Here is a 115,921-nt window from a genome sequence, read left to right as displayed (position 1 = left end):
GCGGTCGGGATCCCGGCGTTCAGAATCCCGACGCCGGAATCCCGACCGCCGAAATGCCGACAGTTTCTCCCTCCGTGGGTGTCCACGACACCCCTGGAGGGAGAATAAATTAGTGTGCCGAGCATAGTGAGGCACCGGGCCCGCTGCGTGGCGAGCGCAGCGAGCCCGCAAGGGGGGGCGATCCACGTCCCCCCCTTGTCGGCATTTCGGCTGTCGGGATTCCAGCGTCGGGATTCTGAACGCCGGGATCCCGACCGCCGGGATTCAATACTGAATCCATCTCACTCTCTGGCAGACTTCCTCCATTTCAAGTTTATTCTCTCCTCCTACAGCGCTGCGCTCTCCTCTGCCAAACAATCTTTCTTCAAATCTCTCATCTCTTCCCGTTCCTCCAATCCCCGACATCTCTTTGAAACTTTCAACACTCTACTTCGCCCTGCACCACCCCTCCTCCCTTCATCCCTCACTGCCACTGACTTTGCCTCCTTCTTCCTCTCTAAAATTGAGGTAATCCGACATGATATCTCCTTCCATACCCCCTCTGCAGCCCACCCACCCCAATCATCCTCCCCTCCCAACTACCCCACTCTGTCATCCTTCTGCCCTACTACAGCTGAGGAAGTCTGCTCCCTCATCTCATCCTCTCCCCCCTCTACCTGTCCCTTGGACCCTCTCCCATCTCCTCAGTTCCCTCTCCCCCACTGGCTGCTCCCACCTTGCTCACCTCTTTAACCTATCTTTCTACTGGCATCTTTCCCTCACCCTTCAAACATGCTCTGGTCTCGCCTATTCTTAAAAAACCAAACCTGGACCCTTTATCTCCCACAAGCTACCGCCCTATCTCTCTTCTCCTATTTGCCTCTAAAATACTAGAACGGCTGGTTTACAGGCGTCTCACCAGCTACCTGTCTGACCACTCCATCCTTGATCCCCTTCAATCTGGCTTTCGCCCACTTCATTCCACTGAGACTGCCCTAGTGAAAGTCACCAATGACCTGCTGTCAGCCAAATCCAAGGGTCACTTCTCCCTGCTTATCCTTTTGGACCTATCTGCTGCCTTTGACACTGTGGATCACCCTCTCCTCCTCCACACACTCCAAAACATTGGCCTCTCTGGCACGGTCTTCAACTGGTTTTCCTCTTACCTCTCCAACCGTTCCTTCTCAGTCTCTGCCTCTGGCTCCACCTCACCACCCTCCATCCTTCCTGTCGGGGTTCCTCAGGGTTCCGTCCTTGGCCCCCTTCTGTTCTCTCTGTACACCTCCTCTCTGGGTGCACTCATTAACTCTTTTGGCTTCCAATATCACCTCTATGCGGATGACACCCAAATCTACCTCTCCTCTCCTGATCTGTCCCCCACTGTTCTCTCTCAGGTTTCCAACTGCCTCTCTGCCATCTCCACCTGGATGTCTGAGCGATTTCTGAAGCTGAATATGGACAAAACCAAACTTATTATCTTTCCCCCACCCAGAGCTATGCCCCCTACTAATATCTCTATCACTGTTAACAACACCATCATCTCCCCCGTTCCCCAACTCCGCTGCCTGGGTGTCACTCTTGACTCCTCCCTCTCCTTTGCACCCCACATCCAAGCCCTGGCCCATTCTTGCCGGTTCCAGTTACGCAACATTACTCGCATCAGGCCCTTTCTCTCACAGAGTGCAACTAAGATGATCATTGGTCATCTCACGGCTCGACTACTGCAATGTTCTCCTCACCAGCCTCGCTCAATCCCAACTGGCTCCTCTCCAATCTGTCCTCAATGCTGCAGCCAGGCTTATCTTCCTCTCCCGCCACTCTAATTCTGCCACTCCCCTTCAACAAAATCTGCACTGGCTTCCATTCCCCTACAGAATCCTCTTCAAACACCTCACACTCACATACAGGGCCATCTCTTATTCCATTGCTCCATATATCTCTAACCACCCTGATCACTGCTTCCCATGCTAGAGTACAGGACTTTGCCCGTGCTGCACCCCTTCAGTGGAACGCACTCCCTCGCTCCATTAGACTCTCCCCGACCTTGCAAAGCTTGAAACGGGCACTGAAAACTCACCTATTCATCAAAGCATACCCTTCCACTGCATAAACCAGCTGGTTCTCCGACCCCCTTGCCTGTTTATATCTTGCTATCTAACCACCACCCACTCGCTTGCACCTCTTGTAATCTGTCTGTCTCCCCTTCCTACTAGATTGTAAGCTCCTCCGAGCAGGGCCCTCTTCCCTCCTGTTGTCAAAGCCCACTTCTCTTCACATTTCACTCACAGCTCTCCTATACTCCAACACTCAGTGACCATCTTTGTCCGCATACTCATCTCCATCATTGGCATCAAGCCTCTAGTTGTATGTTGATTGAGTCCTCACTACTTACATTTAAGCTGTAATGTGTATTGATCTGTGGCGCTCTTTATTTGTACTGTATTTTTGTTATTTATTCAATGTTATGCCAAGCTTTGTCTCCCTGTATTGTTCCTTTGTACGGTGCTGCGAAACACTTGTGGCGCCTTATAAATAAAATTATAATAATAATATCACATATATTTAGCCAGATCTGTCACTCATCGCCTGTGTATATAACGTTCCCGCCCAGCAGGATACACAAACCCCCCCCTGGGACAGGTGAGTATGGTTTCCTTCCATAGCTTCCTCCATGGATTTCGTCGGACCCGGACACCGACAGCGACGTTGACATGGACAGCGACGGTCGACATGGAGCAGAACGCCGACACAGGACCAAGAGACCGGACATCAGGACCAGGGCTACCTACGGGCTCAAGATAGGTAAGTATCATTATGTATGGGCTTTGGATGTATTGAAGTTTTATTTTAAGTGTGTGTCAGTGTGTTTTATTTTACTATTTTTAATACTGTGGAACTACAAGTGCCAGCGGGCCCTTTAATGCCCCGCAGGCTGGGACTTGTGGTTCTCCAAGTCCCAGCTTGCGGGGAAGGCTTGCTGGGACTCCTAGTTCCCCAGTATTAGACAACAGTTTATTCTTTTTTTTTTACACTGCCATCAGCCCGGTGACCACCGCTCCAGGGTCACTGGGGACAGCACCAGGCTTCAGCCTGGTCAGGTAAGTCCTGGAGGGGGGGAACCCCTTCATTGGGGGGTCCCCACTCCCCCAGGGCCCCTGGTCAGGCTGACTGGTTGGTAGGGTTAATGTTTTGGCCGCGGGACCTTATATAATAAGTGTCCCCCGGCTGTGACATTACCCTGCTGGCTGGTTTGGCCTGGGGCTGGTTCTTAAAATACGGGGGGACCCATACTCATTTTGTCCCCTGTATTTTGGGAACCAACCCCTGCCATGGAGCCTGGGGCTGGTTGTAAAAAATCGGGGAACCCCTATTTGCGGGGTTTCCTGATTTTTTTATTACCGGCCCCGGCTCCTTGAGCCTGGTGCTGGTTACAGCTGTGGGGGAGACCCCACGCAGTTTTTTTTTCTTTTATTTATTTAAATTTCTATTAAAGGCTGAAGCCAAATACGACAGGAAAATAAGGTGTATTTTCCTGTCCTATTTGGCCGGGCATTTCATGCCAATTAGCAGCCGTATTTTCGGCTGCTTAGTAAATCAGGAACCACCATTCTTTTGAATGGTGATTCCTGTCGTATTCTATCGATGGTGTACACATTCGTATTTGTAAATACAAATACGAATGTCCTATCAATATGAATACGAATATTTGTATTTTTGGCTTAGTAAATGCCAAAAATACAAATACACTCCAAAAATTTGTATTTTCCTACGAATCCATATTAGTCATTTTCCCCCATAATGTCTAGTGTGCGCGAGTCTCCGAAACGCTGCCATCTGCTGGCAGAGAGTGACACTAGATCTTTCTCACACATGCAGAAACACAGAAGGTAGCAGACTAGCTTTCGAAGCTTTTGCTTACTAGTATGTAATACACAGGTATTAAGGTTATACTGTAGAGGTCATTACACCTAAATGCGCTCTGTTACATAGGGCTGCATTTATCAAGATCGCATTTACAATTTACAATGCGATCTGGGTGGAATATTACCACCCAGGATCGCATGCGATGATATCACCGGGATGTATGACGCTTGAGGGCGCAGGGACAGGGCTCCGAAACCCTGACCTGGAAGCCGGGGGGGTCTGTGCATGCGCGGTTATGCGCTGACCCCTCTTACCCCACTGCTCTGTAATACATTTCAGTGATACTTAATATTTGTGGTTAACCCCCGAAAACATCCGTTTTCGGGGATTTAGCTGCAAATATTGCTTGATAAATAGGCCCCATAGACAGAGAATCGTGATACATATAAATCTGCATGGGAAAGAATATACCTGTGAATACCCATGTTGCTATAAACCCTATGTTTGTAATATAATTAGCCTACAGATTTTACCCCAGAGAGTAACCAAATGAGAGGACGTTTCAAGCTATTACTAGAAAGTAGGAGACTGAGACTACTGGGAACAATGCTACCGTGATATAGGGTTATACTTATCATTTATAGAACCCGAATTCGTACATTACACACAAGAAACAAACTACCAGTGGAAGTATTTTATTATACTATAACTTTTATCTGTTCTCACTTGTTATTCAACGTTTCTCACATATTCATTTTGTCAAATGAATGTTTATATCTCACTGCCTTCCAATCATTTTGTAATAGTAGTAGCGCACGCAGGGGGGGGGGGTTCTGAGTACCCAGAAACAACCCCCCTCCCAGGAGTCTGAAAGCTGAGGGTCCTCTCTTTCCATGGGTATAAGAATTGTAAAAATCGGCCCTTGGGAACCGGAGATATCTGACTTCAAAGCAGTGGTCCCCATCCAAGCCTGTTAATTAATTCACAGTCAGATATTTCAGGTTCTGTCTGACATAGAGTTTTTCTGAGGATATATTCCAAAAGCTGGGACTCTCCCCCTTTGATGGACACTAGTAGCTTGTCTCTACTGTTCCCAGAACCAGAGATATCAGCCTTCCAGCAGCTGGTTACTGCTCCAGCTCCACACACCTGGTATGTAGTTTTATATACTCCTTGGCAGATTGCTCTGCCACCTGAACTCTGATCCCCTAGTCCCCAATACCATTTGGTAGGTGGGATTCTCTAGTTTATAATTCCATTAAAATCTAAGCAATCTTTTTCCAGGAATTGGAGATATCTGCAGTCAAGCAAGCTGTCCTCCTACCAGAAAATTATGAACAATAAGCCCACTCCACTATACACCCCTCCTCTGCGTATTAAACATCCTCTACCACCCTGGAAGTTATGTATCAGGACCCCTTCATTCAGCCCAATGCCCCCTTCTCCCACCCCATCTCCCACCATCTGTGCAGTAAAGGGGTAATTAGTGGAAATTACTGATCCAGGCCCTACATGCTGAGCGGTTGATATAATACCCACTACCACCCCCGGGACATTAAAGCTTCCCCCACCCCTACTGCTGGAGGATCGGTAGGGGCCCCAATACATTGCTATGCCCAGGGGTCTACACTGCTGTTGACGCCCATGTATGTATGTATGTATGTATATTTTTTATTATTATTATTATTATTTATATACATTTGGTCTATCTATAATACTTTAACTGACCCGGCATATACTGGGTCACCTAAGTGTCCATCTCCGTGCTTTGCTCCGCCCCTCTGGAAACCCCCTTCTGAAAATCCTGCGTTTGCCACTGAATAGTACCAATAAAAGTTAAATTTTAGTTATGTCTTTGTTTGCAACCAATCCCTAAGAATACAGATGTTAAAATAAATCAGAAATTAATTAAATATTAGTCCTATGAAGGCCCTGTATTAGGAATACCTTTCTCTCGCATTCGTATTTAATATTTCTAAGAATACCTCCAAGGATCTTGATGAACACAATTCAATAATATATGAATAGTACAGTGATCTGTGCGGATATTCCTAAATCTATCTACAGAGCCAAATAGTAACCCAAATGGGAATCGAACCTTGGAACTCGCCATCATAGAAAGCAAACACTAACCCATCAGGCTACGCAGCCAATAGTAACATCTCCTGTTAATTTCTCAATGGTGTCTATCATCTACCCAGTGCGGAATCCACAGAACCACATGGAAACTACATGGGAATCAAATCCACAATTTCTCTGTAAGATCTTCCATAGCTCTGTGGTTATATCGGCAGGTAACCTGTGCTGTGAGGATATGGAGACCAGGGTTCGAATCCCATGGTAGGTTATAAAGGATTTTTATTTAAATGATTTTGTAAGGATCATCAAAATTCGGCTGCGTATCTTGCCCTGTACCTACCCTCTCTACTGGCAATGATGGCGGTGCCCTGGCACACTTCTCTAGCTACACACCTAACTATTGGGATTCACCATAGAGCTGTCAGGGAAGGGGCTGTGCTTGTGGTCCGACACTTACGTCATCCTCCCAGAAGCACAGCGATTGTCTATCATCCAGCGGGATCATTATCCGGGTGCTAAAGCAGGTCTGGCCCACCTGTGACTCTCCAGCCGCTGCGAAACCACAAGTCCCAGCATGCTGAGACTTGTGATTACACAGCGGCTGGAGAGCCACAGGCAGGCCAGGCCTGTACTAGAGGGATTTGAACCGGGGGACTCACCATCATTGCCAGTAACGAGAGCAGGTACTTAACCACTGGGCTACGCAGCCGACTGATACTCAAGTCTTCGTTTCTAAATTTTATTGTCTAGGCCAGGGTAAAATCCACAGAACTAAATAGTGACCTTCATGGGATTCGATCCGGGGGACTCTCCATCATTGCCAGTAACGAGAGCAGGTACTTAACCACTGGGCTACGCAGCCGACTGATACTCAAGTCTTCGTTTCTAAATGTTATTGTCTAGGCCGGTGTAAAATCCACGGAACTAAATAGTAACATACACGGGATTCGAAGCAGGGGACCCACCAGCATTGCCAGTACCGAGAGCAGGTACCTTACCACTGGGCTACGCAGCCGACTGATACTCAAGTCCTCGTTTCTAAATGTTATTGTCTAGGCCGGTGTAAAATCCACAGAACTAAATAGTAACCTACATGGGATTTGAACCAGGGGACCCACCATCATTGTCAGTAACGAGAGCAGACACCTTACCACTGGGCTACGCAGCCAACTGATACTGATGTGTTTGTTTCTTGATGTTATCATGAAGCCAAAATCCACAGAACTAAAAATAGTAACCAACACAGGATTCAAACTGGGGGACTCACCATCATTGCCAGTCACGAGAGCAGATAAGTAACCACTGGGCTACGCAGTCAAACGTTAGTAAAACATTCGTTTCTTAATGTTATCATCATGGAGCCAAAATTCACAGAACTAAAAATTTACCCAAACGAGATTCAAACCGGGGAACTCTCCATCATTGCCGGTACAGACCACGGACACATAACCGCTGGGCTACACAGCCAACAGTATGTTTCACAATGTTATCATGGAGCCCAGCAAAAAATCCACATAACTAAATAGTAATACTCATGGGATTTGAAGTGGGGACTCATCATCATTGCCAATATAGAAAGGAACAACTAAGCCATCAGGCTACGCAGCTAAAAGTTAAAATTAGTGTTCATTTTTCAATGGTATCATCTAGCCACGTGCAACATTCACAGAAATAAAACAGTGCATCCATCGGTGATGTCAGGAGGAGTCTCCGCGTCACATACCACCCACAGTTCATCCATCGGTTTATGTCAGGAAGAGTCTCCGCGTAGCACTACCACCCACAGTTCATCCATCGGTGATGTCAGGAGGAGTCTCCGCGTAGCACATACCAACCACAGTGCAGCCATCAGTGATGTCAGCAGGAGGCTCCGTGTAGCACATACTACCCACAGTGCATCCATCAGTGATGTCAGGAGGAGGCTCCACGTAGCACATACCACCCACAGTGCATCCATCTGTGATGTCAGGAGGAGTCTCCGCGTCACATACCACCCACAGTGCATCCATCAGTGATGTCAGGAGGAGGCTCCGCGTAGCACATACCACCCACAGTTCATCCATCGGTGATGTCAGGAGGAGTCTCCGCGTAACACATACCACCCACAGTGCAGCCATCATTGATGTCAGGAGGAGTCTCCGCGTAGCAACATACCACCCACAGTGCATCCATCAGTGATGTCAGGAGGAGGCTCCGTGTAGCACATACCACCCACAGTGCAGCCAGCAGTGATGTCAGGAGGAGGCTCCGCATAACACATACCACCCATAGTGCATCCATCAGTGATGTCAGGAGGAGTCTCCGCATAGCACATACCACCTAAGTGCCTCCATCGGTGATGCCAGGAGGAGGCTCCGCGTAGCACATACCACCCAAAGTGCAACCATCAGTGATGTCAGGAGGAGGCTCCGTGTAGCACATACCAACCCACAGTGCAGCAGCAGTGATGTCAGGAGGAGGCTCCGCGTAACACATACCACCCATAGTGCATCCATCAGTGATGTCAGGAGGAGTCTCCGCGTAGCACATACCACCTAAGTGCCTCCATCGGTGATGTCAGGAGGAGTCTCCACGTAGCACATACCAACAACAGTGCATCCATCGGTCATGCCAGGAGGACGCTCTGCGTAGCACATACCAACAACAGTGCAGCCCATCAGTGAAGCCAGGAGGAGGCTCTGCGTAGCACATACCACCCACAGTGCAGCCATCTATGATGTCAGGAGGGAGTCTCTGCGTTTCACATACCACCCGCACTGCAGCCATTGGTGATGTCAGGAGGAGGCTCCGCATGGCACGTACCACCCGCAGTGCGTCCATTGGTGATGTCAGGAGGAGGCTCCGTGTAGGCACAAACCACCCATAGTGGAGCCATCGGTGATGCCAGGAGGAGGCTCCGCGTAGCACATACCAACAACAGTGCAGCCATCAGTGAAACCAGGAGGAGGCTCCGCGTAGCACATACCACCCACAGTGCACCCATCAGTGATGTCAGGAGGCAGTGGCGTAACTATGAAAAAATCTCCCCCTGCCACAAATCTTTCGCGCGCCCCCCCCCCCCCCCCAGCTCGACCCGACCCCCCACCTCGAACCCCCCTAACCTTCTTAACTCTCCACATAGTGAAGCTGCGTCTGCCCTGGGACCTTCCGCCGGCGAATCAGTCTGCGCTCCGGCTCTCCGTCTCCCTGCTCTCCCGGCTACTGCTGTCATAAAAATGTGTCACTCAGAAAAAGGCTGCCCCTGTACAGCAGACCGTTTTTAAGTATGCTAGAGGAGTCCTCCGCCTCCTCTAAGATGCTCAAAAACGGTCTGCAGTATGGGGCAGCCTTTTTCTTTGTTTCACTTTTTTTATGGCAGAAGGAGCAGGGAGAGAGCCGGACCGCAGACTGATTCGCCAGCGGCAGGTCCCGGACAGATGCAGCAGGCCCCACCCAGGCACCCTCACCTTCCTAGCGCCTCCCCTCCACCACAGGGGCTGCGGAGCGATAGTTACGCCACTGTCAGGAGGAGTCTACCCAGGCACCCTCACCTTCCAAGCGCTTCCCTCCACTATAGGGGCTGCGGAGCGATAGTTACGCCACTGTCAGGAGGAGTCTCCCCGTGGCATATACCACCCACACCGCAGCCAACCCACAGTGCAGCCATCGGTGATGTCAGGAGGACATACCACCCACACTGCAGCCATCGGTGGTGTCAGCAGGAGCTCCGCATAGCACATACCACCCATAGTGCATCCATCAGTGATGTCAGCAGGAGGCTCTGCGTAGCACATACCACCCATAGTGCATCCATCAGTGATGTCAGCAGGAGGCTCCGTGTAGCACATACCACCCACAGTGCATCCATTGGTGATGTCAGAAGAAGTCTTCGTGTAGCACATACCACCCACAGTGCAGCCATCGGTGATGTCAGGAGAAGTCTCCGTGTAGCACATACAACCCACAGTGCATCCATTGGTGATGTCAGGAGAAGTCTTCGCGTAGCACATACCACCCACAGAGCGTCCATCGGTGATGTCAGGAGAAGTCTCTGCGTGGCACATACCACCCGCAGTGCAGCCATCGGTGATGTCAGGAGGAGGCTCCGCCTAGCAAATACCACCCACAGTGCCGTCATTGGTGATGTCAGGAGGAGCTCCTGTAGCACATATCACCCACAGTGCAGCCATCAGTGATGTCAGGTGGAGGCTTCGCGTGGCACATACCACCCACAGTGCCGCCATTGGTGATGTCAGGAGGAGGCACCGCGTTGCACATACCACCCACAGTGCAGCCCATCGTGATGTCAGGTGGAGAGCTTCGCGTGGCACATACTACCCGCAGTGCATCCATCAGGAGGATTTTATTATTATTGAATTATTGCCCTCGCACCCCTGCCCATAAGTTCCCGTTATAGAATGAAACCCCCCACCCACCCAGTGGTAATGAGAGTGTACGCACACAAATGCTAACCACTATGCCAACCGTCCTGCCCCATTCCACCTGAGCTGCTCTGTACAATGCTGAGCCCCAGTTATGCAGCAGAAGGGATGGGGCCTGTATGTGCGGTGTACCCAGCGGAAGGCATTGCTTATGCAGCGTGTACAAAGCAATTCTCTGGAGGTTCCTGGTGCAGTGAGAACGAGTTCCCTCACCTGTCACTCATACATAAGGCTCCCTCCGCAGCGAGTCCTCCACTGATGTCCTCACCGAGCAGCCAGACCGACACAATTACTCACCACGGACACACAATGGCCGAGCAACAGAAGATGAAGGAGCCCACCGTCCTCCTCCCTCTCTCCAGGTACCGAGCATCAATGCCTCCATCCCCTGCCTCCATCCCCACTGCACGCAGGAGGCCATGTCCTGTACGCACATCATACATACATACATACATACATACATCTATCTATCCATATAGATATATATACACACACATACCCAGTATATATATATATATATATATATACACACCCCCACACACACTATATATATATATATATATACCCACACACACACTATATATATATATATATATATATATATATATATATATATATATACAGTATATATACCCCGCCACACACACACAGTATATATATACCCACACACACTAACCCATTTGCATGCGTGCGGGGAAATCAGTTTTCGTGCCGGTGCCAATTAGATGAATTGTTTAGACCTGACTGCTGCTCCTTTATCTCTCTCTAGTGCTTAGTACACCCCATAGCCTGTAACATGGCAGTTAGGTGCTGATTGGCTGCTCCTTTATCTCTCTCTAGTGCTTAGTACACCCCATAGCCTGTAACATGGCAGTTAGGTGCTGATTGGCTGCTCCTTTATCTCTCTCTAGTGCTTAGTACACCCCATAGCCTGTAACATGGCAGTTAGGTGCTGATTGGCTGCTCCTTTATCTCTCTCTAGTGCTTAGTACACCCCATAGCCTGTAACATGGCAGTTAGGTGCTGATTGGCTGCTCCTTATCTCTCTCTAGTGCTTAGTACACCCCATAGCCTGTAACATGGCAGTTAGGTGCTGATTGGCTGCTCCTTTATCTCTCTCTAGTGCTTAGTACACCCCATAGCCTGTAACATGGCAGTTAGGTGCTGATTGGCTGCTCCTTTATCTCTCTCTAGTGCTTAGTACACCCCATAGCCTGTAACATGGCAGTTAGGTGCTGATTGGCTGCTCCTTTATCTCTCTCTAGTGCTTAGTACACCCCATAGCCTGTAACATGGCAGTTAGGTGCTGATTGGCTGCTCCTTTATCTCTCTCTAGTGCTTAGTACACCCCATAGCCTGTAACATGGCAGTTAGGTGCTGATTGGCTGCTCCTTTATCTCTCTCTAGTGCTTAGTACACCCCATAGCCTGTAACATGGCAGTTAGGTGCTGATTGGCTGCTCCTTTATCTCTCTCTAGTGCTTAGTACACCCCATAGCCTGTAACATGGCAGTTAGGTGCTGATTGGCTGCTCCTTTATCTCTCTCTAGTGCTTAGTACACCCCATAGCCTGTAACATGGCAGTTAGGTGCTGATTGGCTGCTCCTTTATCTCTCTCTAGTGCTTAGTACACCCCATAGCCTGTAACATGGCAGTTAGGTGCTGGATTGGCTGCTCCTTTATCTCTCTCTAGTGCTTAGTACACCCCATAGCCTGTAACATGGCAGTTAGGTGCTGATTGGCTGCTCCTTTATCTCTCTCTAGTGCTTAGTACACCCCATAGCCTGTAACATGGCAGTTAGGTGCTGATTGGCTGCTCCTTTATCTCTCTCTAGTGCTTAGTACACCCCATAGCCTGTAACATGGCAGTTAGGTGCTGATTGGCTGCTCCTTTATCTCTCTCTAGTGCTTAGTACACCCCATAGCCTGTAACATGGCAGTTAGGTGCTGATTGGCTGCTCTTTTATCTCTCTCTAGTGCTTAGGTACACCCCATAGCCTGTAACATGGCAGTTAGGTGCTGATTGGCTGCTCCTTTATCTCTCTCTAGTGCTTAGTACACCCCATAGCCTGTAACATGGCAGTTAGGTGCTGATTGGCTGCTCCTTTATCTCTCTCTAGTGCTTAGTACACCCCATAGCCTGTAACATGGCAGTTAGGTGCTGATTGGCTGCTCCTTTATCTCTCTCTAGTGCTTAGTACACCCCATAGTCTGTAACATGGCAGTTAGGTGCTGATTGGCTGCTCCTTTATCTCTCTCTAGTGCTTAGTACACCCCATAGCCTGTAACATGGCAGTTAGGTGCTGATTGGCTGCTCCTTTATCTCTCTCTTGTGCTTAGTACACCCCATAACCTGTAACATGGCAGTTAGGTGCTGATTGGCTGCTCCTTTATCTCTCTCTTGTGCTTAGTACACCCCATAGCCTGTAACATGGCAGTTAGGTGCTGATTGGCTGCTCCTTTATCTCTCTCTAGTGCTTAGTACACCCCATCGTCTGTAACATGGCAGTTAGGTGCTGATTGGCTGCTCCTTTATCTCTCTCCAGTGCTCAGTACACCCCATCGTCTGTAACATGGCAGTTAGGTGCTGATTGGCTGCTCTTTTATCTCTCTCCAGTGCTTAGTACACCCCATAGCCTGTAACATGGCAGTTAGGTGCTGATTGGCTGCTCCTTTATCTCTCTAGTGCTTAGTACACCCCATAACCTGTAACATGGCAGTTAGGTGCTGATTGGCTGCTCCTTTATCTCTCTCTAGTGCTTAGTACACCCCATAGCCTGTAACATGGCAGTTAGGTGCTGATTGGCTGCTCCTTTATCTCTCTCTAGTGCTTAGTACACCCCATAGCCTGTAACATGGCAGTTAGGTGCTGATTGGCTGCTCCTTTATCTCTCTCTAGTGCTTAGTACACCCCATAGCCTGTAACATGGCAGTTAGGTGCTGATTGGCTGCTCCTTTATCTCTCTCTAGTGCTTAGTACACCCCATAGCATGTAACATGGCAGTTAGGTGCTGATTGGCTGCTCTTTTATCTCTCTAGTGCTTAGTACACCCCATAGCCTGTAACATGGCAGTTAGGTGCTGATTGGCTGCTCTTTTATCTCTCTAGTGCTTAGTACACCCCATAGCCTGTAACATGGCAGTTAGGTGCTGATTGGCTGCTCCTTTATCTCTCTAGTGCTTAGTACACCCCATAGCCTGTAACATGGCAGTTAGGTGCTGATTGGCTGCTCCTTTATCTCTCTCTTGTGCTTAGTACACCCCATAGCCTGTAACATGACTGTTAGGTGCTGATTGGCTGCTCCTTTATCTCTCTAGTGCTTAGTACACCCCATAGCCTGTAACATGGCAGTTAGGTGCTGATTGGCTGCTCCTTTATCTCTCTCTAGTGCTTAGTACACCCCATAGCCTGTAACATGGCAGTTAGGTGCTGATTGGCTGCTCTTTTATCTCTCTCCAATGCTTAGTACACCCCATTGTCTGTAACATGGCAGTTAGGTGCTGATTGGCTGCTCCTTTATCTCTCTCTAGTGCTTAGTACACCCCATAGCCTGTAACATGGCAGTTAGGTGCTGATTGGCTGCTCCTTTATCTCTCTCTAGTGCTTAGTACACCCCATAGCCTGTAACATGGCAGTTAGGTGCTGATTGGCTGCTCCTTTATCTCTCTCTAGTGCTTAGTACACCCCATAGCCTGTAACATGGCAGTTAGGTGCTGATTGGCTGCTCCTTTATCTCTCTCTAGTGCTTAGTACACCCCATAGCATGTAACATGGCAGTTAGGTGCTGATTGGCTGCTCTTTTATCTCTCTCCAGTGCTCAGTACACCCCATAGCCTGTAACATGACAGTTAGGTGCTGATTGGCTGCTCCTTTATCTCTCTAGTGCTTAGTACACCCCATAGCCTGTAACATGGCAGTTAGGTGCTGATTGACTGCTCCTTTATCTCTCTCTAGTGCTTAGTACACCCCATAGCCTGTAACATGGCAGTTAGGTGCTGATTGGCTGCTCCTTTATCTCTCTCTTGTGCTTAGTACACCCCATAGCCTGTAACATGGCAGTTAGGTGCTGATTGGCTGCTCTTTTATCTCTCTCCAATGCTTAGTACACCCCATTGTCTGTAACATGGCAGTTAGGTGCGGATTGGCTGCTCCTTAATCTCTCTCTTGTGCTTAGTACACCCCATAGCCTGTAACATGGCAGTTAGGTGCTGATTGGCTGCTCCTTTATCTCTCTCCAGTGCTTAGTATACCACCATAGCCTGTAACATGACAGTTAGGAGCTGACTGGTGGTTACTTTATCTCTCTCCAGTGCTTAGTACACCCCATAGCCTATAACATGGCAGTTAGGTGCTAATTAGCGGCTACTTTATCTCTCTCCAGTTCTTAACACACACCCATAGCCTGTAACATGGCAGTTAGGCACTGATTGGCTCTTGCATGTGCTTAGTACACCCCTAGCCTGTAAAATGGCAGCTATGAGCTGATTGGATGATAGTTTATCTCTCTCCAGTGCTTAGTACACCCCCATAGCCTGTAACATGGCAGGTGCTGATTGGCTGCTACTTTATCTCACTTCAGTGCTTTCTAGACCGCTCATAGCCTGTAACATGGCAGCTAGGAGCTGATTGGCTTATACTTTATCTCTCTTCGCAGCATGCCTCAGCATTATGTAAGCGTAAGGTGTGAACACTGGATGTGACGGTGACAGTGCAGGGCCTGGGGAATGGACACCACGCCATTCCCTGTAGATGATAGGACATCCCAGAGTGTTTCCATGGCAACAGCTGAATCCGGGTCTGGAAGCGGCACCACGTATATACATTTCACATTATTGGCTGATGCTAATTTTAGTAACGCTCCTCAGGCACAGTAAGCGGCGGATTAACCCCGTCCGTACTGCGGCTCCAATGGTAAGCCACCATGTATCGATGGGTGTCTTGCCCCATACGGCAGGGCAGATGTGGTCGTTATACCCCTAACATTCCTGTAATTTGTGCAATAGCTATTCACCTACAGGCAAGTGCACGGGTAATTACCGGGGGGCAGGAATGTGGGGTTACTGGCTGTGATGGGGTCGTCATGTGAGATTGTGTCTGCAGCACATACATGGTAGGTACAGACACACTATGGGCACCCAGCATCGGGCTATCCCGGACTGACACCACCGTACGCAGCACCTATAGCATGGGGTCACTAAGCAGTGCGGGCATGTGCCGGGGTAATTACTGGGGGGGGGGCAAGAATGTGGGGTTACTGGCTGTGATGGGGGCAGTGTGAGATTGTGTCTGCAGCACATACATGGTAGGTACAGACACACTATGGACACCCAGCATCGGGCTATCCCGGACTGACACCACCGTACGCAGCACCTATAGCATGGGGTCACTAAGCAGTGCGGGCATGTGCCGGGGTAATTACTGGGGGGGGGGCAGGAATGTGGGGTTACTGGCTGTGATGGGGGTAGTGTGAGATTGTGTCTGCAGCACATACATGGTAGGTACAGACACACTATGGGCACCCAGCATCGGGCTATCCCGGACTGACACCACCGTACGCAGCACCTATAGCATGGGGTCACTAAGCAGTGCGGGCATGTGCCGGGGTAATTACTGGGGGGGGGGGCAAGAATGTGGGGTTACTGGCTGTGATGGGGGCAGTGTGAGATTGTGTCTGCAGCACATACATGGTACATACAGTCACATTATGGGCCCCAGCATCGGGCTATCCCGGACTGACACCACCGTACGCAGCACCTATAGCATGGGGTCACTAAGCAGTGCGGGCATGTGCCGGGGTAATTACTGGGGGGGGGGCAGGAATGTGGGGTTACTGGCTGTGATGGGGGCAGTGTGAGATTGTGTCTGCAGCACATACATGGTACATACAGACACATTATGGGCACCCAGCATCGGGCTATCCCGGACTGACACCACCGTACGCAGCACCTATAGCATGGGGTCACTAAGCAGTGGGGGCATGTGCCAGGGTAATTACTGGGGGGGGGGGGGGGCAGGAATGTGGGGTTACTGGCTGTGATGGGGGCAGTGTGAGATTGTGTCTGCAGCACATACATGGTACATACAGTCACATTATGGGCCCCAGCATCGGGCTATCCCGGACTGACACCACCGTACGCAGCACCTATAGCATGGGGTCACTAAGCAGTGCGGGCACGTGCCGGGGTAATTACCGGGGGGCAGGAATGTGGGGTTACTACCTGTGATGGGGGCAGTGTGAGATTGTGTCCGCAGCACATACATGGTACATACAGACACATTATGGACCCCAGCATTGGGCTATCTTGGACTGACACCTCCGTACGCAGCACTTATAGCATGGGGTCACTAAGCAGTGCGGGCATGTGCTGGGGTAATAACGGGGGGGGAGCAGGAATGTGGGGTTACTGGTTGTGATGGGAGTAGTGTGAGATTGTGTCTGCAGCACATACATGGTACATACAGTACAGACACATTATGGGCCCCAGCATTGGGCTATCTCGGACTGACACCTCCGTATGCAGCACCTATAGCATGGGGTCACTAAGCAGTGCGGGCACGTGCCGGGGTAATTACCGGGGGGCAGGAATGTGGGGTTACTACCTGTGATGGGGGCAGTGTGAGATTGTGTCCGCAGCACATACATGGTACATACAGACACATTATGGGCCCCAGCATTGGGCTATCTTGGACTGACACCTCCGTACGCAGCACCTATAGCATGGGGTCACTAAGCAGTTCGGGCACGTGCCGGGGTAATTACCGGGGGGCAGGAATGTGGGGTTACTACCTGTGATGGGGGCAGTGTGAGATTGTGTCCGCAGCACATACATGGTACATACAGACACATTATGGACCCCAGCATTGGGCTATCCCGGACTGACACCACCGTACGCAGCACCTATAGCATGGGGTCACTAAGCAGTGCGGGCATGTGCTGGGGTAATTACGGGGGGGGAGGCAGGAATGTGGGGTTACTGGCTGTGATGGGGGCAGTGTGAGATTGTGTCTGCAGCACATACATGGTACATACAGTCACATTATGGACCCCAGCATTGGGCTATCTTGGACTGACACCTCCGTACGCAGCACTTATAGCATGGGGTCACTAAGCAGTGCGGGCATGTGCTGGGGTAATAACGGGGGGGGGGGGGGGAGCAGGAATGTGGGGTTACTGGTTGTGATGGGAGTAGTGTGAGATTGTGTCTGCAGCACATACATGGTACATACAGACATTTATGGACCCCAGCATTGGGCTATCCCGGTCTGACACCACCGTATGCAGCACCAGCATGGGGTCACTAAGCAGTGTGGGCATGTGCCGGGGTAATTACTGGGGGGGGGGGGGGGCAGGAATGTGGGGTTACTGGCTGTGATGGGAGTAGTGTGAGATTGTGTCTGCAGCACATACATGGTACATACAGTCACATTATGGACCCCAACATCGGGCTATCCCGGTCTGACACCACCGTATGCAGCACCAGCATGTGGTCACTAAGCAGTGCGGGCATGTGCCGGGGTAATTACTGGGGGGGGGGGGGCAGGAATGTGGGATTACTGACTGTGATGGGGGCAGTGTGAGATTGTGTCTGCAGCACATACATGGTACATACAGTCACATTATGGACCCCAACATCGGGCTATCCCGGTCTGACACCACCGTACGCAGCACCTATAGCATGGGGGTTATTGATTTGTCCTTGCAGGGCTACAAGGACTTAGTGGGACCAGTAGTGCAACATAACTAGTAGCCCAACACTCCCAGCACATACTGTAGCACCCTGGTGTGGGACAAGGAGGATATGGAGATGGTAGCTTAGCGTATGTATGATGCGTGTGACGTTCTCCACTGTATTCTCTCTACAGACTGTGAAACCATCTGATGTGAACACTTGTTACAATGGCCAAACATAATAATAATGTCTTCACCGCAATCCCTGGATCTACTGTCAGCATTACCAAGCCGTCTAAACAAGCCGCGAAGTTAGAGAAAGCGGACCGGAAACTGCGCCGCCGCCAGCGATACGTAGAGAAGGACGGGAGGTGTAACGTTCAGCACGGAAACGTAAGGGAGACGTATAGGTATATTACAGATATCTTCACAACGTTGGTAGACTTAAAGTGGAGAGTTAGCCTTTTGGTCTTCATATTCGCCTATGCCATCACTTGGCTTTTCTTTGGAGTTATCTGGTGGTTTATTGCCTACTGCCGGGGGGACTTGGAGCACCTGGAAGACCAGGCATGGACACCGTGCATCAAAAACCTCAATGGCTTTGTCTCTGCATTCCTCTTCTCTATCGAGACGGAGACTACGATTGGTTATGGGCATCGGGTGATCACAGATAAGTGCCCAGAGGGCATCATCTTGCTTCTGCTTCAAGCCATTCTGGGGTCCATGGTCAATGCCTTCATGGTCGGCTGCATGTTTGTGAAAATCTCTCAACCCAACAAGAGGGCTGAGACTCTGGTCTTCTCTTCACATGCTGTGATATCTTTGCGTGATGACAAACTGTGTCTCATGTTCCGGGTGGGCGACCTTCGCCAGTCGCACATCGTGGAGGCCTCTATAAGGGCCAAACTCATCAAATCCAAGCAAACGCAAGAAGGAGAATTTATACCACTCAACCAGACAGACATCAACGTTGGTTTTGAGACCGGCGATGACCGACTTTTCCTGGTGTCACCGCTGATTATCAGTCATGAAATCAATGAGCACAGTCCATTCTGGGAAGTGTCCAAGAGACAACTAGCGAAGGACGACTTTGAGATTGTCGTCATCTTGGAGGGCATGGTGGAAGCAACAGGTAACCAGGCGCTATGGAGACATTAAGACACTGGTGGACCATGCTACAATGGTCATTTACTAATCCGCCTAGTCAGAATTTACCGCTACAAACCTGAATTCAGATATCTGAGGGATCCCTTATACGTGATAAGCCCTGTACACATGCATCGATTTTTCCCGATTTTCGATTCTATTTTGCTTATAGAAGCAAAATCGAATCGTAAACGAAATCGAATGCTTTTTTGTGTCACTTTCGATCTACATTCGATTCGATGCACGCTCCCGTTTTCACAAAATCGGCCAAAAAAAATCTACTGTGCAGCCAAGGAAATATCGAATTCAATATCTAATGCAAAAGTACAGATCTAATGCCAAATTGAATGGAAAGATCTAATGCCAGATCTAATAGAAAATCGAATCTAACATCGAATCAAAAGCAAATCGATGTGTGTGTACAGGGCTATAGGATTTAGAACCCAGAGACGGCACTTAGCGCTGTTACTGATTATGACGGGATAAGTCATACGCTCATAGGCCCTCATTCAGCATCAGGTGCAACTTCAAATTGTATAGCAATGAGCGATTATCGGTACACTGCGTACACAACACAATGTGACAAGTCTGTATAAGCTTCAGCAAGAGAAATTGAATTTAATAATGGGGAAAAGCAGTGGTGGGCCTATTGGATGGGCACATAATTGCTGCGATGCAGGGTGTGTGGTGGGTGAACCGTGGGTGTCGCATTTGCAACAAATGACAATACTAGAAAACGCAAAGGCATCATTGGTACAGGCTTAGCATAGGTGCCGATTCTGTGGGTGCTCAAGGGCCCAGGCACCCACGGAAATTGATGAGCACCCACGGGCCCGAGTCGCACTGCTGGGCCGCCATATTAACTTGCTAATTTGCGGCTGCAGCACCCACATTACCGGACCCGCCACCTGGGAAACAGTATGCCGGGAAGAGTGTATTCTGTCCGCGGAGTGCAAAAAAGAGGAAGGGGATAGCAGCGCTATAGGGATTTATCCTAGATTGGATAAAATAAATTATTTAATTTGGATGATCTTTACAAATATTTATTGGTACCACATGAAAATGAATAACATTGATATAAAAACATATAAAATAAGACAATGGATTTAGCAAGCATTGCCCATACCCACAATTGATAGCAAGGTAGGGAGAGTCCGTTCCTAGTAGGCCCCGAGAATTTTGTAGAGATGATAATTACCACTCCTGGTTAATTGCTGGATTGCTTCTGTTTGTACTGTGTGTAAATACGTTGCACCATGCAGTCTCCCAAACCTGAGCTATAATACTATAATGCCACCTTCCTGCATTCTTCTTTTTCCGTTTCCTACCCTGCCTCTATCCGTATATGAGTGACTGAATAGCTACCCCCATACCTCCCAATTGTCCCGCTTATCGCGGGAACGTCCCGATATTTTGGGACATTCCCGCGTCCCTCCCGCCACCGGCAGTGTCCCCCGGCGAGGGGATCAGTTGGGAGTCCCCCCCAGTAGTCCGTGAATAGACGCTATGCGCATGCGCACAGCATCTATACTTGCAGGCAGAGGGGCTGGCCAGCAGCTCACAGAGTTGCTGGGCATGCCCCCACCGCGGCAAAAAATGGGGGGCGCCCCCTTTCCGGCAGGCCACACCCCCAAATTTTGGCGCGCGCACCGTCCCGCCGCCGCCTTCACAGATGTTGGGAGGTATGCTACCCCCATGGAAATTTTTTACGTCCCCTTAAGCCCCATTGTCATTGGAAATTTCACTAAGCTTGTTCAGTAACTAGTGCATTACCTTTGTTCTATAAGACCGTGACGGAGAACTTGTACTGAGCTTCCAAAAAGAATCCTATCTCCTAATGAAAACTGGGGTTGCTACACTGCTAGCATGTCTCCGAAGGGGCTGTTATCCCCCCTATTCGCATAAAGGTTATAGGATTTTAGCAGGTGCGCTGCGCATGTGTCTCCTGGCCCCCTTCTGATCCCTGTACGTTATGTGATGTACAACCTGCTCACGCTATTGCCCTATGACTGTTTTCTACCCAAGTTATATAAAAGGACATACTGTAGCTTTTCCTATAATGATTCTGCTTTGCTTATTCCAGTTCAGAATTCCCAGCACATTCCCCCTTATTGACAAGCTAGTGCGCACTGAGCGGTTACCTGTACTGTGTCGTTATGCCTACATCCATTTTTTTCATGTGTTATCTGTTAAAGGGTCCCTCTACTTTGCACCCAGCGTCAGGTGCTACCTTGCTGAGATTTTTAGCTATATGCAGAACAGAGGGGTATACAGGTGCACTATTCACTCATTACTGCTAACATATATTTTGTTTATATTTCATTTATGAGGTTGTTGGCATACATTTGGCCAAAGATATGTACCTGCCCACCAACGTTAAGGTCACCTCTTTAGAGCAGGTCCCTAGCACTATGGGGTTCATGCCCAAACCAGTCCAGCAAAACCACCCCAGGGCATCACATAAATAAAATATAGCTGTGATAAAGCTAAAAATTTCAGCAAGGTAGCACCTCTCATTACAGGGTGTGCAGTCTGGGCCCCCTCTTCCTATATAGTCTCTACTGTGTATCCTTACACACCTGTCAGTTTTCTTGGGGTAATTGTCTGGGTGCGGGGCCCCCTTGGGCCTGTCTGGCTGGACCACTCCAGGGCATCGCTACTTTACACATAGACTCACATAAACATATCATCATTTTTCTATTTAATGTCCTTTTTATATGTAGTTTTTCACATATAATTTTTAAAATTTTTTAATTTTTAACTTTTAACTCGTTATCACTATTAGTTGCTTACACATACCCCCACATTCTGTGACACTTTACACTCTACTACACTTCACAGATAGATTTTATTTATGTGATGCCCTGGGGTGGTTTTTCTGGACAGGTTTGGGGGTGCCCTGCACCCCAGGCATAAACCCCATAGTGCTAGGGACCTGCTCTAAAGAGGTGACCTTAACATTGGTGGGCAGGTACATATCTTTGGCCAAATATATGCTAACATCCTCATAAATTAATTATAAAAGGAATATATGTTAGCAGTAATGAGTGAATAGTGCACCTGCAATGTGCAGTGTGTATATGGGGTAATCAGTACTGTGCAGTGTGTATATGGGGTAATCAGTGCTGTGCAGTGTATATGGGGTAATCAGTGCTGTGCAGTGTGTATATGGGGTAATCAGTACTGTGCAGTGTGTATATGGGGTAATCAGTACTGTGCAGTGTATATGGGGTAATCAGTACTGTGCAGTGTATATGGGATAATCAGTACTGTGCAGTGTGTATATGGGGTAATCAGTACTGTGCAGTGTATATGGGGTAATCAGTACTGTGCAGTGTATATGCGGTAATCAGTACTGTGCAGTGTATATGGGGTAATCAGTACTGTGCAGTGTGTATATGGGGTAATCAGTACTGTGCAGTGTGTATATGGGGTAATCAGTACTGTGCAGTGTATATGGGGTAATCAGTAATGTGCAGTGTATATGGGGTAATCAGTACTGTGCAGTGTATATGGGGTAATCAGTGCTGTGCAGTGTATATGGGGTAATCAGTACTGTGCAGTGTATATGGGGTAATCAGTACTGTGCAGTGTGTATATGGGGTAATCAGTACTGTGCGGTGTATATGGGGTAATCAGTACTGTGCAGTGTGTATATGGGGTAATCAGTACTGTGCAGTTTGTATATGGGGTAATAAGTACTGTGCAGTGTATATGGGGTAATCTGTACTGTGCAGTGTATATGGGGTAATCAGTACTGTGCAGTGTGTATATGGGGTAATCAGTACTGTGCAGTGTGTATATGGGGTAATCAGTACTGTGCAGTGTATATGGGGTAATCAGTAATGTGCAGTGTATATGGGGTAATCAGTACTGTGCAGTGTGTATATGGGGTAATCAGTGCTGTGCAGTGTATATGGGGTAATCAGTACTGTGCAGTGTATATGGGGTAATCAGTACTGTGCAGTGTGTATATGGGGTAATCAGTACTGTGCGGTGTATATGGGGTAATCAGTACTGTGCAGTGTGTATATGGGGTAATCAGTACTGTGCAGTTTGTATATGGGGTAATCAGTACTGTGCAGTGTATATGGGGTAATCTGTACTGTGCAGTGTATATGGGGTAATCAATACTGTGCAGTGTGTATATGGGGTAATCAGTGCTGTGCAGTGTATATGGGGTAATCAGTGCTGTGCAGTGTATATGGGGTAATCAGTACTGTGCAGTGTATATGGGGTAATCAGTACTGTGCAGTGTGTATATGGGGTAATCAGTACTGTGCAGTGTATATGGGGTAATCAGTACTGTGCAGTGTGTATACGGGGTAATCAGTACTGTGCAGTGTGTATACGGGGTAATCAGTACTGTGCAGTGTATATGGGGTAATCAGTACTGTGCAGTGTGTATATGGGGTAATCAGTACTGTGCAGTTTGTATATGGGGTAATAAGTACTGTGCAGTGTATATGGGGTAATCTGTACTGTGCAGTGTATATGGGGTAATCAGTACTGTGCAGTGTGTATATGGGGTAATAAGTACTGTGCAGTGTATATGGGGTAATCTGTACTGTGCATTGTATATGGGGTAATAAGTACTGTGCAGTGTATATGGGGTAATCTGTACTGTGCATTGTATATGGGGTAATCAGTACTGTGCAGTGTATATGGGGTAATCAGTGCTGTGCAGTGTATATGGGGTAATCAGTACTGTGCAGTGTATATGGGGTAATCAGTACTGTGCAGTGTGTATATGGGGTAATCAGTACTGTGCGGTGTATATGGGGTAATCAGTACTGTGCAGTGTGTATATGGGGTAATCAGTACTGTGCAGTGTGTATATGGGGTAATCAGTACTGTGCAGTTTGTATATGGGGTAATAAGTACTGTGCAGTGTATATGGGGTAATCAGTACTGTGCAGTGTATATGGGGTAATCAGTACTGTGCAGTGTGTATATGGGGTAATCAGTACTGTGCAGTGTGTATATGGGGTAATCAGTACTGTGCAGTGTGTATATGGGGTAATCAGTACTGTGCAGTGTATATGGGGTAATCAGTACTGTGCAGTGTGTATATGGGGTAATCAGTGCTGTGCAGTGTATATGGGGTAATCAGTGCTGTGCAGTGTATATGGGGTAATCAGTACTGTGCAGTGTATATGGGGTAATCAGTACTGTGCAGTGTGTATATGGGGTAATAAGTACTGTGCAGTGTATATGGGGTAATCTGTACTGTGCAGTGTATATGGGGTAATCAGTACTGTGCAGTGTGTAAATGGGGTAATCAGTACTGTGCAGTGTATATGGGGTAATCAGTACTGTGCAGTGTATATGGGGTAATCAGTACTGTGCAGTGTGTATATGGGGTAATCAGTACTGTGCAGTTTGTATATGGGGTAATAAGTACTGTGCAGTGTATATGGGATAATCTGTACTGTGCAATGTATATGGGGTAATCAGTACTGTGCAGTGTATATGGTTTAATCAGTACTGTGCAGTGTGTATATGGGGTAATCAGTACTGTGCAGTGTATATGGGGTAATCAGTACTGTGCAGTGTGTATATGGGGTAATAAGTACTGTGCAGTGTGTATATGGGGTAATCTGTACTGTGCATTGTATATGGGGTAATCAGTACTGTGCAGTGTATATGGGGTAATCAGTACTGTGCAGTGTATATGCGGTAATCAGTACTGTGCAGTGTATATGCGGTAATCAGTACTGTGCCGTGTATATGCGGTAATCAGTACTGTGCAGTGTATATGCGGTAATCAGTACTGTGCAGTGTATATGGGGTAATCAGTACTGTGCAGTGTATATGGGGTAATCAGTACTGTGCAGTGTATATGGGGTAATCAGTACTGTGCAGTGTATATGCGGTGATCAGTACTGTGCAGTGTATATGCGTGATCAGTACTGTACAGTGTATATGGGGTAATCAGTACTGTGCAGTGTATATGGGGTAATCAGTACTGTGCAGTGTATATGGGGTAATCAGTACTGTGCAGTGTATATGGGGTAATCAGTACTGTGCAGTGTATATGGAGTAATCAGTACTGTGCAGTGTATATGGGGTAATCAGTACTGTGCAGTGTATATGGGGTAATCAGTACTGTACAGTGTGTATATGGGGTAACCAGTACTGTGCAGTGTATATGGGTAACCAGTGCTGTGCAGTGTATATGGGGTAATCAGTACTGTGCAGTGTATATGGGGTAATCAGTACTGTGCAGTGTGTATATGGGGTAATCAGTACTGTGCAGTGTATATGCGGTAATCAGTACTGTGCAGTGTATATGGGGTAATCAGTACTGTGCAGTGTATATGCGGTAATCAGTACTGTGCAGTGTATATGGGGTAATCAGTACTGTGCAGTGTATATGGGGTAATCAGTACTGTGCAGTGTATATGGGGTAATCAGTACTGTGCAGTGTATATGGGGTAATCAGTACTGTGCAGTGTATATGGGGTAATCAGTACTGTGCAGTGTGTATATGGGGTAATCAGTACTGTGCAGTGTATATGGGGTAATCAGTAATGTGCAGTGTATATGGGGTAATCAGTACTGTGCAGTGTATATGGGTTAATCAGTACTGTGCAGTGTATATGGGGTAATCAGTACTGTGCAGTGTATATGGGGTAATCAGTACTGTGCAGTGTGTATATGGGGTAATCAGTACTGTGCAGTGTATATGGGGTAATCAGTACTGTGCAGTGTGTATATGGGGTAATCAGTACTGTGCAGTGTATATGGGGTAATCAGTACTGTGCAGTGTATATGGGATAATCAGTACTGTGCAGTGTGTATATGGGGTAATCAGTACTGTGCAGTTTGTATATGGGGTAATAAGTACTGTGCAGTGTATATGGGGTAATCTGTACTGTGCAGTGTATATGGGGTAATCAGTACTGTGCAGTGTGTATATGGGGTAATCAGTACTGTGCAGTGTGTATATGGGGTAATCAGTACTGTGCAGTGTATATGGGGTAATCAGTACTGTGCAGTGTATATGCGGTGATCAGTACTGTGCAGTGTATATGCGGTGATCAGTACTGTACAGTGTATATGGGGTAATCAGTACTGTGCAGTGTATATGGGGTAATCAGTACTGTGCAGTGTATATGGGGTAATCAGTACTGTGCAGTGTATATGGGGTAATCAGTACTGTGCAGTGTATATGGAGTAATCAGTACTGTGCAGTGTATATGGGGTAATCAGTACTGTGCAGTGTATATGGGGTAATCAGTACTGTGCAGTGTGTATATGGGGTAATCAGTACTGTGCAGTGTATATGGGTAATCAGTGCTGTGCAGTGTATATGGGGTAATCAGTACTGTGCAGTGTATATGGGGTAATCAGTACTGTGCAGTGTGTATATGGGGTAATCAGTACTGTGCAGTGTATATGCGGTAATCAGTACTGTGCAGTGTATATGGGGTAATCAGTACTGTGCAGTGTATATGCGGTAATCAGTACTGTGCAGTGTATATGGGGTAATCAGTACTGTGCAGTGTATATGGGGTAATCAGTACTGTGCAGTGTATATGGGGTAATCAGTACTGTGCAGTGTATATGGGGTAATCAGTACTGTGCAGTGTATATGGGGTAATCAGTACTGTGCAGTGTGTATATGGGGTAATCAGTACTGTGCAGTGTATATGGGGTAATCAGTAATGTGCAGTGTATATGGGGTAATCAGTACTGTGCAGTGTATATGGGTTAATCAGTACTGTGCAGTGTATATGGGGTAATCAGTACTGTGCAGTGTATATGGGGTAATCAGTACTGTGCAGTGTGTATATGGGGTAATCAGTACTGTGCAGTGTATATGGGGTAATCAGTACTGTGCAGTTTGTATATGGGGTAATAAGTACTGTGCAGTGTATATGGGGTAATCTGTACTGTGCAGTGTATATGGGGTAATCAGTACTGTGCAGTGTGTATATGGGGTAATCAGTACTGTGCAGTGTGTATATGGGGTAATCAGTGCTGTGCAGTGTGTATATGGGGTAATCAGTGCTGTGCAGTGTATATGGGGTAATCAGTGCTGTGCAGTGTATATGGGGTAATCAGTACTGTGCAGTGTATATGGGGTAATCAATACTGTGCAGTGTATATGGGGTAATCAGTACTGTGCAGTGTGTATATGGGGTAATCAGTACTGTGCAGTGTATATGGGGTAATCAGTAATGTGCAGTGTATATGGGGTAATCAGTACTGTGCAGTGTGTATATGGGGTAATCAGTACTGTGCAGTGTGTATATGGGGTAATCAGTACTGTGCAGTGTATATGGGGTAATCAGTACTGTGCAGTGTATATGGGGTAATCAGTACTGTGCAGTGTATATGGGGTAATCAGTACTGTGCAGTGTATATGGGGTAATCAGTACTGTGCAGTGTGTATATGGGGTAATCAGTACTGTGCAGTGTATATGGGGTAATCAGTACTGTGCAGTGTGTATATGGGGTAATCAGTACTGTGCAGTTTGTATATGGGGTAATAAGTACTGTGCAGTGTATATGGGGTAATCTGTACTGTGCAGTGTATATGGGATAATCAGTACTGTGCAGTGTGTATATGGGGTAATCAGTACTGTGCAGTGTGTATATGGGGTAATCAGTGCTGTGCAGTGTATATGGGGTAATCAGTGCTGTGCAGTGTATATGGGGTAATCAGTACTGTGCAGTGTATATGGGGTAATCAGTACTGTGCAGTGTGTATATGGGGTAATCAGTACTGTGCAGTGTATATGGGGTAATCAGTACTGTGCAGTGTGTATATGGGGTAATCAGTACTGTGCAGTGTGTATATGGGGTAATCAGTACTGTGCAGTGTGTATATGGGGTAATAAGTACTGTGCAGTGTATATGGGGTAATCAGTACTGTGCAGTGTATATGGGGTAATCAGTACTGTGCAGTGTGTATATGGGGTAATCAGTACTGTGCAGTGTATATGGGGTAATCAGTACTGTGCAGTGTATATGGGGTAATCAGTACTGTGCAGTGTATATGGGGTAATCAGTACTGTGCAGTGTATATGGGTTAATCAGTACTGTGCAGTGTATATGGGGTAATCAGTACTGTGCAGTGTATATGGGGTAATCAGTACTGTGCAGTGTGTATATGGGGTAATCAGTACTGTGCAGTGTATATGGGGTAATCAGTACTGTGCAGTGTGTATATGGGGTAATCAGTACTGTGCAGTGTATATGCAGTAATCAGTACTGTGCAGTGTATATGCAGTAATCAGTACTGTGCAGAGTATATGCAGTAATCAGTACTGTGCAGTGTGTATATGGGGTAATCAGTACTGTGCAGTGTGTATATGGGGTAATCAGTGCTGTGCAGTGTATATGGGGTAATCAGTGCTGTGCAGTGTATATGGGGTAATCAGTACTGTGCAGTGTATATGGGGTAATCAGTACTGTGCAGTGTATATGGGGTAATCAGTACTGTGCAGTGTATATGGGGTAATCAGTACTGTGCAGTGTGTATATGGGGTAATCAGTACTGTGCAGTGTATATGCAGTAATCAGTACTGTGCAGTGTATATGCAGTAATCAGTACTGTGCAGTGTGTATATGGGGTAATCAGTACTGTGCAGTGTGTATATGGGGTAATCAGTACTGTGCAGTGTGTATATGGGGTAATCAGTACTGTGCAGTGTATATGGGGTAATCAGTACTGTGCAGTGTATATGGGGTAATCAGTACTGTGCAGTGTGTATATGGGGTAATCAGTACTGTGCAGTGTATATGCAGTAATCAGTACTGTGCAGTGTATATGCAGTAATCAGTACTGTGCAGTGTGTATATGGGGTAATCAGTACTGTGCAGTGTATATATGGGGTAATCAGTACTGTGCAGTGTGTATATGGGGTAATCAGTGCTGTGCAGTGTATATGGGGTAATCAGTGCTGTGCAGTGTATATGGGGTAATCAGTACTGTGCAGTGTATATGGGGTAATCAGTACTGTGCAGTGTGTATATGGGGTAATCAGTACTGTGCAGTGTATATGGGGTAATCAGTAATGTGCAGTGTATATGGGGTAATCAGTACTGTGCAGTGTGTATATGGGGTAATCAGTACTGTGCAGTGTATATGGGGTAATCAGTACTGTGCAGTGTATATGGGGTAATCAGTACTGTGCAGTGTGTATATGGGGTAATCAGTACTGTGCAGTGTATATGGGGTAATCAGTACTGTGCAGTGTATATGGGGTAATCAGTACTGTGCAGTGTATATGGGGTAATCAGTACTGTGCAGTGTATATGGGGTAATCAGTACTGTGCAGTGTATATGGGGTAATCATGTATCAGTGCTCACCGCAGTTCTCTGTCCTTTCAGGGATGACGTGTCAGGCGCGCAGTTCTTACCTGGTGGATGAAGTTCTCTGGGGTCAGCGCTTCATGTCGGTGCTCAGCCTGGAGGACGGCTTCTACGAGGTGGACTATAACACCTTCCACCAGACCTTCGAGGTCCCCACTCCATTATGCAGTGCCCGAGAGATGGCCGACAACGCTGCCAGAATGGATGCTCACCTGTACTGGTCCATCCCCAGCCAGCTGGATGAGAAGGTGGAGGAAGGGACAGAGAAAGAGGACCTGGGAAAGCAGAGAAACGGCAGCATTAGCAGCCCTGAGAGTGAGCAAGTCCTTGTGGAGTGAGTGTACTCACCAAGGAGCCACTTAGGAGAGTGATACAGGACACTAGTGCGAACACTACTCCGATATCTCCTTATCACCGCCCAAACTGTGGACCCCTCAGAACCCAGTAGTGTAAAACCAAAATGACCAGTCGTCTGACAGATCAGCCACTCGTACCTGGAGAAGACTCACTTACTGTCAGGGCTAAGGTCCCATACAAGGGACTGTAGTACTGTAATCTCCCCCAGGCCACATGGTTACTACTGAGGGTCTCCATCCCGCAATACACCTCCACTCGCTGCTGTGTCCATCTGGGACTCCAACCTGACCATTGAATATGGGCCATATCAGAGGAGATCCAGCTGTAGTAAGATGGGGGTCAATCTGCTCGGCCTACTATAACCTGGAGTCATAGCAATCATTAGCGAATGTTACCCAACCATTATCACATTATATGCTCCATCCTGCAAGATATACAGCTGTGTGTTCCATATATCAATGCGTTACCCCACGCACTGCTATATTCCTAACCCATGGCATGTGCGTAACAATCGCTACTGGCATCATTATGTAATGGGGGTCACAATCACAGTCATTGGTTGTTCCCCTATCAGTGTATCATTTGTCGTCCAAATCCCCCCCCCCTCTCGCCTGATGTACCGCCCGTACACCTTTGGATTCCCAGAATCTTCGCCTACATTCCTGTGATTTTTAGATACAGTTTCCTGCGCTTCGTAGACCAGGAATGATATAAATGCTGGAAAACCAACTCTGACCAACAAGGTCTCCATATATCTACTGGTCCTACACTGAAAGGTTATTATTCAATAAAGAGACTCATATTCGTGTTTCCTCTGTGTCTACGCATTTTATTGTACCATCTATCGAGGCTACGCATTTGATGGCACCAGCAATCTGTCTAGGCTACGGGTTTCATGGTACTAGCAATCTGTAGGCTACGCGTTTCATGGCAGTGGCAATGTATCTAGGCTACGCATTTCATGGTACTAGCAATTTCTAGGGTACGTGTTTCATGGTACCGGCAATCTATCTAGGCTACGCGTTTCATGGCAGTGGCAATGTATCTAGGCTACGCATTTCATGGTACTAGCAATTTCTAGGGTACGTGTTTCATGGTACCGGCAATCTATCTAGGCTACGCGTTTCATGGCAGTGGCAATGTATCTAGGCTACGCATTTCATGGTACTAGCAATTTCTAGGGTATGTGTTTCATGGTACCAGCAATCTATCTAGGCTACGCGTTTCATGTCACCGACACTATCTAGGCTACTTGTCTCATGGTGCTACCAATATATAGGCTATGCATTTCATGTTATTGGCAATCTATCTAGGTTACGCATTTCATGGTACTAGCAATAACTAGGCTACGCATCTCATGGTACCGGCAATCTATCTAGGCTACGTGTTGCATGGTATTGGCAATCTATCTAGGCTACGCTTTTCATGGTACTAGCAATATCTAGGCTATGCATTTCATGGTATTGGCAATCTATCTAGGTTACGCGTTTCATGGTACTAGCAATAACTAGGCTATGCGTCTCATGGTACCGGCAATCTATCTAGGCTACGCGTTTCATGGCAGTGGCAACGTATCTAGGCTACGCCTTTAATGGTACTAGCAATTTCTAGGGTATGTGTTTCATGGTACCGGCAATCTATCTAGGCTACTACTGTATACGGTACTCAGCTTTCACACTGTCACTACTGTACTCAGCTCTCACACCGTCACTACAATACCTGGTACTCAGCTCCCGCACCGTCACTACACTACCTGGTACCCAGCTCTCTTACCATCACTACAGTACTCAGCTCTCTTACCATCACTACTGTATCCGGTACTCAGCTCTCACACCGTCACTACTGTATCTGGTACTCAGCTCCCGCACCATCACTACTGTATCCGGTACTCAGCTCGCACACCGTCAGTACTGTATCCGGTACTCAGCTCTCACACCGTCATTACTGTATCCGGTACTCAGCTCTCACACCATCATTACTGTATCTGGTACTCAGCTCTCACACCGTCACTACTGTATCTGGTACTCAGCTCTCACACCGTCACTACTGTATCCGGTACTCAGCTCTCACACCGTCACTACTGTATCTGGTACTCAGCTCTCACACCGTCACTACTGTACTCAGCTCTCACACCATAACTACAGTACCTGGTACTCAGCTCCCGCACCGTCACTACCTGGTACCCAGCTCCATTGGGAATGTTACCACCGGCATACTAGGACAAGCGGATAAATTACCCATGAACCTTTGTGGTATTCTAAGGTTGTAAATATCCATTTGTCAGGTGGAATAAGATGAAGAAAAAGAAGAAAAGAAAATGATGGAAATATATTTATTTTGGATGAATAAGATTGGTGCGGAATTTCCCCAGGAGATGGCGACTCACACAGTAGCATCCGGTGTGGATTGGATGATAGACGTCTGTATATCAGATTCATTGTATCAATATAATTTCCGGCTCAGTATCCCTTCTATAATGCCTCCCATTTGGCACATGGCGCTGAGGGGACACGGCAGGAACACTGTGTATTACACACATACCACCTATTCACAGTAATAGGGTACTCCGACACGTGCCATACAACATGTAAGACATACACAGAACATGGGAAATGCATTATGCTAATGAGGGGGAGGAGATAGATTCCATACTACCCCTGGGATTTACAGTCACATCTGGGTTTCAGCATTGCTTTCCTGTATTCAACATGAACGCGAACTCCACCTGATTCTCTCACCAGAAATGTCCGCAGATCAGGGGTGGAGCCGCACAATTACAGGGCGTGGTCTGAGATCCCATTGGGAACAAATGAAGAGGGTCATAGGGACGGCACCCACATACAGTCACACAAGGTCCCCAATGTAAAAAAAACACAGGTCACCCCCTCCCTCTCCCCGAATCATAACATGGTGCAAATCTTCTCCTAAATCTGAATGAGGGATGCAGCTTTCATAGTAATTTAATTAGGCCAATCAGGTATGTGGAAATGTAACCATGTGTAACCCCTCCTTATCCCTAAGGTGCAACTACGGAAAGGTCTATTGTGCTTTAAGCTACATAAACACTCCTTATACCCCAGCACCTCGCCCAATACGACCTCCTTCATTATCCACACAGAGAAATGTCTTAGGAACATGGTCTATGAACAATTGCTGGTCGGAACAGGATAATCCATGAAGTGTAATCATCACATTGCAGGGACAGCCACCATCTTCTCCATCTACAACACTGGACAAACACCTCGGAAATGTATCATGGAAACCACAGTCTCTACTCCCTCCTCGGACAGCTTCACTTTGTTCGGGAACGGAGACGTCGCAAATAGCAGCAGGTGACAGTGGAGAGGATGGTGATTCCGACAAACAGTGCGCTGGCGATGCCACCGATCATTGGGATCAGCAGGAGATCCTTAGCTGAAAGACAGAGAAGATCAGCAGTCCAGAGGAAGAGACGTTCTATAGATGTACAATGGAGACACAAACCCAACCTGAGACTTGTGGTTTACACAAATGGAGAGCAGTGAGGAGATGATGGTCTCTCACACCACGTATGATGGTGATCTGACAGGAGAGTAGTGAGGAGATGCTGGTCTCTCACACCACGTATGATGGAGATCTAACAGGAGTGAAGTGAGGAGATGCTGGCCTCAAAGCACCACGTATGATGGTGATCTGACAGGAGAGTAGTGAGGAGACGCTGGTCTCTCGCACCACGTATGATGGTGATCTGACAGGAGTAGTGAGGAGATGCTGGTCTCTCGCACCACGTATGATGGTGATCTGACAGGAGAGTATTGAGGAGATGCTGGTCTCTCACACCACGTATGATGGTGATCTGACAGGAGAGTAGTGAGGAGATGCTGGTCTCTTGCACCACGTATGATGGTGATCTGACAGGAGAGTAGTGAGGAGATGCTGGTCGCTCGCACCACGTATGATGGTAATCTGACAGGAGCAGTGAGGAGATGATGGTCTCTCACACCACGTATGTTGGTGATCTGACAGGAGAGTAGTGAGGAGATGCTGGTCCCTCCCACCACGTATGATGGTGATCTGACAGGAGAGCAGTGAGGAGACGCAGGTATCTCACACCACGTATGATGGTGATCTGACAGGAGAGTAGTGAGGAGATGCTGGTCTCTCGCACCACGTATGATGGTGATCTGATAGGAGTAGTGAGGAGATGCTGGTCTCTCGCACCATGTATGATGGTGATCTGACAGGAGAGTATTGAGGAGATGCTGGTCTCTCGCACCACGTATGATGGTGATCTGACAGGAGTAGTGAGGAGATGCTGGTCTCTCGCACCACGTATGATGGAGATCTGACAGGAGTGTATTGAGGAGACGCTGGTCTGTCACACCACGTATGTTGGTGATCTGACAGGAGAGTAGTGAGGAGACGCTGTCTTACACCACGTATGATGGTGATCTGACAGGAGAGTAGTGAGGAGACGCTGGTCTCACACTACGTATGATGGTGATCTGACAGGAGAGTAGTGAGGAGATGCTGGTCGCTCGCACCACGTATGATGGTAATCTGACAGGAGCAGTGAGGAGATGATGGTCTCTCACACCACGTATGTTGGTGATCTGACAGGAGAGTAGTGAGGAGATGCTGGTCCCTCCCACCACGTATGATGGTGATCTGACAGGAGAGCAGTGAGGAGACGCAGGTATCTCACACCACGTATGATGGTGATCTGACAGGAGAGTAGTGAGGAGATGCTGGTCTCTCGCACCACGTATGATGGTGATCTGATAGGAGAAGTGAGGAGATGCTGGTCTCTCGCACCACGTATGATGGTGATCTGACAGGAGAGTATTGAGGAGATGCTGGTCTCTCGCACCACGTATGATGGTGATCTGACAGGAGTAGTGAGGAGATGCTGGTCTCTCGCACCACGTATGATGGAGATCTGACAGGAGTGTATTGAGGAGACGCTGGTCTGTCACACCACGTATGTTGGTGATCTGACAGGAGAGTAGTGAGGAGACGCTGTCTTACACCACGTATGATGGTGATCTGACAGGAGAGTAGTGAGGAGACGCTGGTCTCACACTACGTATGATGGTGATCTGACAGGAGAGCAGTGAGGAGCCGCTGGCCGCTCGCACCACGTATGATGGTGATCTGACAGGAGAGTAGTGAGGAGACGCTGGTCTCTCGCACCACGTATGATGGTGATCTGACAGGAGAGTAGTGAGGAGACGCTGGTCTCTCGCACCACGTATGATGGTGATCGGACAGGAGAGTAGTGAGGAGACGCTGGTCTCGCACCACGTATGATGGTGATCTGACAGGAGAGTAGTGAGGAGACGCTGGTCTTGAACCACGTATGATGGTGATCTGACAGGAGAGTAGTGAGGAGATGCTGGTCTCGCACCACGTATGATGGTGATCTGACAGGAGAGTAGTGAGGAGATGCTGGTCTCGCACCACGTATGATGGTGATCTGACAGGAGAGCAGTGAGGAGACGCTGGTATCTCGCACCACGTATGATGGTGATCTGACAGGAGAGTAGTGAGGAGATGCTGGTCGCTCGCACCACGTATGATGGTGATCTGACAGGAGAGTAATGAGGAGATGCTTGTCGCTCGCACCATGTATAATGGAGATCTGACAGGAGAGTAGTGAGGAGACGTTGGTCGCTCGCACCACGTATGATGGTGATCTGACCGGAGAGTAGTGAGGAGATGCTGGTATCTCACACCATGTATGATGGTGGTCTGACAGGAGAGTAGTGAGGAGACGCTGGTCTCTCGCACCACGTATGATGGAGATCTGACAGGAGAGTAGTGAGGAGATGCTGGTCTCTCGCACCACGTATGATGGAGATCTGACAGGAGAGTAGTGAGGAGACGCTGGTCTCGCACCACATATGATGAAGATCTGACAGGAGTGTAGTGAGGAGACGCTGGTCTCGCACCACATATGATGAAGATCTGACAGGAGTGTAGTGAGGAGATGTTGGTCTCACACCACGTATGATGGAGATCTGACAGGAGAGTAGTGAGGAGAAATGGGTCTCTCCTTTCATGTAATGCGAATACCCAAAAGAAAAGTAGGAGGATTTGTAATAGTGAACACATACCGTGGGCATATGGGTACAGTCTGATGACATTGGACTTTGCAGAGGCGGCTTTGTACCAGCTGCCATCTGGGTACTGGATCCATGTGGTGACTGCACAGTGATACACCCCGTCATCCTCTGCTCGGATGTTGTACAAACGCAGCCGGTAGCACTGAGGTCCAACCTTGTCCGTGCTGACGTCCTCTCCTGAGTATCGCGTCCCCGTCTCGGACACACCCTGGCGGTTAATGGAAGCCACAAGTTTACCGGTTCTCTCATTTGGCTTGTCCCCGGCCAGTTCCACCCACCAGCCGACAGCGGTGTGTACAGTCTGTAGTGCATCCACTGTGATATTGCAGTGCAGGACAGCAGTGTCTCCATGATAGAGTGTGGGAGAGTCCAGCATTGCAACGGCCTTCAGCACCACATCTGTAATACATAGAGTTACATCTATGTAGTGACCATATTGTGCGGAATCCTGGCTGTCCCATCACCAGTCCCTGGGGTTCTCAACACCCAGGATTACGTTCTATGGCCTGTATGGTGAGACGAGAATATGGCTACCACTAATATAGAGACCTGGCCATGTATCAGGCTGCAAGAGGACGTGGCAGGTATGTACCCAGTTAGTAATGACCTAGAACCACTGATATAGAGTCCCGGCCATGTATCAGGCTGCATGAGGACGTGGCAGGTATGTACCCAGTTAGTAATTACCCTTGAACCACTGATATAGAGACCAGGCCATGTATCAGGCTGCATGAGAACGTGGCAGGTATGTACCCAGTTAGTAATGACCTAGAACCACTGATATAGAGTCCCGGCCATGTATCAGGCTGCATGAGGACGTGGCAGGTATGTACCCAGTTAGTAATGACCTAGAACCACTGATATAGAGTCCCGGCCATGTATCAGGCTGCATGAGAACGTGGCAGGTATGTACCAAGTTAGTAATGACCTAGAACCACTGATATAGAGTCCCGGCCATGTATCAGGCTGCATGAGAACGTGGCAGGTATGTACCCAGTTAGTAATGACCTAGACCCACTGATATAGAGTCCCGGCCATGTATCAGGCTGCATGAGGACGTGGCAGGTATGTACCCAGTTAGTAATGACCTAGAACCACTGATATAGAGTCCCGGCCATGTATCAGGCTGCATGAGAACGTGGCAGGTATGTACCCAGTTAGTAATGACCTAGAACTACTGATATAGAGTCCCGGCCATGTATAAGGCTGCATGAGAACATGGCAGGTATGTACCCAGTTAGTAATGACCTAGAACTACTGATATAGAGTCCCGGCCATGTATAAGGCTGCATGAGAACATGGCAGGTATGTACCCAGTTAGTAATTACCTAGAACCACTGATATAGAGTCCTGGCCATGTATAAGGCTGCATGAGAACATGGCAGGTATGTACCCAGTTAGTAATTACCTAGAACCACTGATATAGAGTCCTGGTCATGTATCAGGCTACATCAAAACATGGCAGGTATGTACCCAGTTAGTAATGACCTAGAACCACTGATATAGAGTCCCGGCCATGTATCAGGCTGCATGAGAACGTGACAGGTATGTACCCAGTTGGTAATGACCTAGAACCACTGATATAGAGACCCGGCCACGTATCAGGGTGCATGAGAATGTGACAGGTATGTACCCAGTTGGTAATGACCTAGAACTACTGATATAGAGACCCGGCCACGTATCAGTGGACATGGCAAGGATGTACCCAGGAACTTACAAAGCTGGCTATAGGGACCAGCTGTCCTTACCCTGTGCTCTCAGAAGCACGCTGACATCCTGTGACACCTTGCTGGACACTTCCTCCAGTCTCGCTCCTGGGTATGATATGAATGCTTTGACGTGGCACCTGTAAGTCCCAGTATCGCCAGGCTGAGCAGAGTATATTCTCAGACGGAAGCAGCTGGGAGACTGCGAGATCTTCTCCAGAGATATGTGCCGTGTTCCCACATCACCACCCGTGTACCGCTCACCCAAAAAGGCAACTCCATCCGTGGTCAGTGATGCCACCAGCTGCCCAGGAGAACCTTGCCTGGTTGTCAGCCACCATTCCACATTGAAAAGAACATCTGGAGGGGCCATCATTGATGCATTGCAGAAGAGCTCCACCGTCTCTCCAGACTGGACATGGACCTCATTAGGTCTAGACGAAACCTTCAGCTGGGACTCTAAAAACAAATGTTCAGAGTGAGTGTAGGATCTCAATAGGTTTCCTAGCGGGTCATACGATTATACCTGGGAGGGGGGCTTCCTGGTGGGTCATACTATATTGCCCAGTGACAGTGTATCACGCCTGCACAGTGACAGACAGCACATCTCGCCTGCACAGTGACAGACAGCACATCTCGCCTGCACAGTGACAGACAGCACATCTCGCCTGCACAGTGACAGACAGCACATCTCGCCTGCACAGTGACAGACAGCACATCTCGCCTGCACAGTGACAGACAGCACATCTCGCCTGCACAGTGACAGACAGCACATCTCGCCTGCACAGTGACAGACAGCACATCTCACCTCTACAGTGACAGACAGCACATCTCACCTCTACAGTGACAGACAGCACATCTCACCTCTACAGTGACAGACAGCACATCTCGCCTGCACAGTGACAGACAGCACATCTCGCCTGCACAGTGACAGACAGCACATCTCGCCTGCACAGTGACAGACAGCACATCTCGCCTGCACAGTGACAGACAGCACATCTCGCCTGCACAGTGACAGACAGCACATCTCGCCTACACAGTGACAGACCGCACATCTCGCCTGTACAGTGACAGACAGCACATCTCACCTGCACAGTGACAGACAGCACATCTCGCCTGCACAGTGACAGACAGCACATCTCGCCTGCACAGTGACAGACAGCACATCTCGCCTGCACAGTGACAGACAGCACATCTCGCCTACACAGTGACAGACCGCACATCTCGCCTGCACAGTGACAGACAGCACATCTCGCCTGCACAGTGACAGACAGCACACAGCACATCTCGCCTGCACAGTGACAGACAGCACATCTCGCCTGCACAGTGACAGACAGCACATCTCACCTACACAGTGACAGACAGCACATCTCGCCTGCACAGTGACAGACAGCACATCTCACCTACACAGTGACAGACAGCACATCTCGCCTGCACAGTGACAGACAGCACATCTCACCTGCACAGTGACAGACCGCACATCTCGCCTGCACAGTGACAGACCGCACATCTCGCCTGTACAGTGACAGACAGCACATCTCACCTGCACAGTGACAGACAGCACATCTCACCTGCACAGTGACAGACAGCACATCTCGCCTGCACAGTGACAGACAGCACACAGCACATCTCGCCTGCACAGTGACAGACAGCACATCTCACCTGCACAGTGACAGACAGCACATCTCGCCTGCACAGTGACAGACAGCACATCTCGCCTACACAGTGACAGACAGCACATCTCGCCTGCACAGTGACAGACAGCACATCTCGCCTGCACAGTGACAGACAGCACATCTCGCCTGCACAGTGACAGACAGCACATCTCGCCTGCACAGTGACAGACAGCACATCTCGCCTGCACAGTGACAGACCGCACATCTCGCCTGCACAGTGACAGACAGCACATCTCGCCTGCACAGTGACAGACCGCACATCTCGCCTGCACAGTGACAGACCGCACATCTCGCCTGCACAGTGACAGACCGCACATCTCGCCTGCACAGTGACAGACCGCACATCTCGCCTGCACAGTGACAGACAGCACATCTCGCCTGCACAGTGACAGACAGCACATCTCGCCTGCACAGTGACAGACAGCACATCTCGCCTGCACAGTGACAGACAGCACATCTCACCTGCACAGTGACAGACCGCACATCTCGCCTGCACAGTGACAGACCGCACATCTCGCCTGCACAGTGACAGACCGCACATCTCGCCTGCACAGTGACAGACAGCACATCTCGCCTGCACAGTGACAGACAGCACATCTCACCTGCACAGTGACAGACAGCACATCTCGCCTACACAGTGACAGACAGCACATCTCGCCTGCACAGTGACAGAAAGCACATCTCACCTGCACAGTGACAGACCGCACATCTCGCCTGCACAGTGACAGACAGCACATCTCACCTGCACAGTGACAGACAGCACATCTCGCCTGCACAGTGACAGACAGCACACAGCACATCTCGCCTGCACAGTGACAGACAGCACATCTCACCTGCACAGTGACAGACAGCACATCTCGCCTGCACAGTGACAGACAGCACATCTCGCCTACACAGTGACAGACAGCACATCTCGCCTGTACAGTGACAGACAGCACATCTCGCCTGCACAGTGACAGACAGCACATCTCGCCTGCACAGTGACAGACAGCACATCTCGCCTGCACAGTGACAGACCGCACATCTCGCCTGCACAGTGACAGACAGCACATCTCGCCTGCACAGTGACAGACAGCACATCTCGCCTGCACAGTGACAGACCGCACATCTCGCCTGCACAGTGACAGACCGCACATCTCGCCTGCACAGTGACAGACCGCACATCTCGCCTGCACAGTGACAGACAGCACATCTCGCCTGCACAGTGACAGACAGCACATCTCGCCTGCACAGTGACAGACAGCACATCTCGCCTGCACAGTGACAGACAGCACATCTCACCTGCACAGTGACAGACAGCACATCTCGCCTGCACAGTGACAGACAGCACATCTCACCTGCACAGTGACAGACAGCACATCTCGCCTGCACAGTGACAGACAGCACATCTCACCGGCACAGTGACAGACAGCACATCTCGCCTGCAGTGACAGACCGCACATCGCACCTGCACAGTGACAGACAGCACATCTCACCTGCACAGTGACAGACAGCACATCTCACCTACGCTCTGGACTGTGACTTGGGCCAGCACAGATCTCTTCTCGGTTATTCTCTGCCAGCTCCTATCTGGATCCTGGATCCACTGTGCCGCAGTACAGTGATAGTTGCCGGAATCCTGCGGGCGGACCCGGGAGATAACCATCCTATAGGTGACATTGTCAGACTTCTCCACTCGTATCTCTCCGTTACTGTATCGGTCACTGTACACCGTGGTGCTGGCGGTCTCCACGCTGAAGTCCCGCAGCACAGAGATGATGCTCTGCAGAGTCTCTCGCCCCACCGGTGCTCCGGGAGCGCTGACTGCAAATGACACAGATACATGAGAATGATGCAGGGAGTCCGTCTGGGCAGCGCAGGAGAGGTGCAGCTCTCTACCCTCTACCAGCTGCAGCTGCAGGGGGGCACCAGCATTCAGACGACCCTTGGTGGCAGACTTGGCATACACTTGTAGAGTGTCAGGAACAACTGCAAGAGAATAGAGACGGGCGACATCAGCAGTTACATGGGGCATACTCTCCGTGCCATGGCACAAGGACTGGCAGCCCATGCCGTATGACTGGCACCATTATTATCATCCTGTCGCTTACAGATCACAATGTCATGCATCACATATATGGCATCACTGCTGCGTCAGCTGAAACGCCTGACACTTTCCTACCAGCGCCTGACACTGCACAAGACTCTGGCTGGGGACGGGGTATCCGACAGCACCCCAACAACAACACAAGAGTCAGGTGACGAGATGTACAAGATGTGCACTACCGCCTTGCTGCAACCCTGCATACAATGGTGTGACAGTGCGGTATATGGTGAGCAGAGAAGTGTGTGGCAAATGGGTATAGTAGTGAGCAGAGATGCATGTGACGGTGCAGTATAATGGTGAGCAGAGATGCATGTGACGGTGCAGTATAATGGTGAGCAGAGATGCATGTGGTAGTGCTGTATATTGATGAGCAGAGAAGCGTGTGGTAGTGCGGTATAATGGTGAGCAGAGATGCATGTGACGGTGCAGTATAATGGTGAGCAGAGAATCATGTGGTAATGCAGTATAATGGTGAGCAGAGAAGCATGTGATAATGCAGTATAATGGTGAGCAGAGAAGCGTGTGGTAGTGCGGTATATTGGTGTGCAGAGAAGGTTGTGGTAATGCAGTATAATGGTGAGCAGAGAAGCTTGTGGTAATGCAGTATAATGTTGAGCAGAGAAGCGTGTGGTAGTGCTGTATATTGGTGAGCAGAGAAGCGTGTGGTAGTGCTGTATATTGGTGAGCAGAGAACCGCGTGGTAGTGCAGCATATTGGTGTGCAGAGAAGCGTGTGGTAGTGCAGTATATTGGTGTGCAGAGAAGGGTTTTGTAGTGCAGTATATTGGTGAACAGAGGAGCGTGTGGTAGTGCAGTATATTGGTGTGCAGAGAAGCGTGTGGTAATGCAGTATATTTGTGTGCAGAGAAGCGTGTGGTAGTGCTGTATATTGGTGAGCAGAGAAGCGTGTGGTAGTGCTGTATATTGGTGAGCAGAGAAGCGTGTGGTAGTGCCGATATATTGGTGAGCAGAGAAGCGTGTGGTAATGCAGTATACTGGTGAGCAGAGGAGCGTGTGGTAGTGCAGTATATTGGTGTGCAGAGAAGAGCGTTGTAGTGCAGTATATTGGTGAGCAGAGAAGAGCGTGGTAATGCAGAATATTGATGTGCAGAGAAGCGTGTGGTAGTGCTGTATATTGATGAGCAGAGAAGCGTGTAGTAGTGCTGTATATTGGTGTGCAGAAAAGCGTGTGGTAGTGCTGTATATTGGTGAGCAGAGAAGCGTGTGGTAATGCAGTATATTGGTGTGCAGAGAAGCATGTGGTAGTGCTGTATAATGGTGTGCAGAGAAGCGTGTGGTAGTGCTGTATATTGGTGTGCAGAGAAGCATGTGGTAGTGCAGTATATTGTTGTGCAGAGAAGCGTGTGGTAGTGCAGTATATTGTTGTAAAGAGAAGCATGTGGTAGTGCTGTATATTGGTGAGCAGAGAAGCGTGTGGTAGTGCTGTATATTGGTGTGCAGAGAAGCATGTGGTAGTGCTGTATAATGGTGTGCAGAGAAGCGTGTGGTAGTGCAGTATATTGGTGTGCAGAGAAGCATGTGGTAGTGCAGTATATTGTTGTGCAGAGAAGCGTGTGGTAGTGCAGTATATTGTTGTACAGAGAAGCGTGTGGTAGTGCTGTATATTGGTGAGCAGAGAAGCGTGTGGTAGTGCAGTATATTGGTGTGCAGAGAAGCGTGTGGTAGTGCAGTATATTGGTGTGCAGAGAAGTGTGTGGTAGTGCTGTATATTGGTGTGCAGAGAAGCGTGTGGTAGTGCTGTATATTAGTGAGTAGAAAACCGGCGTGGTAGTGCTGTATATTGGTGAGCAGAGAAGCGTGTGGTAATGCAATATATTGGTGTGCAGAGAAGCGTGTTGTAGTGCAGTATATTGGTGAGCAGAGAAGAGCGTTGTAGTGCAGTATATTGGTGAGCAGAGAAGAGCGTGGTAAAGCAGAATATTGATGTGCAGAGAAGCGTGTGGTAGTGCTGTATATTGGTGAGCAGAGAAGCGTGTAGTAGTGCTGTATATTGGTGTGCAGAAAAGCGTGTGGTAGTGCTGTATATTGGTGAGCAGAGAAGCGTGTAGTAGTGCTGTATATTGGTGTGCAGAAAAGCGTGTGGTAGTGCAATATATTGGTGTGCAGAGAAGCGTGTTGTAGTGCAGTATATTGGTGAGCAGAGAAGAGCGTTGTAGTGCAGTATATTGGTGAGCAGAGAAGAGCGTGGTAAAGCAGAATATTGATGTGCAGAGAAGCGTGTGGTAGTGCTGTATATTGGTGAGCAGAGAAGCGTGTAGTAGTGCTGTATATTGGTGTGCAGAAAAGCGTGTGGTAATGCTGTATATTGGTGAGCAGAGAAGCGTGTAGTAGTGCTGTATATTGGTGTGCAGAAAAGCGTGTGGTAGTGCTGTATATTGGTGAGCAGAGAAGCGTGTGGTAATGCAGTATATTGGTGTGCAGAGAAGCATGTGGTAGTGCTGTATAATGGTGTTCAGAGAAGCGTGTGGTAGTGCTGTATATTGGTGTGCAGAGAAGCATGTGGTAGTGCAGTATATTGGTGTGCAGAGAAGCGTGTGGTAGTGCTGTATAGTGGTGTGCAGAGAAGCGTGTGGTAGTGCAGTATATTGTTGTACAGAGAAGCGTGTGGTAGTGCTGTATATTGGTGAGCAGAGAAGCGTGTGGTAATGCAGTATATTGGTGTGCAGAGAAGCGTGTGTTAGTGCTGTATATTGGTGAGCAGAGAACCGGCGTGGTAGTCCTGTATATTGGTGAGCAGAGAAGCGTGTGGTAGTGCAGTATATTGGTGTGCAGAGAAGCGTGTGGTAGTGCAGTATATTGGTGAGCAGAGAAGCGTGTGGTAGTGCAGTATAGCGGTGATTATTATATAGTGTTCATTCTAGAACCCGCTATCTTTGAAAACCCATGCAGTTCCTCTTCCCTGCCTGGGGTGTCGCTGTCTGCTGTGGTGTTTCTAGCACAGGTCTGGTTTGCTTATCAGTGCTGATATACAGAAAACACTACTAGAAACCCCACAGAAAACAGCGACACCCCAGGCAGGGAAAAGGAACTGCATGGATTTTCAAAGATGGCGGGTGCTAGAATGAACACTATTATACGTCTCGACGTGCTGATTTGCGCCATGTTGCCCTTGATTCCGCGATCAGCAATTGGATTTTTATTGGGAATGGAGGCTGAGCGACATGCTCAGGCGAGTTTGCATCTATACAGAAGGGTATTGGTACCTGTCATGGCGACTTTGCTGCTGTACGTCCCCAGGTATTTTGCATCCGTTGTTGGGGTGTAGCACTCGTATACCCCAGCGTCGTCATTGCGCAGCCTCTTGATGTGGAGTTGTACGCTGTCTCCGCTCTGGCGTTGTATATACACCTCTCCGCTGCTTACACGTGAAGAGTATACCGCGTACGCGAAGGCTGGGTCCTTGGTGCTAGCGATAGAGATGGAAATATCCGGGGCGGACGGTCTGTACACAAACCACTCAAAGTTTTGTAGGGCTGGTCCTTCATACCCGCTGACGTTACAGAGGATAGAGACAGAGGTACCCTCAACGCGGTACAAGGGTCCAGCAGGCACATGCACTTCCCGTGAGACGCAGACACCTGCGGGAGAAAGGGGAGGAGGAACTATGTATCATTACAGCAAACACATCTGTTAGCCGCACCCAGAAGTATCTGATAAGCCCAGGGTGCAAAGTCCATATACTACTGCACAGTGGTCTGTGTCTGTATACCATATATATACTATGTCTGTATACCATATACTACTGCACAGTGGCCTGTGTGTACGGTGTCTGTATACCATATACTACTGCACAGTGGTCTGTGTCTGTATATCATATATAGTGTGTATATAGGAAATGGTAAGTGACTTTGTGCACTGACACCTTCCCAGGGAATAGCTGCACACATTCAAACATTACTTTCCTTATCTTGCGTGTCTTCGCCTCAATAGAGGCTCTCTATTAGTATATATGATGTAAAAAGATAACAATCCAAGTAGTAAAATGTTGTAGGGATAACAAATGTATTTATACATTAGTAGGGAATACAATAAAATCTCAATGTAAAATTAGAAACAAGGGATCTTGCAGATAAAAAGACCACTGTGCAGTATCTTAAAGCTATTGGGAATGGAGGTTTTACCAGATGTTGGTGATTAAAACGCCTGTAGGAAAGATCTTCCTCAAAGTGGCTCTCCGGATAAACCTGGCCTTCAGGTGCTGAAAAATACACAACCCTGAACTCCTCCTTCCCAAAATGACACACTCCATGCTCCTGCAACGCGTATCGGGAACTGATTGTCCCTTCTTCAGGCAGTATACTGGAAGTGGGTCCTGTCCTTATATATACACCTCTCATTCTTTAGTTCTGGGTCAGGGGGTCAAATATTCTTTATGCTCAAAAGTCTGTTATTCTAAACCATATACACATAAAAGATCCCCTTGTGTATTGATCGCTATAGGAGCTTTTGTTCACATAAGGAAATTACAGGGTTACCCTTTTCCTTAATGCCAAACACGGAGACCGCGTCCTTTGGAACGCAACCGTGGTCTCCCGTGGAACGCATCATTAGGCCAGAAGCTGTAATCGGTCTCTCTTAAGGTGCCCATACACGGTATAATTATTGTACACAAAATCGCATCTCATCGCATCGCACAAGTTTTGCAATGCAATGTGCTGCGCATACTTTTTGTACTAGAGCTCATCTCATCGCATCACAAAACCTGTGCGATGCGATATTGTATACAATAATTGTACAGTGTATGGGCACCTTTACTTCCTCCACAGTGTATCATATTCCTTTAGACTTCTGTAATTTCTGTTTTGCTACAAAATCATACTGTGTGTGTATACCATATACTGTGGCCTGTGTCTGTACACTATATATGTATATATATATATATATATATACTGTATGTCTGTACACCATATGCTCCTGCACAGTGGCCTGTGTCTGTATACCATATATACTGTGTGTGTATACCAGATACTTCTGCACAGTGGCCAGTGTCTGTATGCCATATATATATATATATATATATATACACACACTATACTCCTACAGATGCCTGGCACCACCAGGTGCATGTCCTATGCTTGGCACCACTGGGAGCCTCTCTTTCACAAGGCACTATAGGTCGACATGGCTTAGTATAACACTTCAAATAGGTCAACATGGATTGAAGGTCGACACAAACATTAGGTTGACATGGGTTTTTCACTTTATTATGTCCCGAATGTCTACATGGTTGCGTCGGGCACACTATTCTATTCTCCCTAGTGGATGGCAGGGCAGGAAATACCGCAGGTCTAACCTTTGGACTGTCAACCTAGCCATTGGCAATCTAATGCTTGTGTCGATCTTCCATCCATGTCAACCTATTTCAGGTGTTGAACTAAGCCATGACCATACCCATCTCCAGGAGGGACAGATCGCTCTGTCCCTGGACTTCCCTCTTAATTTATAATTGCCATCACCTGTTTTAAACAGGGTCATTGATAAGAAAGGCGTTTCAGTACAGGTGATGGTGATACTAAATTAGGAGACAGGTCCAGATATGGAGCATTGTGTCCCTCCTGGAGAGGGTCGTGTTGGGAGGTGTGCAGGTATGCATGACGACCTAACGACTGTATAACATATAAATATCCTGCATCCCTTCATTAGCAGGACCAGGGGCGGGTGAGGGGGGTGTGGTGGTGACCCGAGGCAGGACCAGGGGCGGGTGAGGGTGGTGTGTGGTGGTGACCCGAGGCAGGAGTGTGGTTGGGCGGGAACCGAGGCGGGTGAGAGGGGTGACACGATGTGTGTTGGTGACCCGGGGGGGGGAGCTGTGTGGTAGGGCGGGAACCGGGGCGGGTGAGAGGGTGACCGTGTGTGGTGGTGACCCGGGGGGAGCTGTGAGGTGGGGCGGGGATGTATGATATACGGGAGATGAGCTCACCCAGAGCCGCCAGCAGCACAGACACCCGGCGCAGATCCCCGGCCGCCTCCATCATCCTGCAGCGACGGCTCCTCCCACCCAGGGCGTCACCCTGCCAGGGGGCGGAGAGTGGGCGAGGGCACAGGTGTGGGGGCCTAGTGCCGTCACCTGTACATGCACCGCCCCCTGCCCCCATACTAACCCGTCTGCCATCTCATGCCCCCATACCACCCCCAGCCTACCATCTCATGCCCTCATATCACCCCCTGCCTGCCATCTCCTGCCCTCATACCACCCCAGCCTACCATCTCCTGCCCCCATACCACCCCCAGCCTACCATCTCATGCCCTCATATAACCCACTGCCTGCCATCTCCTGCCCCCATACCACCCCCAGCCTACCATCTCATGCCCTCATATCACCCCCTGCCTGCCATCTCCTGCCCTCATACCACCCCAGCCTACCATATCCTGCCCCCATACCACCCCCAGCCTACCATCTCATGCCCTCATATCACCCCCTGCCTGCCATCTCCTGCCCTCATACCACCCCAGCCTACCATATCCTGCCCCCATACCACCCCCAGCCTACCATCTCATGCCCTCATATAACCCCCTGCCTGCCATCTCCTGCCCCCATACCACCCCAGCCTACCATCTCATGCCCTCATATCACCCCCTGCCTGCCATCTCCTGCCCTCATACCACCCCAGCCTACCATCTCCTGCCCCCACCCCTAGCCTACCAACTCCTGCCCCCATACCACCCCCAGCCTACCATCTCATGCCCTCATATCACCCCCTGCCTGCCATCTCATGCCCCCATACCACCCCAGCCTACCATCTCCTGCCCTCATACCACCCCCAGCCCCCATACCAACCCCTGTCCATACCTCACAACATGACCCTCTCCAGGAGGGACACAATGCTCTGCTCCTTGCCTTCCCTGGTAATGTATGATTGCCATCACCTGTGTTGAACAGGTTAATTGATAAGAAAGGTGCTTCAACACAGGTGCTGGCAATCATACAATTAGGAAGTGCAGCAGCAGAGCATTGTGTCCTCCTGGAGAGGGTAATGTTGGGAGGTATTCCTGCCTGCCTGCTATCTCCTACCCCCTTACCACCCCCTGCCTGCCATCTCCCACCCCCATTACACCCCCTGCCTGCCATCTCCTGCTCCATACCACACCCTACCTGCCATCTCCTGCCCCCATACCACCCCCTGTCTGCCATCTCCCACCCCCTGCCTGCCATCTCCTGCCCTCATACCACCTCCTGCCTGCCATATCCTGCTCCATACCACACCCTACCTGCCATCTCCTGGCCCCATACCACTCCCTGCTTGCCATCTCCTGCACCCATAACACCCCCTGCCTGCCATCTCATGCCCCCATACCACAACCTACCTGCCATCTCCTGCCCCCATACCACCCCCTGCCTGCCATCTCTTGCACTCATACGACCCACTGCCTGCCATCTCCTGCCCTCATACCACCCCCTGCCTGCCATCTCCTGCCCCATACCACCCCCTGCCTGCCATCTCTTGCCCTCATACCATTCCCTGCCCCTCATACCACCCCTTCCTGCCCCATACCACCTCCTACCCCCATACCACCCCCTGCCTGCCATCTCCTACCCCCATACCACCCCCTGTCTGCCATCTGCCTCCATACCACCCCCTGCATGCCATCTCTTACCCTCATTCCACCCCTTGCCTGCCATCTCCTGCTCCATACCACTCCTGCCCCCATAACACCCCCTGCCTGCCATCTCTTGCCCTCATACCACCCCCTGCCTGCCATCTCTTGCCCTCATACCTCCCTCTGCCTGCCATCTCCTGCCCTCATACCACCCACTGCCTGCAATCTCCTGCCCCATGCCACACCTGCCTCCCACCCCCTGCCTGCCATATCCTGCTCCATACCACACCCTACCTGCCATCTCCTGGCCCCATACCACCCCCTGCCCGCCATCTCTTGCCATCATGCCACCCCTGCCTGCCATCTCCTGCCCTCATACCACCCCCTGCATGCCATCCTCTGACCCATACCTCCGGCTACCTGTCATCTCCTACCCTCATACCACCCACTGCCTGCCATTATCTGCCTCCATGCCACCCCCAGCCTATCATCTCCTGCCCCCATACCACCCCCTGTCTGCCATCTCTTACCCTCATACCACCCCCTGTCTGCCATCTCTTGCCCTCATACCACCCACTGCCTGCCATCTCCTGCCCTCATACCACCCCCTGCCTGCCATCTACTGCCCTCATTCCACTCCCTGCCTACCATCTCCTGCCCTCATACCACCCCCTGCCTGCCATCACCTGCCCCATACCACCCTCTGCATGCCATCTCCTGACCCATACCTCCGGCTGCCTGCCATCTCCTACCCTCATACCACCCACTACCTGCCATCATCTGCCTCCATGCCATCCCCAGCTTACCATCTCCTGCCCCCATACCACCCCCTGGCTGCCATCTCTTGCCCTCATACCACCCACTGCCTGCCATCTCCTGGCCCCATACCACCCCCTGCCTGCCATCTCTTGCCCTCATACCACCCCCTGTCTGCCATCTCTTGCCCTCATAACACCCACTGCCTGCCATCTCTTGCCCTCATACCACCCACTGCCTACCATCTCCTGCCCTCATACCACCCCCTACCTGCCATCTCTTGCCCTCATACCACCTCCTTCCTGCCATCTCCTGCCCCCATACCACCCCCTGCCTGCCATCTCTTGCCCTCATAACACCCACTGCCTGCCATCTCTTGCCCTCATACCACCCACTGCCGACCATCTCCTGCCCTCATACCACCCCCTACCTGCCATCTCTTGCCCTCATACCACCTCCTTCCTGCCATCTCCTGCCCCCATACCACCCCCTGCCTGCCATCTCTTGCCCTCATACCACCCCCTGCCTGCCATCTCTTGCCCTCATACCTCCCTCTGCCTGCCATCTCCTGCCCTCATACCACCCACTGCCTGCAATCTCCTGCCCCATGCCACCCCTGCCTCCCATCTCCTGCCCTCATACCACCCCCTGCCTGCCATACCCTGCTCCATACCACACCCTACCTGCCATCTCCTGCCCTCATGCCACCCGCCTGCCATCTCCTGCCCTCATACCACCCTCTGCATGCCATCCTCTGACCCATACCTCCGGCTGCCTGTCAACTCCTACCCTCATACCACCCACTGCCTGCCATTATCTGCCTCCATGCCACCCCCAGCCTATCATCTCCTGCCCCCATACCACCACGTCTGCCATCTCTTACCCTCATACCACCCCCTGCCTGCCATCTCTTGCCCTCATACCACCCATTGCCTGCCATCTCCTGCCCTCATACCACCCCCTGCCTGCCATCTACTGCCCTCATTCCACTCCCTGCCTACCATCTCCTGCCCTCATACCACCCCCTGCCTGCCATCACCTGCCCCATACCACCCTCTGCATGCCATCTCCTGACCCATACCTCCGGCTGCCTGCCATCTCCTACCCTCATACCACCACCTGCCATCATCTGCCTCCATGCCATCCCCAGCCTAACATCTCCTACCCTCATACCACCCACTGCCTGCCATCTCCTGGCCCCATACCACCCCCTGCCTGCCATCTCTTGCCCTCATACCACCCACTGCCTGCCATCTCTTGCCCTCATACCACCCACTGCCTACCATCTCCTGCCCTCATACCACCCCCTACCTGCCATCTCTTGCCCTCATACCACCTCCTTCCTGCCATCTCCTGCCCCCATACCACCCCCTGCCTGCCATCTCTTGCCCTCATACCACCCACTGCCTACCATCTCCTGCCCTCATACCACCCCCTACCTGCCATCTCTTGCCCTCATACCACCTCCTTCCTGCCATCTCCTGCCCCCATACCACCCATCTCATGGACCCATACCAACCCCTGCCTGCCATCTCCTGCCCCATAACATCCCCTGCCATCTCGTGCCCTCATACCACCCCCTGCCTGCCATCTCCTGCCCCATGCCACACCCTGCCCCCATACCGCAGGATCGCTGCTATGTCACAGTGGAGATTGGCATCCATGGTGAGGAGAGTCCACTGTTGGATCCAAAATGATCTCCCCACTGTGAGGTTCTAGTCCAGAAGCCACCAGGAGAGTGAGAGATGTTGTTCCTGGGATAATGCTATCAGCTGTGACCGGGAGGTTGGTGTAGGATCCTGATCACTTTTTGAGGATCTCTCGTTGTAGCGGACAAGAGTGAATTGTGCATATTCTGCAATGTCGAAGGTTAAAACCATCGACCCTAAGACCCTCATGCAGGCATGAACCGACACCCATATGTGTGAGAGAAGACCTCGTATGCGGGATTGCAGTGTCCGGCTACGTTCCTCTCGCAGGGAGAGCCTTTGACGCACTGTATCCAACTGGGCTCCCACATCGATCATAGTCTGTGCGGGAACCATGGATGTACACTCTGCGCTAAGGGTATACCTTTTTTGGAAATGTTTGTCGAGGTTATATAACTCCTATATTTATACAATCACCACTATTAGTTTCTCTTTGAAAGAATAATGATTTTTATTTAAATGTACATGCGTATTATAATAAAAACACAACACACAATATAATGGGTGGTTTTAAAAGGCATTAATTGCCTAAATAAAATAATATAAAAAATTCATGTAAAAAAAAACATGCACATATAGATTATCTATGCATATGTGGGCTCTAGTACCGGTATACACATACAGAGGGGTATACAAACTGGGAGACACACTGGGGGTAATTGTCCTCAGGACAATTACCCCCAGTGTGTCTCCCAGTTTGTATACCCCTCTGTATGTGTATACCGGTACTAGAGCCCACATATGCATAGATAATCTATATGTGCATGTTTTTTTTTACATGAATTTTTTATATTATTTTATTTAGGCAATTAATGCCTTTTAAAACCACCCATTATATTGTGTGTTGTGTTTTTATTATAATACGCATGTACATTTAAATAAAAATCATTATTCTTTCAAAGAGAAACTAATAGTGGTGATTGTATAAATATAGGAGTTATATAACCTCGACAAACATTTCCAAAAAAGGTATACCCTTAGCGCAGAGTGTACACCGTAAGGTGAAACCCCCCCCCCATAGACCAACTAGAGGTATTGGTAGTATACCTCCACACTCATTGCAGCAGGGTTATCATATATAGTCCACGGCGCAACTCCTCCCGAAAAACCCACCCTTATATACGGGAACCATGGATGACTTGGGCCAATTGATGATCCAGCTGTGACTATGCAAGACTTTCACCACTATGGCCAGATGGTCCTTGAGAATCACCGCAGAATCTGCCAGAATCAGGTTGCCCAGAAACGGAAAGAAAATTGTGGACGTCAGTGGGAGGATGGACAGGTCACTTTGTAGAATGGATGGATGCATCAACAGTCATTCAATAAGCTCACTTTGTATTTGTATTTCAAATTTTATTTTGGGTCTGACAACCCAGTGCCAGCTGCAGTTGATAGCGCACCACACCATTTCTTCTTTACTCCAGAGGTTAGAGTGGGCGCATCAATAGCCGCCTCACCTAAATAGAGGGTGGCATGATGTACCCTCTCAATAGTAGGTAGATTCTCTGCTGGCATGCCCGCGGATGCGTCAGCCACGAGAGTAGTTGCGAATTCAACCATGGCCTTAGCCACACAGGGTGATGCCAGGATAGGTCTAGCTACGGCCCTTGCAGTAGTGAAGATAAGCTTGAGGAAGTTTTCCAACTTTCAATCAGCAGGGTCCTTGAGAGACGCAGTTGGGATGGGCAGTGTACAAGCAATTTCCCACCAGACCCTATCCTCCTGAGGAAGGCAGTAAAGGGAGATGAACTGTCTAGGTAAGGTAAACTTCTTATTGGTTACTTCCTAGGCCTCCAATAGGATACACTCTAAGTCATCGGACTTAGGAAACAAAGGAAGACTCCTCTTAGCACGTTTGAAGGTAGGGCCGGTGGATTTAGGCGGCAAAGCCTGGTCCTCTAGACCAGTGGTGTCAAACTCATGGCCCTTCAGCTGTTGTGGAACTACACGTCCCAGTATGCCCTGCCACAGTTTTAGCAATCCATCATATAAAATCTATGGCAGGCATACTAGGATGTGTAGTTCCACAATAGCTGGAGGGCCATGAGTTTGACACCACCGCTCTAGACTAAGGGCCTCTTTGACCGCTGCAACTAAGGCACCCACGGGATGTGACGCCTACTGTCCCCGGGGGAGGGGCTGTGTGAGGAGAGGTACAGGGAAAACTGGCACCAGGCTCTCTGGCGGTGAAGTAGTGGATCTCCGGGTGGCTTAGAAGCTCTCTGTCTACCCAGCGTTTGCCTGTGGCCCCTGACGTGTCCAGATTAATAAAATGGTACAGGGCAGGTGGAGGAGGGATAATGTTAGTGGAGATATGGCTGCACAGAGACCATGCCTTCCCATCCTACATCAGGACCTGATCCCATACATGCCCTATAGAATGGGCACAACTCCCACCGACACGTCAACATCTGGTGGAATCTTCCACAGAGAGTGGGGCTGAAATGGCTGCATGGGGCAGGGAACCTCCCTATTACAGTGTATGTATCTGTATAAAGGGACAGTACAGGGTCTGCTGGTGTTAGGGTCAGGCGTAGGTGTGTGGGTGCACTCTGAGACCTCTTATTTCCAGCACAATCTCAGAAGACATTACTCTCCACAGGTCAATGCTCCTGGGGCGTACAGGAGACCACTGTATATATGGACACACCAGGCAGCCAAACGTCAGGAACCAGAGCTTGCAGGCCATCGTTATTCTCAGGGCATTACATTGTGTGAAATCACTACCGCGGATAAGTGGCAGTAGCCCGGGTACCGGTGTCTGTCTCCGTGGCCATGGTGACCAAGCATTATACCACCCCGACCAACCACCAGCACTCAGCACAAGAGGAGACTTATGTCTTGTAAACAGTATTATTGTCACATACAAAAATATACAAATTGTGTGCAAATTCCACGTGGAACATCAGAGATCACAATATACAATTCCTAGTGATCCCACAATCCAGCTCTGCTCCAGGATCCTCAGGACGAAGGCTGAAACTAAAGGAATGCCTGAGCGGGGAGAAGGATCTGAGGCTGCCCTTGGCATAACCAGGAATATAAGGCATCATGTGTTGGGATGGTCACTCCCTACTGACATGTTAGTAATTGTGTGCATATACATATATATTCCTATGTACAGTTAGTAAGTGATCCCCCACTCCCAGAGAGAGACCTCACCTTACATATACATGATATCATACAGCAAGTCTCTGCTGCTGTTACAGTACTACTGCCCCCCCCGTGGTTCAGACTGGAACTGCAGCTTCGCGCCTGCTCAGGTCACAGAAGCCTTTTTCCTGAAGGGAGACTTCAGTCGCTTCCAGAGAGATGACTTGGGCTTGTATTTGCGCTCATTGGCCAGGGCAGCTTCCCGCTCCTTCCTGCGGATCTCCCGGACCAGGGCGTGAAACACGTCATCGATGTAATAACGGAAGGCAGCGGAGGTCTCAAAAAATGGGCAGCTGAACTCTCTCGCTAAGGAGCTCCCCTCTTCCTTGGAGACCTGGGGGAAGGAGGAGCGTTAGTAGCAGTTCACAGGAGAACATACGTCCCTGACTGTCATCATCAGGCCCTCGGGCCATGTGAGCAGCACATACCTGGCGCAGGCGCGACAGGTCCGATTTATTCCCCACCAGCACAACAGGGGTGTCATCCGTTCTCCGCACGCGATAAATCAGCTGCTTGAACTCGCGGGCTTCATGGAAACTGCGACGGTCAGTAATGGAGTAACAGATAATAAAGCCTTCCCCAGCCCTCATATACTGGTCTCTCATAGCTGTGAACTCTGCCTGCAGGGACACAGGGAACCATCACATATACTAGCTGGAACACCATGCACACTAATCACTCTCCGAAACCACTACCCAGACCCTCATCCCCCCCCCCCCCTCTATGCATACAGCCTCCACCTCCCCAAACACCCTCTGGACACCCACATGCCCCCCCAGGCCCCTCACCATGAACACGGCCCCCCAGATACCCTCCGGACCCCTATCTCGGCACACAGCCCCCCAGAAGCCCTCCTGACTCCTTTCTTGGCACATTCCCCCCCCCTAGGGTGTCGCTTATTTGGGGGTACATTTTTTAATTTAAAGGTATGATGCGAGACACCCCTTTTTTAATTTTGCTTTTCTAAGAGCCCATGCAAAATATTAAAATAATCAGACATCTCTGGGCCGTGCCCCAAGACACAAAAAAAAAAACACCCATACAGATGACTAGGAAGTTATCTGTTCCTCTCGGCTCCCGCCACTGCCCGGCAGCCAGCGTCCTCAAGTTCGCCCTGCTCCCGGTGTCACCTCAGCGAACAGCTTCCTTCTGCCCGGCTCCCTATGCAACCTCCCCTTTGCTCGGATCTCTATTAGCCGGCATCCCCCGCCCGCTGCCGTCCCCCACACTGCTCCCTCCTCCTGCAGCTCCCTGGGGACTGCATATGATAAATCCATGCGATTTATCATATTCAAAACTTGGCACATCAAGTGCCTAATCGTGTGTCCCCCTCCCAGGGAGCTGAAGGGGAAATCAGGTCAGACTAATGTATGAGGGCCTTTACACTTGTGATATTTTGTCAGATTTGACCCAATTCAGATAGATTGGGCCAATTTATCTGACAAAATCTGATGTGCCTGATGCTGTAGAACCTGATGCACATTCCTGTGCGCATTGGGTCTAACCAAGAGATTGATCCTCTGCACATAGGATAAATCTCAAGTCAATCAGGTCCAACTTGTCCTTCAGATGGAACAGAACGCAACTTGTCCAACGGAAAGCTGGAACCACAATGTCCTGGTTAACATGAAATTTCAAGACTACCTTAGGTAGGTGTGACGGTTTAGTCTGCAGGACAGCCTTGTCCTGATGGAATACAAGGAAAGGGGAGCGACAGGATAAAGCACCCAAATCTGACCCTCATAGCCGAAGCTATAGCCATCAGAAACAGCACCTTAGCTGTAAGCCATTTCAGCTCAACAGAGTCCAAAGGCTCAAATGGAGGTCCAGATATGGCCTAAAAAAGAGGGATTTTGTACTTACCGTAAATCCTTTTCTCCGAGTCCACAGGTGTCACTGGAGTTACACTGGGTAATAGAAGGCGACCACAGGGAGCAAGGGCACTTAAAATATAAACATTAGTGTGGCCAACTCCTCCCCTTCTGCTTCCCGGAAGGGAGCAGGAAGATAAAAACACACTTCCGAAGAGGAGGTTAAACACCACATAACATCATTCAATACATAAGTATAGAAGAAATTATAGGTAGAAAAGAACAGAAAAACACTGCAACAACACATACAGAGTCAACAGACTCTGTAACATAAAACGGTACTTGTTTCCTAGCACGGCGCCAGCGATTTTAATTGCATCCATCGGGACCCCAAAAATCGCGTTGATCGCATCGCATGCAACCAAATCGCATGCGATTGATTCCAATGTAAAAATTGCGTCTATGTTAAATGGTCCCTGAGAACCGATTTTACATTGGGCTCAATGTAAAATGCCCCACAGACCCCAATTTTCATTGTATACCCACCCTCATGGGTGAAATGCCCCCCCATTGTTAACGCCACCCCACGATCAACGCCAACCCGAAGCGTGGCGAGCGCAGCGTGCCCGCGAGGGGCGGCGGTACGCGTCCTCCGACCTTTTCATACACCCACTATCTACGTCGGCGTGGAGTTGATTTTATATAGTGTGGCGAGCCACCGAGCCCAAAGCGTGGTTAGCGCAGCAAGCCCCGCGAGGGGACGCGCATTACTTCACAGGTATTATGCGTCCGCTCGCCACGCTTCGGGCTTGGTGGCTCCCTGCGCTCGCCACACTATATAAAATCAACTCCACGCCGACGTGGATAGTGGGGGTATGAAAAGGTCGGAGGACGCGTACTGACGCCCCTCACGGGCTCGCCACGCTTTGCGTTAACAATGGGGGGGCATTTAACATACCCATTAGGGTGCTTATACAATCAAAAATCGGGGCCATTGGCCCATTTATCATTGTTCCCTATGTAAAATCGCGTCGGTCGCATCGCATGCCATTATAATGACATGCGATGGACGCGATCAACGCGATTTTCTCATTGCCAGCAATAAAGGCTAAAAATAGCCAAATATCGCGTTGTTTGTGTCCATCGCATACCTTAAGTTAAGGTATGCGATGACCCACGACGGGCGCCGTGCTAGGAAACAAGTACCCATAAAACATACAGTAGTACATAAGATTTTTTACACAGTGCGCTGGATGTCTGTCAGCGGCCGACACTATAAAGAAGAGGTCTGAACAGGATACACAAAACAAGAATTAATAGTGTTTCTGGAGCTTAACCCAGTCGCTTAGAATGACGCTTACACTTATAATAAATGTAGTGGAAATGTCCTTTATGTCCAAATAGTCCTAAATATCAGGTGAGATAGGGACTCTCTCTGAAATTACTGAAATACTCTCAGTCCATCAATATTTCTGGAATGAAAAGAATATCCAATAGTGCAACACCTTCAATTCAAGGGGAAGAGATTTATTTATACATTGCACCCACATCACATATAATAAAAACAGCCTGTGTCACCCGATTGGTGGTAGAACAACATTCACAGTACGCCAATTTCTGGTCTCACCACCCGACTCCCTGGACCAATTCCAGGAGCTTCCGGAACCTCCAAAGTGGATCGGTCACAAAGTACAGGATGGCTCTTTTCCCCCCAAAAAGTGCATAGTGCATCAGAAGCTGCTTCTGCGGAAGGACTCTGAGAAGTCTGAAATGCATTGAGCTGACCAATCCCTGGCAGAAGGAGAAGTTTATGCCGCACAAACGCACTTTTTGGGGGGAAAAGAGCCATCCTGCACTTTGTGACCGATCCACTTTGGAGGTTCCGGAAGCTCCTGGAATTGGTCCAGGGAGTCGGGTGGTGAGACCAGAAATTGGCGTACTGTGAAAGTTGTTCTACCACCAATCGGGTGACACAGGCTGTTTTTATTATATGTGATGTGGGTGCAATGTATAAATAAATCTCTTCCCTTGAATTGATGGTGTTGCACTATTGGATATTCTTTTCATTCCAGAAATATTGATGGACTGAGAGTATTTCGGTAATTTCAGAGAGAGTCCCTATCTTGCCTGATATTTAGGACTATTTGGACATAAAGGACATTTCCACTACATTTATTATAAGTGTAAGCGTCATTCTAAGCGACTGGGATAAGCTCCAGAAACACTATTAATTCTTGTTTTGTATAAAACAAACAGTAATAAACCATAACAGGGAAAACTCCAAGGTAGAACACTGAAATAAACCTGCCCTAGGGCCAGGTAGAGAACAGCGCTGAGGCGGGCGTCCAGTGACACCTGTGGACTCGGAGAAAAAGGATTTACGGTAAGTACAAAACCCCTCTTTCTCCTTCATCCACTAGGTGTCACTGGAGTTACACTGGGGACGTCCCAGAGCTTCCAGCTCGGGTGGGTGAGCGCTGAGAACCCTGTAATACTGCCCGACCAGGTAGCCGCTCCGGGGAGTTGCTGGAGGGAGACCCCACGGGGTGTGTGTACTAGGCACTTACTAGACAAATATTGCTTGTACTAGCGACGTAGATATTTAGCCTATATGGTACAGCTAATACAGCGTACATCTGACAAGGAGAGATAGTGTGAAAGCTATACGCAGCACACAGTAAGCTTGTACTAGGCATACATTGCAGTGACATAGGCAGGCAGCTATATGGTACAGCTAATACAGCGTACGTCTGACAAGGAGAGATAGTGTGAAAGCTATACGCAGCACACAGTAAGCTTGTACTAGGCATACATTGCAGTGACATAGGCAGGCAGCCTATATGGTACAGCTAATACAGCGTACGTCTGACAAGGAGAGATAGTGTGAAAGCTATACGCAGCACACAGTAAGCTTGTACTAGGCATACATTGCAGTGACATAGGCAGGCAGCTATATGGTACAGCTAATACAGCACACGTCTGACAAGGAGAGATAATGTGAAAGCTATATGCAGCACACAGTAAGCTTGTACTAGGCATACATTGCAGTGACATAGGCAGGCAGCTATATGGTACAGCTAATACAGCGTACGTCTGACAAGGAGAGATAGTGTGAAAGCTATACGCAGCACACAGTAAGCTTGTACTAGGCATACATTGCAGTGACATAGGCAGGCAGCTATATGGTATAGCTAATACAGCGTACGTCTGACAAGCAGAGATAGTGTGAAAGCTATACGCAGCACACAGTAAGCTTGTACTAGGCATACATTGCAGTGACATAGGCAGGCAGCTATATGGTACAGCTAATACAGCGTACGTCTGACAAGGAGAGATAGTGTGAAAGCTATACGCAGCACACAGTAAGCTTGTACTAGGCATACATTGCAGTGACATAGGCAGGCAGCTATATGGTACAGCTAATACAGCGTACATCTGACAAGGAGAGATAGTATGAAAGCTATACGCAGCACACAGTAAGCTTGTACTAGGCATACATTGCAGTGACATAGGCAGGCAGCTATATGGTACAGCTAATACAGCGTACGTCTGACAAGGAGAGATAGTGTGAAAGCTATACGCAGCACACAGTAAGCTTGTACTAGGCATACATTGCAGTGACATAGGCAGGCAGCTATATGGTACAGCTAATACAGCGTACGTCTGACAAGGAGAGATAGTGTGAAAGCTATACGCAGCACACAGTAAGCTTGTACTAGGCATACATTGCAGTGACATAGGCAGGCAGCTATATGGTACAGCTAATACAGCGTACGTCTGACAAGGAGAGATAATGTGAAAGCTATACGCAGCACACAGTAAGCTTGTACTAGGCCTACATTGCAGTGACATAGGCAGGCAGCTATATGGTACAGCTAATACAGCACACGTCTGACAAGGAGAGATAATGTGAAAGCTATACGCAGCACACAGTAAGCTTGTACTAGGCATACATTGCAGTGACATAGGCAGGCAGCTATATGGTACAGCTAATACAGCGTACGTCTGACAAGCAGAGATAGTGTGAAAGCTATACGCAGCACACAGTAAGCTTGTACTAGGCCTACATTGCAGTGACATAGGCAGGCAGCTATATGGTACAGCTAATACAGCGTACGTCTGACAAGGAGAGATAGTGTGAAAGCTATACGCAGCACACAGTAAGCTTGTACTAGGCATACATTGCAGTGACATAGGCAGGCAGCTATATGGTACAGCTAATACAGCGTACGTCTGACAAGGAGAGATAGTGTGAAAGCTATACGCAGCACACAGTAAGCTTGTACTAGGCATACATTGCAGTGACATAGGCAGGCAGCTATATGGTACAGCTAATACAGCGTACGTCTGACAAGGAGAGATAGTGTGAAAGCTATACGCAGCACACAGTAAGCTTGTACTAGGCATACATTGCAGTGACATAGGCAGGCAGCTATATGGTACAGCTAATACAGCGTACGTCTGACAAGGAGAGATAGTATGAAAGCTATACGCAGCACACAGTAAGCTTGTACTAGGCATACATTGCAGTGACATAGGCAGGCAGCTATATGGTACAGCTAATACAGCGTACGTCTGACAAGGAGAGATAGTGTGAAAGCTATACGCAGCACACAGTAAGCTTGTACTAGGCATACATTGCAGTGACATAGGCAGGCAGCTATATGGTACAGCTAATACAGCGTACGTCTGACAAGGAGAGATAGTGTGAAAGCTATACGCAGCACACAGTAAGCTTGTACTAGGCATATATTGCAGTGACATAGGCAGGCAGCTATATGGTACAGCTAATACAGCGTACGTCTGACAAGGAGAGATAGTGTGAAAGCTATACGCAGCACACAGTAAGCTTGTACTAGGCATACATTGCAGTGACATAGGCAGGCAGCTATATGGTACAGCTAATACAGCGTACGTCTGACAAGGAGAGATAGTATGAAAGCTATACGCAGCACACAGTAAGCTTGTACTAGGCATACATTGCAGTGACATAGGCAGGCAGCTATATGGTACAGCTAATACAGCGTACGTCTGACAAGGAGAGATAGTGTGAAAGCTATACGCAGCACACAGTAAGCTTGTACTAGGCATACATTGCAGTGACATAGGCAGGCAGCTATATGGTACAGCTAATACAGCGTACGTCTGACAAGGAGAGATAGTGTGAAAGCTATACGCAGCACACAGTAAGCTTGTACTAGGCATACATTGCAGTGACATAGGCAGGCAGCACCTATATGGTATAGCTAATACAGCACACGTCTGACAAGGAGAGATAGTGTGAAAGCTATACGCAGCACACAGTAAGCTTGTACTAGGCATACATTGCAGTGACATAGGCAGGCAGCTATATGGTACAGCTAATACAGCGTACGTCTGACAAGGAGAGATAGTGTGAAAGCTATACGCAGCACACAGTAAGCTTGTACTAGGCATACATTGCAGTGACATAGGCAGGCAGCTATATGGTACAGCTAATACAGCGTACGTCTGACAAGGAGAGATAGTGTGAAAGCTATACGCAGCACACAGTAAGCTTGTACTAGGCATACATTGCAGTGACATAGGCAGGCAGCCTATATGGTACAGCTAATACAGCGTACGTCTGACAAGGAGAGATAGTATGAAAGCTATACGCAGCATACAGTAAGCTTGTACTAGGCATACATTGCAGTGACATAGGCAGGCAGCTATATGGTACAGCTAATACAGCGTACGTCTGACAAGGAGAGATAGTGTGAAAGCTATACGCAGCACACAGTAAGCTTGTACTAGGCCTACATTGCAGTGACATAGGCAGGCAGCTATATGGTACAGCTAATACAGCGTACGTCTGACAAGGAGAGATAGTATGAAAGCTATACGCAGCACACAGTAAGCTTGTACTAGGCATACATTGCAGTGACATAGGCAGGCAGCTATATGGTACAGCTAATACAGCGTACGTCTGACAAGGAGAGATAGTGTGAAAGCTATACGCAGCACACAGTAAGCTTGTACTAGGCATACATTGCAGTGACATAGGCAGGCAGCTATATGGTACAGCTAATACAGCGTACGTCTGACAAGGAGAGATAGTGTGAAAGCTATACGCAGCACACAGTAAGCTTGTACTAGGCATACATTGCAGTGACATAGGCAGGCAGCTATATGGTACAGCTAATACAGCGTACGTCTGACAAGGAGAGATAGTATGAAAGCTATACGCAGCACACAGTAAGCTTGTACTAGGCATACATTGCAGTGACATAGGCAGGCAGCTATATGGTACAGCTAATACAGCGTACGTCTGACAAGGAGAGATAGTGTGAAAGCTATACGCAGCACACAGTAAGCTTGTACTAGGCATACATTGCAGTGACATAGGCAGGCAGCCTATATGGTACAGCTAATACAGCGTACGTCTGACAAGGAGAGATAGTATGAAAGCTATACGCAGCATACAGTAAGCTTGTACTAGGCATACATTGCAGTGACATAGGCAGGCAGCTATATGGTACAGCTAATACAGCGTATGTCTGACAAGGAGAGATAGTGTGAAAGCTATACGCAGCACACAGTAAGCTTGTACTAGGCCTACATTGCAGTGACATAGGCAGGCAGCTATATGGTACAGCTAATACAGCGTACGTCTGACAAGGAGAGATAGTATGAAAGCTATACGCAGCACACAGTAAGCTTGTACTAGGCATACATTGCAGTGACATAGGCAGGCAGCTATATGGTACAGCTAATACAGCGTACGTCTGACAAGGAGAGATAGTGTGAAAGCTATACGCAGCACACAGTAAGCTTGTACTAGGCAGCTATATGGTACAGCTAATACAGCGTACGTCTGACAAGGAGAGATAGTATGAAAGCTATATACAGTACACAGGAAGTTTGTATTAGACATACATTGCTTGTACTAGGCATACATTGCAGTGAAATAGACAGGTAGCCTATATGGCAGGGTTGCCAACCCTCCTGAAATTGCCGGGAGGATCCCGAAAATCGAGTCCCCCTCCCAGCCCCCCGGAAAGGTGGGCAACCCTCAAGGTTTCCGCCGGTCCCCTCCGAACACCAGACTGGCTAATAAGCGCTCTGTGTCCCTCCACACATGCTGACGCAGGCTAGCAGAATGCAATGCAATAATGGCACAGTGGCTCTTGCAGCACGATACTGTACAGTGTCCCGAAGGAGGGGTACAGGGGGGACTTGCCGCTGTGACCTGGCCGTGGAGGAGTGGAACTCCGGATGGCTGTGAGCTCCCCCGTGTCCCTTCTCACATGCAGCAGGAAAGGATATCAGTGGTGGGAATTCTCTGTGAGGTAAACACAGTTCCCTGCCTACTGTCCCCGGGTGGAGAGGCTAATGTGGGGGACCATAAAAAACAGAAGTAAAACTTAAAGGTTCTGCGCCAGATTGGTCGCTACAGAAAATAGGTATGGAAGGACAATCCCAAAAAATCCTTCAGGTATCACAATAGTAACAAGAGAGGGTATACCAATTTCAGACAGCGCCCAGAAGCCCAGGGTGAGTGGGTCTAAAGCAATGTGCAATGGGGGGAATCAACAAAAAGATACTTCCATATGATTGATGTTCCACCTGTATTCAATAAAATTCCTCTGATGGGTAGGTTTTTCAGTACATGTAAACAGAGAAGGACTTATAATAGTGAAGCCTGTTTAATAGACATGTACACATAAAACCATAAAAGACAATACAATACAATGCATAACATAAACAATAATAAAATCCAGACTAGTGGGGAGGATAGGTACAAATTACCAAGGGGTGGATCAGAACTGGGTGTTAATCAGTTCACAAGTGTTCAGTCAAATAATCACCAGTCCGGTCCCGGGTAACAGGGCTGGGGGTCAGACACTTCCTCTGGTTGCCTCTTGAATCCTCCTCTGTCTGGGATGCTGCCAACAGTACTCTGCCAACGCGTTTCGACCCTTGAACCAAACGGGTCTTTCTCAAGGCATGTGTAATTGTGGCAGGTCTTATCTCTATTTATAGGTCTCTCAATCTGTAGGTGCGCGGTAACAGCTGACGTTAGCATTAAGACCGCGCATGCGTTCCCGTAGCCCGGTGTTGGCAGCTAGGCTGCCAACACCGGGCTACGGGAACGCATGCGCGGTCTTAATGCTAACGTCAGCTGTTACCGCGCACCTACAGATTGAGAGACCTATAAATAGAGATAAGAAGACCTGCCACAATTACACATGCCTTGAGAAAGACCCGTTTGGTTCAAGGGTCGAAACGCGTTGGCGGAGTACTGTTGGCAGCATCCCAGACAGAGGAGGATTCAAGAGGCAACCAGAGGAAGTGTCTGACCCCCAGCCCTGTTACCCGGGACCGGACTGGTGATTATTTGACTGAACACTTGTGAACTGATTAACACCCAGTTCTGATCCACCCCTTGGTAATTTGTACCTATCCTCCCCACTAGTCTGGATTTTATTATTGTTTATGGTATGCATTGTATTGTATTGTCTTTTATGGTTTTATGTGTACATGTCTATTAAACAGGCTTCACTATTATAAGTCCTTCTCTGTTTACATGTACTGAAAAACCTACCCATCAGAGGAATTTTATTGGATACAGGTGGAACATCAATCATATGGAAGTATCTTTTTGTTGATTCCCCCCATTGCACATTGTTTTAGACCCACTCACCCTGGGCTTCTGGGCGCTGTCTGAAATTGGTATACCCTCTCTTGTTGCTAATGTGGGGGAGCCTTCTCCCCCAGCTAGCAAATGGCCACCAGGGATTGAGTCCTCATGCAGCGCCGGTAAAATGGCCGAGATCTGGCACGAGCCAGGCGGCCCCGCATATTGTGCGCTGCTGTCCACAAACAAGTTACCCTGGTGGTCCAGCGGGACGGGCGGCGAACCAGCCAACCGCTTGCTAGCCACAGCTGGCGGTCACCCCTCGCCGTCTGGAACAGCCACTATGTGCGCCTCGCAAGTGCATTTCGCACGCGCTCCCAGCGAGAAGCGCTTTACCTTTAGAAGAAGGTCCCCGGCGTCCGTGGCGGCTGTAGCTCCCCAGTGCCCAGGGGCCGCTGCAGGTCTCCACCCGTGAGTGTCAATGCAGCGCCAGACCCGGGTGATGGAGCCTGCAGCACAGGGGTCTTTACAGACCCCCAGTGCTGCTGCTCTGTCACTGACAGTGGTCAGTGTAAAAATAAAAATGAAGTTTAGGCTGCTAAACAGCAGCCCCTCTAGTAGGTGCATCTGGCTCCTGCCAGCACCCGAAAAAACTGAGCTTCCTGGCCTGAAGGCAGGGTAGAGGAGGGGAGGAGCCAGGCTGCCTGGGAGGCAGTTGAAGTTTAACCTCTAAGGTGCTGGTGCTCTCTCCCACTCCACTACCCACTGTAATGCCGGTGGCCCCTGATGTCTCCCGAAGGAGAAATACTACTTGATTATTGGGCATTGTACTGTATATTATATGTGTCCAGTGATATGTTGCAAAGCTTTATGCCGCTTGGGGCATAGGTCAGAGTTGTCCGATTAACTGCACATTTTGCATGGGCTCTCATAAAAACGAAAGGAGAAAATATAGAGGATGTCCCCCCCCCCCCCCCACCAAGACCCCTCTATAAGCATGCCCCTTCCCCAACACCCTCTGGACCTCTCTCGGCACATGCCCCCCAGGCCCCCTCTATCACACTTACTACCCGGTGACTGAGGCCTACACACCTGCCCTGCTGTGTCCAGAATGTCCAAATTGGCCGGCTCATCATCAATTCTTATACGTATCTTATATGCATCCTCTGAAAGAGAGCACAGGAACAGCGGGTCAGGTGCCCAGTGGTGGGTGGCGACAGAGCGGGCAGGGGGTAACCTACTCACCAATAGTGGGGTCGTGATCCTCTGGGAAGCGATGACTTATAAACTGCATGGTCATCGCTGCAAAGACACATGTATGGGTCATGTCTGCAGTACACACAGCAGGCGTCACGTGTTCCTTACATGTATGAAACTGTAGTGTCCCGGGTCTCCCCCAATCATCCACTAGTCACAGGAGGGTGCAGGCAACAGGTGGCCTCATACGTCTCCGGGCACCAGGTTGTGTGGGACACCGGACATGGGTATGTATATGTGTGTACACAAACAGCTGCAGTGTGACACAAGACATGTGCAGGTGACAGGCACAATACAGGCAGGGAGGAACGCACACACAGGCAGGGAGGAACGCACACACAGGCAGGCAGGCACACACACACAGGCAGGCAGGCAGGAACGCACAGGCAGGCAGGCAGGCACGCACAGGCAGGCAGGCACGCACACACAGGCAGGGAGGAACGCACACACAGGCAGGGAGGAACGCACACACAGGCAGGGAGGAACGCACACACAGGCAGGCAGGCATACACACACAGGCAGGCAGGCAGGAACGCACAGGCAGGCAGGCACGCACGCACAGGCAGGCACGCACGCACAGGCAGGCACGCACGCACACACAGGCAGGCACGCACGCACACACAGGCAGGAACGCACACACAGGCAGGCACGCACACTGGCACCCGGCATCATACATTCATGCACACACAGGCTGCCAGGCACATACACACAGGCATTAGTCCTTAGGAATAAATACACTGGTATGTCAGTATAATTTACTAGAAGAAACGACCAATAGCAATACTCACCACTCTTGCCCACACCGCCAGCTCCCAGCATTACCAGCTTATATTCCCGGGGCTGCACGGACATTGCTGAAGCGCTGACACGACCAGAAACCGGATCCATCCCACAGGCGCCTGAGAAACAAGACAGATCATTATACACGTATGCTGCGCTACCTGGCGTCATACACACACACAGCTCCGTCACCCAGCGTCATACACACACACAGCATCATGCACACACACAGCTCCGTCACCCAGCGTCATGCACACACAGCTCCGTCACCCAGCGTCATTCACACACACAGCTCCGTCACCCAGCATCATGCACACACGCGGCTCCGTCACCCAGCGTCATGCACACACACAGCTCCGTCACCCAGCATCATGCACACACACAGCTCCATCACCCAGCGTCATACACACACACAGCTCTGTCACCCAGCATCATGCACACACACAGCTCCGTCACCGAGCGTCATTCACACACACAGCTCCGTCACCGAGCGTCATTCACACACACAGCTCCGTCACCGAGCGTCATTCACACACACAGCTCCGTCACCCAGCATCATGCACACACACAGCTCCGTCACCCAGCGTCATACACACGCACACACAGCTCCGTCACCCAGCGTCATACACACACACAGCTCCGTCACCCAGCGTCATACACACACAGATCCGTCACCCAGCATCATGCACACACACAGCTCCGTCACCCAGCGTCATACACACACAGATCCGTCACCCAGCGTCATACACACACAGCTCCGTCACCGAGCGTCATTCACACACACAGCTCCGTCACCGAGCGTCATTCACACACACAGCTCCGTCACCCAGCGTCATTCACACACACAGCTCCGTTACCCAGTGTCATACACACACACAGCTCCGTTACCCAGCGTCATACACACACACAGCTCTGTCACCCAGCATCATGCACACACACAGCTCCGTCACCCAGCATCATACACACACACAGCTCCGTCACCGAGCGTCATTCACACACACAGCTCCGTCACCGAGCGTCATTCACACACACAGCTCCGTCACCCAGAGTCATTCACACACATAGCCATCACCCAGCGTCATTCACACACACAGCTGTCACCCAGCGTCATGCACACACACAGCTGTCACCCAGCGTCATACACACACACAGCTGTCACCCAGCGTCATGCACACACACACAGCTCCGTCACCCAGCGTCATGCACACACACACAGCTCCGTCACCCAGCATCATACACACTCACACACTGCTCCGTCACCCAGCATCATACACACACTGCTCCGTCACCCAGCGTCATACACACACAGCTCTGTCACCTAGCATCATACACACAGCTCCATCACCCAGCGTCACACACACACACACAGCTCCGTCACCCAGCATCATACACACACACAGCTCCGTCACCCAGCATCACACACACACAGCTCCGTCACCCAGCATCATGCACAAACACAGCTCCATCACCCAGCATCATACACACACACACACAGCTCCGTCACCCAGCATCATGCACAAACACAGCTCCATCACCCAGCATCATGCACAAACACAGCTCCATCACCCAGCGTCATGCACAAACACAGCTCCATCACCCAGCATCATGCACAAACACAGCTCCATCACCCAGCGTCATACACACACACAGCTCCGTCACCCAGCATCATACACACACACAGCTTCGTCACCCAGCGTCATACACACACAGCACTGACATCCCCTATCCTATAGGTATACACACACAGCACTGACGTCCCCCCTCCCAAAGGTAGGGATGGCCATCGACCATCGATGATTAGAAATCATCGATGGTTTATGGCTGATGTCGAATAGTTTTGTCATCAATGGTGGAGAACCAGATGGCACACAGCACTGACATCCCCTATCCTATAGGTATACACACAGCACTGACCCCCCCCATAGGTATACACATAGCACTGACCGTCACCCCCCATAGCTATACACACAGCACTGACATCCCCTCTCCTATAGGTATACACACACAGCACTGATGTCCCCTCTCCTATAGATATACACACACTGACGTCCCCCCTCCTATAAGTACACACACAGCACTGACGTCCCCTCTCCTATAGGTACACACAGCACTGACATTCCCCTCCTATAGGTATACACACACAGCACTGACGTCCCCTCTCCTATAGATATACACACACTGACGTCCCCCCTCCTATAAGTACACACACAGCACTGACGTCCCCTCTCCTATAGGTACACACACAGCACTGACGTCCCCCTCCTATAGGTACACACACAGTACTGACGTCCACCCCTCCTATAGGTACACACACAGCACTGACGTCCCCCCTCCTATAGGTATACACACACAGCACTGACGTCCCCCCTCCTATAGATATACACACACACAACACTGACGTCCCCCCTCTTATAGGTATACACACACAGCACTGACGTCCCCCCTCCTATAGGTATACACACACAGCACTGACGTCCCCCCTCCTATAGGTATACACACACAGCACTGACGTCCCCCCTCCTATAGGTATACACACACAGCACTGACGTCCCCCCTCCTATAGGTATACACACACAGCACTGACGTCCCCCCTCCTATAGGTATACACACACAGCACTGACGTCCCCCCTCCTATAGGTATACACACACAGCACTGACGTCCCCCCTCCTATAGGTACACACACAGCACTGACGTCCCCCCTCCTATAGGTATACACACACAGCACTGACGTCCCCCCTCCTATAGGTATACACAGCACTGACGTCCCCCCTCCTATAGGTATACACACACACAGCACTGACGTCCCCCCTCATACAGGTACACACACAGCAATGACGTCCCCCCTCCTACAAATACACACACAGCAATGACGTCCCCCCTCCTACAAATACACACACAGCACTGACGTCCCCCCTCCTACAGATACACACACAGCACTGACGTCCCCCCTACTATAGGTACACACACACACACAGCACTGACGTCCCCCCTCCTATAGATAAACACACAACACTGACCCTCCCCCTCCCGGCTCCGGTCGAAGATGGCGGATGACACAGCCCTGCAGGGAGTGGCCGCTCGCCGGCTGTCACGTGACATGTGAACATGAGGCTTTCCCGCCCATATAGACGTTGCCCGAGATAATAGCGGCCATGATAGTTGAGGGCACTGTGCGCTATTACAGCAGCTCTTACAAGACATGTCACTAGACCGTAATCCTGCTATTACACCGGCACTTCCATGGTATATCACTGCACCGTAATCCTGCTATTACACCGGCACTTCCATGGAATATCACTGCACCGTAATCCTGCTATTACACCGGCACTTCCATGGTATATCACTGCACCGTAATCCTGCTATTACACCGGCACTTCCATGGAATATCACTGCACCGTAATCCTGCTATTACACCGGCACTTACATGGCATATTACTGCACCGTAATCCTGCTATTACACCGGCACTTCCATGGTATATCACTGCACCGTAATCCTGCTATTACACCGGCACTTCCATGGAATATCACTGCACCGTAATCCTGCTATTACACCGGCACTTCAATGGAATATCACTGCACCGTAATCCTGCTATTACACCGGCACTTCCATGGAATATCACTGCACCGTAATCCTGCTATTACACCGGCATTTACATGGCATATCACTGCACCGTAATCCTGCTATTACACCGGCACTTCCATGGAATATCACTGCACCGTAATCCTGCTATTACACCGGCACTTCCATGGTATATCACTGCACCGTAATCCTGCTATTACACCGGCACATAAATGGTATATCACTGCACCGTAATCCTGCTATTACACCGGCACTTACATGGCATATCACTGCACCGTAATCCTGCTATTACACCGGAATTTCCATGGAATATCACTGCACCGTAATCCTGCTAATTCACCGGCACTTACATGGCATATCACTGCACCGTAATCCTGCTATTACACCGGCACTTACATGGCATATCACTGCACCATAATCCTGCTATTACACCGGCACTTAAATGGTATATCACTGCACCGTAATCCTGCTATTACACCGGCACTTCCATGGCATGTCACTGCACCGTAATCATGCTATTACACCGGCACTTACATGGCATGTCACTGCACCGTAATCCTGCTATTACACCGGCACTTACATGGCAGCTCACTGCACCGTAATCCTGCTATTACATAGGCACTTACATGGCAGCTCACTACATTGTAATCCTGCTATTACACCGGCATTTACATGGCAGCTCACTACACCGTAATCCTGCTATTACACCGGCACTTACATGGCATATCACTGCACCGTAATCCTGCTATTACACCGGCATTTACATGGCATATCACTGCACCGTAATCCTGCTATTACACCGGCACTTACATGGCATATCACTGCACCATAATCCTGCTATTACATCGGCATTTACAAGGCAGATCACTACACCGTAATCCTGCTATTACATCGGCACTTACATGGTATATCACTGCACCGTAATCCTGCTATTACATCGGCACTTACATGGCAGCTCACTACACCGTAATCCTGCTATTACACCGGCACTTACATGGTATATCACTGCACCGTAATCCTGCTATTACACCGATACTTACATGGCAGCTCACTACACCGTAATCCTGCTATTACACCGGCATTTACATGGCATTTCACTGCACCACAATCCTGCTATTAAACCGGCATTTACATGGCATATCACTGCACCGTTAAACCTTTTATTACAACAGCTCTTACAAGGCTTTTTATTACACCATATTCCTGCTATTACACCGGCACTTCCATGGCATGTCACTGCACCGTAATTCTGCTATTACACCGGCACTTACATGGCATATCACTGCACCGTAATCCTGCTATTACACCGGCACTTACATGGCATATCACTGCACCGTAATCCTGCTATTACACCGGCACTTAAATGGTATATCACTGCACCGTAATCCTGCTATTACACCGGCACTTCCATGGCAGCTCACTACACCGTAATCCTGCTATTACACCGGCAGGTACTTGTGGAGTATCACGGCTCCCACGATGGCCATCGCACGGGAAAAAAAATCGCATCGCATGCGATTTTTAACAGAAAAGTATCCAAATGCATTGAAATTAGTATAAAACATGTTCAATGGCCCCCATATGTCATTTTTGAGGCTGTACCACCCCCACTATCAACGCGAACCCGAAGCGTGGCGAGCGGCAGCGGTACGCGTCCTACAACCTTTTCATACCCCCACTATCCACGTCGGTGTGGAATTGAGAATAGAAAGTGTGGCGAGCCCGAAGCGTGGCGAGCCCCGCGAGGGGACACGAATACCTTCACAGGTATATGCGACTGGTGTCACTGGTGTCCGCCTTCACTGGTGTCCGCGTCCGCTCGCCACGCTTCGGGCTCGGTGGCTCACTGCGCTCGCCACACTTTCTATTCTCAACTCCACGCCGACGTGGATAGTGGGGGTATGAAAAGGTCATAGGACGCGTACCGCCGCCCCTCGCGGGCTCGCTACGCTGGCCACGCTTCGGGTTCGTGTTGATAGTGGGGGTACAGCCTCAAAAATGACATTTGGGGGCCATTGAACATGTTTCATACTAATTTCAATGCATTTGGATGCTTTTCTGTTAAAAATTTTAACATTTTGTAAAAACCGGCAACAATCGCATCCAATCGCATGCCACTATATATGGCATGCGATGAGAGCCGTGATAATCCACAAGTACCCACCGGCACTTACATGGTATATCACACTGCACTGTAATCCTGCTATTACACCGGCATTTACATGTCATATCACTACACCGTAATCCTGCTAATACAACAGCTCTTACAAGGCTTTTTATTACGCCATATTCCTGCTATTACACCGGCACTTACATGGCATGTCACTGCACCGTAATCCTGCTATTACAACGGCACTTACATGGCATATCACTGCACCGTAATCCTGCTATTACACCGGCATTTACATGGCATATCACTGCACCGTAATCCTGCTATTACACCGGCACTTACATGGCATATCACTGCACCGTAATCCTGCTATTACACCGGCACTTACATGGCATATCACTGCACCGTAATCCTGCTATTACACCGGCATTTACATGGCATATCACTGCACCGTAATCCTGCTATTACACCGGCACTTACATGGCATATCACTGCACCGTAATCCTGCTATTACACCGGCATTTACATGGCATATCACTATACCGTAATCCTGCTATTACACCGGCACTTACATGGTATATCACTGCACCGTATCCCTGCTATTACAGCGGCATATCACTGCACTGTAATCCTGCTATTACACCGGCACTTACATGGCATATCACTGCACCGTAATACTGCTATTACACCGGCACTTACATGGCATATCACTGCACCGTATCTCTGCTATTACACCGGCATTTACATGGTATTTCACTGCACCGTAATCCTGCTATTACACTGGCATTTACATGGCATATCACTGCACCGTAATCCTGCTATTACACCACCACTTACATGGCATATCACTGCACTGTATCTCTGCTATTACACTGGCATTTACATGGTATTTCACTGCACCATAATCCTGTTATTACGCCGGCACTTACATGGCATATCACTGCACCGTAATCCTGCTATTACACCGGCATTACATGGCATATCACTGCACCGTAATCCTGCTATTACACTGGCACTTACATGGGATATCACTGCGCCGTAATCCTTCTATTACACCGGCACTTACATGGCATATCACTGCACCGTAATCCTGCTATTACACCGGCACTTACATGGCAGCTCACTGCACCGTAATCCTGCTATTACATAGGCACTTACATGGCATATCACTGCACCATAATCCTGCTATTACAGCGCCTCATACAAGGCTTCTTATTACGCCGTATTCCTGCTATTACGCTGGCAGTGTCATGGCTTTGACTACCTAGAAGCCCTGGCCTTCGAAACCGTTGCATATTCACCTACTACATGGACATTTTAAATGCCAATACAGTACACTGGCTGCATCTACATAATGTTATACTGTGCATATAATGCCTATGAGTCACAGCGGGACGGTGGGTATATAAAGTGATATCGGGCCTCATTCAGCATTGAGCACAAAAGTCTGAATATCGAAAATAGGAGTTGTTGGGATCTCTCCACAGTGGCCACAGCACCTGTGCCTACCCAGAAGAATGTGATCGCACTTTGATTGACATCGCTGGGCATCGAGAAGGCAGCAAAGCAGCGATTTGTGGGAGTGGTCTGGACAACGTAGGTGTGTCCAGACCATTTTCGGGAAGGTGCATGATGTCACATGCAGCCGCTGCGAAAGGAAAAAGTATGACAGGGCTTCAACCTTCCAGGCAGGAGTCAACCCGAACCGCTGTGATCACAGCTAGGGCGGGATGGTTCATGTTGGGTGGTTTGCCCTGTACTAGGCGGGAGCGGGCACTGAATGGCGCCCTTAGTCTGTAATATGGCACGGAGTGCGACTCACTCTGCACTGCAGGGACAGCAACCCCAGAACAAATCACAACACACGTCACATTATTCAAGTGAATCAATCTTTATTTGTGTGTCAACAAATCCAAGGTAGAAGACAGCGTTACAGAGTAGTAAGTAAGCGCAGAGCTGTATGCAGGATCACACACTAGTGACAAGATGCCATCACCAGACCTCACATATCACCCGGCTACACCATGCACTGGAAGCCAGGCTCCACATTATCCCCACACTGGAATCATTCATGGAATCACAATGGAGCAGGAGAGAGGGGGCCGGGGGAAGCTAAATCCGACAGAGACATCTCTATTGTACGGCCATAATATGGCTCACCCAGGACATCCTTCCAACAGGGTGCCTGAGCCTTCCAACAGGGTGCGCGGGGGGGGGGGGGGGGGGGGGGGGCTGCTAAGCCTTCTATCAGGGTACGGGGGGTCAGAGCCTTCGAACAGGGTGCGGGGGCCTGAGCCTTCCAACAGGGTGCGGGGGGGCCTGAGCCTTCCAACAGGGTGCGGGGGGGGCCTGAGCCTTCCAACAGGGTGCGGGGGGGGCCTGAGCCTTCCAACAGGGTGCGGGGGGGCCTGAGCCTTCCAACAGGGTGCAGGGGGGCCTGAGCCTTCCAACAGGGTGCGGGGGCCTGAGCCTTCCAACAGGGTGCAGGGGGGCCTGAGCCTTCCAACAGGGTGCAGGGGGGCCTGAGCCTTCCAACAGGGTGCAGGGGCCTGAGCCTTCCAACAGGGTGCGGGGGCCTGAGCCTTCCAACAGGGTGCGGGGGGGCCTGAGCCTTCCAACAGGGTGCGGGGGCCTGAGCCTTCCAACAGGGTGCGGGGGGGCCTGAGCCTTCCAACAGGGTGCGGGGGGGCCTGAGCCTTCCAACAGGGTGCGGGGGCCTGAGCCTTTCAACAGGGTGCAGGGGGGCCTGAGCCTTCCAACAGGGTGCGGGGGCCTGAGCCTTTCAACAGGGTGCAGGGGGGCCTGAGCCTTCCAACAGGGTGCAGGGGGGCCTGAGCCTTCCAACAGGGTGCAGGGGGGCCTGAGCCTTCCAACAGGGTGCAGGGGGGCCTGAGCCTTCCAACAGGGTGCGGGGGCCTGAGCCTTCCAACAGGGTGCGGGGGCCTGAGCCTTCCAACAGGGTGCGGGGGCCTGAGCCTTCCAACAGGGTGCGGGGGCCTGAGCCTTCCAACAGGGTGCGGGGGGCCTGAGCCTTCCAACAGGGTGCGGGGGCCTGAGCCTTCCAACAGGGTGCGGGGGGGCCTGAGCCTTCCAACAGGGTGCAGGGGGGCCTGAGCCTTTCAACAGGGTGCAGGGGGGCCTGAGCCTTCCAACAGGGTGCAGGGGGGCCTGAGCCTTCCAACAGGGTGCAGGGGGGCCTGAGCCTTCCAACAGGGTGCGGGGGCCTGAGCCTTCCAACAGGGTGCGGGGGCCTGAGCCTTCCAACAGGGTGCGGGGGCCTGAGCCTTCCAACAGGGTTCAGGGGGGCCTGAGCCTTCCAACAGGGTGCGGGGGCCTGAGCCTTCCAACAGGGTGCGGGGGCCTGAGCCTTCCAACAGGGTGCGGGGGAGGGTGCCTGCTGAGCCTTCCATCAGGGTGCAGGGGGGTCAGGGCCTTCCAACAGGGTGCGGGCAGGGGGGATCTGAGCCTTCCAGCAGGGTGCAGGGGGTCTGAGCCTTCCAACAGGGTACGGGGGGGTCTGAGCCTTCCAGCAGGGTGCAGGGGGTCTGAGCCTTCCAACAGGGTACGGGGGGTCTGAGCCTTCCAACAGGGTGCGGGGGCCTGAGCCTTCCAACAGGGTGCGGGGGGGCCTGAGCCTTCCAACAGGGTGCGGGGGCCTGAGCCTTTCAACAGGGTGCAGGGGGGCCTGAGCCTTCCAACAGGGTGCAGGGGGGCCTGAGCCTTCCAACAGGGTGCAGGGGGGCCTGAGCCTTCCAACAGGGTGCGGGGGCCTGAGCCTTCCAACAGGGTGCGGGGGCCTGAGCCTTCCAACAGGGTGCAGGGGGGCCTGAGCCTTCCAACAGGGTGCGGGGGCCTGAGCCTTCCAACAGGGTGCGGGGGCCTGAGCCTTCCAACAGGGTTCAGGGGGGCCTGAGCCTTCCAACAGGGTGCGGGGGGCCTGAGCCTTCCAACAGGGTGCGGGGGCCTGAGCCTTCCAACAGGGTGCGGGGGAGGGTGCCTGCTGAGCCTTCCATCAGGGTGCAGGGGGGTCAGGGCCTTCCAACAGGGTGCGGGCAGGGGGGATCTGAGCCTTCCAGCAGGGTGCAGGGGGTCTGAGCCTTCCAACAGGGTACGGGGGGGTCTGAGCCTTCCAGCAGGGTGCAGGGGGTCTGAGCCTTCCAACAGGGTACGGGGGGTCTGAGCCTTCAATTGGGATGCGGGTGGGAAGGATCTGAGCCTTCCAACAGGGTGCGGGTAGGGGAAATCTGAGCCTTCCAGCAGGGTGCAGGGGGTCTCAGCCTTCCAACAGGGTGCGGGGGTGTCTGAGCCTTCATTCAGGATGCGGGGGGGATCTGAGCCTTCCAACAGGGTAGGGGGGGGGGGTCTGAGCCTTCCAACAAGGTGCGGGGGGAGGTCTGAGCCTTATACCAGGGTACATGGGGGTCAGAATCTTATACCAGGGTACATGGGGTCAGAGAGCCTTATAACAGGATACATTTAATCATAGCCTTATAACAGGGTGAAGGGGATCTGAACCATATACCAGGTATGGGGGGGGGGACACTAAGTTACACCGGGATATGGGGGGAATCAGAGACTTATAACAGAGTACATTTGATCAGAGCCTTATACCGGGGTACATGGGGTCAGAGGCCTTTACCAGGGTACATGGGGTCAGAGGCCTTTACCAGATTACATGGGATCAGAGGCCTTTACCAGGGTACATTTAATCATAGCCTTATAAAAGGGTATGGGGGGCACTCTAACTTATACCAGGAGAATTATACAAGGGTACATTTGATTAGATCTTTATAACAGGGTACATGGGATCAGAGCTTTATAACAGGGTACATGGGATCAGAGCCTTATAACAGGGTACAAGTGATCAGAGCCTTATAACAGGGTACAAGTGATCGGAGCCTTATAACAGGGTACATTTGATCAGAGCTTTATAACAGGGTACAAGTGATCAGAGCCTTATACCAGGGTACAAGTGATCGGAGCCTTATAACAGGGTACATCGGATCAGAGCCTTATACCAGGGTACAAGTGATCGGAGCCTTATAACAGGGTACAAGGGATCGGAGCCTTATAACAGGGTACATTTGATCAGAGCTTTATAACAGGGTACATCGGATCAGAGCCTTATACCAGGGTACAAGTGATCGGAGCCTTATAACAGGGTACATGGGATCAGAGCTTTATAACAGGGTACAAGTGATCAGAGCTTTATAACAGGGTACAAGTGATCAGAGCCTTATAACAGGGTACAAGTGATCGGAGCCTTATAACAGGGTACATGGGATCAGAGCTTTATAACAGGGTACAAGTGATCGGAGCCTTATAACAGGGTACAAGTGATCGGAGCCTTATACCAGGGTACATTTGATCAGAGCTTTATAACAGGGTACAGAGATAAAATAACATATTTACAGATAAGGCAAATGTGATAGCACAGGAGGGTCGGATGTGAATGGTACGGACAGGAAGACACTCATTCTGGAGTGAGTGCACAATGCCACTTTAGGAAACAAGGGAGATGGCATGAGACCACTCAGGGGTAACATGCTGTGGAGCGAGCGCTCAGTGTACAGGGAGACAGGCATATGACAGAGTGGAGACCTCATGTGCAGGGACCGGATATGACATGACTTTGTTCCGCCATCTTCTCTCAGAGAGGTCACTACAGTCAGTGTGATTACATACATTCCCTAACCAGACAGGCCAACAGCCGCTCATTCCCAGAGCGATTCTAAGTAGATCACTGGGCCTGTTACATGGGAGACAGCAATCAGCCAATTACAGCACTGCTTGTGCGACATGTGTGCGAGGCAGAATGCGGCAGTGCTATGGATCTACAGTAATCCACTAGATTACACTAAGGTGCAAATATGACATGGAACGGGGTTCCACCAGTGTGTTATGGAATGAAAAATAAAACCCTGTAAGAAGCGAAACGCGTGGGTAAGGAGAGGATTCTACTACAGGATCAGCCGTTTGACTACCGGGATACCGGTGTATGGAGTATGCATGGAGAGACACGTTTCAGTACCAATGCTGAGGGATTAGACGCCCATAATCCCTAGCTAGGGAGCCTCAGACATGTGACAGTGCTCGGGAGCAAATGTCTAAGGAGAGGATTCTACTACAGGATCAGCCGTGTGACTACCGGGATACCGGTGTATGGAGTATGCATGGAGAGACGCGATTCAGTACCAATGCTGAGGGATTAGATGCCCATAATCTATAGCTAGGGAGCCTCAGACATGTGACAGTGCTCGGGAGCAAATGTCTAAGGAGAGGATTCTACTACAGGATCAGCCGTGTGACTACCGGGATACCGGTGTATGGAGTATGCATGGAGAGACGCGTTTCAGTACCAATGCTGAGAGATCAGACGCCCATAATCCATAGCTGGGGAGCCTCAGACATGTGACAGTGCTCGGGAGCAAATGTCTAAGGAGAGGATTCTACTACAGGGTCAGCCGTGTGACTACCGGTGTATGGAGTATGCATGGAGAGACGCGTTTCAGTACCAATGCTGAGGGATTAGATGCCCATAATCCATAGCTAGGGAGCCTCAGACATGTGACAGTGAGGGGACATACAAGCTCAATGCTGTGTGATACGTTACTTCCAGGTCTCAGGCCTGGTGGCAGCGGAGGTGACAGACCCCAGATATCATCTTACAACACAACAGACAGGACAGAATGAGAGGTGTGGACAGAACCACTGAGCCATGTATCAATGAGGCAGAGACCAGAACCCAACTATGAAGGTATCTCGGGTGTGCAGAGCTAGTAATTATATATGTTTGACACTGAGCCCATGAGAGCAGAAGTGCCTGTAGAGCGGTCATATCCCATCGTCCTATGACCCAGCTCGGCAAGTTCCAGGGTCGCCATACACAAGAGCAGGACCCTCGGCACCAGAGATTGGGGATGCGGACTTACATGCACAGGGCCACCAGAGAGCATCTGCCTTACACATGCAAACAGAAGGTTATAGTTTGTATAGGAATACACAGAATCTCGTGTGGTTAGTAAATATTAGAGTGTCCTGCAGAGCATCGCAAGCACCCACTGCCTACTAAAGAAAAGGTTTGAGCTACCACTACAACGAGGTTAAGGCCTCAGTGATGGGAAAAGCCTGAGCACACCATGTACAGGTGCCTCAGTCACTGGAGGCTTACACAACAATAACTATCTCCTGCCCTTCTGGTTCCAGCACCTCTATGACCTGCGTTCTCCCTGCCACCCACATATAAGCAGCAGCCCCTAGTACTCGGCCAGGCTGTGCCACTTGGCTACCAGCTTTCTGGGGTTGTCACAGACCTCTCGCCAATGTTCAATGCCACTGGCGGTGACGCTGTGCGCCCCTAGAATGAGCCGGCCCACCACCTGGTTCTTGGTGGTGCGATCAAAGTCGATGACGAGGAACTCAATGCTGATGTCGGGGATCAGGTCTGTGGGGATGTCGTAGATGAAGGACTCATTGAAGACGGGGCTCAGGGTGCACTTCTTCACATGGGTCTTCTTCTTTGCAATCCGCTTCCGACCATAGTAGACATTCACCTTGACGTATGGATCTAGGGTGCAAAAACACACACTCACAATTATACTGTCCAATAGCTGCTGAATTTATGGACAGGCAGGATGGAGAACACTAGGACCTGGGGCAGGGTGAGCGAGGACAGGCAGGATGGAGAGCTCTAGGACCTGGGGCAGGGGGAGCGAGGACAGGCAGGTCCCTGGTGTAGTGGAAGCGAGGACAGACAGGATGGAGAGCACTAAGACCCTGGGGTAGGGAGGACATGTAGGATGGAGCATGCTAGGACTCTGAGGAAGGAGGGAGGACACGCAGGATGGAGCATGCTAGGACTCTGGAGCACAAGGAGGGAGGACAGGCAGGAGGGAGAGTACTAGGGCTCTGGGGCAGGTGGAGCAAGGACAGGCAGGATGGAGAACGCTAGTACCTGGGGCGGGGGAGCGAGGACAGGAGGAATGGAGAGTGCTAGGACTCTGGAGCACAAGGAGGGAGGACAGGCAGGAGGGAGAGTACTAGGACTCTGGGGTAGGGGGAGCGAGGACAGGCAGGATGGAAAATGCTAGGACCTGGGGCATGGGAAGCGAGGACAGGCAGGATGGAGAATGCCAGGACCTGGGGAAGGGGGGAGCGAGGACAGGCAGGATATAGAACGCTAGGACCTGGGGAAGGGGGAGCGAAGACAGGCAGGATGGAGAGTGCAAGGACTCTGGGGCAGGAGGAGCGAGGACAGGCAGAATGGAGAACGCTAGGCCCTGGGGCAGGAGGAGCGAGGACAGGCAGGATGGAGAGTGCAAGGACTCTGGGGCAGGAGGAGCGAGGACAGGCAGGATGGAGAGTGCTAAGACTCTGGGGCATGGGGAGGGAGGACAGGCCGGATGGAGAACGCTAGTACCTGGGGCAGGGGGAGCGAGGACAGGCAGGATGGAGAACGCTAGGGCAGGGGAAGCAAGGACGGACAGGATGGAGAACGCTAGGACCTGGGGAAGGGGGAGCGAAGACAGGCAGGATGGAGAACGCTAGGACCTGGGGTAGGGGGAGCGAGGACAGGCAAGGTGAAGAGCGCTAGGACCTGAGGCAGGGAAAGCAAGGACAGGCAGGATGGAGAGCGCTAGGACTCTGGGGGGCAGGTGGAGGGAGGACAGGCAGGTCCCTGGTGTGGGGGAAGCAAGGACAGACAGGATGGAGAGCACTAGGACCCTGGGGTAGGGGGAGGGAGGACATGTAGGATGGAGAGTGGTAGGACTCTGGAGCACAAGGAGGTAGGACAGGCAGGATGGAGAGCACTAGTATTCTGGGGCAGGAGGAGCGAGGACAGGCAGAATGGAGAGCGCTAGGACTCTGGGGCAGGGTGAACGAGGACAGGCAGGATGGAGAGTGCTAGGACTCTGGGGCAGGGTGAGTGAGGACAGACCGGATGGAGAGCGCTAGGACTCTGGGGAAGGGGGAGTGAGGACAGGCAGGATGGAGAGTGCTAGGACTCTTGGGCAGGTGGAGGGAGGACAGGCAGGTCCCTGGTGTAGGGGAAGCGAGGAAAGACAGGATGGAGAGCACTAGGACCCTGGGGTAGGGGGAGGGAAGACATGCAGGATGGAGAGTCGTAGGACTCTGGGGAAGGAGGGAGGACAGACAGGATGGAGAGTGCAAGGACTCTGGAGCACAATGAGGTAGGACAGGCAGGATGGAGAGCGCTAGGACTCTGGGGCAGGGTGAGCGAGGACAGGCAGGATGGAGAATGCTAGGACCTGGGGCAGGGGGAGCGAGGACAGGCAGGATGGAGAGCGCTAGGACTCTGGGGCAGGAGGAGCGAGGACAGGCAGGATGGAGAGTGCTAGGACTCTGGGGCAGGGTGAGCGAGGACAGGCAGGATGGAAAGCGCTAGGACTCTCGGGCAGGGTGAGCGAGGACAGGCCGGATGGAGAGCGCTAGGGCTCTGGGGAAGGGGGAGCGAGGACAGGCAGGATGGAGAGCGCTAGGACTCTGGGGCAGGTGGAGGGAGGACAGGCAGGATGGAGAATGCTAGGACCTGGAGCAGGGTGAGCGAGGACAGGCCGGATGGAGAGCGCTAGGGCTCTGGGGAAGGGGGAGCGAGGACAGGCAGGATGGAGAGCGCTAGGACTCTCGGGCAGGGTGAGCGAGGAAAGGCCGGATGGAGAGCGCTAGGGCTCTGGGGTAGGGGAAGCGAGGACAGGCAGGATGGAGAGCGCTAGGGCTCTGGGGCAGGAGGAGCGAGGACAGGCAGGATGGAGAGCGCTAGGCCTCCGGGGAAGGGAGGACAGGCAGGATGGAGAGTGGTAGGACTCTGGGGCAGGGTGAGCGAGGACAGGAGGGATGGAGAGTGCTAGGACCTGGGGCAGGAGGAGTGAGGACAGGCAGGATGGAGAATGCTAGGACTCTGGGGCAGGGTGAGCAAGGACAGGCAGGATGGAGAGTGCTAGGACCTGGGGCAGGAGGAGCGATGACAGGCAGGATGGAGAACGCTAGGACTCTGGGGCAGGGTGAGCGAGGACAGGCAGGATGGAGAGCGCTAGGACTCTGGGGCAGGAGGAGCGAGGACAGGCAGGATGGAGAGTGCTAGGACCTGGGGCAGGGGGAGCGAGGACAGGCAGGATGGAGAACGCTAGGACTCTGGGGCAGGGGGAGCGAGGACAGGCAGGATGGAGAGTGCTAGGACTCTGGGGCAGGGGGAGCGAGGACAGGCAGGATGGAGAGTGCTAGGACCTGGGGCAGGGGGAGCGAGGACAGGCAGGATGGAGAGCACTAAGACTCTGGGGCAGGGTGAGCGAGGACAGGCAGGATGGAGAGTGCTAGGACCTGGGGCAGGAGGAGCGATGACAGGCAGGATGGAGAACGCTAGGACTCTGGGGCAGGGTGAGCGAGGACAGGCAGGATGGAGAGTGCTAGGACCTGGGGCAGGGTGAGCGAGGACAGGCAGGATGGAGAGTGCTAGGACCTGGGGAAGGGAGAGCGAGGACAGGCAGGATGGTGAGTGCTAGGACCTGGGGCAGGGAGAGCGAGGACAGGAAGGATGGAGAGTGCTAGGACCTGGGGCAGGGAGAGCGAGGACAGGCAGGATGGAGAACGCTAGGACTCTGGGGCAGGGGGAGCGAGGACAGGGAGGATGGAGAGTGCTAGGACCTGGGGCAGGGAGAGCGAGGACAGGCAGGATAGAGAGTGCTAGGACTTTGGGGCAGGGTGAGCGAGGACAGGCAGGATGGAGAGTGCTAGGACCTGGGGCAGGGGGAGCGAGGACAGGCAGGATGGACAGGAGCAGTCATAGAACTCGTACTGATCACATGGGACTGAAAGGTAGATAAATAGCTGCTACCTGACAGGCCTGTGATATCCATCCTCGGCAGGTGTTTGGCTTTCAGTACGACGACTGTCATGCGTTGGGCGACTGGCTGGTAAGACAGGGAGACCTGCAGCTCTCCGCGGCTGACACATTTCTGTGATTATAAAGAAGAGCGGTTACTGGGAGATAATAGTTATCATCAGTGCCACGTCAGCCGTGGGCCATGAGCCACCATATATACGAGACTCTGTGCCATCTCCATGGATGTCTATGAACCAATGTAACAATAAGCTTAGTGTATTATGCTGTGGAACATCATGGTGATGGGCTCCCAGCTGTTGCCAGGCAACCTGAATGCACCATCATGGTGGCCGCAGGGGGTAGCTGTGACTGTTGCCCCTGTGTGTGTGCAGTAAGCCAGCTGCAATGTATTCAGTAATCCACTGCTCACTGCACAGCACTGCTGGTGGTCCCTGTAGCTGTCTGCTATCCCAGAGATGTGTTGCACTGTGCATCACGTGGTCCCTGTAACTTCCTGCCATCCCAGAGATGTGTTGCACTGTGCGTCACGTGGTCCCTGTAGCTGTCTGCTATCCCAGAGAAGTGTTGTACTGTGCATCACATGGGCCCTTTACCTGTCTGCGATCCGAGAGATGTGCTGTGATGTGCGTCACGTTTGCCCTGTAGCTGTCTGCTATTCCAGAGATGTGCTGCACTGTGCGTCACGAAGGCCCTGTAGCTACCTGCTATCCCAGAGATGTGCTGTGCGCCACATGGGTCCTGTAGCTCCCTGCCATCCCAGAGATGTGCTGCACTGTGCGCCACGTGGGCACCGTAGCTGCCTTCCATCCCAGAGATGTGCTGCACTGTGCATCACGAGGACCTTGTAGTTGCCTGCCACCCCAGAGATGTGCTGCTTGTGCGTCATGTGGGCCCTGTAGCTGTCTACCATCCCAGAGATGTGCCGCACTGTGCGTCACATGGTCCCCGTAGCTGCCTGCTATCCCAGAGATGTGTTGTGCTGTGCGTCACATGGCCCCCGTAGTTGCCTGCTGTTCCAGAGATGTGTTGCGCTGTGCATCACATGGGCCCTTTACCTGTCTGCTATCCAAGAGATGTGCTGTGATGTGCATCACGTTTGCCCTGTAGCTGTCTGCTATGTCAGATATGTGCTGCGCTGTGCATCATGTAGGCCCCGTAGCTGGAATCGGTACATCTGTCAGAATGAACTTAGGTCTACAGTCATTAGGTCGACCCCACTAGGTCGACTGGCAGGAAGGTCGACCTGACTTAAGGTCGACATGGGCCAAGGTCGACATGACTTAAGGTCGAATTTGCATAAAGGTTGACATGAGGAAGGTCGACTGGTCATAAGGTCGACATGGGTTTTTCACTGTTTTTTTTTATCCGAATGTCGACATGGACACAGTTGGCAATGAGAATCGGACCCTCGCTTCGCTCACGATGCTTCGGGCACGGTGCCTCGCTGCGCTCGGCACACTATTTTATTCTCCCACCACGCCCTAGTGGATGGTAGGGCATGAAATACCGCCTGTCGGCACGTCGGCTCAAAAAACAGTGAAAACCCCCATGTCGACCTTATGACCAGTCGACCTTCCTCATGTCGACCTTTATGCAAATTCGACCTTAAGTCATGTCGACCTTGGCCCATGTCGACCTTAAGTCAGGTCGACCTTCCTGCCAGTCGACCTAGTGGGGTCGACCTAATGACTGTAGACCTAAGTTCATTCTAATAGATGACCGCTTCCCCCGTAGCTGCATGCTATACCAGAGATGTGCTGCACTGTGCGTCACGAGGGCCCCGTAGCACCCTGCCATCCCAGAGATGTGCTGCACTGTACATCACGTGGGCCTCGAAACGGTCTGTTATCCCAGAGATGTGCTGCGATGTGCGTCACGTGGGCCTTGTAGCTGCCTGCTATCCCAGAAATGTGCTGCGATGTGCGCCACGTGGGCCCCGTAGCTTCCTTCCATCCCAGAGATCTGATGCACAATGCAGATCTGTTGCTGCCTGCTATCCCAGAGATGTGTTGCACTGTGCGTCACATGGGCCCGGTAGCTGCCTGCTATCCCAAAGATGTGTTGCCCTTTGCGTCACATGGGCCCTGTAGCCGTCTGCTATCCCAGAGATGTACTGCGCTGTTTATCACGTAGGCCCTGTAGCTGCCTGCCATCCCAGAGATGTGCCGCACTGTGCGTCACATGGGCCCGTAGCTGCCTGCTATCCCAGAGACGTGTTGGGCTGTGCGTCACATGGGCCCACTAACTGCCTGCCATCCCAGAGATGTGCCGCACTGTGTGTCACATGGGCCCCATAGCTGCCTGCCATCCCAGAGATTTACTGCGCTGTGCATCTTGTGCGTCACATGGCCCCCGTAGTTGCCGGCTATCCCAGAGATGTGTTGCGCTGTACATCACATGGGCCCTTTACCTGTCTGCTATTCAAGAGATGTGCTGTGATGTGCATCACGTTTGCCCAGTAGCTGTCTGCTATTCCAGAGATGTGGCCCCGTAGCTGCATGCTATTCCAGAGATGTGCTGCACTGTGCGTCACGAGGGCCCCGTAGCTGCCTGCTATCCCAGAGATGTGCTGTGCGCCACATGGTTCCTGTAGCTCCCTGCCATCCCAGAGATGTGCTGCACTGTGCATCACGTGGGCCTCGAAACGGTATGTTATCCCAGAGATGTGCTGCGCTGTGCGTCACGTGGGCCTTGAAGCTGCCTGCTATCCCAGAGATGTGCTGCGCTGTGCGTCACGTGGGCCCCGTAGCTTCCTTCCATCACAGAGATGTGCTGCACTGTGCATCACGTGGACCTTGTAGTTGCCTGCTATCCCAGAGATGTGCTGCTCGTGCGTCATGTTGGCCTCGTAGCTGCCTGCCATCCCAGAAATGTGATGCACAGTGCAGATCTGTTGCTGCCTGCTATCCCAGAGATGTGTTGCACTATGCGTCACATGGGCCCGGTAGCTGCCTGCTACCCCAAAGATGTGCCGCACTGTGCATCACATGGGCCCATAGCTGCCTGCTATCCCAGAGATGTGTTGGGCTGTGCGTCACATGGGCCCCGTAGCTGCCTGCTATCCCAGAGATGTGCTGCACTGTGTATCACGTGGGCCCCCTAGCTGCCTGCCATCCCAGAGATGTGCCGCACTGTGCGTCACATGGTCCCCGTAGCTGCCTGCTATCCCAGAGATGTGTTGCCCTTTCAGTCACATGGGCCCCGTAGCCATCTGCTATACCAGAGATGTACTGCGCTGTGCATCACGTAGGCTCTGTAGCTGCCTGCTATCCCAGAGATGTGCTGCTCGTGCATCATGTGGGCCCCGTAGCTGCCTGCTATCCCAAAGATGTGTTGCCCTTTGCGTCACAAGGGCCCTGTAGCCATCTGCTATACCAGAGATGTGTTTGGCTGTGTGTCACGTGGGCCCCATAGCTGCCTGCCATCCCAGAGATTTACTGCACTGTGCATCTTGTGGGCCCTGTAGCTGTCTGCCATCCCAGAGATGTGCTGCGCTGTGCATCACATGGGCCTCATAGTTGCCTGCTATCCCAGAGATGTGCTGCGTATCACGTAGGCCATGTAGCTGTCTGCTATCCCAGAGTTATGCTGCACTGTGAGTCACCTGGCCCCGTAGCTACCTGCCATCCCAGAGATGTGTTGCGCTGTGCCTCACATGGGCCTTTTAGCTGTCTGCTATCCCAGAGATGTGCTGCGTATCACGTAGGCCATGTAGCTGTCTGCTATCCCAGAGATGTGCCGCACTGTGCGTCACATGGGCCCGTAGCTGCCTGCTATCCCAGAGATGTGTTGGGCTGTGCGTCACATGGGCCCCGTAGCTGCCTGCTATCCCAAAGATGTGCTGCACTGTGTATCACGTGGGCCCCCTAACTGCCTGCTATCCTAGAGATGTGCCTCACTGTGCGTCACATGAGCCCGGTAGCTGCCTGCTATCCCAAAGATGTGTTGCCCTTTGCTTCACATGGGCCCTGTAGCCGTCAGCTATACCAGAGATGTACTTGCTGTGCATCACGTAGGCCCTGTAGCTGGCTGCTATCCCAGAGATGTGCTGCGCTGTGTGTCACGTGGGCCCCATAGCTGCCTGCCATCCCAGAGATGTGCTGCACTGTGCATCACATGGGCCCTGTAGCTGTCTGCTATCCCAAAGATGTGTTGCCCTTTGCTTCACATGGGCCCTGTAGCCGACTGCTATACCAGAGATGTACTTGCTGTGTATCACGTAGGCCCTGTAGCTGCCTGCCATCCCAGAGATGTGCCGCACTGTGCGTCACATGGGCCCGTAGCTGCCTGCTATCCCAGAGACGTGTTGGGCTGTGCGTCACATGGGCCCACTAACTGCCTGCCATCCCAGAGATGTGCCGCACTGTGTGTCACATGGGCCCCATAGCTGCCTGCCATCCCAGAGATTTACTGCGCTGTGCATCTTGTGCGTCACATGGCCCCCGTAGTTGCCGGCTATCCCAGAGATGTGTTGCGCTGTACATCACATGGGCCCTTTACCTGTCTGCTATTCAAGAGATGTGCTGTGATGTGCATCACGTTTGCCCAGTAGCTGTCTGCTATTCCAGAGATGTGGCCCCGTAGCTGCATGCTATTCCAGAGATGTGCTGCACTGTGCGTCACGAGGGCCCCGTAGCTGCCTGCTATCCCAGAGATGTGCTGTGCGCCACATGGTTCCTGTAGCTCCCTGCCATCCCAGAGATGTGCTGCACTGTGCATCACGTGGGCCTCGAAACGGTATGTTATCCCAGAGATGTGCTGCGCTGTGCGTCACGTGGGCCTTGAAGCTGCCTGCTATCCCAGAGATGTGCTGCGCTGTGCGTCACGTGGGCCCCGTAGCTTCCTTCCATCACAGAGATGTGCTGCACTGTGCATCACGTGGACCTTGTAGTTGCCTGCTATCCCAGAGATGTGCTGCTCGTGCGTCATGTTGGCCTCGTAGCTGCCTGCCATCCCAGAAATGTGATGCACAGTGCAGATCTGTTGCTGCCTGCTATCCCAGAGATGTGTTGCACTATGCGTCACATTGGCCCGGTAGCTGCCTGCTACCCCAAAGATGTGCCGCACTGTGCATCACATGGGCCCATAGCTGCCTGCTATCCCAGAGATGTGTTGGGCTGTGCGTCACATGGGCCCCGTAGCTGCCTGCTATCCCAGAGATGTGCTGCACTGTGTATCACGTGGGCCCCCTAGCTGCCTGCCATCCCAGAGATGTGCCGCACTGTGCGTCACATGGTCCCCGTAGCTGCCTGCTATCCCAGAGATGTGTTGCCCTTTCAGTCACATGGGCCCCGTAGCCATCTGCTATACCAGAGATGTACTGCGCTGTGCATCACGTAGGCTCTGTAGCTGCCTGCTATCCCAGAGATGTGCTGCTCGTGCATCATGTGGGCCCCGTAGCTGCCTGCTATCCCAAAGATGTGTTGCCCTTTGCGTCACAAGGGCCCTGTAGCCATCTGCTATACCAGAGATGTGTTTGGCTGTGTGTCACGTGGGCCCCATAGCTGCCTGCCATCCCAGAGATTTACTGCACTGTGCATCTTGTGGGCCCTGTAGCTGTCTGCCATCCCAGAGATGTGCTGCGCTGTGCATCACATGGGCCTCATAGTTGCCTGCTATCCCAGAGATGTGCTGCGTATCACGTAGGCCATGTAGCTGTCTGCTATCCCAGAGTTATGCTGCACTGTGAGTCACCTGGCCCCGTAGCTACCTGCCATCCCAGAGATGTGTTGCGCTGTGCCTCACATGGGCCTTTTAGCTGTCTGCTATCCCAGAGATGTGCTGCGTATCACGTAGGCCATGTAGCTGTCTGCTATCCCAGAGATGTGCCGCACTGTGCGTCACATGGGCCCGTAGCTGCCTGCTATCCCAGAGATGTGTTGGGCTGTGCGTCACATGGGCCCCGTAGCTGCCTGCTATCCCAAAGATGTGCTGCACTGTGTATCACGTGGGCCCCCTAACTGCCTGCTATCCTAGAGATGTGCCTCACTGTGCGTCACATGAGCCCGGTAGCTGCCTGCTATCCCAAAGATGTGTTGCCCTTTGCTTCACATGGGCCCTGTAGCCGTCAGCTATACCAGAGATGTACTTGCTGTGCATCACGTAGGCCCTGTAGCTGGCTGCTATCCCAGAGATGTGCTGCGCTGTGTGTCACGTGGGCCCCATAGCTGCCTGCCATCCCAGAGATGTGCTGCGCTGTGCATCACATGGGCCCTGTAGCTGTCTGCTATCCCAAAGATGTGTTGCCCTTTGCTTCACATGGGCCCTGTAGCCGACTGCTATACCAGAGATGTACTTGCTGTGTATCACGTAGGCCCTGTAGCTGGCTGCTATCCCAGAGATGTGCTGCATATGACATAGGCCCTGTAGCTGCCTGCTTTCCTTAAGATGTACTGCTCTGTGCACCACATGGGCCTCATAGCTGCCTGCTATCCAAAAGTTATGCTGGCGCTGTGCATCACGTGGGCCCTGTAGCTGCCTGCTATCCCAGAGTTGTGCAGTGTTGTGCGTCAAATGGGCCCCGTAGCTGCTGGCTAGCCGAGAGATGTGCTGCGCTGTGTGGCATGTGGGCCTCATAGCTGCCTGTTATCCCAGAAATGTGTTGTGCGTCATGTGGGCCCCCGTAACTTCCTGCTATCCCAGAGATGCGCTGCGATGCATAGCCATGTAGTATAATAATAGGGGGAATGACTCAGGACACAAAGACGGTTCCGCTCACCGATATATTCTCACCTGAATGTTCCGTTTTACGATGTCCCTAGTTATCTGCACTTTTCCAGTGCTGGGATCCACCCCAGCCAGCGGCACCATGACCTCCCCGATGACATCATCTCGCGAAAAGCGGTCAAAGCTCAGCACCAGGAAGTGAAGGATTAAATCCTGAAGCTGGCTGTACGGAACGCCGTAAAATGTGAAGGTTTCGTCAAAGACGGGATCAAGCGTTTTTCTTAAGACCCGAGTCTTCACCCGATGCTTCTTATCGGGCAGGATGGTCATCTTAATGTAGGGATCAGACCCATGGGAGTCCTCATCCATGACAGGCAGGCCATGAGCCTCCTGTATGGTCACCACTAGGGCCTTCTTGGGGAAGTTATAATCTACAGAGAGCGTCAGTGTCCCCAGCATGAGCTCCTCGTCCGGAGAGGATGGCGATGAGGTCTTGCTGCCGCTTGTGGCCATACTCTGGCTTGGACTCACCTCATCCCCATAGCTCATGCTGACCGGTAGCTGGCTCATGGCAGTGGCCAGTCCGTTGGGACCTTTCCCAGAACTCATTAGTCCAGCCTCGGCATTCTCCAGCAATGCGTTTCCCCGGGCAATGTCGCCGTCCGCGGGATGTTTGTCTCTGCGGATTCGGAGATTTTTCTTCTTGTTGCTGAGAGTCTCTGGGTAGATGCTGATGCCCTTCAGCATGTGTATGAACTTGTATGGTGGGTTCTTGTACTTCTTCTCCGCCCGACTGCGGCAGCAAGTCCAGATGAAGAGCGTGAATAAGACGCACACAATCAGGATGGTCGCACCGATGAATCCAGCTGCGATTGGAGACATTTCTGCAAGAGCAAAGGAGACGCGTTACCCTACACCGCGAATAGTACTGCAGCTAGCGCTTGTCCTAAGTGCCCCCCTCCGCATTACTGTGTCCACACAGTACAATCCGGCCACACAACAATACCACAATTGGCAGCATGGGGGCACAGTGGTTAGTATAGTATTGGAATTATCACACACACTAAATTATTACATATCCCTACGAGTACTGAGCAAGAAACCCCCCCCTCTCAGGGGCCACTGACCTCTCCCCTTCTCCTCCTAATACACAGACATCAGGGGACACTGACCTCTCCCCTCCTCCTAATACACAGACATCAGGGGACACACTGACCTCTCCCCTCCTCCTAATACACTGACCTCTTCCCTCCTCCTAATACACAGACACCAGGACACACTGACCTCTCCCCTCCTCCTAATACACAGACATCAGGACACACTGACCTCTCCCCTCCTCCTAATACACAGACATCAGGACATACTGACCTCTCCCCTCCTCCTAATACACAGACACCAGGACATACTGACCTCTCCCCTCCTCCTAATACACAGACACCAGGACACACTGACCTCTCCCTCCTCCTAATACACAGACATCAGGGGACACTGACCTCTCCCCTCCTCCTAATACACAGGCATCAGGACACACTGACCTGTCCCCTCCTCCTAATACACAGACATCAGGGGACACACTGACCTCTCCCTCCTCCTAATACACAGACACCAGGACACACTGACCTCTCTTATCCTCCTAATACACAGACATCAGGACACACTGACCTCTCCCGTCCTCCTAATACACAGACATCAGGGCACACTGACCTCTCCCCTCCTCCTAATACACAGACACACTGACCTCTCCCCTCCTCCTAATACACAGACACCAGGACACACTGACCTCTCCCATCCTCCTAATACACAGACATCAGGGCACACTGACCTCTCCCCTCCTCCTAATACACAGACATCAGGGGACACTGACCTCTCCCCTCCTCCTAATGCACAGACATCAGGGCACACTGACCTCTCCCGTCCTCCTAATACACAGACATCAGGGCACACTGACCTCTACCCTCCTAATACACAGACATCAGGGGACACTGACCTCTCCCCTCCTCCTAATACACAGACATCAGGACACACTGACCTCTCCCCTCCTCCTAATACACAGACATCAGGGGACACTGACCTCTCCCCTCCTCCTAATACACAGACATCAGGGCACACTGACCTCTACCCTCCTAATACTTAGACATCAGGGGACACTGACCTCTCCCCTCCTCCTAATACACAGGCATCAGGACACACTGACCTCTCCTCTCCTCCTAATACACAGACATTTGGACACACTGACCTCTGAAATGCTGGGAGTGTCCGGGGGAAACGTCGGGAGAGTCCCAGTTAAAATACACATCATACACCGGAGTCATACGTGTAACACGGTTGAGATACACATCATACACCGGAGGCATACGTGTAACACAGCTGAGATACACATCACACACCAGAGTCGAACGTGTAACACGGCTGAGATACACATCACACACCAGAGTCGTACGTGTAACACGGCTGAGATACACATCACACACCAGAGACATATGTGTAACATGGCTGAGATACACATCATAAAGCGGAGTCATACGTGTAACACGGCTGAGATACACATCACACAGCGGAGTCATACATGTAATACAGCTGAGATACACATGATACACCAGAGTCGTACGTGTAACACGGCTGAGATACACATCACACACCGGAGGCATACGTGTAACACGGCTGAGATACACATCATACAGCGGAGTCATACGCGTAACACGGCTGAGATACACATCATACAGCGGAGTCATACGCGTAACACGGCTGAGATACACATCACACAGCGGAGTCATACATGTAACACAGCTGAGATACACATCACACACCGGAGGCATATATGTAACACGGCTGAGATACACTTGATACACCAGAGTCGTACGTGTAACACGGCTGAGATACACATCATACACCGGAGTCATACGTGTAACACGGCTGAGATACACATCATACACCGGAGTCATACGTGTAACACAGCTGAGATACACATCATACACCAGAGGCATAAGTGTAACACGGCTGAGATACACATCATACACCAGGGGCCACAGAACCACTACTGCTATGACTAAAAGTAATTCAGGGGCCACAAACAGCTAATATTCCTTGGGCCACAGACCCACTACTTTCCTAATGCTATGACTAGCAGTAATTCAGGGGCCCACAAATGTATTCCCAGGGCCACAGAGCCATTACTTTACTAATGCTATGACTTATCGTAAATCAGGGGCCACAAACAGTCTGTATTCCCTGGGCCACAGAACCACTACTTTACTACTGCTATGACTAAAAGTAATTTAGGGGCCACAGAGCCACTACTTTCCTAACACTATGACTAGCAGTAATTCAGGGGCCACAAACAGCCAGTATTCCCGGGGCCACAGAACCACTACTTTCCTAATGCTATGACTATCAGTAATTCAGGGGCCACAAACAGCCAGTATTCCCAGGGCCACAGAACCACTACTTTCTTAACACTATGACTAATCGTAAATCAGGGGCCACAAACAGCCAGTATTCCCGGGGCCACAGAACCACTACTTTCCTAATGCTATGACTATCAGTAATTCAGGGGCCACAAACAGCCAGTATTCCGGGGGCCACGGAAAATCTACTTTTCAAAGGCTCCCCCACTAATTATAATCCTGTTCCAAAAACAGCCAGTATAACAGGGGCCACTGAAACGGGTTGGGATCGTTTGGTCGAATGCATTATGGTCGAATGTCATTACATCGAATCCATTAGGTCGAATTGCTAAAAGGTCGACATGACTCTAGGTCGACATGGGAAAAGGTCGAAATGATTCTAGGTCGAAAGGTCATTAGTTCGACAGGTCATTAGGTCGACAAGGTCATTAGTTCGACATTGTCTAGGTCGACATTCACAAAGTCGACATGGGGTTTTCACTGTTTTTTTGGTACTTATGTAGTATCTGGGCTGCCGATTTTTTGATTGTATGCCTTAAGTTAAAGCATACAATCAGATGCGATGCGATGCGATATCGCATCGCATCGCATACGATGCGATACGATGCGATGCGATGACCCGATTTTTCCATAGGATTCAATGTTAAAATGGACTGAGTCCATTTTAACATGGAATTCAATGGGAAAAAGGGGTCCTTTTCATACCCCTACTATCCAAGTGGGCATGGAGTTGGATATAAACCTGTGGCGAGCGTAGCGAGCCACCGAGCCCGAAGCGTGGCGAGCGAAGCGAGCCCCGCGAGGGGACGGTATTCTGTGTCCCCTCGCGGGGCTCGCTACGCTCGCCACGCTTCGGGCTCGGTGGCTCGCTACGCTCGCCACAGGTTTATATCCAACTCCATGCCCACTTGGATAGTAGGGGTATGAAAAGGACCCCTTTTCCCATTGAATTCCATGTTGAAATGGACTCAGTCCATTTTAACATTGAATCCTATGGAAAAATCGGGTCCATCGCATCGCATCGCATGCGATTTGGTCGGGTGCGATGCGATGCGATGGACCCGATTTCAAAATCGGCAGCCCAGTTACTACATAAGTACCGTTTTTTTACCTGAATGTCAACACAGTCGACATGGACACAGTTTAAAGTGCACTGCATCCCCTCGCATCGCTCGCTGCGCTCGCCATGCGTCGGGCACGGTGCCTCGCTACGCTCGGCACACTATTTTATTCTCCCACCACGCCCTAGTGGATGGTAGGGCATGAAATACCGCCTGTCAGCACATGTCGGCTCAAAAAACAGTGAAAAACCCCATGTCGACTTTGTGAATGTCGACCTAGACAATGTCGAACTAATGACATTGTCGACCTAATGACCTGTCGAACTAATGACCTTTCGACCTAGAATCATTTCGACCTTTTCCCATGTCGACCTAGAGTCATGTCGACCTTTTAGCAATTCGACCTAATGGATTCGATGTAATGACATTCGACCATAATGCATTCGACCAAATGACCGCATCCCACTGAAACCCACCCACTAATTGTAAGCCAGGGGCCACAAACTAGCAAATAGAATAGGTCTCCCAGAAAATCAAACATCCTGAGATATCCCTTCTACGGTGGTAATTCCACTTCCTATCTGCTGTCCCCCGTGTGTCCATGGGCAGTGAAAGGATGGATGTGTGCACCAAGGCTGGCATGGGAAGATAAAGCAATCGCATATGCTTTCATCATGGGGTTCTTCAGTGACCCGTTGGGATACTCAGTGCAAGGAAAAGCGGGGAGTTACCCCATGGTGAGATATGGTAAATGGGAATATATTGTCTGTCTGTATGGCCCTCCCCTGAGTACTTTATCTGCGTACAGCACAATGTACAACACTTACTACCCTCACTTCACATCCAGTGTCCCTGAGTCCTAGGTACAACCTATACCATTTTTACACCAAAACTGACGGATTTTTGGACCCGGATGCGACCCGGCAGTTCTTCCATTTTACACTGGCGTCCCCCTGGCATTATGCTGGGTGGGCGACGCCAGTGAAGTCGGGCTCTGAGCCGGCGCTTGAAGATGACATCATATCCAAGCACTGGGAAACCCGCCGACCGACACCCTTGCAATGCCGCCCGGACACGCTGGGTAAGGTGCTGGGCTGCCCCCAGCCTCCGACCATTCACCTCTGCATAGTATGGCAGACAGCAGCGGAGGCTGTACGCAGCCTGTGCCCAACCTCTGAACTGAGCTCAGGTCACTGCGGTCCGGAGGTTGGGGCTACCTGATTGGAGGAAATAGGTCCCTGGGTCGGGATGCAGTGTAAATCCCGGCGGTCGGGATCCCGGCGTTCAGAATCCAGACGCTGGAATCCCGATCGCCGAAATCCCGACACTTTCTCCCTCCGGGGGTATCCACGACACCCCCGGAGGGAGAATAAATTAGTGTGCCGAGCATAGCGAGGCACCGGGCCTGCTGCGTGGCGAGCATAGCGAGCCCGCAAGGGGGGGGCGATCCACGTCCCCCCTTGTCGGGATTTCGGCGATCAGGATTCCAGCGTCGGGATTCTGAACGCCGGGATCCCGACCGATGGGATTTAATACTGAATCCCCTGGGTCGATGACCCGGGTTACCCATTTACACGGCCCCTGACTCCGGGGAACCCTGGGCACTCTAGCTGGACAAGTTGGCTTGGTCACCGGGGACTACCGGAACCCCTAGATTCTTATGGTCACTTACTAACAGTAAAATAATGTGTACACACGGTGAGATGTGCCGTGCGATGCCATCCCCGATGCCATGCAGATCTGCACTATATAGTCAAGGCAGCCAAGACTTTCTGGCTGCGATACGGGAGCGCACATTGGGATCGCAATGGTTAAAACCTGTGCGATCTGCATCAGATACCGATGCGATTCAGACTATATAGTCAGAATCGCAGGGCGATTGTACCCGTGTGTACACACCATAAGCCTGGGGCCACAAACTGACAGTATTCTGAGACCCAAAGGAACCCCTACATTTCCGAGGCCACTAACAGCCACATCAGGGGTGACCACATGTAACCCACGCGCCATCACAGTATCCCCCACAGATATGGGGCCACAGACTGTATATCAGGGACCCAGTATCCCCCACACATCTGGGGCCACAGACTGTATATCAGGAACCCAGTATCCCCCACACATCTGGGGCCACAGACTGTATATCAGGGACCCAATATCCCCCACACATCTCGGGCCACAGACTGTATATCAGGGACCCAACCCAGTATCCCCCACAGATATGGGGCCACAGACTGTATATCAGTGACCCAGTATCCCCCACACATCTGGGGCCACAGACTGTATATCAGGGACCCAGTATCCCCCACACATCTGGGGCCACAGACTGTATATCAGGGACCCAGTATCCCCAACACATCTGGGGCCACAGACTGTATATCAGGGACCCAGCATCCTCCACAGATATGGGGCCACAGACTGAATATCAGGGACCCAGTATCCCCCACACCTGGGGCCACAGACTGTACATTGGGACCCTATATCCCCCAGACATCTGGGGCCACAGACTGTACATTGGGGACCCTATATCCCCCAGACATCTGGGGCCACAGACTGTCTATCAGGGACCCAACCCAGTATCCCTCACAGATATGGGGCCACAGACTGTATATCAGGGACCCAGTATCCCCCACACATCTGGGGCCACAGACCGTATATCAGGGACCCAGTATCCCCCACACATCTGGGGCCACAGACTGAATATCAGAAACCCAGTATCTCCCACACATCTGGGGCCACAGACTGTATATCTGTGACCCAGTATCCCCCACACATCTGGGGCCACAGACTGTATATCAGGGACCCAGTATCCCCCACACATCTGGGGCCACAGTCTATAAGGGACCCAGTATCCCCCACACATCTTGGGCCACAGACTGAATATCAAAAACCCAGTATCTCCCACACATCTGGGGCCACAGACTGTCTATGAGGGACCCAGTATCCCCCACACATCTGGGGCCACAGTCTATCAGGGACCCAGTATCCCCCACATATCTGGGGCCACAGACTGTATATCAGGGACCCAATATCCCCCACAGATCTGGGGCCACAGACTGGTTAGGATTCAGGGCCCACAGACTATATACCAGGGGCACAGACGAGGGGCCACAGGACGACGCTTACCGAAGCTGGGCGCGATGTTGCTGATCTCCGCCATGCTGCCGTGTGTGTGTGTGGGTGCCGGGATGATCCCTAATACATGTCCCGACCGCTCCCCACTCAGATGATGATGAGCTGCCCGGATGCTACGGCGCACCTGCTGGTCCTGATGCAAAGCAAGCCCCTCCCACCTGCCGGAAACTGCCGAACGCACGAAGCCGCGTCCGTCATGTTGCTACACCCAGACACAATTGTCCGTCGTAGTACGTGTACTCCATCTTGCTACACCCAGACGTAACCCGCAGTCATCGTGATTCGTGCGTGCCCGACGTCTTGCTTCACCCAGACACACCCTGTCTCAGAATGAGTCAGTCACCTAATATTGAGTAGTGTCCCTGCTTGGTGCATACCTCCCAATATTGAAATTGAGGGCAGAGGGACTCTTCGCTCGTCGGAGGCGTGGCCTCGCAACAAAGGGCGTGACCTACTGTCGTGAGGCCATGCTCCCGTTCTCACTGCTGTGGGGGGCGGGGCATGGCTGGAATGCCATCGATGGCTTTTTAAGCAGGAACCATCGGTGGCTAAAACCCTATCACCGGACATCAAGGGTTCCTGGCTTCCTGCCACCAGTTAGCCAGGCATGCACAGGGGCAGGACTGCCCAGCCTGGAGGTGCGCATATGTGTAATACCTTAACTCATGGCTGGGCAATTGCAGACCTCCAGATGTTGATGAACTACACATCCCAGGATGCTTTGCATTAGTTTTGCTATGTGACCATGCTGAAACTGATGCAAGGCATGCTGGTATGTGTAGTTCATCAACATCTGGAGGGCCGCAATTGCCCAGCCCTGCCTTAACTAAATCTTAACCTTGGCAAAGTTTATTCTGCGCATGCGAGCACCTCCCAGCCGTGGCGCCACTGTCAGGCGAGCCGTAGTCCAGGCTTAGGTAGCCTTGGGGTGGCGATGAGATGAGCACGGAGGGAGATGAGTGGAATGGATGGTAGTCCACCATCCTGGGGGTATTGTATATGAATACATAGAGCCGAGCGACTGTCAGCACACACGCACAATGCCACACAGAGACAAGTGGTAGGGCAGGAGACAGCCTGAGGAACTGTCCAACTGCAGTGGCAGAGGTAAAAAAATTAAAATCATCAACATCAGATGTCATCCATCGATAAAACTGCTCACCCCTCACCTATCAATGCCCGAAGCATCGAGCACTAAGTCCCAAGCATCAATGTTTTGGGAACAATCGATAGACAATTGCCATCCCTACATGGCTAGCAGCTCCAGTCAGGCTTCAGGAACACACATTGTGTGCATAGTGTCTGTTCACAGGGGGGACTCCAAATTGTTCCCCCACCCCCACCGTGGAACACTGCCAGCCCCAGGAATGTCCCAATAAACTGAGATGTTCTCACAGTTGGGAAGTATGTCTCTGTATAGTATTTGAGGAATGATACAATGGCCCTGGTAATGATACCATGAGGCAGTGATGGTAGTAGTGCTGTGCCCAGTAATGTGATACCAGGGGGCAGTGACGGTAGTAGTGCTGGGCCCAGTAATGTAATACCAGGGGGCAGTGATGGTAGTAGTGCTGGGTCCAGAAATGTGGTACCAGGGGGCAGTGACGGTAGTAGTGCTGGGCCCAGTAATGTGATACCAGGGGGCAGTGATGGTAGTGCTGGGCCCAGTAATGTGATACCAGGGGGCAGTGACCGTAGTAGTGCTTGGCCCCTGGTAATGTGATACCAGGGGGCAGTAATGGTAGTAGTGCTGGGCCCAGTAATGTGATACCAGGGCACAGTGACGATAGTAGTACTGGGCCCCCGGTAATGTGATACCAGGGGGCAGTGATGGTAGTAGTGCTGTGCCCAGTAATGTGATACCAGGGGGCAGTGATGGTAGTAGTGCTGGGCCCAGAAATGTGGTACCAGGGGGCAGTGACGGTAGTAGTGCTGGGCCCAGTAATGTGATACCAGGGGGCAGTGATGGTAGTGCTGGGCCCAGTAATGTGATACGAGGGGCAGTGACCGTAGTAGTGCTTGGCCCCTGGTAATGTGATACCAGGGGGCAGTGACGGTAGTAGTGCTGGGCCCAGTAATGTGATACCAGGGGGCAGTGACTGTAGTAGTGCTGGGCCCCCGGTAATGTGATACCAGGGGACAGTGACGGTAGTAGTGCTGGGCCCAGTAATGTGGTACCAGGGGGCAGTGCGGTAGTAGTGCTGGGCCCAGTAATGTGATACCAGGGGGCAAAGATGGTAGTAGTGCTGGGTCCAGAAATGTGGTACCAGGGGGCAGTGATGGTAGTAGTGCTGGGCCCAGTAATGTGATACCAGGGGGCAGTGATGGTAGTGCTGGGCCCAGTAATGTGATACCAGGGGGCAGTGACCGTAGTAGTGCTTGTCCCATGGTAATGTGATACCAGGGGGCAGTGATGGTACTGCTGGGCCCAGTAATGTGATACCAGGGGGCAGTGACCGTAGTAGTGCTTGGCCCCTGGTAATGTGATACCAGGGGGAAGTGACGGTAGTAGTGCTGGGCCCCCAGTAATGTGATACCAGGAGGCAGTGACGGTAGTAGTGCTGGGCCCAGTAATGTGATACCAGGGGGCAGTGACCGTAGTAGTGCTTGGCACCTGGTAATGTGATACCAGGGGGAAGTGACGGTAGTAGTGCTGGGCCCCCAGTAATGTGATACCAGGAGGCAGTGACGGTAGTAGTGCTGGGCCCAGTAATGTGGTACCAGGGGCAGTGACGCTAGTAGTGCTGGGCCCAGTAATGTGATACCAGGGGGCAGTGATGGTAGTAGTGCTGGGCCCAGTAATGTGATACCAGGGGGCAGTGACTGTAGTAGTGCTTGGCCCACGGTAATGTGATACCAGGGGGCAGTGACGGTAGTAGTGCTGGGCCCCCAGTAATGTGATACCAGGAGGCAGTGACGGTAGTAGTGCTGGGCCCAGTAATGTGATACCAGGGGGCAGTGACCATAGTAGTGCTTGGCCCCTGGTAATGTGATACCAGGGGGCAGTGACGGTAGTAGTGCTGGGCCCCCAGTAATGTGATACCAGGAGGCAGTGACGGTAGTAGTGCTGGGCCCAGTAATGTGGTACCAGGGGGCAGTGAGGGTAGTAGTGCTGGGCCCAGTAATGTGATACCAGGGGGCAGTGATGGTAGTAGTGCTGGGCCCAGAAATGTGGTACCAGGGGGCAGTGACGGTAGTAGTGCTGGGCCCAGTAATGTGATACCAGGGGGCAGTGATAGTGCTGGGCCCAGTAATGTGATACCAGGGGGCAGTGACCGTAGTAGTGCTTGGCCCCTGGTAATGTGATACCAGGGAGCAGTGATGGTAGTAGTGCTGGGCCCAGTAATGTGATACCAGGGGGCAGTGATGGTAGTGCTGGGCCCAGTAATGTGATACCAGGGGGCAGTGACCGTAGTAGTGCTTGTCCCCTGGTAATGTGATACCAGGGGGCAGTGATGGTAGTAGTGCTGGGCCCAGTAATGTGATACCAGGGGGCAGTGACCGTAGTAGTGCTGGGCCCAGTAATGTGATACCAGGGGGCAGTGATGGTAGTGCTGGGCCCAGTAATGTGATACCAGGGGGCAGTGACCGTAGTAGTGCTTGGCCCCTGGTAATGTGATACCAGGAGGCAGTGACGGTAGTAGTGCTGGGCCCAGTAATGTGATACAAGGGGGCAGTGACCGTAGTAGTGCTTGGCCCCTGGTAATGTGATACCAGGGGGCAGTGACGGTAGTGCTGGGCCCAGTAATGTGATACCAGGGGGCAGTGACCGTAGTAGTGCTTGGCCCCTGGTAATGTGATACCAGGGGGCAGTGACGGTAGTAGTGCTGGGCCCAGTAATGTGATACCAGGGGGCAGTGATGGTAGTAGTGCTGGGCCCAGAAATGTGGTACCAGGGGGCAGTGATAGTGCTGGGCCCAGTAATGTGATACCAGGGGGCAGTGACCGTAGTAGTGCTTGGCCCCTGGTAATGTGATACCAGGGAGCAGCGATGGTAGTAGTGCTGGGCCCAGTAATGTGATACCAGGGGGCAGTGATGGTAGTGCTGGGCCCAGTAATGTGATACCAGGGGGCAGTGACCGTAGTAGTGCTTGGCCCCTGGTAATGTGATACCAGGGGGCAGTGACGGTAGTAGTGTTGGGCCCCCAATAATGTGATACCAGGAGGCAGTGACGGTAGTAGTGCTGGGCCCAGTAATGTGATACCAGGGGGCAGTGATGGTAGTAGTGCTGGGCCCAGAAATGTGGTACCAGGGGGCAGTGACGGTAGTAGTGCTGGGCCCAGTAATGTGATACCAGGGGGCAGTGATGGTAGTGCTGGGCCCAGTAATGTGATACCAGAGGGCAGTGATGATAGTAGTGCTGGGCCCAGAAATGTGGTACCAGGGGGCAGTGACGGTAGTAGTGCTGGGCCCAGTAATGTGATACCAGGGGGCAGTGATAGTGCTGGGCCCAGTAATGTGATACCAGGGGGCAGTGACCGTAGTAGTGCTTGGCCCCTGGTAATGTGATACCAGGGAGCAGTGATGGTAGTAGTGCTGGGCCCAGTAATGTGATACCAGGGGGCAGTGATGGTAGTGCTGGGCCCAGTAATGTGATACCAGGGGGCAGTGACCGTAGCAGTGCTTGGCCCCTGGTAATGTGATACCAGGAGGCAGTGACGGTAGTAGTGCTGGGCCCAGTAATGTGATACCAGGGGGCAGTGATGGTAGTAGTGCTGGGCCCAGAAATGTGGTACCAGGGGGCAGTGACGGTAGTAGTGCTGGGCCCAGTAATGTGATACCAGGGGGCAGTGATGGTAGTGCTGGGCCCAGTAATGTGATACCAGAGGGCAGTGATGGTAGTAGTGCTGGGCCCAGAAATGTGGTACCAGGGGGCAGTGACGGTAGTAGTGCTGGGCCCAGTAATGTGATACCAGGGGGCAGTGATAGTGCTGGGCCCAGTAATGTGATACCAGGGGGCAGTGACCGTAGTAGTGCTTGGCCCCTGGTAATGTGATACCAGGGAGCAGTGATGGTAGTAGTGCTGGGCCCAGTAATGTGATACCAGGGGGCAGTGATGGTAGTGCTGGGCCCAGTAATGTGATACCAGGGGGCAGTGACCGTAGAAGTGCTTGGCCCCTGGTAATGTGATACCAGGTGGCAGTGATGGTAGTAGTGCTGGGCCCAGTAATGTGATATCAGGGGGCAGTGACCATAGTAGTGCTTGGCCCCTGGTAATGTGATACCAGGGAGCAGTGATGGTAGTAGTGCTGTGCCCAGTAATGTAATATCAGGGGGCAGTGACCGTAGTAGTGCTGGGCCCAGTAGTGTGATACCAGGGGGCAGTGATAGTAGTAGTGCAGGGCCCAGTAATGTGATACCAGGGGGCAGTGACCGTAGTAGTGCTTGGCCCCTGGTAATGTGATACCAGGGAGCAGTGATGGTAGTAGTGCTGGGCCCAGTAATGTGGTACCAGGGGGCAGTGACCGTAGTAGTGCTTGGCCCCTGGTAATGTGATACCAGGGAGCAGTGATGGTAGTAGTGCATACAGTATATACATACAACACATAAATTGAATCTATACTTTTTTTTCTAAATCAAAGTATATGAATAATTGATTGATGTCTACTGATAATTATTGTAATAATGAATATTCACTGTAGCCTGAAAAAAATGTACCTCTATGGCCAGTATTCAATGCCTCAGATTAGCCGTATTTTACAGCGAATCTGGCAATTCGCCGGGGTAACGGCAAATTTTCTCTCATGAAAAACAATTCACCCTATTCAATGGAGACAATTCGCTTAAAATGAACAGCGAATATCTGTCGATTCGACGTGTGCGATTCGCCGCAATTCGCCGGTTGTTTTCAATCGGGTTTTTAGTAAAATTCGCCGAGAGTGTATTCAATGCTCAAATGGAGAACTGCTTTCTCCAGTGATTTTCGCCATGTTTCACCGTTTTGCATTCGTCATCGTTTTTAGGTGAACTGGAATGTGATCTTTTAAAATAAAGTTTTTTTTGTTTTTTTTTAGGGTGTCAAAAAATCTGATTTGTTTTTCTGTGAAGGGGCATGCTATTTTATTGATGTGCTTGCAGCACATCAATATATATATATATAAAAAATTTTTTTTACACATTCGCCAGCAGTGATATATTCACTGCACTCTGGTCCCATTCATTACATATGCAGGATCGGGACCAGTGAGTGCAGCGGCTACTATCCCAGTCCCCTGCCAGCTCTCGGGGGGCTCTTCCAGTGTCTCTGCCAGCCCTCCTTCACCCCCACAGTGTCCGGGTGCAGGCAGGGAGGCTTCCATCTCCTGCCTGCCGCCGCCCCCCAGCTCCCTGCGGCAATTGCCGGAGGGGTTAAAATTCGCCACCAGGGGCAGTGAGCCCCTGAGGCGTTGAATAGGTTGTGAGGGAGGGCTGGCAGCGAATGCACCAGCCCTCCGGAACCCAGCGATTGTGCAGCGAATCCAAAACAGGATTCGCTGCACAGGATGAATTAGGGCATTGAATACCTGCCAATAAAAGAAAATTCTAATAACAATCATAAGTAAATCCTGTTGCCAGGTACACTTTACTAGGTCTGGTGTACCACGAAACAGTGGATTATAGTTACGATAATTCCTTTTCTTCGGAATACTTCAGGGCGGCCATTACAATGGCCTAGACAGGTAGTTTCTTTCCTCCTTCCTACATAAGTCTGCTCCTCCCCTCATCCCTTTAGTCTTTCAATGTCTCCGCCATAGATCCTAGGAAAAAAAACACATAGGGAGGGCTAATTTATGGGCTGCCATGAAGTATCCCAAAGAAAAGGAATTATCGTAAATATAATCTGCAGTTTTCTTCTTCCTACTTCATGACAGCCTTTATAATGGGAAATACCAAAGCAGTAATGGGGAGGGAATACCATACCTTAGGCCAGTGGTTCCCAACCCTGGTCCTCAAGTACCCCCAACAGTGCACGTTTTCCAGGTCAACCGGCAGGTGCACTCATTATTCAGGCACATTTGAAAAGATCGGAAAGAAGGAAGAAAAGAAACTCTTTTTGGCTGGGGCACTGCTTGCTAAATCAGTACTATGTTTAAAATATTTTATTCAAATTAGATAAAAGAAAACATACATCACATATAACATAGAAAGACATACAGGGTGACATTCTATGGGATGAGATAAATGCGCATTTTTTTTTATCGCACCACTTCGCCCTTTTTAAAATCGCAAGATTGGCCCGTTTTTCGCATATTTAATGAGATGCGAAAAACGGGCCAAATAGTGCGAATAGGTGCGAGGTGGTGCGATGTCTTTAGTCCTGAAAATGTGCGATTTTCATGTCTGAAAATCGCACGTTTGCAGGAAAGCGCAAATTAAAATTAAAAAAACCCAGCACGGGGTCCCCCGCCAGAGCATAACCAGCCCCGGGCTCATTGAGCCGGTGCTGGTGACATAAAATCAGGGTCCCCGACAAATAGGGGTTCCCTTGATTTAATGAAACCAGCACCAGGCTCAAGGTCCGGCGCTGGTTCCCAAAATACGGGGGACAAAATGACTAGGGGTCCCCCGTATTTTAAGAACCAGCACCAGACCCAACCAGCCAGCAGGGTAATGCCACAGCCGGGGGACACTTATTATATAAGGTCCCGCGGCCAAAGCATTAACCCCCTGGCTGGTCAGCATGGGCAGGGGTCCTGGGGAAGTGGGGACCCCCCCAAAGAAGGGGTCCCCCCCCTCCAGGACTTACCAGCCCATGCTGAAAGTCCGGGGCTGTCCCCGATGCCCTTGGGCGGTGGGCATCGGGCTGATGTAAAGTGTAAAAAAAAGAATATAAACTATTGTTTTCTACTGTAGAACTATGAGTCCCAGCAAGCCTACCCCGCATGCTGGGACTTGGAGAACCACAAGTCCCAGCATGCGGGGCATTAAAGGGCCCGCTGGCACTTGTAGTTCTACAGTACAAAAAATAGTTAAATAAAACACACTGACACCCTGAAAAATAAAAGTTTAATACACACATAACACACACACACTGATACTTACCTACCTTGAGCCCGTAGGTCGGTCCCTGGATCCTGGGTCCGGGCTCCGGGGCAGAAGAGTCCGGTTCCAGGGCCTTGGTCCGAAGTAGTCCACAGGGGTACCTGAGGAAGGAAATCCTACTCACCTGGTCCCCGGCGACGACATCGGCATCCTCTCCGGCAGACGCGCTGCTCCCGGCTGGTACCCGCTCTCGGACCGTTTTTGCGGAAAAAAAAATCGCAAAAGTCTATTTATCTCATCCCATAGAATGTCACCCACAGTGTGAGATTATTGTGCTACTATTTCATACGCTCTACCAACGCGTGTAGTACAAAAATCTGGTAAGATAACCGTGCTTGGCGAAGAAATATAAATTTAAATTATAAGATATGTGGGTAAAAATGTATTACCACTTTAATAAGTTTGAGATGTCCCTGTAGTCTAGTAAGTCTAGGATTAGATATTCTGTATCAGATGTGTAACAAAAGAGAGTTGAAAAGAGTTACACTGTAGCTGAGGTTGTATTATTGGAAATTAGAATGGATAGTGCAAGTAGGAAAAGATAATAGCTTTCGGGGCAGATTACCTGCTGTGTTGCATCATATACAACTTATATTGGATGCAGCATGAGTTTCTTCTGCTTGCCGAAAAAATCTATATTATTTAATACAGAGTAAAGAATAGAGAATAAAAGGGGAGCCTGTGCAGGACTAGCCACTAACACTTACTGGTTCCTCTCATGTATGAATACAGCGGAGAGGGAGGTTCAGCGTCTAAGCTCCGTGTCTCAGAATCCTGACAGCTCTTAGGGAGTTACTACTGTCGGCACTTTGCCCTTTGTTTAACCGCCGATGAGTGAACTCTGAATGAGTATCAGAAAGGGAGAGATAGAAGTAGTTTATACAAAGAAATATATATTTTTATGAAAAGAGGTTAATTGTATATGAGTGTGCAGACCAACCACAAGATATGTGGATTGGATCGTGTGTACACACCACGTAATTTATGCAGAGTAAGTGTAGTCTAATACATAACAGGTTCACACTGTGCCACTGTGCGATCGGATTTTTAACATTGAGATTAGATCTCAAAATACCCCTCTAGTTATCTGCGAGAGACTATAGTCCACCCATATCGAACTGGACCGCTCGTCTATGGGTTAGGGCAATGGTGAACACATATAAGGAAAAAGGGGGGCGTTTATCTGTTCAGGTTTATCTGACAGTTTCAGCAGAGTTATACTCTGTGCTGTTTTGCGAGTGTGCAGATCAGCCTGGAGATTTTGTAGATTGGATAGTGTGTACACTACGGAGTAGTTGTACAATATAGGTCTAATTGGGTACTTTTAAATATATACAGTAGTGCTCAAACAAGTGGATATACCGCACTTTTCAGAATTTACACTTCAATATATGTAGTAGCGCTGTGTTCAGTTTTTGAGGTACAAATGCTCAAATGAGTCAGGTAACCCTAATATATATATAAATATTAGGGTTACCTGACTCATTTGAGCATCTAGTGCTCCCGTTTCTCTGTATATATTGATTATTGTTCTAACCCATAGACAGGCGGTCCAGTCTGATATGGGAAGTTTGATATTACATATGTATATCTAGAGACAGTATTGTATAAAAATATAGCAGTCTGAGCATATATTTTTGCGTGAAAATTCTGTGTGTCCTTTTGGTTGTACCTCAAAAACTGAACACAGCGCTACTACTGAAAAGTGCGGTATATCCACTTGTATGCAAATTCCACCTCATTGTACATATTTCACTGTTATTGACCTTTGTTCTGCTTTCTTTTCCGTCCCATTACACCCTGACAGACAATATCTCTTTGCATTTACCTACAGAGGAGTACAGTACACCTGGACCCGCCTCCCCCAGGGATTTATAGACAGCCCTAGCATCTTTTCCCAGGCCTTGCATGATTGAGACACCTTACTGATGACAGTATCCAAGTGATTCAAAACATGGTACTGCCACAGACCCAGCACCAAATCCGTACATTCCTAGGTATGGATCCCAGGATTCTCTATTTTGGCATTTCCACTGCAAGAAATGGTTTCTTCTACTAAGCCAGATTGGGTCTCACATACTGAGGAATCCAAATTGGCCTTTGAGGAATTGAAGGCGACCCTTACAAAAACTCCAGCACTGGGAATGCCAGATTACGGGAAACCATTCGAATTGTACGGTACAGAATCGGCTGGGTGTGCAGCAGGAGTACTTACCCAAAAACATGGTGTTGCCAACAGACCAATAGCGTACTATAGTGGCAAATTGGACACAGTAGCATGCTCACTCCCAACTTGTGGACATGGAAAGCCAGTGGCCCCCAGGGCATACCTTCCCAGCTTGGCCGAGGTGGCTCATGGGCTGACACATCTCAGCAAGGAAGGTATGTGCAAGTTGGTGAAAGCCTACTGGTGTGCACCAGGGTTCACTTCACAAGCAGGTAGAGTGGCAATGTCATGCCTCACCTGTTTGAGGAAGAACATTGGGAAAACCATTCCAACAGAGCCATCCCACATCCCTCCTACAGAAGGCTCTTTCCAGGTAATACAAATCGACATTATACAGTTATGTAGAAATTATACGCACAAATTATATGTACTGGTATGTGTTGACGTGTTTTCCAATTGGGTGGAGGCTTTCCCTGCTGCCTCCAACACTGCTACTAAAGAAAATATGTCAAGAGTTTGTCTGTAGATATGGTATCCCAAAGGTTATCGAGAGTGACAGAGGCACTTATTTTACAAGATACAGGAGAGACTTGGGTACATACGTCCCACTTCAAGAAGGCCAGAAACCCGGAAGTTCCTTGTGTTGAGAGCAAAAGAGAGGAAATATCGCTAGAGGCATTGTACCGGGAGGACTGAAAAGCAGCCAAGGTCAAGCAACCTTTGCAAGCTACAAAAAGGACAGCGTAACAAAGACCCCTGGTAAACAAGGATGGAAGGACTACAATCAACAGGTTCTTGATCCTATTTTTGTTTTCTCTTTCTACCCAAGGACATTCTGTGGCTGTCAAACCCTAGAGCGAATAGAGCGGAGCTCTGAAAGTGTATTAGCTGACCCAGATCAGGGTGAGATAGAATCTCTAAGTAAGCCTGACACGTTACCCAGAACCGGAGATGGTAAGAGTTTTGAGCAATACGTAGTTCAAGGGCAATGTGATGAGTTGTTGTCTGGTAAATACTGTGTTTGTAGGTATTGTCAACCAGAGATAGAGCTGGAATGCATCCAGAGATGTCAGTCTATGGGTAAGACTACAACGAGCCGACATCCTTTAAGTGATTATGACTCATTAGTGGGTAAGGTCTTAAACCAAACAGAATGCTGGGTGTGTTCACAAGTACTACATAAAAAGAGTAATGTAGGCCTAGTCCCATATACATTAAAGCTATCGGAGATAAGTGCTTTGAATAAAGGGAGGCCACTGGATAAGAAATACCTGTATACCAGGTCCCCTAGCCTTAGATTGCATCCATACCGGGTGGATAAATCCCTGGTGTGCTTGAACTTCTCCAGTTCCAGACAGATTGGAACTTGGGAAGTGACATGATTTAATCAGACGATAACTTAATCACGTCCAGATGGAGAGACCGTTGAGAAAGAATTATTAAAAATCTGTACCAGTGGAAGACACTATAAATATATTTACACTGTAAAGAGAGACAAGGTGATGGCTGGCAGAGTATCGGCTGGCTATTGTACCAAGACCCTACAGCCAGAAACCTGTGAAGAACAGATCAAGGGGGAAGGGACTGGAATGTTTTTATGGTTATTGTGTGATAAAATTATTAAGTATTCAGTCCCTGATGACGTTTACTACATTTGTGGTAGACGGGCATACAAATGGCTCTCCATGAACTACGTCGGAATATGTTATTTGGGCAGAGTTTTCCCGAAGTGATGACCCTTACCCATGATGAAATGGTAAAGATACACCAAGGTATACCTCCTCCTTACACTCATACACATTATGACCAAATTCACAAAAGGGATTTCACAATCAGAAAGGAACCCGTACCCTCAGAATTGATATCTGAATCTTTTGGGATTCAGACTCTCATCGCTTTAGACATTACCCATACCGCCAGAGGAGTCATAAACTTTAAATATATTCAAGCATTAGCGGGCTTGATACACAACATTACAGAGATTTATGATGACACTTTCAGATACACCGGTAAAGAGTTGCAGGCTTACAAAAGAGAGTTAGTTTAGTACCATCCGATGTTGCACTGACAGCCATGACAGGAGGATATTGTGTCACCCTCTCCACAAAGTATGGGGTAAAATGTTGTACGTATATTACAAATGACACTGAAGACCCAGAGGAAATCATCGATGGATGAGATTCTACAGCTTAAATGGGAGTTTAGGAGAGAACACAATATCTGCCGGGTTGAAATAGGTGACAAGGTCAGCGAATCGACCTCCTGGTTGAACCCAATGCATTGGCTCTCGGGACTAGGAGAATGGGTTCAAGGAATCATAGCAAGTTTAGGAAAGCTGCTTCTCTGTGTTTGTGGTGCCATCATAATTTTCATATTGTTGTTCAAGTGTGTTAAAATGGTGGCCCGGGGGAAAAAACATACTGAAATTATGAGTGTAAGAACGAGAGACATCAAGTAAGATGAGGGTTTGGTATATGACTATAGGATCGAAGCCACCATCCTCTGAGGGATACCATATCTGAAAAAGTAAATAAATGTAATGCCCCAGTTTTTATTTTGGTCCCAAAAGTCTGTATATTATTACCCCTCGTCACCAATGAATAAATTGTTAGGTAAATGTGGTCCCCATGTATCCATAATCTAGGATTGGACATAGCGCACAATGGTTTATTCCCCTTTTATGTGTAACCATGTAACTCAAATAATTTTATTAGGGTTCTGAATTTCTTTTTGTGTTTCCAGGCAATTTAGAAATGGGTTTTATTTTACTGTCAAAGGGTGGACTGTCAAAGTCGTATTGCATGCGCACCACAATGGAATTGTATGGCCGCCATCTTGGTTCGCAGAGTTACGTAAATGGAGTACAGGAATCAGGTGAACTAATAATGCAAACCCCATGCGCAGCCATACTACTACACATAAATTCATATCCCAAACTTACATGCTAATAAAATAAAAGATAAATGGTTTTAATTCACAACACATAGCTTAAATAGTAAAACACAATCTTTCTTGTACATATTTCGCATCTGTGTGTTCAGTCTCTCATGCGCAGCGCTCCGGTTCTGGTAAGAGCCAAAAGTTATGGAACAATTACATATTTAATGGTCATTTCACCATGAGGACAATGTGGGAGATCTGGATGTAGCTGGTTTAGTGTTGATTTACAACCTCTATGATGATGCCTAAAGAACAAAGACAACAGAGGTGCATTCCCCTGCACCAATCCAAGAAAAGCGACACCTGATCTCCTGACCAATGGAGACCCTCAAACTGAACACTATAAGAGGTTAAACAAAAACCTCTGAGCTCTCTCTCTCTGTACTTTTTTCCTTCTTCCTGGACTGTATTCTGGACAGAATATAGTGAGCTCGGACTGGTTTGCGCCAGCGCTATTGATGAGACCGTACATTTGCATTCCTGTATGTGAATACTGTACTGTGGCTGATTGTAATTTTATATCTGTTGTTTTTCCCTTGTTAATTTAGTACCTGTTTGTATTGTGTAGCAGTCTGTACACCTTGTTATCTGTTTCAATATCTCGTTCACCCCGTTTTCCGTTAGGGACTGAAATACATGGTACAGGGACTTTATCCCCTTATTCCAGAATTTATACCAAGTCTTGTCTTTTATTCGCAATAAGCGGAAAGGTTTATAAGGAAATAATACCTGATTGTGTACTTACATTTGAGTACTAAGTACTGTGAAAAGATACCACTTTAATGGTATCGGTATAGCATGTTTTATACACGGACAAGGTTAGCTCGGCTTTGTTCGCACGTAACTAGGAATAAAAGGTTATAGGTTTACGGTTACAGTACTTAAACTGCACACTTCACTTATTATCGATTGGTTTAATCTTATATGGACATTGATATTGCCTATTACACCACAGTACGGGACACGTGCTGAGTAACAGGAGCACTTACCTATCACCACCACAGTATAGGACACGTGCTGAATAACAGGAGCACGTACCGATCACCACCACAGTACGGGACACGTGCTGAGTAACAGGAGCACTTACCGATCACCACCACAGTACGGGACACGTGCTGAGTAACAGGAGCACTTACCGACCACCACCACCACAGTACGAGACACGTGCTGAGTAACAGGAGCACTTACCGATCACCACCACAGTACGAGACACGTGCTGTGTAACAGGAGCACTTACCGACCACCACCACAGTATGAGACACGTGCTGAGTAACAGGAGCACTTACTGATCACCACCACAGTACGAGACACGTGCTGAGTAACAGGAGCACTTACCGATCACCACCACAGTACGAGACACGTGCTGAGTAACAGGAGCACTTACCGATCACCATCACAGTACGGGACACGTGCTGACTAACAGGAGCACTTACCGATCACCATCACAGTACGGGACATGCTCAGTATTATCTAGGTACACAGTTATCACCTTACAGGAAGTCCTGATTCTGAGGGGTAAATTTACCAAGATGGGAGTCCTAATGGACATGGGATGTTGCCCATTAGTAACCAATCAGATTATTTTTATTATCTTCTAGAAGGTGTTAAATATATAATAAAATCTGTCAGAAGCCTTCTATCAAACTGTTCTATAATCGGTTGGCTGTCTGCATATCTAACGCCTTACCCAGTCAAGCACATTGTAATATAGACTAGTGCATATATGCTATCACAACAATGTGCCCACCATCGGGGCAGGTCCAGGTCTCCTATGCGAGTATACTGGCACACCTGTCACACACTCATAGTACACAATGCCTGCAAGCACTACAGCCACCTCTCATCACATTTGCGCCACATTTCATATATCTTCTGACCAGTGTTCCCTCTAAGCTGTGCGCACGTGCGCGCACACAACTCGAGTGTGCGCACAGACATTACATCAAAACGCACAAAGCAGCAGTGGTCCCTTGTTGCAGTTGTGGACTCAATTAATGTGTGTTTCACCCATTAACTACATTGTGTGTTGTGTTTTGAATGTTTAAACGTTTAATATCATTTTGAAGTAAAGTTAACACAAATGCTGAACGTCATTTTCCAGTTATATATGTGACGCACAAAATTTTTTAATTTCCTTACAAAGTTGCACAGCCAAAATATTTTGCCGCACACAGCCTTCATAAAATTAGAGGGAACATTGCTTCTGACCCATGGCAACGAGTGCACTGTCTAACGCCTGCACTTGAAGAGAGGATGCAGTGAACTCAGAGCCAGAGTAATTATGGGGCCTTCTCATTCTTGTGTTGCTGGCATGGAGAACGCACGCTCTGTTAGACTTGGATTACGATTCCTGTAATGTGTATGGACCAATCATGCTGTGGAGTCATGTCCGCAGGATTACAGTGTGAGGTGTTAAAAAAAGAATCCTCATTTATTTAGCATGACACCAGTGGTGGAACTCCGGGAGACAACGGAGGCTTCAGCCACTGGGCGATAAGCCCTAAAGGGGCACATCACTGTCACCGGGCTCCCCGCCCCCCTTCCTCGGCAGCCCACTGACAGCCACTAGCTCTGCAGAGCCGGCTGCTATCACCGCCTAAGCAGGCGGTGATATACAGCCGCCTGCGCTGCAGAAATAGCTTCTGTCAAGTGAAACTTCAAACCTGCAGCCCCGGGCTCCATGACAGGATGACGGGCAGGGTAGGAGGCCTGGAAGGTAGCAGAGGCACGGCTGGTCCTGCAGCTCCCGGCACCTCGGCTCCAGCGGTGTCGGCAAGGTTGGGGGGCTGCTGGTTGCCGGGAGCTATACATGCGCATTACCTAACTGACCCCCCTCATTCTCTGCCTCACTCCCCATCCCTCTACCTTACCCCATCTCTCTCTGTGCCTGCACCTCCTCTCACCTCTCTCTCTCTGCCTGAACCCCTTCATTCTTTGCCTCACCCTCCTCTCTATGGGCCTTATTCTAGTTCACTCTTAGAGGCAAATTCCTTCTTAGCTGGACAAAACCATGTGCACTGCAGGTGGGGCAGATGTAACATGTGCAGAGAGATTTAGATTTGGGTGGGGTTTTTCTTCAAAGTGAGAGCTTTATTGCAGTGTAAAAATAAAGCAGTCCGTATTTTCCCTGTACAGAAACAAAATAACTCACCCAAAGCTAAATCTCTGCACATGTTACATCTGCCCCACCTGCAGTGCACATGGTTTTGTCCAGCTAAGAAAGAATTTGTCTGTAAGAGTGAACTAGAATAAGGCCCTATATGCCTGACCCCACCCTCATCCCTCTCTGCCTTAGCTCCCTCCCCTTTCTCTACCTTACCCCCCCATCTCTGCCTGACAACCCTCTCTGACACTTGTTTCTCTCTTTCTCCATGACTTTCTATCATTCTCCTCTATTTCTCTCCATTGCTCCCCCTATCTCATTCTCCCTCCCAATCGCTATGTATCCATAAAGAAATAGGTGGTAGTGCCGCGCTCTGTCACTGAAATTCTACAAATGGTTTGAACAAAAAATATAGTGTTGTTTATTTGTTTGCAAAATGTAGCTATACACATAAGATAATTGGCCTTTTCAATATACTGTCCAGTCATTGGAGGCTGGAAAAGTATATTCCTTCAAGTTCAATGATCACTTAAATGAGGATGGCATACAGAATGGCACATGAAAAATCTGCCTGAAATACACAAAAACAAATATATATATATAAAAACAAAAAAAATAGTGCAAAAATATTGGAGCGTGAATTGTATGTCCAATATATTGTGTGGTGTGTACACTCAGATTGGATATGTGCACAATAATGTCTGAGTTTCTGAAATAAATCCTACAGTCTTGCAGTGTGAAATGATGAAGCGGCGTCCCGCTATTTGTAATCCTTTAGGGTGAATGGATTCTGAAAAGGAATGATGGTACCTGTGCGTGCAGTGCTTCGTGTTCGGGAGCGTTTTTTTCTTGGTTGAGGTGGCTGGGGAACCCCGGGTCCCGGACTGGGGGTGCTACGTCCGTGTACTGTTCTGCACCAGCAGCTCCGTGTAGAACACGGCTGACCGGGCTCCAGTGGTTACAGACGCTGTTCCCTGTCTGTGTTAGGTGTCGCGACTCACCGTTTCAGGATGTGTTGTCCTTTGTGGTGACCGCTTGCCTCGTTGACAGGACCCTGCTGGCTCACCCTGCTCCCCCTCCTGCGGATTCTCACCACTGCCGGTACACTTGCTCCGTGACAGTCTCTCTCCGGCTTCTGTTATGTAGCGGCGTGTGCACCCGCCGCTCACCTCGTCGTGGGATTCTCACAGGTGTCTGTTGTCTGGTTAGCTGGAAGTGTGGGTGATATTGGTATGTACCCTATGTATCCATGGTGGTGGTGGTGGGGGACCAGCTTATATCTTGCCTCCGGGCATCATGGATGAACTTACGCCAGATTTCTCAGACTTTATTCAGTATAATTCACCAGCGAGATGTCCCAATGACAGTGTCTACTGGAGGAAGTATTATTATTAGTTTTACTGCTAGCCCTTCTTCGGTATAAGAGTGTTAGGTGGTTACAGCTTAAAACTCTGGGCTTCAGTCACTGGCCCAGTGCTTTCCATTCTGAATGAGTGTCTTTATCGCCACAGATTTAGTCGCAGATAACATAGTAATAAAGTATATGAAATGTAGTGATCCTAGTGACATAGTATCAAAGTAATATAGTTGTATAATAACATAGTAATATAATAACATAGTATCATAGTAATTTATTAACACAGGGGCAGATTTATTACGCCTTAACAAGAGATAAATGCAAGGGTGATAAGGAGATAAACGTCCAGCCAATCACCTTCTAACTGCCATGTTACAGTCTGTGTTTAAATAAAGTCAGTAAGGAGCTGATTGGCTGGACGTTTATCTCTCTTTATCACCCTTGCATTTATCTCTTGTTAAGGCTTAATACATCTG

The 115,921-nt window shown here is 50.3% G+C and overlaps 4 protein-coding genes across 11 annotated transcripts; 1 reads left to right on the top strand and 3 right to left on the bottom strand.

Annotated features, from left to right (window-relative positions):
- The first annotated feature begins 10,138 nt into the window (after nucleotides 1-10,138).
- On the top strand, nucleotides 10,139-30,652 carry KCNJ9 (potassium inwardly rectifying channel subfamily J member 9). Of its 3 annotated transcripts, none has more exons than XM_083167308.1 (3): nucleotides 10,139-10,705; nucleotides 18,206-19,143; nucleotides 29,503-30,652. In XM_083167308.1, exons 2-3 carry the CDS (start codon nucleotides 18,240-18,242, stop codon nucleotides 29,820-29,822), a joined length of 1,224 nt encoding a protein of 407 aa, XP_083023434.1. In that variant the 5' UTR covers nucleotides 10,139-10,705; nucleotides 18,206-18,239; the 3' UTR covers nucleotides 29,823-30,652. The 3 variants fall into 3 exon arrangements, with proteins under 3 accessions (XP_083023434.1, XP_083023436.1, XP_083023435.1); XM_083167310.1 differs by lacking the exon at nucleotides 10,139-10,705 and adding an exon at nucleotides 15,043-15,253; XM_083167309.1 differs by lacking the exon at nucleotides 10,139-10,705 and adding an exon at nucleotides 15,207-15,359.
- A 1,507-nt stretch (nucleotides 30,653-32,159) lies between these two features.
- On the bottom strand, nucleotides 32,160-47,506 carry IGSF8 (immunoglobulin superfamily member 8). The gene is made up of 6 exons (XM_083167817.1): nucleotides 47,354-47,506; nucleotides 44,637-45,011; nucleotides 40,831-41,295; nucleotides 37,694-38,110; nucleotides 35,937-36,344; nucleotides 32,160-33,255 (listed from the first exon to the last, which is right to left on the bottom strand). The coding sequence occupies exons 1-6, from the start codon at nucleotides 47,406-47,408 to the stop codon at nucleotides 33,134-33,136; spliced, it is 1,842 nt and encodes a 613-aa protein (XP_083023943.1). The 5' UTR covers nucleotides 47,409-47,506; the 3' UTR covers nucleotides 32,160-33,133.
- A 6,768-nt stretch (nucleotides 47,507-54,274) lies between these two features.
- Nucleotides 54,275-70,324, bottom strand: RIT1 (Ras like without CAAX 1). Of its 2 annotated transcripts, none has more exons than XM_083167504.1 (6): nucleotides 70,059-70,324; nucleotides 67,049-67,159; nucleotides 66,249-66,305; nucleotides 66,096-66,169; nucleotides 55,022-55,213; nucleotides 54,275-54,927 (listed from the first exon to the last, which is right to left on the bottom strand). In XM_083167504.1, exons 1-6 carry the CDS (start codon nucleotides 70,240-70,242, stop codon nucleotides 54,700-54,702), a joined length of 846 nt encoding a protein of 281 aa, XP_083023630.1. In that variant the 5' UTR covers nucleotides 70,243-70,324; the 3' UTR covers nucleotides 54,275-54,699. The 2 variants fall into 2 exon arrangements, with proteins under 2 accessions (XP_083023630.1, XP_083023631.1); XM_083167505.1 differs by lacking the exon at nucleotides 70,059-70,324 and adding an exon at nucleotides 68,784-69,788.
- A 4,279-nt stretch (nucleotides 70,325-74,603) lies between these two features.
- Nucleotides 74,604-98,019, bottom strand: SYT11 (synaptotagmin 11). Of its 5 annotated transcripts, none has more exons than XR_014466227.1 (5): nucleotides 97,847-98,018; nucleotides 90,325-91,142; nucleotides 83,581-83,704; nucleotides 76,702-80,298; nucleotides 74,604-76,617 (listed from the first exon to the last, which is right to left on the bottom strand). XR_014466227.1 is itself a non-coding variant. In XM_083166574.1 (4 exons), the coding sequence occupies exons 1-4, from the start codon at nucleotides 97,878-97,880 to the stop codon at nucleotides 79,988-79,990; spliced, it is 1,284 nt and encodes a 427-aa protein (XP_083022700.1). In that variant the 5' UTR covers nucleotides 97,881-98,019; the 3' UTR covers nucleotides 77,272-79,987. The 5 variants fall into 5 exon arrangements, 2 of the variants coding, with proteins under 2 accessions (XP_083022700.1, XP_083022701.1); XR_014466228.1 differs by having other exon boundaries at nucleotides 74,604-76,590; XR_014466229.1 differs by lacking the exon at nucleotides 74,604-76,617 and having other exon boundaries at nucleotides 77,272-77,364; nucleotides 77,421-80,298.
- Nucleotides 98,020-115,921: the final 17,902 nt, after the last annotated feature.

The sequence above is a fragment of the Crinia signifera genome, chromosome 12, assembly GCF_055691185.1.
Source record: "Crinia signifera chromosome 12, ASM5569118v1, whole genome shotgun sequence".
NCBI classification, from domain to species: domain Eukaryota; kingdom Metazoa; phylum Chordata; class Amphibia; order Anura; family Myobatrachidae; genus Crinia; species Crinia signifera.
Note: the sequence above shows the minus strand (reverse complement) of the source record. Positions and strands in the feature narration are given on the sequence as shown.

Excerpts from the sequence above, each read along its gene's own strand:
- KCNJ9 (XM_083167308.1), top strand. The coding sequence starts at position 18,240 with ATGGCCAAACATAATAATAATGTCTTCACCGCAATCCCTGGATCTACT. Across the intron at positions 19,144-29,502 it reads GGGCATGGTGGAAGCAACAG|GGATGACGTGTCAGGCGCGC; the intron begins GTAACCAGGCGC and ends CTGTCCTTTCAG.
- IGSF8 (XM_083167817.1), bottom strand. The coding sequence starts at position 47,408 with ATGATGGAGGCGGCCGGGGATCTGCGCCGGGTGTCTGTGCTGCTGGCG. Across the intron at positions 38,111-40,830 it reads AGTCACAGTCCAGAGCGTAG|AGTCCCAGCTGAAGGTTTCG; the intron begins GTGAGATGTGCT and ends ATTTGTTTTTAG. Across the intron at positions 33,256-35,936 it reads ACTGTACCCATATGCCCACG|CTAAGGATCTCCTGCTGATC; the intron begins GTATGTGTTCAC and ends TCTGTCTTTCAG.
- RIT1 (XM_083167504.1), bottom strand. The coding sequence starts at position 70,242 with ATGTCTTGTAAGAGCTGCTGTAATAGCGCACAGTGCCCTCAACTATCA. Across the intron at positions 66,306-67,048 it reads TGGCGGTGTGGGCAAGAGTG|CGATGACCATGCAGTTTATA; the intron begins GTGAGTATTGCT and ends GTGTCTTTGCAG. Across the intron at positions 55,214-66,095 it reads TTCTGGACACAGCAGGGCAG|GCAGAGTTCACAGCTATGAG; the intron begins GTGTGTAGGCCT and ends GTGTCCCTGCAG.
- SYT11 (XM_083166575.1), bottom strand. The coding sequence starts at position 97,880 with ATGGCGGAGATCAGCAACATCGCGCCCAGCTTCG. Across the intron at positions 91,143-97,846 it reads CAACATCGCGCCCAGCTTCG|AAATGTCTCCAATCGCAGCT; the intron begins GTAAGCGTCGTC and ends TTGCTCTTGCAG. Across the intron at positions 80,299-83,580 it reads TATCACAGGCCTGTCAGGTA|ATCCATACGTCAAGGTGAAT; the intron begins GCAGCTATTTAT and ends TTTGCACCCTAG.